This window comes from Ctenopharyngodon idella, chromosome 24, assembly GCF_019924925.1.
Source record: "Ctenopharyngodon idella isolate HZGC_01 chromosome 24, HZGC01, whole genome shotgun sequence".
NCBI classification, from domain to species: Eukaryota; Metazoa; Chordata; class Actinopteri; order Cypriniformes; family Xenocyprididae; genus Ctenopharyngodon; species Ctenopharyngodon idella.
The window spans coordinates 28,210,010-28,331,905 of record NC_067243.1 but is presented as its reverse complement, the minus strand read 5'-3'; the positions used below and the strand labels follow the sequence as shown (position 1 = coordinate 28,331,905).

At 37.8% G+C, this 121,896-nt stretch overlaps 1 protein-coding gene and 8 long non-coding RNA genes across 16 annotated transcripts; 6 read left to right on the top strand and 3 right to left on the bottom strand.

The window, feature by feature from the left end:
* The first annotated feature begins 1,217 nt into the window (after positions 1–1,217).
* Positions 1,218–12,127, top strand: LOC127507748 (deleted in malignant brain tumors 1 protein-like). Its single transcript, XM_051885042.1, has 13 exons — positions 1,218–1,233; positions 1,389–1,421; positions 1,597–1,635; positions 1,775–2,080; positions 3,933–3,965; positions 4,142–4,180; positions 4,334–4,639; positions 6,891–7,010; positions 7,111–7,295; positions 7,549–7,709; positions 7,916–8,161; positions 9,933–10,095; positions 11,403–12,127. The coding sequence occupies exons 1-13, from the start codon at positions 1,218–1,220 to the stop codon at positions 11,502–11,504; spliced, it is 1,749 nt and encodes a 582-aa protein (XP_051741002.1). The 3' UTR covers positions 11,505–12,127.
* Positions 12,128–18,903: 6,776 nt separating this feature from the next.
* Positions 18,904–96,904, top strand: LOC127506924 (uncharacterized). Of its 2 annotated transcripts, XR_007928141.1 has the most exons (3): positions 19,003–19,120; positions 77,230–79,180; positions 96,830–96,904. It is a non-coding gene; the product is annotated as an uncharacterized LOC127506924 (long non-coding RNA). The 2 variants fall into 2 exon arrangements; XR_007928140.1 differs by lacking the exons at positions 77,230–79,180; positions 96,830–96,904 and adding an exon at positions 20,511–20,774 and having other exon boundaries at positions 18,904–19,120.
* LOC127506938 (uncharacterized) lies at positions 24,415–59,600 on the top strand. Of its 2 annotated transcripts, none has more exons than XR_007928159.1 (3): positions 24,415–24,594; positions 43,286–43,636; positions 52,672–53,039. It is a non-coding gene; the product is annotated as an uncharacterized LOC127506938 (long non-coding RNA). The 2 variants fall into 2 exon arrangements; XR_007928160.1 differs by lacking the exon at positions 52,672–53,039 and adding an exon at positions 59,421–59,600 and having other exon boundaries at positions 24,556–24,594.
* LOC127506933 (uncharacterized) lies at positions 37,043–60,144 on the bottom strand. 2 transcript variants are annotated; one of them, XR_007928151.1, is made up of 5 exons: positions 59,934–60,144; positions 59,225–59,789; positions 58,867–59,001; positions 57,993–58,139; positions 37,043–37,281 (listed from the first exon to the last, which is right to left on the bottom strand). It is a non-coding gene; the product is annotated as an uncharacterized LOC127506933 (long non-coding RNA). The 2 variants fall into 2 exon arrangements; XR_007928152.1 differs by lacking the exon at positions 57,993–58,139 and adding an exon at positions 44,098–44,244 and having other exon boundaries at positions 37,073–37,281.
* Positions 69,475–106,646, bottom strand: LOC127506940 (uncharacterized). 5 transcript variants are annotated; one of them, XR_007928171.1, is made up of 3 exons: positions 105,995–106,182; positions 96,745–97,171; positions 69,475–70,045 (listed from the first exon to the last, which is right to left on the bottom strand). It is a non-coding gene; the product is annotated as an uncharacterized LOC127506940 (long non-coding RNA). The 5 variants fall into 5 exon arrangements; XR_007928170.1 differs by lacking the exons at positions 69,475–70,045; positions 96,745–97,171 and adding exons at positions 77,332–78,087; positions 102,927–105,862 and having other exon boundaries at positions 105,995–106,237; XR_007928173.1 differs by lacking the exon at positions 69,475–70,045 and adding an exon at positions 84,079–84,093.
* On the bottom strand, positions 84,860–88,530 carry LOC127506932 (uncharacterized). Its single transcript, XR_007928150.1, has 4 exons — positions 88,339–88,530; positions 87,810–88,239; positions 85,652–85,727; positions 84,860–84,874 (listed from the first exon to the last, which is right to left on the bottom strand). It is a non-coding gene; the product is annotated as an uncharacterized LOC127506932 (long non-coding RNA).
* LOC127506961 (uncharacterized) lies at positions 90,106–91,636 on the top strand. Its single transcript, XR_007928196.1, has 5 exons — positions 90,106–90,278; positions 90,451–90,522; positions 90,628–90,753; positions 91,106–91,257; positions 91,499–91,636. It is a non-coding gene; the product is annotated as an uncharacterized LOC127506961 (long non-coding RNA).
* LOC127506923 (uncharacterized) lies at positions 98,894–102,566 on the top strand. The gene is made up of 2 exons (XR_007928139.1): positions 98,894–100,968; positions 102,072–102,566. It is a non-coding gene; the product is annotated as an uncharacterized LOC127506923 (long non-coding RNA).
* Positions 106,647–114,918: 8,272 nt separating the features above from the next.
* On the top strand, positions 114,919–117,249 carry LOC127506947 (uncharacterized). Its single transcript, XR_007928180.1, has 4 exons — positions 114,919–114,971; positions 115,054–115,293; positions 116,526–116,643; positions 116,756–117,249. It is a non-coding gene; the product is annotated as an uncharacterized LOC127506947 (long non-coding RNA).
* Positions 117,250–121,896: the final 4,647 nt, after the last annotated feature.

The window sequence follows — 121,896 nt, the reverse complement described above, 5'->3', positions numbered from 1 at the left end:
TTTACTTCGTTACATTTACTTGAGTAGTGTTTTGGAAAATTTGTACTTTTTAGAGTAGATGTAAATGTGGGTACTTTTACTTTAACTTGAGTACATTTGTAATGAAAAATCTGTACTTTTACTTCGCTACGTTGGGTGACGTTCCTCTCGTTACTTTATTTTAATGCAGTACTGTACATGTTTAAAAATGCGTAGTTTATTCCAAGCGCGCTGTCTCTTTTTTTCATGAACGAAACAGTCCAAAATTGGACACTTAACACTTTTGCCCAGTTGGTGGCGTGGGCTAAATGATTTGGCCTTGTCTCATTGTTAGGCACTGCATTTTGTTCCAATATGCAAAGGTACAGCCTCGCCTCATGCTTGGCATATTTGCAGTCAACGTTTTTTTAGCATGTTGCAGGTAAATTGTTTAAAGAATAAAAAAATGTCTCGGGATACAAATATGACCATGGTTCCCTGAGAAGGGGAACGAGACACTGCGTCTAACAAAACGCTAGGGGGAATGCCTCAGCACGACCAGTGTCTGAAGCACATGTGCAAATCGCAACAGCCTTCAAAGTCATTACCAGTGCGACCGTGACCATATAGGGGTGCCTGAGGAATACGCCATCCACTTCTTCATCTGAAGAGACGAGAGGAATACTGAGAAACTCCCTTAATGAATTTATCAAGGGGATCTGCCAAGGTCATTCAACTTGAAATACACAAATGTAGGAAGAGGCCCAGTTAGACTACAGTCAACTAGCCCCAGAGAGCAAAGCATTCAACACACCGACCCTCTCAAATGAGGGGAGTAATATACAGGCTTAGCCCAGAAAGCAGCTTACCCAGGAGGCTGAAAATCTCACCATTAGATAATGGCGATATATAGGCTCTTGAGAGCAGGGCACTCTGCATACTGACCTTTCAATGAGGGAAGTACCTCACCTAGCCTATAACAGTATCGAAGGAGGCTCGCAGATATCCTAACAACTCGACACTGCAGATAAAGCAGAGCCTGAGGGAGCAAAGCAGTCTATAAAACAACCCTCTAAGTGAGGGGAGAACTAGCTAGCATACTAGACTTGATTTATTGAGGATGCCTTAACCAAAAAGCCTACTACTTAACACAAAGTACTCGAAATTCCAATGGATACTATATATATATCGTTCCTTCTTCAGACAAAGGTGCAGAAAATATCAATAACAAAGACATATATGCAGTCGACTTCCTTAGCATGTTGCAGGCAAATGGTTTAAAGGATAAAAAAAAACTTTTTTTTTTTTTTTTTTTTTTTTGGTTTACCATCCGTTTGAATATCACGTTCAGTGTGGGAAAGACCATGCAAATGAAGAAATCTGTTCTGGAACTGTAATGGACATTGATCATCTCTCTTTTTCTGTAATAGGCCAGGCACAAACTAGTGCAGCACCACAGACAGGTAATTATACACCTCTGAAAAGAACCAGATCTGCTTTTCTCACAACTTGTAAAACAGCAGCAAACATTTGTTTGAACTGAAAAACATGAAGCACTGCAATTAATCTGAAATGTCAACATCTTCATCTAAACATAACAATGTTGTGCATGTGTGTTCATTTTTTCTGCTCCAACAGCGACATTGAACACTACTGCCTCACAACCTGGAGTCAAAGGTAATGATGCTGAGAAGGATGAACCTCCACTATTGTTACCACTTTTTTATTATCTTGTTAAAAATGCAAACAAACAAAAAACTTAAACGAAAAACCTAATAACTTGTTCTTCTATGTTAAATTGTTTTGTGGTTAATAGCTCTCAAGTTAGTGAATGGATCCAACCTCTGTTCTGGAAGAGTGGAGGTTCTCCACAATGGAATATGGGGAACAGTGTGTGATGATCTGTGGGATTCTACAGACGCAGCAGTGGTGTGTAGAGAACTGGGCTGTGGGAGTGTTATTGAAGCAAAGAGTGATGCTTATTTTGGACAAGGTTCTGGACAAATATGGTTGGATGATGTCCAGTGCCGTGGAAATGAATCTACACTGAAAAACTGTTCATCAAGTGGATGGGGATCACATAACTGTGGGCACAATGAAGATGCTGGAGTCATCTGCCAAGGTGAGTCAAGTACAGTCATACAACTGATGTATACTTGGAATGTTGTACAGTATGTTTTCTTATTAGCTATGCAACTTTTCTACTTAATATATCATTATAGAATTTCAATTATTATTGTTATTATTATTTTTTTACATTTCCGATTGCACAACAAAGTTTTCCAATTACATACCATTTATATCTCAGTTACGGGGTCAAGCTCACCGATGGCAGGCACGTAGTACTGTTGACTAAATTTGTTTGGTCATAGCACCCCCGATGGTGATCTTAGGCAAAGGCGATCAAAGGCTATGGATGAATTTAGCCTAATTTAGAACTTTGCAACTTTTGCCCAGTTGGTGGCGTGGGCTAAATGATTTGGCCTTGTCTCATTGTTAGGCACTGCATTTTGTTCCAATATGCAAAGGTACAGCCTCGCCTCATGCTTGGCATATTTGCAGTCGACGTTTTTTTAGCATGTTGCAGGTAAATTGTTTAAAGAATAAAAAAATGTCTCGGGATACAAATATGACCATGGTTCCCTGAGAAGGGGAACGAGACACTGCGTCTAACAAAACGCTAGGGGGAATGCCTCAGCACGACCAGTGTCTGAAGCACATGTGCAAATCGCAACAGCCTTCAAAGTCATTACCAGTGCGACCGTGACCATATAGGGGTGCCTGAGGAATACGCCATCCACTTCTTCATCTGAAGAGACGAGAGGAATACTGAGAAACTCCCTTAATGAATTTATCAAGGGGATCTGCCAAGGTCTTTCAACTTGAAATACACAAATGTAGGAAGAGGCCCAGTTAGACTACAGTTAACTAGCCCCAGAGAGCAAAGCATTCAACACACCGACCCTCTCAAATGAGGGGAGTAATATACAGGCTTAGCCCAGAAAGCAGCTTACCCAGGAGGCTGAAAATCTCACCATTAGATAATGCCGATATATGGGCTCTTGAGAGCAGGGCACTCTGCATACTGACCTTTCAATGAGTGAAGTACCTCACCTAGCCTATAACAGTATCGAAAGAGGCTCGCAGATATCCTAACAACTCGACACTGCAGATAAAGTGGAGCCTGAGGGAGCAAAGCAGTCTATAAAACAACCCTCTAAGTGAGGGGAGTACTAGCTAGTATACTAGACTTGATTTATTGAGAATGCCTAAACCAGAAAGCCTATTACTTAACACAAAGTACTCAAAATTCCAATGGATACTATGTATACCGTTCCTTCTTTAGACAAAGGTGCAGAAAATATCAATAACAAAGATGTTTTTGCCCTCAAAGGGAAAGAGGATAGGTGTTATTTATTCTCATCAATTTCAGAACGCTCTGAGAGTCTAGATTGAGTTACTTTACTATGATCATGCTTCTTCTTCCTAGCCTCGAGCCTACTTTGCGGCCTGCTCCTTGGAGGAGGAGGGGCACGAGTATTGACACTAGACTTCTGGCCAAGTCTTTGCTCAACGATGGCATGCATGTAGTTCTGTTGAGTACATATGTGTGGTCATAGCACCCCTGGTGGAGATCTTAGGAAAAGTCATTCAAAGGCTATAAGTACATTCAGCTTCATTTAGAACTTTGTAACTTTTGTCCAGTTGGTGGCGTCATCTAAATGAATTTGCTGGACTCATTTGCAGACAGAGTTTTGTTCCAATATGCTAAGTTACAGCCTTACTTCATGCTTGCCATCTTTGCAGTCGACTTCCTTAGCATGTTGCAGGCAAATGGTTCAAAGGATAAAAAATCCATTTTTTTGTTTACCATCCGTTTGAATATCATGTTCAGTGTGGGAAAGACCATGCAAATGAAGAAATCTGTTCTGGAACTGTAATGGAATTTGATGATCTCTCTTTTTCTGTAATAGGCCAGGCACAAACTAGTGCAGCACCACAGACAGGTAATTATACACCTCTGAAAAGAACCAGATCTGCTATTCTCACAACTTGTAAAACAGCAGCAAACATTTGTTTGAACTGAAAAACATGAAGCACTGCAATTAATCTGAAATGTCAACATCTTCATCTAAACATAACAATGTTGTGCATGTGTGTTCATTTTTTTCTGCTCCAACAGCAACATTGAACACTACTGCCTCACAACCTGGAGTCAAAGGTAATGATGCTGAGGAGGATGAACCTCCACTATTGTGACCACTTTTTTTTATTATATCATCAAAAATGCAAACAAACCAAACAAATTTACAAATGAAAAACCTAATAACCTGTTCTTCTATCTATATATATATATTTTTTTTGTGATTAATAGCTGTCAAGTTGGTGAATGGATCCAACCTCTGTTCTGGAAGAGTGGAGGTTCTCCACAATGGAATATGGGGAACAGTGTGTGATGATCTGTGGGATTCTACAGACGCGGCAGTGGTGTGTAGAGAACTGGGCTGTGGGAGTGTTATTGAAGCAAAGAGTGATGCTTATTTTGGACAAGGTTCTGGACAAATATGGTTGGATGATGTCCAGTGCCGTGGAAATGAATCTACACTGAAAAACTGTTCATCAAGTGGATGGGGATCACATAACTGTGGGCACAATGAAGATGCTGGAGTCATCTGCCAAGGTGAGTCAAACACAGTCATACAACTGATGTATACTTGGGATTAGACATGTCCCAATATGCGGTAATGCGATATATCACGATAATGAATATGCACAATATTGCATATTCACCAAATACTTAATATTTAAAGACTTAATTGACTATTTATTTTCAAACTTAAACATTTTTATATTTGAATCTGGACTACAACATGCCCTAATGATTAGAAATGTTCTGATTATTTGTTATTGTTCAGTAAAACTTTGAGACATGCGGCTTCATTAGTTAACATGACAAATACTTATAAAGCATTAATTATTCTTAGTTATTGTTAATTTCTTAGTTACTGTTTAATAACATTACTAAAATCAAAAGAACTTATTTAATGGACCTGAGATAAAACTAACAATGATCAGTTGTATTTCTTAACTAACATTAACGAAAAATAATACTTTCTGTAACAAATGTAGCTATTGATCAATCTTAGTCAATGCATTAAATATAGAGACCTTATTGTAAAGTGTTACCTGTTGTTCTTTATAGCCTAATTCTTTTGCACTTTAATCTGTTAGGAAATGTTACTTTATATATTTTCGTATATTGTATTATTGTATTTAAACATTCAGAGTTCTTTTTGTTATTACAAAAAGAGTTCTTAAACCTGTTATACTATGACAACACTTTTTTTTTTGCAACTTATTTCAATATTGTGATAATAACGTATATCGTGATAAAAGCTTTAGCAATTAATCGCAACATGAAAATTTAATACCGTCACATGCCTACTTGGGATGATATACAGTGTATTGTTGTGGATGTGAGAAATAAAATTTGATTTGATTTGATATTTTCTCATTAGTAATGCAACAATGTTTCATGTTCTAAATCAATGTTTCCCTACTGGGGTGCCGTCTGGTGAGAGCAGAGGTGTCATGTAAAAAATCCTTCAAACATTTAAACTGCTAAAATGTGTAAGAAATAATTTATTATGTACTATCAATCTCTGATAACTCTAACAACAAATAACACAAATTTATAATAAAAATGCAAATCGTGAGAAAGGTTGGTCTGGTTGGTCATGATTTTCATTCCCGTGCTCCCATCCAAAGTGGGCACACATAAAGCCGCCTTTCAAACAGCCCGCAAGTGCCAAATTGATTTCTTTTTAACGGCTTGTTGCGTTTACGGTCAAATATATACTAAAATATTGTCACAATGTCCGTGTTACCAAGTATTCACATAAACAGTCGGTAATGTCCTAAGTGAACGTTAACAATTCAGAAAGAAAACACATCTGCAACAGTATATTGGATTTGTGCATCAGATCTTAAAGTGACAGCAGCCTAATAAACATGTTGCTGTCTGTGTTTTTAATGTTAACCAAACAACAAAAGACAAAGAGAAAATCACTGCTCTTGACTGAATAACTGTTGTAACTTTATTTAATTAATCTGTATTTAATTTTTACAATGAAATCTATCCAAGGTTATATAATATTTAATTACTTCATTCAGTTTGTCTTTTTTAAAATTGAATTCAAAGTTTGAATTCAAGCTATCTTGTGCTATTGCAATAAAATTACCCCAAAAAGCACAAATACATTAAGCGAGCAAACATTTAGGTGAGATAGTTGTATTGGTAATTGAGCAATGTTTAAATATGAATAAAAGCCTAAAGTAAAATCTGTCATCATATAAAGTGATCTCTACAGAAGAAATTATCGACTGCCTAGACCTTCAATGGATGGACAAAAAATAGATAATGTTAAAAATATATGACAGTATATACGGTGGTTCTTCCCTGTGGTATCGAAAATCGATACTTTTCAAGGTATCGTATTGAAGTTAGTATTGTGACAACACTAGTGTAGGTTGCCACATTTTTCATTTATATTTTCAAAGGGTGCTGTGACTGAAAAAAAGGTTGGGAAATACTGTTCTAAATAACATGATCTACTTTAAAGAAGTATTATAGTATTTTTTTTTTTTTTTTCCTTCACATTTCCAAATTGCACAACGTTTTCCAATTATATACCATTTATGCCTTACTTAATGAATTAGTAAAATAGATCTATGAAAAATGAAATATGCATTCATCATAAATTTTCTATAATTAACAAAAAGATCTAATTAAATAATAATAATAATAAACAACCAAGGGTGATAATCAATTATCAACTTCTTACGTTTGACCCTGGTAATGTAATTCAGTTAGTTCTTGTAAGCATATAAATGCTCCAGCTGCTTCATTCAATCTTTGGTTCTCCTCTTAGATGTGAGTGACCTCTGTTCTGAGCTCAACTGCACTGAGGATGAATTGTGTGGAGAGAAAAATGGTGTTTACGGCTGTTTCTGTAACGAGAGCCATCGAAGACCCGACCCAGACTCTTTTGGTTGGACTCATTCCACAACAACAATTCAAATCTATGTTTTAAGTAATTAATCACATTTTTTTATTAAAGCTACTTTGGTGTTCTTACTTTTTTTTGTCAGATTTTTCTGAAGTTTGTGAAAGCAGCTCTGGTTCCATGTCTCTGTCTCGCTGTCTGCTCTTTGAGGCTGGTTTTCCTGCTGACAACTTACACCTCAATGACCCCAGCTGCAAAGGAACAGTCCGGAATGGCAGAGTGGAGTTCTATTTTGACAACAATGACCATATCTGTGGTACAAATCTTGTGGTAGGTGTCATTATGTATACTATATGCAGTTTAAACACACTCAGCTCTCACATCTCAATTTGTTAATGACTGAATAACATAGAAATACAACTAAGGAAAGAGTACAACTAAACCTTTTTTATTCAAACTAGTTGACTGATGAGTTTTTCTCTTAATACTGTAGCTTTTAATGCAAGCTGCTCTTCTTTTTGTAGACAATATCTTGAATTAAATTCAAACTAAAATGTCCAAATATTATGTCTCTGGTCCACAGGACAATGGCACCCACTTCATCTATGAGAACTTTATTTTTGGAGCTCAGGACTTGACCAAAGGTCCCATCAGCAGGAAGAGAATTCTGAAGCTGAATTTCAGCTGTATATACCCCCAAACTGAAACACTTTCTTCAAATATGGAAATCAATCCACTAGAGAGGTGGGACTTCAGCGTTCTGACTCTGTTTGTGCCACTTTATTTAAAAAAAAAAAAAAAAAGGTTTTATATATGGTAATTTTATGTAAACCAAAAACATGTATGCTACTGTATATCTCTAAAATACATTCATTACATTGATACAGTAAGTATCAATGTATCCGTATGTATAATTTTTCCACACATCTACCCTACTGTTATTTCAACAGCATTGTCCACAAGAAGCTTCCTGCTGGTCAAGGGAGATATCAGGTCAGGATGTTTCTGTATCAGGATGCTGAGTTCTCCCAGCCCTTCAATGGAAGTGTGAACGTGGAGATAAACCAGCAGATGTTCGTGGAAGTTCGTGTTGAGGGGGTTGATAGCCGTCAGTTTGCCACAGTAATTGACAAATTTTGGGCGACACCTGCGAGTGATCCTCATCACTCTGTCCGCTGGGACCTCATCAGCAGAGAGTAAGACTTTTCTTACTCTCTGTGTTTTAATCAAAGTCTTACAAGACAGAAGAGCAAAACTTGCAGGCCATTATTCTTACTTTTGGGGTACAGATTTTCTGAAAGCACCACTTTCATGCCTTCATAAATTTGATTCCAGTTAGTGATTCAGAATTGTAATCTGCACACTTGTGTTGTACACTTGAAAAATGTAACACAACAAATCATTTTTTAGTGTTTTGTTGAGATCATTCTTTTATAAAGTGTTCTTCGGTAACACTTTATAATAAGTATAGTGTAAAAATATTCGCAAACAATTCATTTATAGTTAACTAATGGTTTATAAACTATATTTAATACATTAATAGACTATATACATGTATAGATATAGAGTGAGTTCTTTATGCATTGCCATTGTAATAAACAACATGATATTGTTTAATTATCTCATATGTAAAGGGTTAAATAATGCTTTGTTAACAACATATTAACTGTAAATTGTTCTCACTTTAGATTAGGTCATGGAAAATGGGAAAATAACATTAATTATGTGCATTAAACCAACCTTTATTAGACATTAATTGCATTATTATTGAGTTCAATAAAATGTCTACAAATACATTAAGTCTACCTCCAAAGCTAAACATAACCACTTAATAAATAAATAAAATATTTAAATAAAATAATGCTGTCAATATGAATTACTCATACTCATAAGTTCACGTTGTTAAAATACATCAGTAAGGATTAGGGGTAGGTTTAGGGAAAATAATAATCAGTTTATATAGTATAAAACTCATTATTTCTATGGAAAGTCCCTATAAAACATGGAAACCCAGTGTGTGTGTGTGTGTGTGTGTGTGTGTGTGTGTGTGTGTGTGTGTGTGTGTGTTTGCATGTGCTTAATGTATTTGTAAACATTTTAAGGAACACTGAATATGAATGCAATTAATGTCTAATAAAGGTTGCTTTAAAGCACTTAAAGGGTTAGTTCATCCAAAAATGAAAATTCTGTCATTAATTACTTACCCTCATGTCGTTTCACACCCGTAAGACCTTCTTTAGGACACAAATTAAAAGATATTTTTCATAAATTTTTTTGCCAAAAAACAAAATAACGACTTTATTCAACAATATCTAGTGATGGGTGATTTCAAAACACTGCTTCATGAAGCTTCAAAGCTTTACGAATCTTTTGTTTCGAATCAGTGGTTCAGAGCGTGTATCAAACTGTCAAAGTCACGCCCCCCAGTGGTGAACCATTGACATTTCGACACACTTATGATGTAACAAAGCCTCGTTTACTGAAATCATGTGACTTTGGCAGTTTGATACACGCTCTGAACCACTGATTCGAAAAACAAAAGATTCGTAAAGTTTCAAAGCTACATGAAGCACTGTTTTGAAATCGCCCATCTCTAGATATTGTTGAATAAAGCATTATTTTGTTTTTATGCACAAAAAGTATTCTTGTCACTTTATAACATTAAGGTTGAACCACTGTACTCACTTGAATTGTTTAAAATACGTCTTTAGTAGCTTTCTGGGCTAGATTTCATTTTTGGGTGAACTAATCCTTTAATGTATGAAGAACTCACTATTTGTATATAGTCTATTAATGTATTAACTACAGTTTATAAGCTATTAATTAACTATAAACTCATAGTTTGCAAATGATTTGTAAGTATTTTATTACACTCCACTTATTATAAAGTGTAACCAGGTTCCTTTATTCTCCACACCATATTATTAAGGAAAGTGACTTGTTGATTGTCATTACTGATATTCTCAGGTGTCCCAATCCAAATGACGACACAGTTGAGCTGCTGCAGAATGGAGTCTCCACATCCAGCCGTTTTTCCTTCAGGATGTTTGTCTTCACTGCAAACTCCACTAAGGTTTACCTGCACTGTACTGTTCACCTTTGCCTTCTGAAAGGAAATCACTGCTCAACTGTGAGTTTACAAACCCTCTCAAAACTAATAAAATGTTTCTGATATTATCTTATCAATATGGTTAGAGTAGTTGTTTTAGTAGTAGTTGAGTAGAAGTGTTTTTAATTGTATAATTCCCTGTTAAGAAAATATGTTTATAAATACACCACAGGCCTTCTGAATAGTTTAGTTTGTCCTTTATTGAGAATTTTTTCTTAGGCAATTGAGAGAGTAGGTCAACACACAACAGTCCACCATGCAGTTACACTTTATCCAATCAACACTAAACATAACATTTCCAAATGGCATTCATCGGTTATTACACAATTCTAATACACCCTGCACATGAACAAGACATGAGACATGACTCACGATATTCATTGCAGACTATAGGTTGTTTGCACATGACGTCACAGGGTGGCGCGAAATGCAGATGGAGGGCAGGAAGTGATTTTCTACATAGGGAAGCACTATGAAATGCCTGTTTTACGTAGTTTATTGTTGCTCTAATCGATCAAACCACAGGGAGCTTTTATCGTGTACCAAAAGTTGTTGTTCATTAAGGGAAAAAATGCAAGAAATTGACTGAAAAAAACACAGGGAAAAGTGGCTTATAATCCTGCGTCTGCCGTCGGGAGGAGCAGAGTCGGATAATGCTTGTATGTGCAGTGACCACTTCGTCAAAAGTTAATACAACTTGCATATGCAATGACTAACAAGAAAGTAGTATTCCTTCTTAGTTTTGTATGCTTTCATTTGTTTTCTGGAGTAAAAGGATGTACATGCCTGGTTGTATAAAGCACATTAAGTGTAATTTTCCTTAGTATAATATATGTTTTGGAAAACTTAACCTTAAGTGTTACACAGAGCGAGCAGGTTCAATCCAAATCTTCTAACGAGACATGATCGGCCGCTTTATATGATAAACATTTTAATTTAATGGACACATAAACATTGATCAAATTACATATGTAGCATACCCTATATATATATATATATATATATATAGTCAGTCTTTTTAGGATATTATTTTGTAAATAATAATAATTAATGATGTTCATTAATACAATATTGATCTCCCACAAAACATATCAATAAAGGTATCAATAAATGTTGAATCCTTAATATATGTTTAAATAATGATAAAACATTTCATATTTTAGTATCAAGTCAAGTTTTGTTGCAATATGTCCTAAAACAAAACAAATATTCACTTAGCTGTATGTTTCAACTGCCCTCTGCTTTGGTTATAGAATAGAATAGCATAGAATCATTTAATCACATCAATTAAAACACAGCCTGATTATCCTGTATGATTTCTCTTTCAGCACTGTGACTCTGAACACCACTGGAGAGAGAGCAGGTCTGTGGAAATCCATGACAGTGCGTTCATCTCCATGGGTCCCCTGATGTTGTCTGAAACTAACTAAGTGTTTTTTTTGTTGTTGTTGTTGTTGTTTTTTTTTTAATAACTCTTATCTAATTCAGTTGTGTGATGTATTGTTGCATATTTGCTATATCTCTGTTTTGAATCTTTTACATATCACTGTATTATATTTCTTGTTCATGGGTATTTGGGCCCCAGAACAACAGAACATATCCACGGCTCCAAGTATGTGTGGTTCTTTGATTATATTATTTGTTTCTCATTTTTTTTCTACATGCATGTCATGTTTATACATACATCTCACTTGAGTATTGACTCTCTTTCCCTGTACCTGATACTGATTGCCTCCACACCTGTTCTCCATCTACCGGTTTATTTAAGGCACTCTCTCACACTCATACTTTGCAAAGTTTTGTCTTTGCCTTGGCTTACATTACTGAGTGTTCTGTTGTTACGTTTGCCTTGCCTGTGTTCGACCCTGGACTTTTTATCCTGTTTTGACTCTTTGTTGCCTGCCTATTGTTCCTGCTTCATTTACCTGAATATATCCTGTGATTGCTTGCTGCCTGCCCTGATCTTGTGCCTGTTTTATAAAATCGTCTCTGTTTTGAATTGGATATTACTATTGCTGATGATCGACCCCTGCCTGTCTGCATTACTGCTTTTACTATTAATAAAGCCACAAACGGATACCAACTCTGCTGATTCATCATTACAGTGATACTGATGCCGCACTGCTACAAGCTGTGTTTCTCTTTTATGTTGTTATACAAATTTAAATGTTTTAATTACCAGTTCTGAGGGATCTGTTGGTGGGTACTTAAAATTCACTATTATAACCATCCTGGCTATTTTAAACCAGGCCTGCTATAAGAGAATGAGGGGGAATCAGTTTTACAAAATACCCTCCTGGATAATGATATAGTGTACAACTAAGTTTGAAATAAAATGAACAAATGGCAACAGAAGTCCTTTTTCCAAAGTATATTTAACCATTTACACAATATATTTACATGGCTCCACAAATACACAACAAGCAAACTCTACACAGGAACAAAAAAGTAACGCAATATTAACAATCTAGTAAGTGTTATTAACTGACAAGAAACTCTGATTATTGAATTAGAAAGTAGTAGTGCTCACCTGAATGTGGTAATTCACTATTAGCTAATCAGTGACTACTATTTTTTTCATACCTCCCAGAGAACTACTAAAAACTACTATATACAGGTTCATAATTAATGTGAATAACGCATAATGTATAATTCACTCTAAAGGGAAGATTGTGGTAACCTACTAGAATACCTGTCAACATTGGGATTTGAAAACAAGGGAAATTTCCTTCGTCTCTGTTCCAATGAAGAAGTCTTCATTTGCCAACTGATGTCCCTCTCCATAGTTCACCTCTCTGAGAGGCACATCCAAGATGGCCCTGGCAGGTATGAGGTAGCCCAAAAACCGCCTGATCAAGCCTGTGAATCTGTACTCTCTCTGACTGTAGACAGTACATGTAGCCACAATAAAATAACTGAAATAATACATATTTGATTATTAATCTATTATTCTGACATTATCCCAAGAGGTCATGACACCCACCTGAAAGGCAATATTAAATTCAGCTTAAGGGCAACACTCATGAACATAAAGTATGTCTTCATAACTGAATCACAGAGATGATTTGCCAGATCACAAACTTTGACATTCCTCTCCACCTCCTGGTTCTCAAGGGAGCACCTGGAGATGTTGCTACTCACACTTTGCTCTCCTCACTATCCTCTTTTCTCTCAAACATGGTAGATGATGATAATAAAGGTTTGTTTTTGTTTTGTTTTTTTATTAACATTAATGACACAGACAACAGCAAGAATATTAGGCTGCTGTCACTTTAAGACGGAATGCATGCACGGTCTGAATACTGACACACATCCAGTTTCTTTCTCAACTGTTCGCTAATGACATAACCCAGAGAATACTAGCTGAGACAGGTATTTTGACATCATTTTGTGTGTATGTGTCCATTCAAGCGAAAGTAAACGTGAAAAAGGAATCAATTCGGTGTTCAAGCGCTGTCTGAAACGCGCCTCTCTCTCTGCATGCACACGCTCGCTTCGGGTAACAGATAACAGCTTGTGAGTCCCAATTTTCGGCTCTTCTTCCACTTTTAAAATCATTTGAATGTGTTAATTGGCGAGACAAAACATGTCCAAATGATAAACTTTCACTCTATGTTGGTTAAACTTAGCAGTTAATCCACAAATCACATGCATGCCTGAACCGTTGGACCTTATCCGTACGGATCACGGATTAACTGCGATTCGTTGCACCCCTAATAATTAAAGAACACACTTATCATCATGATTGCTATCTTACCAGAGATGTAGAAGAACCCTACTCCAGTAAGTAAAAGTGTCCCTGTGAGCTGGTCCCCAAACATGTTGGTACTCAAAAGAGCTTCCCTCCATGTTTTCTGGTGCGCATCGTCTATTATTACCACACATGCACACCTGCGCACCACTTATGTGCACCCCTGGATATAGAGTTATGTGTGTGTGAGTGAGTACTTTTGTTTTACATTTACCTTTTGTCAAAGTTTGTATATCCCAACCAAAATCCTCTACTGGAAGTTTGTAATATTTCTTTGGAGGCTCGAGCCCCTGCCCTTTTTTTTTTTTTTTAAATGAATCAATATATATAAAAAGTGCCCCTCTCAGACAAATAGCAATGATAATACACATTTTCAAAACTTTGCCTCTTTATTTCAAAACTTTACACGCAAATCCATAGAGAATACATACATAGAGAACATAAATAACATAGAACATAAATACATAAATACATAGAGAATTGTGTGTTGTGTTTTGCAAAAAGTGTTTTATGAAATTGAAAACTGAGTCAAAGGCCGTGAATTAGTGTATGGTTTTGCAGATTCGGTGAGTGCTTCTGCTGTTTGAGTGTCAGGTTTCAGAAAATGTGTGACAAGTAAAGGATTTTGTGTGTAAGCAGTTGAAAAAAAAAAAACAGTTAGACATTAATAACAATAAATGTATGGAGTATCAAACACATGGACTGCGTCTGAAATCACATACTCTCTTCAGTAGGCACTTATTTTGAACAAGTAATTACTTCACGACCACTAAAAAAGTATGTTCTGTATAGTATGAGTGTGTATGAATGTAATCTGGACGTACTACATTTAACATGATGTCATTATCATGTGACCTACCAGCGTCAGTTGCGTCGCTTCAGTATCATTCACAAATCCTCTCCTGTGGCCTCATGGGATAGTAAAGTGTCCATCAGATGATCGTTCGGTACTTTTCACCTGTTCTTTAATGAATACTGTAAATTCATGCATTCTTCTTTTGTCACATACTGTTTTTCACCTACTATATAGTAGGGATGTATGTGATTTTGGATGCAGCAACGGTCTTAAAGGAAATTTGTGTAGAACTCAGTTATGTAAAAGACATGTGACCCTCTAGTGGTGAAGTATGAAACTGCAATTAAAGGGATTGACTTTCCCAATAAATAATACAGATGATATTGTAGTGTAAAGTTTTACAGGGACGAGCACCACTCACATTTTGTCCACATTTTAGTCCAGTTTAGTAAGGGATATAAGATTGTATGTTAAATGTTTACTTAATAAATCATAAAAAATGAATAAAGTCTCTGAAAGGTTTGATTCACCATTGTGTTGTTTGTGATCCTCCATCAGCAGCTGCAGTATCTCTCAGCTGTATCAGTGCATCACTGTGACGTCTGACTGACCGAGGTTTTTGTACCACTCTTTATCACTGTGTGAACACTGGACCACTGTGGTAACTCAGACAGTAATAATCTCCTGTATCTTCAGTCTGGACTCCACTGATGGTCAGAGTGAAATCACTGCCAGATCCACTGCCACTGAATCTAGATGGAGTTCCAGTATAACGGCTGTTTATATAATAAATCAGGAGTTTAGGAGCTTCTCCAGGTTTCTGCTGATACCAGGCTAAGTAGCTGCTGTATATTCCTACATCTATATGACACTCTATTGTAGCTGTTTGACCCTGTTGGACAGTTTTAACTTCAGGTTGAGTCAGAGTCACTCCTCTGGATTCTGAAGAAGAGAAAAGAAAAACAATTATTGTTTAAAACTACTACCATCATATACTTCTACAAGAACACCAAAACCAAAATCAATTGTTTGTCAAAATGTTTGTCTTACCTTGAATAAACAGAGTGAGAGTCCAGATGAAGAAGGTGATTTTGTTCATTGTTGTTCTTCTGCTCTCAGTCATGAAGTGTTAAACTCACAGCACTATAAACACTCTCAGAGCACTGAAGCATGTGTGACAATGCAAAGAAGTGGGCAGGATTTACAACAGACAAACTAACATACACTAGAGTTACAGAATGATGACTAATGATATTTTTAGTTAGTTCAGTAGTTTTATTTTCATTCTGACACTGAGACACTGAGGATGTGCAGATGAACGTCCATCTCTGTGTCCATATTCAGTCATGTGACCATCATCACTGCTACACTTCCACTAGATGAACCTCCTTCACTAAAGTAAGATCATGATTCATGAGTCTGTTCAGAAAGTATCAGGACTGATTGTGAATCTCTAATCAGAGTTCATGGTGTCACTCCATCTATCATGAAGCCTCATGTGTGTCTGAAATCATCAAATGGAGAAGAAACAGGCTGATAAAGATGGAGACATATTAGAGCTTGTTCACGTTTCATGATCTTGTGTGGAGATTCCAATGTGATCTCATGAGAATACGTGTGTATTTTTACGTACATTTACTTACGTTTTCATACACACAAAAAACATACAATATTGACGTATTTATAGCACTAAAACATAAAAATACACAGCATTGTTAAATTTATAAAGATTGTGAATAGATGTTCAGTTTAGTTGGATACCAGCACATATAGGAATCTTAGGTAATGAGGAAGCTGATAAATTAGCGAAAAAAGCACTAAATCTTACTGATAAAATTGAGATTCCTCTTGGAAAAAAATGAAGGTAAAACATTATAGTTTTACCACACAAAAGTAATATTGACAAACAGTGGCAAAAATATGGGATTTAGATAATAAAGGAAGAGAATATTACAGAATTCAGAAATCAATTAAAGTAAGAACATTTAATAGTACAACCCCTGGAAAAAATGATGGGATCACCACACTTAGAGGATGTTCACCCAGATTTTTTACTTTATAGCAAACAAACAAATCACAGATATGACACAAAAAAGGTTTTGTTCAATAGCTTAACATTATGGCTTCAGGAAACAAACAAATCCACTTACATTTTTTTTTTATTAATGGCATGTCTTTTTCCAGAGCAAGTAGAGGAAAAAAGTATGGAATCACTCAATGTTGAGGAAAAACATATGGAATCATCAACAAAAAAACAATTGTTGCTCCTCCTCTGGCTTTTGACAGCCTAAATTCTTTGAGTCATGGACTTCATTAATGACAAACAATATTCCCCATCAAGCTGGTTTCAACTTTCTCAAATAGCGTTTGACAGATCAGCTTTGCAGGGTGGAGCCTTGTCATGGACCAGTGTTTATAATTTCCACCATACATTTTCAACTGGATTGAGATCTGGACTGTTTGCTGGCCATGTCTTTGAGTTGATATGCCTTTCCTGAAGAAAAGCTTTAACACTCTTTGCTCTGTGGCGAGATGCATTAACATCCTGAAAAATTATTTCATCATCACCAAACCTATTTTCTATCGATGGAATGAGAAAAGTGTCCACAAAGTGTGCATTTACTGTTGAGGTAATGATTGTCATCTCCCCTGTTCCTTTACCTGACATGCACCCCCATATCATAAATGAGTTGGGGAATTTGATTGTTTTCTTCAAGCAGTCGTCTTTATATGTTTCATCAGAACGGCACCTGACAACAGTTCCAGCGTAATCTCCTTGGCTAATGCAGATTCGCGATTCTTCACTGATTAACACTTTCATCCAATCATCCAGAATCCATGATCGCTTCTCTTTATCCCACTGTAACCTTGTTTTCTTTTGTTTAAGTGTTAGTACTCGTTTTCATTTGGCTTTTCTATATGTAAGCTCAGTAAGCTCTATATGTAAGTTCAAGCTGGTTTTTTACTGTCCTGTCCCAAAAATTGGCTCCTGATTCTGTCTGTTTTTCTTTTGTTTTGTTGTGTGTTTTCTATTGTAGAGGCATATTGCTTTGAGATTTCTATCTTGACGCTCTGACGTCTTCCTTGGTCTGCCCGTATGTCTTGCTTTATAACCTTCCCATTTAGTTTATACTTGCACCAAATTTTAGACAAAGCTAACTGGGAGCAACCAACTTCTTTGGCCATACTCCGTATTGAAATTCCTTGTTGAAGGAGTTTTATAATCCTTTCCATTGTTTCACCTGAGAACTCTCTTCTTGGGGCCATATTTCATTTCAATTAGCCAAGTCAAACAACCCATTAAGGTGCAAGCACTCCCTTTTAACTACTGACTAATTAGCATTTTTAGACTTGTCCCAGTATTTGTTTAAAATGGAAATAGATGATTCCATATTTTTTTTCCTCAACATTGAGTGATTCCATACTTTTTTCCTCTACTTGCTCTGGAAAAAGACATGCCAATAATAATAGTAACAAAAGTGGATTTGTTTGAGGTATGTTTCCTGAAGCCAGAATGTTAAGCTATTGAACAAAACCTTTTTTGTGTCATATCTGTGATTTGTTTATTTGCTATAAAGTAAAAAATCTGAGTGAACATTCTCTAAGTGTGGTGATTCCATAATTTTTGCCAGGGGTTGTAGAAACAGAAGAGAGGAAATAATCTACACAAGACTACGGTTAGGACAAACAAGAATTAATAATACGTTATTTCTTATGAGTAAAATAAACAGATAAATGTGAGGTATGTAATTGTGAAGAAAATGTAGAACATGTTTTAATAAAATGTAGAAAATTTCAGGAAGCGAGAGGAAAATTTAAAGAATGTATTATTAAAATAGGGAGGGAATGGGATATAAAAGGTATTTTAGATATAGGAAATTCTCAAAGCGAAGTTGTTGAGGCATTTATGAAGTTTATGCAGGAAACTGGTATAGGTAGAAGAATTTAAAAGACCAATGAAGCCATGATTTTACACACTCCAATATAGAACGTAATATAGTAAACTCAATATTTGAACAGATTTTCACTGAAGATTGAAGTCTGAAGCTGTAGGTTTTTCTGTGAATCATGATGATTGAGCTTCATATGAAGAACAGAAGATCATTATGAGAAACTCCACAACATCATCCATGATAAAAGAGGTCAAAGGTCACAGATCTGTTTCTTTAAACAGTGTTATATCAGCACACAACGAGAGAACAAATGAGAAATATAGGATATAAAGCCAAAATGAATCATGTCTGTTGTAAATGAGATCAATAAATGCTTGTTTGTGTGAAAAAGTGATTGTTGTTCCTTTGAGAAGCATTTTGTCCAAACTGAATGTTTGAGTGTTGAGAAGATCTGAGTTTCTTCCAATATCAGTGTGTTGAAGTGTTGTTTCTCTCTCTCTGCTGGAGTTTGTGTTCACTCGAGTGGAATAGAGGTTTTTGTACGACCGTTTCATTAGATTGTATCACTGTGGAGGACTTTCGGTGGAGGAACTAAACTGGTGGTCTGTAAGTCTGTTTTTTAATTCCTATTTAAGAAAAAAAGGTAACACTTTATTTTAAGGTGAAGAAGTTACACGTTACTACATGTACTTATTATAGTAATAACAGTAAATTATGCATAAATTTAAGTAACTAACCCTGAACCAAACCCTAACTGTAACTCTATAGTAAGTACATGCAGTTAATTAATATTACTCAGTACTTATTTGAGTAGTACAATGTAACTGTCAGCATACAATAAAGTGTAATAAAGAACAATTTAGAGTTAAAATGATTTAAAGTTGAAACAAGAAAAACATTAATGGCGATTATCATTAGATATTGTGGTAACACTTTACTTGAAGCCTTAAAGCTATTCATAATGTACGTTATAATGCCTTATATGTATCTTTTCATAAATAATTGTGCATTAAAATGTGCATTATAAATGCAAAAATGCAATATAATATTTGCAAATTCGTTATTACATCTGAAAATGGTTGTTTGTCATGAGTTTTAATGCATTGTGTAACAATGTAACAATGAATAGATAAGTATTATAATGTGTTATAATTGCGGTTATAATTATTCATGAGATCATACACACATTATAATGTATAAAAGAAAGATTAATTAATGCATTAAAATACTTTTAAAATACATTGTGTATGAAGGATTTAATTAAAGTGTTACTGATATTGTTTTATAATTATTTAATCTAAAACAATGATATTGTCATGTTTATACATTCAGAAGAACAGCATTATTCCTTTAAAAAAAAAAAAAAAAAAATCTCTAAATGCATTTCCATAATGAGTCTCACTGTGAGTTTAATCAGTTTATTACAGGTTTAATTTCCCTTTATTTATTTCTGTGTTCATATGTAGTTCATTTTTATTGTAGATATCATACATGGCGAAAAAAATAGATCTGACATCAGAATGTAAATGTTGCTACTTTCTGTATTTCAGTCAATGATACTGAATCTCTTTTGTTCATGTTGTGCTTATAATACAGTGCTTTATAATTCAAGTACAATTTGCAAATTGTATTGTTTTCTAGTTCTTATCAGTGATATAATCATCATTTGGCCTGAGCTTTAGTCAGACTTTGAACTTGAGTTACATTTTGAGTTGTAAATAAATCTCATGTAAGTAAAAATGTACTTTATATTGGGATGCAAAAACTGCTGGAATTAAAGCAGTCAGTGTCTTAGTATATTGAGTTTCATTTCTGGGGTTTGATTTAAATGTATACAGTGATTGTGTAATTTGTATATTGTATATTATATGAGCTCTAGTAATGTTGAATGACATGAAGGATCAGATTGTCATGATTTTTGCTGCTGTTGAAATGCTGTGAGTGAAACAGTGTGTTTTCTTTGTGTTTGTGAATGTGTTGTGTTTGTCTCCTGCAGCTGGTCCCACAGTGAAGCCCTCAGTGTCTCTGCTGCCGCCCTCTTCTCTGCAGATCTCTGGAGACTCAGCCGCACTGCTCTGCCTGCTCAGCTCTTACTCTCCACAGGGGGCGCTGGTGAGCTGGACACTGGACGGGTCAGAGGTCACCGAGGGGGTCGTGACCAGCGCAGAGAGCCAGCGGGACGGCCGCTACAGCCGCAGTAGCGTCCTGACCCTCAGCAAAGCACGCTGGGAAAAGGGAGAGGTGTACGTCTGCAGAGTAACACATGATGGAGCTCCTCATGAGGTCTCGTTCCACAAGAGCTCTGAGTGCTGATGTTTCTCTCCTGAAGATGAGCCGTATCTGAGTGTCCTGTGTCAGGCAGGATTCACATGAGTCTAGTGCTGCAGCTGTAGTGATTTACAACTCAATACTGAAAGAGAGCTGGCGTGTCAAAGCACTGTGTGATCTTTCAATCTGCTGTAACATTCAATAAAGCTTCTCAACAAGTTCACTTTGTGTCTGACAACATCATTCAACTAACAGATGAAGATGCAGGTGCTTTTCACAAACTTGATGTAAATGTCAAATAAAGCTCTTGGGGTTTGAACATGGTCTCTGGAGACAGAGCTGCTCTATTCTGAGAGGATCAGAATCACTCCACCCTGACAATGCAAATGGGCTTTTCAGTCTCACTGTTTGATTGGTCACATGATCTGGACTGGAACACACCAGTTTCACTTCTGCTGAAAATGTGGTGATGATGAAAATATATATGAAAATGTCATGAAAATCAAATGGAAAGCATCACGTCCAGACAGCAGAAGTGACTGAATTCAGTCTGTTCAGTTTGATTTTGATTCAGTTTTGATCATATATTACACCTAAAACATGATGATCATATTAAACACTGACTCATTCTCTTCATAAACACAAGATTGATGTTGATTGTAATGATCTAGTGTTACTAGTGTTTGTCTGTGATCAGTGTTGTGTGTGATTGTGTTGTATGAGCAGCTGCAGCTGAAAGTCATGTTTGTTGGTTGATGAAGAAGAGCTCTTGATCATGTCATGTTCAGTTCATAGAGCTATAAACACATTCAGAGCAGTGAAGCATGTGCCGCTCATGTAAAACACCCTCTGAATGCAAAAGACAGAAGAGAGATCAGGACGATATACATTCAGAGTCCAATAGTTTTACTGACAGGGTTAAAAGAAAGGCTTTACATCGCCAAAGCACAGTAACAGTAAATATACAGAGTCAGACATACACATTTACACATCATTCTCTACAGGACACAACTGAATGATTCCTGCTGTATCAGTAGTCAATGATCTTGCTGCTCAACATTCAAACACTTGTCTATTGTTTGCTGTAGCAGTGCAGTGTACTTTCAGAAACCCTCCACCTCACATTCTGATTGGGGGTCCCTGATAATATATCCATCAGGAAATGTGGATAAACAGAAAAGGCTGCACCCACTTCAGCCCCTCATTTCATTGAACAGATGTGTCATATATAGATCCGGTGTGAAGTCCAAAAACGTTTTATGTTGCCCTGAGGGCGACACCATGCCATAGAGGAATAAAGAAACAATTCTATAATTGAGTTAACTTCAGCAAAACTTGTATGTTATGTTGTATTTTCAGTGGTTTAATCAGGAACAATTACTGGGACACCATAGGAAGATTTATTGTTTCCCCTTTAAGCATTTGCGCTCATGCTGTATGTCGACGGGGAAGCAGAGGTCATTTTGTTGTTTCACATTTATCCTGTATTTGCTTTACTGTATCTTTATATCATAATCGCTGTATTTATGATGTTAGAACATTGTTAAGGGTTTCTGTCATAATGTGCATCAGTGATTAGTGAATTTTCCTTTAAAGTGCTGCTTTTAACCATTGAATTTTAGCATCTCATTTGTACATGTGTCTTTCTATGCAGAGATGAGAGAGTAGGCCTTCTGATGTGTGTATACTAATCTTACCTCACAGTTTATGATTATTAATTATTGATGATTATTAATTATTAATAAATCGGTACGAGCATAGTTCCTGCATGTGTGCTGGGTCGGGACTATCCTCGTTCATGTCCGTGGCATGTACAGCAGAGACAGCCTGTCCAACAGCATTAAGTTCTTGTTATCAGGGACGACGTGAACCGACAGGCTTTAGATGGGAGTCTCAATCGTTCTGTTGGCACAGATGCAATCACTCGACCTGGGTAACATCAGAGTGTTATAATTTAGCAGAGGGATTTCTTTTAAGTTACAGGTGCTGGTCATATAATTAGAATATCATCAAAAAGTTGATTTATTTCACTAATTCCATTCAAAAAGTGAAACTTGTATATTATATTCATTCATTACACTGATATATTTCAAATGTTTATTTATTTTAATTTTGATGATTATAACTGACAACTAAGGAAAATCCTAAATTCAGTATCTCAGAAAATTAGAATATTGTAAAAAGGTTCAATATTGAAGACACCTGGTGCCACACTCTAATCAGCTAATTAACTCAAAACACCTGCAAATGCCTTTAAATGGTCTCTCAGTCTAGTTCTGTAGGATACACAATCATGGGGAAGACTGCTGACTTGACAGTTGTCCAAAAGACGACCGTTGACACCTTGCACAAGGAGGGCAAGACACAAAAGGTCATTGCAAAACCGGCTGGCTGTTCACAGAGCTCTGTGTCCAAGCACATTAATAGAGAGGCGAAAGGAAGGAAAAGGTGTGGTAGAAAAAAGTGTACAAGCAATAGGGATAACCGCACCCTGGAGAGGATTGTGAAACAAAACCCATTCAAAAATGTGGGGGAGATTCACAAAGAGTGGACTGCAGCTGGAGTCAGTGCTTCAAGAACCACTACGCACAGACGTATGCAAGACATGGGTTTCAGCTGTCGCATTCCTTGTGTCAAGCCACTCTTGAACAACAGACAGTGTCAGAAGCGTCTCGCCTGGGCTAAAGACAAAAAAGGACTGGACTGCTGCCGAGTGGTCCAAAGTTATGTTCTCTGATGAAAGTAAATTTTGCATTTCCTTTGGAAATCAGGGTCCCAGGGTCTGGAGGAAGAGAGGAGAGGCACACAATCCACGTTGCTTGAGGTCCAGTGTAAAGTTTCCACAGTCAGTGATGGTTTGGGGTGCCATGTCATCTGCTGGTGTTGGTCCACTGTGTTTTCTGAGGTCCAAGGTCAACGCAGCCGTATACCAGGAAGTTTTAGAGCACTTCATGCTTCCTGCTGCTGACCAACTTTATGGAGATGCAGATTTCATTTTCCAACAGGACTTGGCACCTGCACACAGTGCCAAAGCTACCAGTACCTGGTTTAAGGACCATGGTATCCCTGTTCTTAATTGTCCAGCAAACTCGCCTGACCTTAACCCCATAGAAAATCTATGGGGTATTGTGAAGAGGAAGATGCGATATGCCAGACCCAACAATGCAGAAGAGCTGAAGGCCACTATCAGAGCAACCTGGGCTCTTATAACACCTGAGCAGTGCCACAGACTGATCGACTCCATGCCACGCCGCATTGCTGCAGTAATTCAGGCAAAAGGAGCCCCAACTAAGTATTGAGTGCTGTACATGCTCATACTTTTCATGTTCATACTTCTCAGTTGGCCAAGATTTCTAAAAATCCTTTCTTTGTATTGGTCTTAAGTAATATTCTAATTTTCTGAGATACTGAATTTGGGATTTTCCTTAGTTGTCAGTTATAATCATCAAAATTAAAATAAATAAACATTTGAAATATATCAGTCTGTGTGTAATGAATGAATATAATATACAAGTTTCACTTTTTGAATGGAATTAGTGAAATAAATCAACTTTTGGATGATATTCTAATTATATGACCAGCACCTGTATAAAGCATAGCTTTAATTTACCAGTTATGTTTGCAAAAAGAATATTACAAAACATGCAGTAGAAGAGTAATAATGCAAACAAATGTTTTGTTAATAAAAAGTCTTAAATACAAACACTTTTCTCTCTTTGCTGTGGAAGTTCAGTATAAGAGGAAATGTCAGGCATCTTAGGGGGGCACTGCAGTATTGATCTGGAGAAGGAGGAGGCCATCGAGTAAAAAAGGTTGAGAAACACTACACTAGTGTCATCACATCGACACAACGTCAAAGTGACTGACAGATAGAGAACTCAGTTATGTAACAGAAACGCCATCTAGTGATGAAGCATGGAAGTGCAATTAAAGTAACTGAATTTCCTGCAGTTAGATTACATTGTAGTGGCAAGTTTTGCAGTGCCAAGCACCACTAACATTTATATAATATAAAGATTGTGTTACATGCTTAGTACATCAAAATAAATAAATAATGTTTCTGAAAGGTTTGATAAAACATTGTGTTGTTTGTGATCCTCCATCAGCAGCTGCAGTATCTCTCAGCTGTATCAGTGCATCACTGTGACGTCTGACTGACCGAGGTTTTTGTACCACTCTTTATCACTGTGTGAACACAGCTTTACTGTTGATCCAGTGGTAACTCAGACAGTAATAATCTCCTGTATCTTCAGTCTGGACTCCACTCTCAGAGTGAAATCACTGCCAGATCCACTGCCACTGAATCTAGATGGAGTTCCAGTATAACGGCTTGTTGCATAATATATGAGGAGTTTAGGAGCTTCTCCAGGTTTCTGTAAGTACCAGGCTAAATGATTACCACCCCACACTGCACTCCTGGTTTTACAGTTTATTCTGACTTCTTGTCCTGGTTGAGCTGTTATTGATGGACTCTGAGTTACAGTGTACTGTCCTCTACACTCTGAAAGAAAAAACAAGTAGAAAAATAAATGTAAAATTATAATTATAAAAATTATTATCTAAAATTATAAACATTTAATATTTCAAGAGAATAATTGTGGAGCTGCATTACACAAGCCTTGAGCAAATAGTGTGAGAGTCCAGATGAAGAAGGTGATTGTGTTCATTGTTGTTCTTTTGTCTTGTGTGATGATGAAGATTGTGTTCTGTTCTGCTCTCAGTCATGAAGTGTTAAACTCACAGCACTATAAACACTCTCAGAGCACTGAAGCATGTGTGACAATGCAAAGAAGTGGGCAGGATTTACGTGCTGCTTACAAACTAATATATGCTAGAGTTACAGAAGTAAGAAATGTAATTTTTTTTTAACAGTAAGTTTTTCTTGACATTACATACATTTGTATAAATTACACTGAAAGCAGCTTCATTCCACTGTAGTCACTGTAATAAATAAATAAATAAATGAATAAATAAATATCCTCTTCACAGTTTTATTTTTGTATCAAACAGTGTGTGATAGTTAAGGTCAGTTTGTCATGTCTGTCGCTGGTTCTTCTGTCGACTCTAAACTCTAGTCAGACTGTCTGTGTCTCCATCTGTCTTTGGACTGTGCTTTTACTGTTTCAGGATTCTTTGAGTTTTTGCCTATATTATTAAACTTTTGGTTTGATCTGCATTTGATAACAATATGTTAGTGAAATGTGAACTTGCCTTGCATAATTTGAGATTTTGGTATATTTTTGAATTAGAATCACAGCTCATGAAATACATTTCTTTAAACAGTGTTATATCAGCACATGACAAGAGAATGAATGAGACATATAGGATATTGTCACACTTGGCATGTATAAATGATCCAAAAAGAGCAGAATGCACAATGAAGATACCTTTAATGAAACAAACAGAGTATCCGTGTGCTGGCGGGGAGGAGCTAAAAACGGAGACGTGAAGTCGGACACTTTCTGCTTCTGGTAGTGACGCTCGTGCTGCGTTTGCATACTTTATCACAGCTGAAGTGAAATAAATGCAATATTGGACTAATACACTGATGTTTCAGAGACATTTTCATTCAATACTTTATGAAGCTTCTGTTTTTACAAGAATAAAGATATATATTAAATATTAAAAGATATATCTTAAAATAAAACTAATGTGTTTGTCCATAGAGTGCAAAGGGATCAAAGTCTCTTTAAAGCCCCCTGAAATCAAAATGTAAGTTTTTTAGCTTTCAGTATGAATATGTTAGCCTTAAAGTTATGAATAAGCTGGTGTTTTCCAAAACAATGACAAAATTCACACTTAGGAGATATAAGCATTCAAAACTCACAGTCTCTCACTTGTGCTAAAGTGGATCACGGATTTTCATGACATTACTGCGGACTTCAGCTTCTCGTCAGATCTTCTGTCCAATCAAATGCTCTCTATATCTGAAGCGTCCCGCCCCCTACATTATAAATAGATGCTGAAGCTGTGGCTAAAGTCAATAATTTGTTAACACATTTACTATTTTCTACATGGTGAATGGCACATAGTGCACTATATAGGGGATAGTGAACGATTAAGACAGTGTAAATATGCTTTCCATTGAGGCGAATGAAGTCTGGTTTCACATTAGTGTCACGTGACCCACCGCAGCGCGAGCACAGTCTGCTCCGGTCCAGAGACACAAGAGCACAGAGCGGATCATATGCGCGAGTCGACGCAGATCACAAAACGTATCAGACACATTTGAATTCTGCACAGAAGCTGTATTTTAATGTGATATGGAGGAGATTAGAAACTGCTAGAGATTCGTAGGTAACTGAGGCTTTACCGAGCTAACGGCTCTGGCTGAGCTGTGATATAAACGAAACGCTATTGGCTATTTTAAAAAAGGGGAGGGGCTGTTTGATAAGTCCCGCCCCATCTTCCTGTTTCAGTTGAAATTACATCAACACATTGAATAATGCTGCTTGTTTCAAGGCACTTCAGTGGGCCTTTAAGGCAAGTCATTTCACTCGGCGGCCATCTTTGAAATGCCTCTCGTTCATTTTTTTCTTGTTCATTTTTTAAATCGCCAATGAAATCTGAGATCAACTGTCTCATCAATTTTGCATTTAAACGCTCAAATCATGACCAAAAAAAAAAAAAAAAAAAAATCTGTATTTTTCAGGCTGGACCAGCTAATGCACATGTGCTGTTATAAGTCTCAGAACACTGACTGTTTCTATAGCAACCAGAGCTTGTAACGGCAGCTGCAGTGACCCAATGACTTTATCAATCAGTGATTGGCTCTTTTATTTAGAAGGCGGGACTTATTCCTCCATATTTCTCTCATAGAGTGGTGCAGGTATGACATCAGAACCCAGAAGACTAAGATTTTACAATGAGGTTTTATTATGTGTGTTTTTCTTTTTTTTTTCAAAATTATGAGTAAAATAAGGTCTGTGGTAAACATAACTTGACTATACTTTGACGTTTTGTTCTACAAAGTAAATTACACACCCATAGGCGTAATTTGTGTGGGACAGGTAGAACATGTTGTCCCCACCACTTTTCGAAACATCTCGTGCCGCGGATGTACATAATACTAATGAAACATCTCCAGTTTCAGAGCAGAATATTAATTTCATTCGTTTGTTAAATAAGAGGCGATCTGGCTCTGGAATGTGCTGTTTTTGAAATCATGCTGAGTGTTTGTTGTCACTGTTATCAGGCTCGGGTTCAGTCTTCACACAGACGAGCGCTTCAATTTGTTGATTAACGCCGTTGTGGAGACTCTAAAAAACCTATACGAGGGCGGATTACAACCCAGAACCTCTGACACGCTTAACAAAAGTTCAACCACAGACCATGAGGGCACACAAACAGTTACAGCAGATTTATGTATTTATTCAGAGATGTGAAGAATCTCGGGACTAACAATATAGTGTATTATAGTTTCATCCTTAAAATCTACTATCACGTTAAACAGGATTTGTTGATAAATTAAACTCAATGTATAATTGAACTTGAACATGAATTATTGTATTAATACCACACACACACTCACACACACACTCACACACACACACACACACACACACACACACACACACACACACACTCCTTTCTCACCTGTTTTTTTTTTTTTTTTAAAGCAAACTTACACCACTGCACACACCCATACTGAAAATGCAAATTTTGCAGCAGTTATGTTTATTTTATTTAAAACATATGTTTTTAATAAGTAACTAGATATGTTTTTCTCGATTGCTTAAACACTATAACCAGGCTTTTGCACTAAAATTTCAAAACCATAACGCCATTTATCAAAAAGCACACCCAATTCCCTAAACTATAAACACTATTCCCCTGTTTTGACACATGAATCAGATTTGTTGAACTGTCACTGCAAACTCTAGACACAAATCCCTTCATTTCTCTTTGCCTATACCATGTGGTAATTTAGAAAGCACTAGCATTCAATATTGTTCACTCAAGTCAGCACAGCTTGAGCTCAATTAGCACACAGTTACCCACGTGGAAACACTAAGAGTCCAAATTTATCACACACCAATCAGAACCTTCAATAGAGAAATAAAAGAGCCCGAGTTCATCCAGTTTTGGAACAATGGATCCAGAGAGACGTGATTGAAAAGGTCAAGGACACCAGAGAGGAGGAGGAAGAGGATGAGCAAGAGCAGTAAGGAGTGGAGGAAGAGGTGAAGGAAGAGGAGGATGAGGATAAGGATGAGCAAGGAGACAAGGAGTCTCAGATGAAATTCGTGCCACTAGTTGACTGTGTCCTTGTCCATGGTATGACTATGAGGGAGGCTGGGCGATGAGTTCAGCCAAACTTAAGTTGCTTCACCATCGCCTCGATCATGAGAACCTTTAGGGAGGAAAACAGGCAGGTGTACCTCAGTGTATCTACTGTAACTTCTGAGTGTTACAACACATGCATCAAAGTGCCTTACATACAGGTAGAGTTTCTGTCTGCTTCCATTTTGTAAAAAGGATGTGTTACAGTTACAATAATCTGTATTTCTATTTTTGTAGGACACAGAGACAATGGAATGGAAGAAGCCTGACTAGACATTTCAGTTGATGTGTGGCAGGGGTGGATCAGGCATGCAAGAGGATTTTCCCCCCGCTGACTGGATAGGGCCAGTTACAGCCTGTGATGTTGATGAGATTCTCTGGCCTGTCCCAGACCAAAGATGTGATGCTGGGGCAGAATATTTTTTGTTGTTGTTTGCTGTATTGTACTGTACAGTACATTAAGGAATAGAAAATATGCAAATGTATACACATGTGTTCATCATGTGAAAAGTGGGGAGAACCACAAGCAACACAACTTATTACTGTTTTTTTTTTTTGGTTTTGGTTTTTGTAGTATTGTTTTGAATTTATCTCACCAGTGTGTACAACTGTGTTGTAGTGTGTGTGTTTTTGAGGGCTTGTGTGTGATGTCTGAGGGCAAAGTTTGTTTTTTCAGCAAGAGTGAATGGTTTTGAGTGTAGAGCTTCATTTTGACCTGAAAATAGGATGTTTGGGGAATTGGGTGAGACGTTATGGATTTGTGTCTACTGTTTTGAGAATATGAGGCATAGTTTCAAGAAATGTGTTTAAGCAATCGAGAAAAACTGTAATGCAAAAAATAATGTAACCCAGACGGTCCATAGAAAAAAAATTATTTTTGGCATATTTACTCTTCTAGTAAAACTTTTATATGTGAAAAAAAGAGACAAAGATAAAAAAAAAATCAGATAAATAAAATGTTTTATTAATTATATTAGTATATTAGTATGTGTTGGGGATTGCCCCACTGAAAGCTGGTGTATATGTTATTGACCGCTGTAGAACTCAACAGATAGAATTTAGTCGTTTATTGCACAAGGGTGACCATATACACATAGTAGTGTACTTGAGGTAGTTTTCTGAAATAAATAAAATAACAGAAATAAATACTCATTTTTTAAATATAATCAACAACTTAACAGATTACAAACTCAAAGATAAACAACCTTACATAATAAACTGATATATAAATATGACCAAGAAATATATCAGCATGAGTCAGCAATATTAAACTGCGTAGTGTAATAAAGATTACAAAACGTCTCAGGTTACGTATGTAACCATGGTTCCCTGAGAGGGAACGAGACGCTGCGTCAAGCGCTTTGGGAACGCCTCTGCGTGAATGCGTCGTGAAGCACATGTGAAATCTGTCCAATGGCGTGACGGAACGTCATAGGTGGGTGACGTCATGACCAGGAAACTATAAAGCACACCCGAACCAAACAGAGTTAGCTTCTGAAAGTCGAAGTAAGTCGATACAGGCATGCAGGGAGTATGGCAACGGGACGCAGCGTCTCGTTCCCTCTCAGGGAACCATGGTTACATATGTAACCTGAGACGTTCCCTTTTAAGGGAACTCGCGCTGCGTCAAGCGCTTTGGGAACGAGATACCCACGCCGCCATAAGGCCGAGTGCCTGTCTGTGTGAAACTGTTCAGCACACACTAAGACACCAGCACCCTTGACCCCGGGGTAGAGGCCACATCTAGGTTATAAAACCTAACAAAAGTGTGCGGCGAGGACCACCCGGCCGCATCACAAACTTCTTGGAGGGACACTCCAGACAACAGGGCCAAAGAGGCCGCCATACTCCGTGTAGAGTGAGCACGGACCTTAAGAGGAGAAGGAAGACCGGCAGACTCATACGCAAGTGAGATAGCCTCAACTATCTACTTGCTCAAGGTTTGCTTAGATGCGGGGTGCCCCCTACGTGGGGACCCGAAATAGACGAACAACTGATCCGTCTTACGCCGCAGGGCAGCTCTGTGGACGTAAGCATCCAAAGCCCGAACAGGGCACAGCAAATTAAGTTTTTCCTGGTCTGGATCCAGAAATGGAGGAGGGCAAAAGGCCTGCAACATAATAGGGCCCGCCACATTAGTGAGGACCTTAGGGACATAACCTTCCCGAGGAAAGAGGAAGGCTTTTACCATGCCTGGCGCAAAGTCCAAGCAAGAGGGAGAGACCGAAAGGGCTTGTAGGTCACCAATTCTCTTTAACGAAGAGATAGCGAGGAGGAAAAGAGTCTTTAGAGTGAGGAATTTAACATGAACCTCTTCAATAGGCTCGAAAGGAGCAGTAGACAGGCCCTCCAACACTATAGCCAAGTCCCATGTGGGAACTCTCTGACGTGCCGCAGGCCTCAGCCTCAGAGTACCACGGAGGAAGCAAGTAACCCAAGGGTGTCTGCCCAGAGAAGCACCCTCCAAAGGAACATGGTAAGCCGCAACGGCCGCCACGTAGACCTTTAGCGTCGAAGGAGATAAACCAGAAGAAAATTTTTCTTGAAGAAACTCCAGAACTGTACCAACTGGGCAGTTAACAGGATCAACATTACGTTCTCTACACCAAGAAGAGAAAACATTCCATTTCAAGGAATACAGCTTCCTCGTGGAGGGAGCTCTGGAATGGAGCATAGTCTCCACTACCTCAGTAGAGAGACCGGAATCTAAGAGCTGTGCCCCCTCAGAGGCCACGCCCACAACTTCCACAACTCCGGGCGGGGGTGAAGAATTGAGCCCCCCGCCTGCGAGAGTAGGTCCCTCCTGACCAGAATCTCCAGAGGAGAGCCGTCGAGGAGGGACATAAGGTCCGAGAACCATACTCGGCCCGGCCAAAACGGGGCTACTAGGAGCAACTGGACCCCGTCCTGGCGCACTCTCTCCAGAACTCCCGGAAGCAGAGCAATCGGGGGAAAGGCGTACAGACGCAGCCTCGGCCACGTCTGCACCATAGCGTCCAACCCCAGGGGGGCTGGATATGAGAGGGAGAAATAGAGAGGACATTGGGTCGTTTCCAGAGATGCAAACAAGTCCACATCCGATCGGCCCCTGCCTCGACAGGATGTCTGCTTCCTGATTCAGATGCCCTGGGATGTAAACTGCCCTGACTGACAGCAACCTCCCTTGGGCCCACAGGAGGATCTGGTGTGCCAACTTGCATAAGGGGCGCGACCGCAGACCCCCCTGATGGTTTATATATGAGACCACCACTGTGTTGTCCGTGCGGACCAACACATGATGGCCCCTGAGATCTGGGAGGAAGTGTTTGAGTGCCAGGAACACAGCCATCATCTCCAACTGGTTTATGTGCCAGGAAAGATAATGACCCCTCCACAGACCCTGAGTCGAGCGACCACTCATGATCGCCCCCCAACCGGTGAGGGATGCATCCGTCGTTAGCGTTACGCGACGACAAGGAGCCCCCAACACCGGGCCTTGGGAAAGAAACCAGGGTTTCTTCCACATGACACAAGCACGAAGGCATCGCCGCGTGACCTTGATCATGCGAAACGGATTTCCCCTCGGGGAAAACCCCCTGGTTTTGAGCCACCACTGCAAAGGTCTCATGTACAGCAGGCCAAAAGGTATCATGTTGGACGCAGCTGCCATCAGACCTAACAGTCTCTGAAACTGTTTCACAGTGAGTGACTGACCCAGCTTCAGCTTGTTTACGGCTGTGAGAATGGCCTCTATGCGAGCTGGCGACAGACGAGCTTGCATTGACACTGAATCCCACACTACGCCTAGAAAAGAGGTTCTCTGAGCTGGAGAAAGCACACTCTTCTTTGCGTTTAGCCGTAACCCCAGACGCTTCATATGGGCGAGAACAGCATCTCGATGCTGAACCACCAACTCTTCTGACTGTGCTAGAATCAACCAGTCGTCTATGTAATTCAACACGCGGATGCCCTGGAGTCGCAGAGGAGCCAGAGCTGCATCCACGCATTTTGTGAAGGTGCGGGGAGATAAAGCTAGGCCGAAGGGAAGAACCCGATATTGGTACGCTTCGCCCCCGAAAGCGAACCTCAGGAACTTCCTGTGTTGAGGAAGGATGGATATATGAAAGTATGCGTCTTTCAGATCTATCGTGACAAACCAATCCTCGAACTTGATTTGTGACACAATCTGTTTCAGAGTTAGCATTCTGAACTTGAGCTTCTTTACAGAGCGGTTTAATAGGCGCAGATCTAGAATGGGACTCAACCCTCCATCCTTCTTTGGAACTATAAAGTACCGGCTGTAAAACCCTGACTCCCTGCTGGGAGAAGGAACCCTTTCTATGGCTTCTTTTCGCAAGAGAGTCTGTACTTCCTGTTCCATAACCAGAGCCTGCTCGGGGCTCACCTCGGTGAACAAAACCCCGTTGAACCTGGGCGGTCGCAACCCGAACTGAATTCTGTACCCAAATTCTACTGTGCGCAGGACCCATTGAGATACGTTTGACAGAAGTTTCCACGCTGCCAGTGAATCTACTAAGGGAATCAGTCTCTCGAGACTGACCTCTGGTGTTAGATGGGTGACCAGCCCGGTGCCCTGAAGCGGCGAACCGGCAGGGAGCAACTGAACTGGCCACTTTTGGTCCCTCCTTGGAGGGAGCGAACATCCCAGTGCCACTACGTTGCCGGGTGGACGCTGAGATAAGCGTTCGCTGGGAGCTGCTGCGCCCTGAAGCACGCGAGGTGGCAGGGTTGGCAGAACGGCCCCCTGAGGGCACCGAGGGGGGCCGGGCACCGTGTACTGAGGTGGACACCGACCCGCCTCGGAGGGGACTGCCCTCAGAAGCCTGACACCACTGGCGTCAGGACTTCTTTCCCGAAGCCCTCCGCTGGATAATAACGGTCCTAAGATCCGCCTTTCCTTTGGATGGCTTCGGTTGTGAGCGCTGCCCCGACCCCCAGTCCCTCTGCGGGGGGGCACGGGAAGCAACGCTCACTTTTTGTTGCGCCCTGTGGGAGGAGCTCGTACTCGGCTGGGACTGCTCCTTATGACTAGCAGCCCCAGAGACCTGAGATCGGCGGGGAAGAAATTTAGAGAAAGCCGCCGCCTGTTTCTTAGCTTCCTGGAACCTCTCGACGACTGTGTTGACTGAGTCGCCGAAGAGGCCAGGCGGCGTGATAGGAGAGTCAAGGAGAAAAGATCTATCTCGTTCCTTCATGTCAGCGAGGTTGAGCCAAAGGTGTCTCTCCGTGGCCACCAGGGCTGCCATAGACCGTCCAATAGATCTGGCGGTCTCCTTGGTGGCACGGAGAGAGAGATCTGTAGCTTTCCTTAGCTCAGAAAATGCCTCGCGACTGACTTCCCCACCCTCATCAAGGTCTTTAAGCAGGTCGGCTTGATAAGCTTGAAGGACGGCCATAGTGTGTAAACATGCCGCCGCCTGACCTGCTGCCGAGTACGCTTTACCCACTAAAGCAGAAGATGTACGTAAGGGCTTAGTGGGTAACTTCGGGGCTTTGAGAGAGGCTGCCGACTCGGGGGAGAGATAGCTCGCGAGCGTCTCTTCCACCCGCGGCATCTCCCCATAACCATGCCTTTTTAGTCCTAAGATGTTACTATAATTAGATGTTTGTGGACTATAGACCCGGAAGGACGCGGGTCTGTTCCACGACCTCGACACCTCGGTGTGGAGGTCGGGAAAAAAAGGCAAGCCCCGGCGTGGAGGTTGTGCGCGAGACGGGAGAAAGCGCTCGTCTAATAAACTGGCCTGACGGGCTTCCTGTTTCTCGGTCGGCCAGCTTATGTTTAATCTGGCCACCGCTCTAGTAACAACCTCCACTAGCTCCTCATATGCTTGTGACTGTGGTGGTGACTCATCACACTGATCGATGCTGACAACGTCTAATTCCTCAGAACTAGAGCACTGCAACATCGGCGCTTCACCAGGGGCAGAAGAAACCGCAGAGCGTGCTTCTAGCTCCTGAAATGAAGCGCTGGATCCTGCAGGTAAAGGCAGAGAAAGGGCGGGGCCCGTCTCTAACCCCTCTGCAAGATCCATTTGCGAACCCCACGACGCGAGCCTTCGCTGTGCCTCGGCAGCAGCGGGACCCGAGCCGCGGGGAGCGCGAGCCGAACCGCTTTCCTCGAAAAGCGCCCGGCGGGAGCGGAGCGTCTTCATAGACATCTGCTCGCAATGCACACAGCCAGCTCCCTCGAGAGCTGACTGGGCATGCTCCACTCCCAGGCAAACAACACAAAGCTCGTGTGCATCTCCCGCCGGAATGTAGCGAGGACAAGGAGACGCACACGGCCTGAAATGCTGCACTTGTGTTGCCATAATAGTGTCTTAGATATGTGTGCTTGAATAACGTGAGAGACAAACAACAATAAATAAGACAGACAGTTTCACAGAAAGCGCTTACTGAAGACACAGAAGCTAACTCTGTTTGGTTCGGGTGTGCTTTATAGTTTCCTGGTCATGACGTCACCCGCCTATGACGTTCCGTCACGCCATTGGACAGATTTCACATGTGCTTCACGACGCATTCACGCAGAGGCGATCCCAAAGCGCTTGACGCAGCGCAAGTTCCCTTGAAAGGGAACCCACCAAATATGAATTATATAGGGAAATGAGACTGTGTTACTAATACAGGCAGTAATAATGGCGACCACAAAATTATATTATCCTACTGAGAGATGTTACACTTTAAGCGAACAAGTTTAGTAAACATTAACAATACTAGCCGCGATGCTAGCGGGACAAATCCGCTCGTTAAACAGGATCAAATTACCCTCAGAAAGATCACGAAACATAAAGGACATAATGAACACTGTAAGCTAATGCTACTGCAATACAGTGTAACAATCTGCATTAACAACATTATACATTGAATTAAAACTTACTTGTCATCAACTTTCTCTTGCACATGCGTTGCACTTTAGTGAGAGCATGCGATCTGACTGCTCTGCTGGAGTGATAGTGAATAGGCAGTTACGCAAAGCTCATACACGCAGGAACACTGCACTACGTTACTTACGTAAGTCATAACTTAAAACGTCACACAAATAGCGAACTTAAACTTAAAAGAGGAGAATTCACAACAGTATGCAAATTACTGCAGAAAAATATACCTCAATCCATCAGAGTTTAAAAGTGATGATACCACTAAGTGGATGAGAAGATAAGAAGTTGAAGATCCAAATTCAGTCTGGGGGACTCGCCATCTTTCTTTTCCATCAGCGCGGCTTGATGAATCCACACCATGCACGTAAATCACAGCAGAAAAACTTCTACACGTACAACAAAAACTGGCCTGTACACACAGGATAACATTTTTAGAAAACTCATTTTTAACTCTGTTTCAACAGTATTCACTCTTCACACCAACATTTAACGTTCATTTACAACGTAGGCCATACTTCACTTACAATGAACATATCACCAGAGGTGGAAAGAGCAACAAAATTTTGTACTCAAGTAAAAGTACTGCTACTTCAGTAAAATTTTACTTAAGTACAAGTAAAGTTACCAGTAAAGTAAAAAGTAGCTCAGAGTAAAAGTTACCAAGTTACTTTTTTAACAGCGGGGGTGGGGTGGGAGATTCTAGTGTAGTTCAAATAAAGACAAGGGAATATGAATCTCAAACTATTTGTTTTTAATTGAAGGAACACCTTTACAAATGAAAGTGCAATAATAAAAAATGTAATAACCTAAAACATGATGATCATATTAAACACTGACTCATTCTCTTCATAAACACAAGATTGATGTTGATTGTAATGATCTAGTGTTATTAGTGTGTGTCTGTGATCAGTGTTGTGTGTGATTGTGTTGAATGAGCAGCTGCAGTATCTCTCAGCTGTATCAGTGCATCACTGTGACGTCTGACTGACCGAGGTTTTTGTACCACTCTTTATCACTGTGTGAACACATATTTACTGTTTAGATAGTGCCAACTCTGACAGTAATAATCTCCTGTATCTTCAGTCTGGACTCCACTGATGGTCAGAGTGAAATCACTGCCAGATCCACTGCCACTGAATCTAGATGGAGTTCCTGTATTACGGCCTGTTGCTGCATATATCAGGAGTTTAGGAGCTTCTCCAGGTTTCTGTAAGTACCAGGCTAAATAATTACCATTATACACTGCACTGCTGGTTTTACAGTTTATTCTGACTTCTTGTCCTGGTTGAGCTGTTATTGATGGACTCTGAGTTACAGTGTACTGTCCTCTACACTCTGAGAGAAAAAACAAAAAGAAAAAAAAAAAGTATATTATTTAAAATTATAAACATTTAATATTTCAAGAGAATAATTGTAGAGCTGCGTTACACAAACCTTGAGCAAACAGAGTGAGAGTCCAGATGAAGAAGGTGATTGTGTTCATTGTTGATCTTTTGTCTTGTGTGATGATGAAGATTGTGTTCTGTTCTGCTCTCAGTCATGAAGTCTTAAACTCACAGCACTATAAACACTCTCAGAGCACTGAAGCATGTGTGACAATGCAAAGTGACTCTCTCTATTTAAATCATTATCCTGAAGACTGTAGATCAGTCACAAACACATTTTCCAACAACTTCCTCATGTTGTGAAACATGTCAAACAATTATACACACATTTCTGAAGTCTATTGACAGAATCCTGTATATTATTGATTTGGTCATTATTAATATTTTGTAAGGTCACTGAACACTTTCTATCATTCATTCTACACTGTTCTGGGCTCATTATTAGTTGATGTAATAAACTGCAGCAGCTCTTTGGTTTAATTGTGTTTCTGAATGACACAATATCAGTGTTCAGGGTGGAAGATTTCTCAGTTCTCTGGTACTGAACAACATCCATGAGCTCCAGCAGCATTAAAACACACTGTGCTCTTCTACTGTGTGGAACTGCAGTGTCAGTAATGGAGCGTCTAACAGTTCAGTTCAACAGCCTTTACTGAGATACTGCAGCTGACTGAATGTGTCGTCATGTTACAGTTCATAACAAACTCAGTTCAACTGTCAGACTGATCAGGGATGGCATCAAAATCATCAGTGTATTTATACACCATAGTGAAGATGTCTCTTTAAGAACAGTGTACATTTACTGCTAAATTGTATTTGCATGTACAAGAACAAGATTATTATTCATTGCCCAGTATATTATTATGGAAATGAATGGAATCATTTGCAGATTTAGTTTAGATGTTTTATTGTTAATCACTGTTAATTCTGCAATAAGCCTCATTTTTCATCACGATCATAATCAGTACAAATATTGCAATCATAACTGATATTTATGTTTATTTCTCTTTGTTTTCCACATACATCACATGTCTCATATTTAATCTCAATCATCTCCACTGACACTATTGTCTCTTAAACAGTTGGAAATGATGCTGAAACTATGATCATCATTTTTAAATAATTGTTTCAGTTTATTTCACTCTTTGTTTATTTAGGTCATCATAGATTTAAAATGTAGTAATATTAGGATATCTTTGATGGATTTTCACAGGCTTAGACTGAACGTTTGAGTCTGGGACAAGAGTGTAAAAATCTAAGATATAAGATAAAAACACATTGGCAAAGCAGTAAAAACTAATGATGAAGGCGTGATAAAAGGTTTCCAAGATGGTTTCTGGATTCTGCTCCATGTTGACATGATTGAATCACATAATATCTGCAGATCTCTTATTGTACCAAAGGTTTTCTGTTGGATTCAGATCTGTGATCTTGAAGGCCACTGAAGAACATTGAACTGATTGTCAAGATCACAAAACCAGCTTGAGACGACTTCTGCTTTGACACATCATCTCACAAATACATGCAGGTCATTTGCATTTCTATTGAATTTGTGACTTTTAACTGAAAATGTCTTTTGTCAGTCTGTTTACAAAATGAAAAGAGAAATAAATCTTCAAAATCCCATTCAGTTCAAGTTTATTTATAGTGCTTTTAACAACACATATAAAGCAACTTTACAGAAAATGCTTGTTTCAATATTACAATTTAGTCAGAGATTAGTGTGTCAAAATAATGTCCATATGACAGTGATGAATATATATATATATATATATATATATATATATATATATATATATATCACTGTCACTGTCATTTTAATAGACAAATACTTGAGAATCTATGAATGGATCATTATTACAGTGATTATTATGTTTCTAGCATGTTATATGTTTGGCACCGGTTCTTTTAAACCTTAAAGATGGAGTGTGTAGCTTTTCATTTTTTGAACAACCATGTAGGAAGACACATCATGACCATATTCCAGGATGACAATGTCAAGATTCAGCAGGGTTAAAATTGTGAAAGAATGGTTCAGAGAGCACGAAGAATCATTTTCACACATGAATCGGCACCTCTGAGTCCAGATCTTAATTTCATTGAAAGTCTTTGGGAAGTGCTGGAGGAGACTTTACAGAGTGCAGGACTCTTGCATTGTCAATACAAGGTCTTGACCAAAAATTGATGCACCTCTTGATGGAAATAACATCACAACATTTATTTCCATCAAGAGGTGCATCATTTTTTGTATCATTCAGCACTCTGTAAAGTCCCAAAGACTTTCAATGAAATTAAGGTCAGTGCCAATTCATGTGTGAAAATGATTCCAACTTTTTTTTTGGCTGGGCAGTGTATAATATATATGAGGTTAGTTAATGTCACACTCAGTTGAGAAATGAATGTGTTCGTGATTCAGCAGCAATAACAACTTGTTAAAAGGAGAAGAATTAGCATAGCTGCTGTTCATAGCATTTCAGGCAGAAGATGATCATGTGACGATCATAACATTTCATCAGATACAGTATAATTGTAGTAAGTTCATGAGAAGCGTTGTGTGAATGCTTGGATAAAGAGATGTGTCTTTAATCTGAAACAGAGAGAGTGTTTCTGAGCCTCGAACATTATCAGGAAGATTTTTCCTGAGCCAAAATGTGAAAAAGCTCCTCCTTTATTAGACTTTGATATTCGTGGTTGTATCAAAAGTCCAGAGTTTTGTGACCTGAAAGAGCGTGATGGATTGTAGCATGATAGAAGATCGGTTAAACACACAGGAACTAAACGGTTTAGTGGTTTACAGGTAAGAAGCAGTATTTTATCATTTGTAGTTGAAAATATAGCCCTAAGCGGCAATCATCAGGGTCCAAGCACCAATGTCCATGTGGATGATTAACAATCCAAATGAAATGGATCTTATGATGAGGTTTTTACTGAAAAGTTTTTTTTTCCCTCTTGCTGTATACTTTATTTCTTGTGTTCTCCATTCCTTGACTCCTGGATTCAGCACTTGGTTGAGAATGTCTTTGTGTGGTCAGTTTCATACTCCGGTTTGACTGAACTTACTCCAGACTGTGGGTTTGGAACCAGCATACCTTGGGTAAGCAAGGTTTGGGTTAATCAGGGTATATTTGACGGTAAGTTAACCTTGTTTTCTGGAACAGACTCCTGGAGTAAAAGAGACCCACAGTAGCTTTGCTTGGAGAGAGACTGAGGATATTTCCTCCACACAGATCTCTCCTGTGTCCGGGGCCCAAAGAGTTGTTTGCCACGCTAGTTGTTTGTTGAATTGTACAGTGAAAGTGAGTTTAGTGGCTTTACTTTGAGTGTTTTTGACCTGAAATTTTTTATATTTATGTGGTATGTTTGTAGGGGGGTGGACGCCATTTTGTTTTGTGAGTATGACTTTGTTCTTCTGTCATTGCTGCGGCTCCGTCACGGCCGCCTAGGTATTCAGTGTCTCTCCACTTCATCGGCTCTCCGGCTACGAGGTGGACCCCGCCATTTCTCCCGAGGTTGAGCTTGTAAACAAACAAACGTAACGTCACATTTACCTCAGAATAAACATATTCAGTAACCATAAACTCGTTAGTCAGCTAGAAAAATTAACTCTAGAGAGGAGCATTTAGCTAAATATATGCACCATATTACATAGTAATTATAATTTTTAATGTTCTCAATAGCCTATGTAATGCATTTTTCAATAAATCTGTCAAGTTGACAGCCACCATTTAAATGTTTATAAAAAAGAATTAGTGTAGAAATAATTTATAATTAATTATAACTTTATTATTATAAAAATCCCCTTAAGTGTAATTTAAGTTTGTATACAAATCAGTTCATGTTAACCATTACCAACTGATTCCCATGTATATTATACAGCATTAGTTGAGAGATTTTTTATTTCTTGAGAAAATTTGCCATGTACTGTACCTGATATACAGTATATCTAAAATAACTTATATCGAATCGAATTGCAAGCTTGTGAAAATGTGAAAATCTGCCTGCATTGACACCGTTGTATGCGAACTGAACTGAGCTGGACGATGACATCACTGTTTTCTCCAGTGCTGATATATAGATAAATTAACTAAATTAATAACTATTGCTGCACAATGACACAATTTTCTTTAACAGCTGCTGTGCAGCCAAAATTACTTACCAGTTATGGTTGTTTTGTTGGATTGCTGTTCTCTGGTTGATGATATTCCTGTGGATTTATTAAAGACTGTCTGTTTCCCTTCGTGTTCATGTGTGTTAACAACACAGCACTGTGACACAAATAGACACTGACATATTTTTATTAGTGTTACACGCCCTTGCTGAAGTTGTGTTTAAAAGATTGATGGTGTTGTGCTGTTTTTTCATCCTGTCACATTTAATCAGTTTCACATGATCAAGAGTGCAGTTATACTGAATATCAGCACGGCTGTGATTCTACCATAGACATGAAGAGCAGCACGACTGTGAATGTCATATTACTTTTATATAACACTTCTATAAGCAAGAACTTTCTAACTTACCTTTCAGACTAAATCTGATTAGTTAATATGCATATTTGCCACAACCACTGGAGAAAGAAACCGCTTCTTTAAATCCTGGAGTGAGAGAAAACACATTAAAAACAACTGCTATTTCTGCTTCACTCCACATCGATATACATTCAGAGTCCAATAGTTTTACTGACAGGGTTAAAAGAAAGGCTTTACATCACCAAAGCACAGTAACAGTAAATATACAGAGTCAGACATACACATTTACACATCATTCTCTACAGGACACAACTGAATGATTCCTGCTGTATCAGTAGTCAATGATCTTGCTGCTCAACATTAAAACACTTGTCTATTGTTTGCTGTAGCAGTGCAGTGTACTTTCAGAAACCCTCCACCTCCCCCAGCTCCACCTGTCCAGATCTGCTATGGGGTGATTCATGTTTGCTCGTACAGCAGCAGCATGTTGTGTGTGTTTTGGCAGTGGAAAGTTCTGTACTCTACAGCAGATATAATCAACAGCAGCAGACCAAACACATTAACATTGTCATATTCATTACCATGACAAACTCTCCAAGAATTGTCATGTCAGAAATCTAGTTCGGCCATGAAACTGAAGATGGCACAGGCTTCGATCGGTCCTTTACATGCAGTCTGTAAGCAATCACATCAATACCAAATGACTCAGGCTGATTGGTCTCTGCTGATCCTGCAGCCAATGAGATCCCTTGCTCAACATTTAATAGTCTGGTTCAGTGTTTGCTGTAGGCTAGTCCTGCAGCACTTTAAGAGTTCATCAGAAATTCAGACACTTAAGATAAGTCAACAATGTTTTACCATTCCAGATACAATGTTACAAACAAAATGCAAATGTTTTATTGAAGTTGTAATCTATTAAATGCAACTATCAAATCATCTAATACCATTAAATATAAAGTGTCTTCATAATATGTGTTATTTTATTAAATTATAGGGCTTGTTTTGTTTGTTTTTATTTAACCTTTTGGGGTCCCTGATAATATATCCATCCTGAAATGTGGATATAGAGAAAAAGCTGCATCCACTTCAGCCCCTCATTTCATTGAACAGACGTGTCGTATATAGATCCGCCGTGAAGTCCAAAAACCTTTTATGTTTCCTGAGGTCAACACCATGCCATAGACGAATAAAGAAACAATTCTATAATTGAGTTAATTTCAGCAAAACTTGTATGTAATGTTGTATTTTCAGTGGTTTAATCGGGAACAATTACTGGGACACCATAGGAAGATTTATTGTTTGCGCTCATGCTGTATGTCGACGGGGAAGCAGAGGTCGTTTTGACAAATGTTTTGTTAATAAAAAGGCTTAAATACAAACACGTTTCTCTCTTTGCTGTGGAAGTTCAGTATAAGAGGAAATGTCAGGCATCTTAGGGGGGCACTGCAGTATTGATCTGGTGAAGGAGGAGGTCATCGAGTAAAAAAGGTTGAGAAACACTACACTAGTGTCATCACATCGACACAACGTCAAAGTGACTGACAGATAGGGAACTCAGTTATGTAACAGACACGCCATCTAGTGATGAAGCATGGAAGTGCAATTAAAGTGACGGACTTTCCTGCAGTTTGATTACATTGTAGTGGAAAGTTTTGCAGGGCCAAGCACCACTAACATTTATATAATATAAAGATTATGTTACATGCTTAGTACATCCAAATAAATAAATAATGTTTCTGAAAGGTTTGATAAAACATTGTGTTGTTTGTGATCCTCCATCAGCAGCTGCAGTATCTCTCAGCTGTATCAGTGCATCACTGTGACGTCTGACTGACCGAGGTTTTTGTACCACTCTTTATCACTGTGTGAACACCCAGTTACTGTTTGGATAGTGTAAACTCTGACAGTAATAATCTCCTGTATCTTCAGTCTGGACTCCACTGATGGTCAGAGTGAAATCACTGCCAGATCCACTGCCACTGAATCTAGATGGAGTTCCTGACTGGAGTCTGTTGGTCCAATAAATCAGGAGTTTGGGAGCTTCTCCAGGTTTCTGTAAATACCAGGCTAAACGATCACCATCATACACTGCACTGCTGGTTTTACAGTTTATTCTGACTTCTTGTCCTGGTTGAACTGCTGTTATTGATGGACTCTGAGTTACAGTGTACTGTCCTCTACACTCTGAGAGAAAGAACAAGAAGAAGAAAAAATAAAATTATAAATTCTAAAAATTATTATCTAAAAATATAAACATTTAATATTTCAAGAGAATAATTGTAGAGCTGCATTACACAAACCTTGAGCAAACAGTGTGAGAGTCCAGATGAAGAAGGTGATTTTGTTCATTGTTGTTCTTTTGTCTTGTGTGATGATGAAGATTGTGTTCTGTTCTGCTCTCAGTCATGAAGTGTTAAACTCACAGCACTATAAACACTCTCAGAGCACTGAAGCATGTGTGACAATGCAAAGAAGTGGGCAGGATTTACAACAGACAAACTAATATACACTAGAATTACAGAGTGATTTTATTTTTTACTCTGACTACTGAGTAAGTGCAGATGAACATCCATCTCACATAGGAGGGGACGTTCTCGTGACCTTGCGCACCGTTCCCTAAAAGTTCTCTAAAGGTGACGAAAATCCTGAACCTTTACGGAACATTAGGGACGTTCTTAAAACATCCTCTTTTGGTAATGAAAGTGCTGCAGTTCAAGTTTCCTTATATGACTTTAGGGGGACATTCCATATTGGTTATTCTATGGTCACATAAGATCGTTACAAAGAGGACATTTGGGACATTAACAGAACGTCCCCATACGGTTCTCTGTTAGTCAGATGGGGATGTTTCATTCATGTTTCACTGTGCTGCTCCTGACCCATTTGGAAACGTCGTTTAAGAAGCACCCATTTCACCTACAAGTGAATTGAAAATTTCTCATAATAATAATAATAATAATAATAAATCATTCAAAAAGTAAATCATTACTATCTGTTATTTCCCTGTATTTGTGGACCACTGGATACATGGTGTTTCTTTAAACTAATCAAAAAGGTCCTGGGCGGCATTATATATATACGCCCAAATGGATACGGTCACTTCCACGTTTTTCCTCAGGCAGCCTATTTACATCGATGCAGCATCGGAAGTCTTTTTTTATTTTATTTATTTTTATTTTTTATTAATATTATGTAAAGTAGTTTAATCGCACCATAATCCATTGTTACATACTCCTGTACAGTAGGTGGAGCTATGCACCTGATAAGTCATGATTGCAATCCGCCAAAAAACTAAAAGACGAAGAAGAAGAAGATGATGAAGAAGAAGAAGGAAGTCTTTGTTCCTTATGCAGAGCTTTAAAAATGACAGAGGAGAAGATGACTTTACAGCTTACAAGAACATCGCTGGATTACTGTAAATGATGATCATCATGTTGCGAGTCTGTCAGCTGTCACACCTAAATGGAGAAGATCATTAAACTTATCAAGTCACATCAACAACTTTAGGGTGAGTATTGTGCTATGGTCTACTAGCAAATCTAGCTAATAAGGCTATAACGCTGCACAACTTTTGCTCTGATCTGATCAGCACTTAAATAGAGATCAGATTTAAACACCATACTGAACACTTTTTACACTGTATTTGTATGTTTGAGATATTATATAGACTATTAATTCTTCATAATTTAATTTAAAATATTTTAATTTACAATGTAACAAAATTTGAAATACAAAGAAAAGTAATTCAAAACATATATGAATTCAATATGTAACCCAATTTAATTATCTTCACAGATTGTTTTAAAGGATTCCCAGCCTGTTCTTGTGTTGCATCTCTATTGAGACATCACAGTATTCAGAACGTGGCATCAATGTAGCTCCTCCTGCACTAAAATGGAGCAGAGTTGGCACAAACCTTGAGTGGATTGAGATCTGGGGAATTTGGAGGCCAAATCAACACCTCAAACTCATTGTTGACAGGGGTCAGCATGGGCACCCTGACTGGTCTGCAGCTATGCAGCCCCATACGTGTGTATTCTGACACCTTTCTATCAGAACCAGCATTAACTTCTTGAGCGATTTGAGCTACAGAAGCTCGTCTGTTGAATCGGACCACACAGGCCAGCCTTCATTCCCCACGTGCATCAATGAGCCTTGGCCCCCCATGACCCTGTCGCCGGTTCACCACTGTTCCTTCCTTGGACCACTTTTGATAGATACTGACCACTGCAGACCGGGAACACCCCACAAGAGCTGCAGTTTTGGAGATGCTCTGACCAGGTCTTCTAGCCATCACAATTTGTCCCTTGTCAAACTTAAAAACTTATGCTTGCTTCTAACACATCAACTTTGAGGACAAAATGTTCACTTGCTGCCTAATATAACAGGTGCCGTGATGAAGAGATGATCAGTGTTATTCACTTCACCTGTCAGTGTGTGTATGTTCCACAATTAATGCAAAATTCAACGTGGATTTGAAAATGCATTCTGAGCCGATCACGTCCCCGCCCCGGCCTGTCAATCATTGTGTCAAGGCGGGGCCAGGTGTTGGAAACATGGCGGCAGCAGAGATATGAAGAGCGAGGCATTTACAGGCAGCAAGAACAGAGAAATGTCAGTGTTCCTGAAGATCATGTGCTTCCGTCAGTCATAGAACCAGGGCTCGATTTGAGGAGGGATGGCATCCCCTTGTTGAAAAAAATGACAAAAAGCATCCCCTCTGTAAAGCCACCATCCCCTTTAGATTAACAGTGTTTTGTATTATGTACTTATGTAATATTAAAATTCTCTATATGATAATTAACAAACTATAAATAACAGTGATTGACCAATCAGAACTCAGTATTGTAACGCTCATGCCAGAGCTCTGATTCAAGGGAGCTTTTGTCATTTTTCACGCTTGTTCAAAAGAATCAGGAGAACGGTTCGAGCGCATCTTTTAATGTTTTTTAAAAAGAAAAGAACAGAAGGTATAATATTACTTTGATTAGTGTTTTAAGAACATTCCCCTGACACATTACAACCAATAACGAACATAGCTAAAGTGATGCCGTAAGGGATCGCTGTCAAGGTGAATTATTGACAGTGAATGTCATCACCGAGGTAATAATGCACACATGCATGTTATAGCTACATGTATTTGTGTTTATTTATTTTATTTAAGAAAAAAAAAAACTATGGGCTTTGTTTATACTCCGCTGTTTAAAACTGCATGAACCATCCATTCAAGACACAACTAACAAAGTCTGTACCACTGATTGTTCGATATAAGAACTCAAGAACTCCAGAGTTCAGAAAATTGAATTATTTTTGTCCAAACTATCCAATGTTAGAGCTCTGGAGCGCTGAAAAGTGTGAGGCTCAAAAATAAGTGTCATTTTGAACTCATTCATAGAGTTATTTTTATTAAAAATATATGTTGATAATGATTAAAAACTTCAGTGCCCTCCAAAGGCACCATTTTAGGTATATAAAGGGATGGATTGTGGTGGTCGCTCATCCAATACTACAATGATATAAATCATTTAATGAATAATGCCTATTTTTCTACTCTTTAAACCAATAAATAAAAGTGTTTAAGGTACAGTAGCACCAAATATATTACTGTAACTCTATAACTGTATAACTCTACCCAAAAATAACTCTGATGTTTAAACCCTCTTTCACACACTAGAAAGCACCCCACCCAGACTGTCTCTAATGCTCCTAAAATTCACTCTGGTGATGTTTAAATTTCTCTCTTCTCTATTTTAGAAACATTTTGGACAGCTACACAGAGTAGGGTTATTCTTCTGGGTCACAGCAACGAATTACATAGGCCTATTTCTTTATCTTTTTATTTTTTTTTTTTTTTTACTTCTCAGCTGCTAATGTTTTTCAACACTGTGCAAAAGCTTTTGCATTATCATGCCTCAAATCTCCAGTTCCAGCACATCCCAAAGGCGCTCTACTGGACTGAGATCTGTGACTGTGGAGCTCATTTGAGTTTAGTGAAGTCATTGTCATGTTCAAGAACCCAATTTGAGATGATTTGAGCTTTGTGACATGGTGTGTTATCCTGCTGGAAGTAGCCATCCGAAGATGGTACAATGTGCTCATAAAGGGATGGACATGGTCATCATCAACACTCAGGTAGGCTGTGGTGTTTGAATGATGCTCAATTGGTACTAAAGGCCCAGAACCATACGAGTCGTCCTAACCATAAATTTATTTATGCTTCTAATAACGTACTGGTTCTATCACTGACGGACACGCGTAATCGTCAGGGACACTGACATTTCTCTGTTCTTGCTCTACTTCATCTGCCTGTAAATGCCTCACTCTTTAGCTCTATTTACGCCATGTTTTCAACACCTGGCCCCGCCTTGACGCAATGATTGACAGGGCGGGGCGGAGACGTGATCGTCTTGGAATGCATTTTCAAATCCACATTGAATTTTGCTACATTCATTGCGGGACATTTAATGAAAATGCAATCGCAAGTGTCTTAACTGTGAGTGTAAATGCAATTAAGAAAAATGTAAGCTCTAGCGTAAGTTCTGCCAGGAAGACTCAATGTTACGTCACCTATTGATTAATGATTTAACCAATCATTATCTTACACTTGGAGTATAAAAGATTGCTCACACATGTTTGAGTCTTCAGATGCTGATGCCAACCTTCACTTCCGGCACGGGCTATAGCTTGTTTAAAATCCAGTCTGATTTTATCGTTATCTATTAAATTCTGATGAAGTTTTATCTAAAACTTAAGCTCCAGTGAACCGCAGTGTTCCTCTCATGTTGTATGTACAGACTATTTTGTGATTATCTAATTAATCACAGAAAATGTTAGTTCGATTTACTACATTAATGAAAAAAATGATAATTTTAGACGGGATATGTTTAATGCTACTCTGTCATGTGTCAGTCTATCAACATTCAACATTCATCGAGCTGTCGCAGCAATGAGAGAGAAATCCTGTTCAATTTCAGAAGCATGCAGGTCCTCTTTTCACAGATTCTATTTGTTTTCCTATTTAGTTCAGTATCAAAGGGACTCAAAGACACGGCAGCAATCTTCACCATTCTCGCGTCATCAGTACAGATCAGCCATTTCATCTCAGTGATAAGCATTTTCATCGTTTTTGCCTTTGATGTCGATTAAGTGTAAAATCGTAGGCTACTCTTTTGCTCTCTTTACACATAAGCAGTATTATGCAATCGCACGTTTTGTTAGAGACAGAGTGAGTTGTTCAACGCTCGTTCACATTGTAACTTTTAGCACGTTAATGATCCACATGAAAGAATGGCGTACAATAATCGGCTCTATCGTTGCAAGGCTCGGGGAAACCCCAATCATGGTTTAACCTTAAAGACACACACACACACACACACACACAGAGATCATCGTCAGGAAACGAATAATTTAAATGTTAAATAACACTGCTTAGTCTTCACATAAAATGCATAGCCTAATTAATCTGTGCCAAGGCACAATCTCGGTGTGAAATCACGGGCGCGATTCCAAATGTAGCAGTACGATCTGCCCTCCCCTGACGTCATCCAGCAAATTGAGGGCGTGGTCTGATTGAGGGTCATTTACCTGCCTATAAAATCGTTTCGGTTTGCGTTATGTGTGTGCGTTTGTTTTGTGTCAGCGAGCGAGCCGCCGTACTTCCGGGTTTTTGTGTGGATGGTGGCGAGGTAAGAGTGTTGGCAGTGGGTGGTTTGCAATGCTTATGGTCTATTACACTGGGTTTTATGAACCGATTTTATTTAAGGGTGGACTGAGGAGCTTTTCGGGAAGCCCTTTAATCACTGCGTGTAATGGAGACATTCTTATTATACATCTGCATCCGTGCTTCGTGGGTCACAGTACAGGTATGTGTTGACGTTGACTTTACTATTAACTTTATATGGGTTTTCATGATCGGTTGATTAAAGTATGTTTCCCCTATTTAAGGTGCGGGCCAATGTGCAAGGGACATTACAGTGGGCTGCTGTAGTGGGCTTGTCGCTTGCTGTGTGGCTTTTCTGCGCTATGTGCATCGTTTGACCCTGCTTTGATGTTTGCCTGATTACCTGCTTTATCTAGCTACGGCTGCTTCACGCTGCGTCATCCCTCTTGTCTGCTTCGCTTTGCTCAGCTGTGTATCTTCTTCTACATATCTGGTCTCTGGAGCTGTGTTATCTTCCATCGGGACTGTATGCGGTGACGCTGGATTAACAGTTGATTTAACATTTTGTCGCTTCCGTATGTTAACAGTGTATCGTTGCCGCACTTAAATACTTACAGGATCAGCTGGACTGCGGTCTGGACTTGGGGTATGGTGCTTATTTTCAATAGTACCGTGAGTACCTGATCTAAAAGTGGCGTGCGACAGGGTAGCTACTACCTGACTGTCACTTTCATTATTTTCTTTTTTTGGGTTATTGTGTTTGATTTAATTGTTTTTTTCTTCTTTTGCTTGGTGTTGTTCTCATTGATCTTTCCTTTTGGTTTCTATTTTTTTTTTTTATTATTGGTTTGAGTTTGTGGTATAATTTCTTTTTGTTTTCTGATCAATTCAGTTGAATTATTTTTTTTATTTTCTTTTGTGACATGCATCCCTTTTTTTGTACATGTGTCTCTGTGATCATTTTTACTGGCGTTTTGCCTATTGCAGCCTGCTGGTAACCCAGTAGCTGGGGCGCTCTAAGTAACCAGCAGTATTTTTGGATAGCTGACTGTGTTGAGAATCAGGTTGTTGTATGTGATGTTTGGTTCAATTTATGTGTTTTTTAAATTATGTGTGTTTCTTTTCCCTTCAGGAGTGGGGCAGCCGGCGGCAGCAGTGTAGCATCTTGTGGTGGTGGGCCTTTTACCTGCAGTGTTCACAGTGAGGTGTGCCGTGCTGTGCTGTGGTGCGTGTGTGCACGCGTGAGTGCTGTGTTCTCTCTGCTTAAAGGACGCCAGGCCTTCCCCCACCCTGAAGTGGGATGTCTTGTTTGTTTTATTTTTAACTATTTGATACAGTGAATCAAATTAAATCTGTTTTGAATAAAGTTTTTGTTTTAAACTCAACTCTGGTCTGATACCTGACCCAGTCGTGACGAACCTGTGTGCCTTAACGTTGAGGGCAGTCCCGGAAATAGCCTCCGGGTGGCGTAGTCTGTATAATTTATTAGTTCGTAGCGCCACACAAACAAGAGACTGATATCAGTGCCATGTGAGTCCCAGGGGTTAGCTAAAGGAATGAGGACGATTCATTCTACTGAAATACTTGCAAGCGCTGAAATACTACTCATACAGGTCAGTATTTGACAAATCAAAATTGTGATGTAAAGCAAGGCTGTTTTACTTGGTCTAATGTCATACTATCATTGTAAAATGCTTTTGAGCATTTAAAGTTGTAATGTCATTCTATGTTTTAGTCTGTTGACTGTAGCTAGATTATATTATAATATACTGATAATATTCTTACATACATTGTGTTGAGCTTCATAACATTAATTCACTTGTGTACTTTTGCTTCCTTTCTATTAACGCGCAAGAGCGGCATCTCTGTCAAATCAAAGTTCATCGCAAAGCATATCATTTTGCTCCAAATGTTGCACATATGGTATGAAAAAAAAAAAAACACGTACATTTAAATACAGAAATACATTGCCATTTTACATATTGTATTGACAGTTTGCATATTACTATTAAATTGCTACATGTACACTTCCATAAATCAGATGTGCAATGGGAAAATGCACTTCTGTTAAGCTCAGAATAAATGAATGCAATACAGTGAGCTTGACATTTAAACTTCCTCATACCACATTCATTAAATGTGCATAAATGTGACTCTGTGAAGTTTCTTGATTCACGCACAGAACCTTTTCAACAACATCTCTGCATCTCTAATAGTGTATGTGAAAGTGCCACTTGCAAAAAATAAAATAAAATAAAATGTACAAACTAAGTCATTTTTGAACTTTTGACAAACTTTTGAGATGGAAGAAAGAGAGAGGAAGAAGCCCAGCAGAGTGCAAAAGAGTTGGAAAAGATAGAGAGGGAGACAAGACGATATGAAGAGACAAAAGAGAGAAGAGAAGAAGCTCAGCAGAGAGAGGAAAGAATAGGCTCCTCAGTTTAATGGAGGACCTTGCCAAATAAATTTTTGTTTTCCTCATTTTTTCATTATAAACTCACTTTTTTCCACAAACACACACAGCTTTTAGGACTATAAGCTCAAAGTAACTCGGCTTGTATTGTCTTTGGGTGGAGCTTGATGTCCAGCTCCCCTTCTATGGATATAACGGGTGGAGCTAGACAGTCCAACCACACCCTAACCACAGCCATAACCCTATCACTAAACATATCTTCACCCATTATCTCCATATATGTGGAGCTGGATATCATTTGGTTGTGCAGTGAGCACCACTTGTGTTTGGAGCATTTGTTTCAGAACGTGGGGCATTTTTCCATTAGTTTGGTTTGTTTAGGCATATATGAACATGGAAATCATGCTCAGATCTGCACCAAAAAAAAAAAAAAAATACAGTCTGAGATCACCTGAACAAACCCTGGATCAGTTCAGTTGTAGTGAATCTGACTCAATGGACTAATGAAACAGGCTGTGTCACAACTGTACGTGTCACAATGTATTTGTTTTCCTTTAAACTTAAACTTAATGCTACAAATGAGCCAGACATGGAAATGGCCTTAGATGACACTGTAGTGGCAAGTTTTGATGGAACAAGCACCACACATATTTGTTCAGTTAGTAATGGATAAAACATATGAATATGTCATAATAAATAGTCTTTGAAAGGTTGAATACACTATTGTTTGTGATCCTCCATCAGCAGCTGCAGTATCTCTCAGCTGTATCGGTGCATCACTGTGACGTCTGACTGACCGAGGTTTTTGTACCACTCTTTATCACTGTGTGAACACAGCTTTACTGTTGATCCAGTGGTAACTCAGACAGTAATAATCTCCTGTATCTTCAGTCTGGACTCCACTGATGGTCAGAGTGAAATCAGTTCCATAATCGGCTCCATTTCCACTGAATCTAGATGGAGTTTCAGCCACAAGGGTCCTGATGGAGTACACTAAAAGTTTAGGTGCTTCTCCAGGTTTCTGAAGGTACCAGGAGACACACGACTTACAGTCACCGTCTGACGGGCGTCCAATGGAGCTGCTGGTCTTACAGGTCAGAGTGACTGTGTGTCCGTTCTGAACATGTTTCTCTGTGGGAGTCTGAATTACAGTCACCTGTCCTGTAGAATCTGATGAACATTGAAAAGACATTTAGCATTTCTCAATTGAAAAATATTTTTCATTTTAACTGCTCATAATTCATGCATTAAAGTACAAGATCTTACCTTCAAAATGCATTCCTAAGATCAGGAAGAAGATGATGAAGGACATTTTAGCTGTGTCTGTTATATTGATAGACAGTGTCAGTCATGAAGTGTTAAACTCACAGCACTATAAACACTCTCAGAGCACTGAAGCATGTGTGACAATGCAAAGAAGTGGGCAGGATTTACAACAGACAAACTAATATACACTAGAGTTACAGAATGATCATTTACATTCTGACTAATGTTAGTTTTAATTAATTCAGTAGTTTTATTTTTATTCTGACACTGAGACACTGAGGATGAGCAGATGAACGTCCATCTCTGTGTCCATATTCAGTCATGTGACCATCATCACTGCTACACTTCCACTAGATGAACCTCCATCACTAAAGTAAGATCATGAATCATGAGTCTGTTCAGAAAGTATCAGGACTGATTGTGAATCTCTAATCAGAGTTCATGGTGTCACTCCATCTATCATGAAGCCTCATGTGTGTCTGAAATCATCAAATGGAGAAGAAACAGGCTGATAAAGATGGAGACATATTAGAGCTTGTTCATGTTTCATGATCTTGTGTGGAGATTCATAATGAGTCCAGATACTTTTATAACAGACCTGTATATGAAAACATGCTTGACTGTGTAGAACATGCAAAATACCTTTTATATTTTCATTGTTGACACTTTCTATTGATATAGTTGTGGAAAATATGCAATTGTCCTGTTACAAGTATACCTCTTCTGTGTGTGAGATGTGTGTTTATTAAGATAATTGTTTATTAAGAAAAACAATACAACTGTTTTGTAAAAAGCATTTATTAAGATAGTTTATTAAGAAAGACACTACAAGTCTGTTGTTTTAAGCATTTATTAAGATCATGCTGGTAGAATAGAGAGAAAAACATGTATTATGAAGAGCTTTGCTAAATAAAGTAGAAAAGCAGGTAATTACCGTTAGATGATGTCTTGCAAGACGAGACATGGGAGACGTCTGAGAACAAAGGAGGCAAAAGGCTTTATATAGACGAGTCCTGAAAAAATTCCTGGAGCTCATGACACCTCAAGACTTAAGTTATGAGGGGAAATCCAAAGAAGATGACCTCAAGAGGTCAGATTGTCTAGAAAAGGCTGAAATGTGAAGATTACAGCAGATGCTGCTTTGTGACCAGCTGAAGAGCTTCTCCAACACCAGAACTATTGCTGATATTGCCTTGAACAAACAACTTTTTAATAGTATTGTAGTCAAGACCACCTAAACTGAGACCAAGTCGAGACCAAGACCAGACTAGCACTCCTCAAATTCATCCGAAAGATCCACATTTACTGCCTGAGAAATGTCTTATTTTTAATCACTAATTACAATTAGAATAATAAGACATTATATAGAGCTGTTACCAATCAATTGAAATCACTAACAACAAAATTCATCTTTACACTGCAGAGGTGGAACAGAAGTTGCATCTGAATTGATACAATTACAAATGCATAAATAATGTTGAGATTTAATGTTTTAAAAATAACATTTTGTTTATTGAACATTTGTAAAAAAAAAAAAAAAAATCTATATCACGTTTGCAATTGTGCTCATGTTTGTGAAAACAGCCCTCTTTCTTGTGATATTGTTTAATTATGTCATATGTCATAATATAAATATCAAGTATAAATATTCAAGTACTTTTTTGTAAACATATCTTGAATTTTGTGGGCATTTGTATTAATTTTGGTGACATTTTTGACACAATCCTTTGTTGATTTCTGACCCGACACAACAGTAACAAAATAAATGAAATTAGAAATAAGTTATTGATTGCATCTGAAGCAGGAAATTTTACATCCAATCAAATTAATGATGTTAACAAAGAAATCAGACAATGCAACAGCAATTTAGTGATATCCCCGCAGTTGTGGTCTTGACCGGTCTTGAAATAAAATCCCGAGTCCTTTTAGTCTGAGATCAAGACAAGACCAAAACCTTCAAAAACTGGTCCTAAGACCGGTCTCGAGTACTACAACACTAATGTGTACTTTATTTAATACTGTTTGTAGAACACCTGTACTGCTAGAAATACTAATTGTATTGGTAACACTTTAGAATACTGATCCTTCATTAATTGTGGGATGTTTGGAAATATGTTGGGAATGATGTGGATAGTGTAATTCTGTTTATTTCTGTGTTTGTGTGTCAGTGTGTGTCGTGTTGTTAAGCACTTCTGTGGATGTATTTATGTATATGTATGACACCAGTGTCAAAGACAAATTTCTGCTCCGTGACAAACAGAATGAACAATAACGTTAACTTAAGCTCAGATCATTTGGCCTTGTACGAATTTAAATGGACTTTTTCAGACTTTGGCAAATCTGAGCAAAGTTTGAGACGATGTTGAGACATATTTGAGGAGAGCAACCCAGTCTCTGACAGTAAATCATTCAGTGGTGTGAGATTTGAAGATGTGGCTTACATTCACTGTTGAAGAGTTGAGCTTGAGAACATGTTTGGATTGAATTCAGAACATTGAATATAATTTACAGAGAAACTCAAGTGAACATCATGTGGAACAGAGAGATGATGAAAAACACTGAGAGTGAAGATGGAGAAGAGACAAACACAACAGAAGAGATCCACAATCTCTACATACAACAAATGAAAATATCCAGCCTGGTCTCATTGTTAATACGTAGGTATTAATACGCAACTTTCAAAGACACAAAACGTAAATTTTTGTACGTTTAGAAAGGTGGTAAAACGTACAATATTGACGTAATTATGGCACTAAAACGTAAAAATACTTACGTTTTTACAGCGAAAAAAGCGTAAAATATTTACGAATCTTATCATGTCTTAAAGATATATGTATATAATTTCCATTTTATCGTTTTGTAGATAAATGTAAGATCCCTAAACCCCATCCCGAACCTAAACCTACCCATTTTATACAGAATGTTAAAAGAATAAAACATAATGGGCAGAAATGTGTAGGAAAATGACAATTTTAGTAAAAATATAACATTAAAACGATATTTTGAGCCACTAATCCTACACCTACCCCTAAACCTACCGATAACCATTTCTTTAAACTACCTACTAATATAAATAAAAGAATGACAGACAAACAAGCGTAATCACAATAATTTTTTTTTTTTGCGAAAATGTCAAAAGTGGTAACAAAAGTACTTCAAATGATGATGAGTTCCAGTCACAGTCCTCTCTGGCGGTAATAGTTTTTTATAGGGTACAGAGCAGAATTTAACTTATTAATCCATGAAAATATGATAAATTCGGCTTCTCTCCGTGAAGGCGCGCACTCATTTCAAATGTCAATCCACTGAAACACGGCATGTCGCAATCTGTGACGAAGCAGGTGAGAACCAATGAGCGTTTGATATCAGTGCTGTAAAACGTGTTGTAACACTTCTCGATGGTGGCGCTACTTTCAAATTTGAATCATAACGAGCGCGAGCTTTGACTGTGATGGTCGCTGTTGCTGAGATCAAAATGAAGATCGATGGATAAAGGGCTGAATTTGGATCTGTTCCTTACAAACATATGGATTCTAAAGATTGGGAGTACAGCGAACAAATAAAATTGATGTGATTTGTGAATTTATGTTGTGCTTTGGTGTATCTTATGGTTGTATTGTCAGTCACTGCATAGGAGAAAACGCCTTCTGTGTCGCACAGCAAACAAACTAAATATTACAAAATGGTTAAACAATTACAGAAAATTTATTCATAAGGTTTTAAACTGTAGTCTTGTTTAACATTATGCAATCCTCCGAAACGAGCAGCACAAGTCACGAACAGAAATGTTATTTCATATTAAGTAGATGAGTAAACTGCTTTCAATAAATTCGACTAAAAACAAAATTAAATCATTAAAGCCACGATTTTAATATTAATACATGGGAATATATATACATTCACACTTTACGTTACATGATTTACGTTTTTATTGCTGTTAATACGTAAGTATTTTTACGTTTTAGTCCTCTAAATACGTCAATGTTGTACGTTTTTGTGTGTATGAAAATGTAAGTAAATGTACGTGTGGTAGAACCACAATTTACGTAAAAATACACACGTATTCTCATGAGATCACGTTGAAACATCACTACAATCATTCAATAAAAATGTAATTAAATTATGACAATCATATCATTAAACTGGTTTTGACAATCAGTCCTTACTATGAAACACTAATAAAACAATAACAGTCCTTACTGGAATAAAAGCCATGATCACATCAACAAAATATTCATGTTATGTGCAAAAATACTGATGAGCTTCAAGCAAATTTATGTTCATTTAGATGATCTAGTGTTATTAGTGTTTGTCTGTGATCAGTGTTGTGTGTGATTGTGTTTATGAGCAGCTGCAGTATCTCTCAGCTGTATCAGTGCATCACTGTGACGTCTGACTGACCGAGGTTTTTGTACCACTCTTTATCACTGTGTGAACACATCTTTACTGTTGATATAGTGTAAACTCTGACAGTAATAATCTCCTGTATCTTCAGTCTGGACTCCACTGATGGTCAGAGTGAAATCACTGTCAGATCCACTGCCACTGAATCTAGATGGAGTTCCAGTATTACGGCTTGTTGCTGCATATATGAGGAGTTTAGGAGCTTCTCCAGGTTTCTGTAAGTACCAGTGTAACTCATTACCATTCCACACTCTACTGCTGGTTTTACAGTTTATTCTGACTTCTTGTCCTGGTTGAGCTGTTATTGTTGATGGACTCTGAATTACAGTGATCTGTCCTCTACACTCTGAGAGAAAACACAAACAAAAATGAAAATGATATTCGACATTTTAAAATAATTAAAAATCATTGTTAAAAAAAACAAAAAAAAACAACAACTGTATTTCACAAACCTTGAGCGATCAGTGTGAGAGTCCAGATGAAGAAGGTGATTTTGTTCATTGTTGTTCTTTTGTCTTGTGTGATGATGAAGATTGTGTTCTGTTCTGCTCTCAGTCATGAAGTGTTAAACTCACAGCACTATAAACACTCTCAGAGCACTGAAGCATGTGTGACAATGCAAAGAAGTGGGCAGGATTTACAACAGACAAACTAATATACACTATGATCATTTACATTCTGACTAATGTTATTTTTAGTAACTATTGTTGAATCCAGTGGCAGTTCAAGGGTCTCAGAGGTTACAAACATAAAAGCAGTCTTTTATGTTTGTACAAGATTAAAGTAATTAGCAGAGAGATGTTGAAAAATTCATGGTAAACACGAAAGCAAGAAGCATTTGTGGTTGTGAATACAGTATTATACAGTACGAAAGAAAATAAATACAGCAACCATGTGTAGTTGGACAGAAACAATAGTTGTGTTTGAAAAAGGAAATCAAGATACTTCCTGTTAGATTTGTGTGTTTTGCAAAAAGTCGAAGGCCGAGCATTAGTGTACAGTTTTGCAGATTTGGTGTGTGCTTCTGGTGTTTGAGTGTCAGCTTTCAGAAATTGTGTGACAAGTAAAGATTTTGTGTGTAAGCATTAGAAGAAAAAAAAAAAAACTGTAATCTGGAAACAGTTAGACATTATATCAATAAAGTGTATGGAGTATCAAACACATGGGCTGCGTCTGAAATCACATACTCTCTTCAGTAGGCACTTATTTTGATCAAGTAATTACTTCACGACCACTAAAAAAGTATGTTCTGTATAGTATGAGTGTGTGTATGAATGTAATCTGGACATACTACATCTGCCATGATGTCATTATCATGTGACCTACCAGCGTCAGTTGCGTCGCTTCAGTATCATTCACAAATCCTCTCCCGTGGCCTCATGGGATAGTAAAGTGTCCATCAGATGCACACTTCAGAATCTCACCGGAAGTAGCAGATCATCTCAGTACTTTTTGCCTGTTCTTTTATAAATACTGTGAATTCAGACATACTTCTTTTGTCACATACTGTTTTTGACCTACTATATAGTCTTAAAGGAAAGGTCTATAAAACTCAGTTATGTAAAAGACATGTGACCCTCTAGTGGTGAAGTATGGAAGAGCAATTAAAGGGACTGACTTTCCTACAGTAAATAATACAAATAATATTGTAGTGTAAAGTTTTACAGGGACGAGCACCACTCACATTTTCTCCAGATTTTAGTCCAGTTCAGTATAAGGGATATAAGATTGTATGTTACATGTTTACTTAATAAATCATAATAAATAAATAAAGTCTCTGAAAGGTTTGATACACCATTGTGTTGTTTGTGATCCTCTATCAGCAGCTGCAGTATCTCTCAGCTGTATCAGTGCATCACTGTGACGTCTGACTGACCGAGGTTTTTGTACCACTCTTTATCACTGTGTGAACACAGCTTTACTGTTGATCCAGTGGTAACTCAGACAGTAATAATCTCCTGTATCTTCAGTCTGGACTCCACTGATGGTCAGAGTGAAATCAGTTCCATAATCGGCTCCATTTCCACTGAATCTAGATGGAGTTTCAGCCACAAGGGTCCTGATGGAGTACACTAAAAGTTTAGGTGCTTCTCCAGGTTTCTGAAGGTACCAGGAGACACACGACTTACAGTCACCGTCTGACGGGCGTCCAATGGAGCTGCTGGTCTTACAGGTCAGAGTGACTGTGTGTCCGTTCTGAACATGTTTCTCTGTGGGAGTCTGAATTACAGTCACCTGTCCTGTAGAATCTGATGAACATTGAAAAGACATTTAGCTTTTCTCAATTGAAAGAAAAAAAAAAGAAAGAAAGAAAGAAAGAAAGAAAGAAAGAAAGAAAGAAAGAAAAAAATAATAACTGCTAATATTCCATGTATTAAAGTACAAGATCTTACCTTCAAAATGCATTCCTAAGATCAGGAAGAAGAGGATGAATGACATTTTAGCTGTGTCTGTTATATTGATAGACAGTGTCAGTCATGAAGTGTTAAACTCACAGCACTATAAACACTCTCAGAGCACTGAAGCATGTGTGACAATGCAAAGAAGTGGGCAGGATTTACAACAGACAAACTCATATACACTAGAGTTACAGAATGATAATTTTACATTCTGACTGCTATTTTTAGTTCGTTCAGTAGTTTATTTTTATTCTGAGTGTCACAGAATCACCAGGCTCCACCTACACACCAGTAGTGTGCGGTGGTGTTTCAAAATGAGGAGGCAAAGTCCTCATTTATGTCCCTGTTACACAATTTTAGGTTAACATTACATAAAAACAGAGACCAAATACAATTCTATTTTGTTATTTTTACACTATGTAATGTTCTGTTTATTAAAACCAAGTATAAATTTCATCAAGTTATTGTTTTTACACATTTTTACATTTATTCCAAAACAATAACTAAAGGCAGTTACAATTTAAACAATATATATTATTTTTATACTAATATTAAGCTTTTATTTTTAATAGTCAATTTATTTTCAGCAGTCATCAAGCTTGTACACTGGTCACTCACTCACAGACACAAAGTTGTACCTTTAATTTCACCACGCTGATTGCTCACTAAAAACCCCCACAGGCATCATGTTTTCAGGCCATTTTGAGTTTGATTTGGCATGACACAAAGCAGTGATATCTAAGTGACAGTTGTTTACTTACTTTTTAATTAGTCTTCACATTAACGCCATCACTGTCTTCATTCAGGCCGATTCGACGAAAACGCGCATGAAAATAAGAGGCGGGATTTATCGCATGAATCAATCATGTCCAATCATAACCGATCATATCCAATCATAGCGCAATTGAGGCATTGCCTCCTCTCACGTGACTTTCCCCCATTCATTCTCAATTACCCCCCACTAAACCCACCGCACGCTTAGGGGACTCTGCTTTGTTTCTATGAGCTGAAGGGAGGCACAGAGACGCAGACTCCCCGCTGTAACTTTACCTGCGGGTGTCGCTGTTTGACAGTGTTTCTTTTACACTTTTTAATGTCAAATTCAGTAACATTTGTGTTGTTTTATTTTTGTAATATCGATTATTTTCTCATCAAGTTTTTTTGAGGAGGCACTGCCTCCCTTGCCTCCTGTTACACACAGCCAGTCACTCATTTCACCTGCAGCAGTTAAAAGGACTCTCCACACAAAACCTAGGTAGCTGACGTGTTGCCTCGCTGCCTTATCAGGCAATCACTTGTAAGGCAGCGAAGGCACCTCCGGAAACAGTTTCGGACAGCCTTCTGAGGTCAGGTAACGTAATGACGTTGCTAGGTTACCAGCTGCTCATTAACGCCATCCTGTGTCTTCAGTGTAGGATTTCAGTGTGCGATTAATGTAATAAAGAAGGAAAAAAATCGAGCTTATAAAGTTGTATTAAGTGTATTAACACTATAATGATTCTGTAAGACCTTGATGAACTCGCCCACCAAAGGTACCTCCGCAGAAGGAGAAGGATGAGAATGGTAGCTACTTACTTCAATAGAAGCACAGAGGTGTGTCTTCATTGCAGGTCAGGTAATAATAATAATAATATTAATAATAAAATATTAAATATTAAAATACAGTAAAAACAGCAGTACTGGTCAATTGTTTTATTACCATATTATTGTTCATTATTTTATGTTAATTTCAACATCACTGCTATTATTAAAGAAACGTTGATTTTAATAGTAATATTTCATTATACATAACTATTATACATAATATTGTTCTCAAATGAGGAGTTTTAATGGAAACTTATTAACTATTCACAGCAGAGCTCGCCAGTTTATTCCAGCTGCAACCAAACAGTCACAGTCCTGCGCATCTTTTTTGAAGGGGGTGACACACGGCCTGATTTCCACTTGAACCGTCCATTACAGCCCTTCTCCAGCTCCTGGACCAGACGCGGCTTCACGGGTGGGGTCCAACCATCGAGGTGTTGGTCTTCCTTTTCTGGCTGGCCCGTGGAACCTCTTACCGTGTGGTGTCCAGGGCATTTGACATGCCCAAATCCACAGTTCAGCAGCTCATCCATCGAGTGGCAAGGGCAATGAGACGTCTGACACCACATGTGATAAGTGTCCCAAGCACCTTGGATGCACAAAGAGAGGTGGGAGAGGGTTTCAGGGAGCTGACCAGGTATCCAGCTTTTCAATGGTCAATGGGTGCCATTGATGGATGTCAAATCCGGATCAAAGCACCTGGAGAACCCCATGCTCAGTGCTACAGAAACAGCAAACTGTTTCACTCATCCAGCTGCAGGCTGTATGGACCACAAAGCGAGGTTTATTGATGTCCTTGTTGGTTTTTCTAGCTCTGTGCTTGACTCCAGAGTCCTCTGACACAGCCCCTCGTTTCACAGTGGCGCATATCCACCACCAGGACACTTCCTCTTGGGTGATGGAGGATACCCCTGTCTGGAGAGGCCCATTGCCCTGGTGACACCCTACAAGCAGCCTGTAAGAGGACTGACACAACAGAGGTTTGGAAAAATATAAATAAGTTAATCAATATATGACAAATATCATTACATGTTTTTCTTATATATAAGTTTTATTAAAATCACCTTTGGGGCTGTACAGGTTCAATGATCATCATGCCAAAGCCTGTTCTGTCATTGAGCGAGCATTCGACATTATGAAAACCAGGTGGAGGGCCATCTTCTTCCATGCCCTGGAGGTGGACACCTCATTCGTCCCTGATGTTGTTGTGGCATGCACCATACTACATAACATCTGGGTTGGCAATGACGACATCTTGCCAGTGGAAGAAGGGCAACCTGAGGAGGAAGAAGAAGAAGTGGCTGGGGAGACTGTAAACGGAAGTGCTGCACAACTGTCTGCCCTGCAGGATCATGCTGTGGATCATGATTACCATGTACAATATCTGAACAGTATAAATATCAATAATATTGTTCTTACCTTTTATCTTCATTTTACACCTCTTACCACCACCTTCTTGTTCCAAACATCATTCAATGCTCTGTTAACACACATCAATGTACAATAAAGCTGTTTGAATGAAGTTATACTTAATTTTGAATACTTAATTTTTGACCAAGTGTAACTGTTCAAATAATTACTACACCTATATTGTGTCTGAAACCTCAAAGAAAATAAAAGCTTACTATTTCAAATTCAGTAATTTTTTTTTTCATTTTATTTTACTTCCATTTATGCATAAATAAACAAACAAATAAATAAATACAAAACTAAAACACAGCAGTATTAACACAACTAAATCCAACTGTAATGTATAGTTTTGTTTCATGTTCATGTTTCTTGGTTTTTAGTTTGTAGTTTGATTCATGTTGCTTGTTTGTGTCATGCTTCCCTTGCTCCTCATGTGCTCCCTTAGTCATTGTGTCATGTTCTGATTGGTTGCTTCTGGTCATGTGTTTCTGAGTTTGGTTTGTTCTTTGGTTCCTTGTGTCACTTGCTCATTGGTTGTCTTACAGCAGGAACACACCAAGCCGACGGTCGGCCGTCGGGCAGTTTTTGTTTGTCGGCCAACTAAGTTTTCTCAGTGTGTTCCACACTGTCGGCTGAAGTTGGTCCTCTTCGGCTTTTTTTCGGCCGATTCCACATGTTGAATCGGCGTCGGAGCTCGTTGGTCCATCGGGCCATCTGATCATTCTGATTGGCTGTTCAGCTACTGCCACCTGCAAGTACTGAAAGGCATTTCATCTTACGCAGGCACAGAACGGACGTACTACTTGGCCGTTGGCTGTTGAGTGTCGGTTTGGTGCGTCGGGGGTGCACTTTGGTGTGCACTTGGGTTCATCAACTCGCCTTCATTACACCAACGTATTTCACAGAAGTTACAAAAAATATATTCAAATCAACTTTTCTTGACAAGACTTTCATGTAAATTCAGAATTCTGTTGGCCCTATCATCTGCTGCTCTCTGTCTGGCCTCTTCCCTGGCTCCTCTCTGGCCATGTCCTCCCTGAAGATTTCAAGGAAGCTCCTCTTCCTGCTCCTGTGTCTCTCTCTTGGTCCACTGTCCACTGGCTGACTGTCTTCATCGAGGGGCAAGGGAGAGGAATATGATGGCCCTGGTTCACTGCCAGTGGAAGAGGCCGGGGGCATTGAGGCTCGCAGTACTGGATGGGAAATTGAATGCCTCTGACCCAAAGCCTCATGGGCCATGATGTAGCGGTGTCCTCTCCCTTGTCCACCCCTGAACCAGTTGGTGGGTTTTTCAGCTCCTACAGAAAAAGACAATTAGAAATGTACAATGCATAGAAAATCTGTCCCACAACATATGTAAAATGATACTTTATATTTGTGTTTTAAGTTGCCCGATTTCTTCCTTGCCTGTTGAGGACTAACTTTCCCATCCAGGCAAGGTATCTTAGGAAACAGGAAGTGAAGCTAAACATTGGATTCGGACGTGCCTTGATGCCTTCCTATCTTGAAATGTGTCCTCCGAAGGCAGCATTTTCCAGTTTTCGGACGCAGCCACTGTCTAGTCTTGTCTTAGACTTACCTCATGTCTCTCCCGGCTTGTTCCCTACCTGACAATTCCTTACCTGCTTCTCCTCTCCTCACCCGATTCTCCATTCTCCGTGTCTCCGATCTCCAGTCTCCAGCTCCGTGTCTCCAGTCTCCTTTTCCATCTACTCCTCAAAGTCTTGTTGATTCGCCCTACAAAGGCAACGAATCTGTCTGCTATCCTCCATCTGTGTCTTCACTACTCACCTGCTTCTCCATTCTCCGATAACATACTGCTGTGTTTAATAAGGCTTGACTTTTATCATACTTACCATCTCTCTGGTCTGTGTATCCTGACACTGAGGATGAGCAGATGAATGTCTATCTCTGTGTCCATATTCAGTCATGTGACCATCATCACTGCTACACTTCCACTAGATGAACCTCCATCACTAAAGTAAGATCATGAATCATGAGTCTGTTCAGAAAGTATCAGGACTGATTGTGAATCTCTAATCAGAGTTCATGGTGTCACTCCATCTATCATGAAGCCTCATGTGTGTCTGAAATCATCAAATGGAGAAGAAACAGGCTGATAAAGATGGAGACATATTAGAGCTTGTTCACGTTTCATGATCTTGTGTGGAGATTCATAATGAGTCCAGATACTTTTATAACAGACCTGAATATGAAAACATGCTTGACTGTGTAGAACATGCAAAATACCTTTTATATTTTCATTGTTGACACTTTTTATTGATATAGTTGTGGAAAATATGGAATTGTCCTGTTACAAGTATACCTCTCCTGTGTGTGAGATATGTGTTTATTAAGATAATTGTTTATTAAGAAAAACAATACAACTGTTTTGTAATTGATTTATTAAGATAGTTTAATAAGAAAGATGCTACAAGTCTGTTGTTTTTAGCATTTATTAAGATCATGCTGGTAGAATAGAGAAAAAAAAACATGTATTATGAAGAGCTTTGCTAAATAAAGTAGAAAAGCAGGTAATTACCGTTAGATGATGTCTTGCAAGACGAGACATGGGAGACGTCTGAGAACAAAGGAGGCAAAAGGCTTTATATAGACGAGTCCTGAAAAAATTCCTGGAGCTCATGACACCTCAAGACTTAAGTTATGAGGGGAAATCCAAAGAAGATGACCTCAAGAGGTCAGATTGTCTAGAAAAGGCTGAAATGTGAAGATTATTGATATTGCCTTGAACAAAGAACTTTTTAATATGTTTATTTAATACTTTTATTGAGTGTTTGTACAATATCTGTACTGCTAGAAATACTAAGATCACTGGACATAAACACTCACTCTTGGACTTGTTTGATTGTTTTATAAAAAAAAAAAAAAAAAAGTCAATTGTGATTTTTAAAGATCATACTCACCCCCTTCACTCAGAATGGCCAGAAGTAATGCATATAAAACATTATTTGTCCCAATGGCAGTGATTATTATAAATCACACTATTTTCTGAAATAATGCAAGAGAACTGTTGGCATTATAGCACTTTTTAATTGATTGTTTAGATGAATTTTAATTGTTGTGGGATGTTTGGAAATATGTTAGGAATTATGTGGATAGTGTAATTCTGTTTATTTCTGTGTTTGTGTGTCAGTGTGTGTTGTGTTGTTAAGCACTTCTGTGGATGTATTTATGTATATGTATGACACCAGTGTCAAAGACAAATTTCTGCTCCGTGACAAACAGAATGAACAATAAAGTTAACTTGAGCTCAGATCATTTGGCCTTGTACGAATTTAAATGGACCTTTTCAGACTTTGGCAAATCTGAGAAAAGTTTGAGATGATGTTGAGACATATTTGAGGAGAGCAACCCAGTCTCTGACAGTAAATCATTCAGTGGTGTGAGATTTGAAGATGTGGCTTACATTCACTGTTGAAGAGTTGAGCTTGAGAACATGTTTGGATTGAATTCAGATCATTGAATATAATTTACAGAGAAACTCAAGTGAACATCATGTGGAACAGAGAGATGATGAAAAACACTGAGAGTGAAGATGGAGAAGAGACAAACACAACAGAAGAGATCCACAATTTCCACATCCACAAATGAAAACATCACTACAATCATTCTATAAAAAAATATAAAAATGTAATTAAATTATTACAATCATATTATTAAACTGGTTTTGGCAATCAGTCCTTACTATGAAACACTAATAAAACAATAACAGTCCTTACTGGAATAAAAGCCATGATCACATCAACAAAATATTCATGTTATATACAAAAATACTGATGAGCTTCAAGCAAATTTATGTTCATTTAGATGATCTAGTGTTATTAGTGTTTGTCTGTGATCAGTGTTGTGTGTGATTGTGTTGAATGAGCAGCTGCAGTATCTCTCAGCTGTATCAGTGCATCACTGTGACGTCTGACTGACCGAGGTTTTTGTACCACTCTTTATCACTGTGTGAACACAGCTTTACTGTTTGGATAGTGCCAACTCTGACAGTAATAATCTCCTGTATCTTCAGTCTGGACTCCACTGATGGTCAGAGTAAAATCACTGCCAGATCCACTGCCACTGAATCTAGATGGAGTTCCAGTATAACGGCTTGTTGCATCATATATGAGGAGTTTAGGAGCTTCTCCAGGTTTCTGTAAGTACCAGTGTAAGTAACTACCACCATACACTGCACTGCTGGTTTTACAGTTTATTCTGACTTCTTGTCCTGGTTGAACTGCTGTTATTGATGGACTCTGAGTTACAGTGTACTGTCCTCTACACTCTGAGAGAAAACAGAAAAAAAAATGAAAATGATATTTGACATTTTAATATAATTAAAAATCATTGTTAAAAAAAAAGAAGAAGAAAGAAATTGTATTACACAAACCTTGAGCAAACAGTGTGAGAGTCCAGATGAAGAAGGTGATTTTGTTCATTGTTGTTCTTTTGTCTTGTGTGATGATGAAGATTGTGTTCTGTTCTGCTCTCAGTCATGAAGTGTTAAACTCACAGCACTATAAACACTCTCAGAGCACTGAAGCATGTCTGACAATGCAAAGAAGTGGGCAGGATTTACAACAGACAAACTAATATACACCAGAGTTACAGAATGATAATTTACATTCTCACTAATGTTAGTTTTAGTTAGTTCAGTAGTTTTTGTTTTTATTCTGACCACTGAGACACTGAGGATCAGTGTTGGGGGTAACATTAGTAATCAGATTACTTTTTTCAAGTAGCTAGTAAAGTAACGCATTACTTTTAAATTTACAACATTTTTTTTTTTTTTTTTTTTTTTAAATAAGTTACTCAAGTTACTTGTTTTCCCATGTATTGACTGACAGCTCTCCTGTCCTCATGTTGAGAGAAATAAAGTGCAGAGGTGTTGTGTGTGAATGATGGTTATTGTATAGTCTAAATGTGAAGATGCATTTACTCTTCTCACTTACACAAAATGTAAGTGTCAGTATTCCTCAAAATGAATAAAAACAGTGAAATGCAATCTTGAAATGTATTTATTTTTTAATTTTATTGCTGAACTTTCTTCTCCTGTATCCTATTCTTCTGCAATCCAGAATGGCAGCACAGCCTAAAGGTTTGTTTGAGCTGCGCCCTCTACTGTACAGCTGGGAATTTGCATTTCCTTCAGTCTGAGGCTTATTCATTTCACTTTTGGTGTGAAATGAAACTTTTTTTTAAAAAACAAGTCCAGCCCAGGTGAGAAAAAGTAACACAAAAGTAATGTAATGCATTACTTTCCACAATTAGTTACTGAATGCTGAGGATGTGCAGATGAACGTCCATCTCTGTGTCCATATTCAGTCATGTGACCAGTTTGACTGACAGTTTGACTCCGGCTTTAATAACACAACTGTGTTTGGTTTATTTATCATCAGCACTGAGAAATTTATGAGGAATCATGTGACCAAGTCTCTGCTACATAATGTGAAATTTACATACATACTATTTACTATATCAGAATAATATTGTGACGAGCAGGGCGGGGCGAGAGCCGTGAGAGAACAGCACCAGGCCGGTGGCGTGATTGCTAAGGAGCGTCACCTGCGCACTGCACCGATCTCGTATCTCTCATGGAGGAGTGACAACAGTGAAGGATGAGAGAGGACCAGGCCTGGACTTTATGTTATGTTTTTATTATGTTTGTGTGGGCGGCAGTCACCCGTTTACTTTCATTTTGTATTTATTTTGTATTAAAGTAATGTTGAACGTTTGCCGGTTCCCACCCTCCTTCTTCCCACAACAATGAACTGTGTTACAAATATCTATGAACTTTAAGGGAGTTAACTAGTTAGCTGAGGTTCAGGAGCGGCGCCGCGCCTCAACCAATCACCTGACTTCTCAAAACCTACAGTACTGTTTGTCTTGTTCTCTTGAACCCTCCCTTCCCCTCCCTCTCTCTTATCCATTCAACCATCCTTATCATCCCCTCTTCTCTTCCTTTCCAGGTTGTATCGGGGGTCCTAATCACTCAGATCAACCTGACTATCATCCCCTTCCCCTTCATCCTCTCCCTATTCATCCCTAACTTTCTTCAGTAAATAATTCTCCAACATTCATGGATGTGGTGTGGGCCTTGATCGTGAAATGTCCTTTAAATCGAAAAGCGGATTAATAATCGGCACAGCTGACGATGAATGTGCTCAGATTGTCTTCAGTGTTGAGGAGACTGGTGAGTCTCACCTTGATACGTGTAAAGTAAAAATTATACTAAATTGAATGAATGAATGAATGAACAAATGAACGAATGAATGATCATGTGTATCTCAGCAGGTTTTTATCAGATGTGCTTCAGTAATTTCCACAGTCGCTTTGGGATCATGCAGGTTTTCCTAAACTTTGGTGTGTATTACAAGGAAGAGAAGAAAAAGACAAGAGAAGAAAAAGGAAGAAAAGAAGAAAAAGAAAGAAGAGGATATGAAACAGATAAACAGTTCATTGTCCTGTATTGTAGTAAAAAACAACTGCATCTAGCAGAAACAAACACATCCTTACTGTAATGTGGGCGACAAACCCCGCTGTTAACAAACACTAAACCTGCGACTGCTTCATCTCCATTTATAACCTGATCTCCAGTAATTATTTGAGTCAGACACGACTGTTTCTTCAACATCAGACTTTTTAAAATGTGAAATGGGTTTATTTATTTATTGCTCCTTTTAGTAATAACAAGGTCTTATCTGAACTTTCCCAGTGTATCTCCAGAAACAAGAGAAGCAGTGGATTCCAGTAACATGAAGCTCCTGTGAGGACGCTGAACATCTGCTGATGGAGCTGCTCTATTCTGAGAGGAACAGAATCACCTGATGATCAAATATGAGTTTCACTGTCCACACTTTATTCTCTGAAATGAGTCAGAAGAGTTGGACTAATGGGGAGATGAGGTTTGTTCATGTTCATCAGTTTATAATGAAACACTGTCAGTGTCTGAAGCCTCTGGACTGCTGAGATCGTCCTTGACTCGGTTAGAGAGTAAGAGCTCCAAGAGTTCAATCCACAAAACTATTAATGATACGCTGGATTCAGAAAACAGGTCACGTCTGTGAGCAGTTGTGTTTGTATGAATGAATGAGGGTGAGTGTGGTCTGAAACAAAGACAAATTATGCAAATTTGACATAAATATGAACAATTCTTCTGTTAATCTGTTACAGATATTAAACATTTCCCATCATAAACATAAATGAATAATAAACAATCAACCATCATGTGAAATTCACTGACACTTCCACATATATCATGTAGTGTGATAAAGTAATCTTAATCTGAATCACATACTCTCTTCAGTAGACACTTATTTTGAACAAGTAATTACTTCACGATCGCTAAAAAAGTATGTTCTGTATAGTATGAGTGTGTATGAATGTAATCTGGACGTGCTACATCTGCCATGTTGTCATTATCTTCAGTATTACTCAGAAGTCTTTCAAATATAATTAATTTGAAGTGATGGTGCTTTATGTAACGTTGTCTAGCGTATGATCCTGTTTGACATTTGTGCTGGCTACTGTTTACAGGCCACCAGGACACCATACAGACTTTATAATAGAAACATTCAGACTGTGAATTCAGACATACTTCTGTTGTAACATACTGTTTTTGACCTACTATATAGAGAATGTGAAGAATGTGATTTTGGATGCAGCCACAGTCTTAAAGGAAAGGTGTGTAAATCTCAATTATGTTAAAGACATGTGACCCTCTAGTGGTGAAGTATGGAAGAGCAAATAATGGGATTGACTTTCCTACAGTAAATAATACAGATAATATTGTAGTGTAAAGTTTTGCAGGGACGAGCACCACTCACATTTTCTCCAGATTTTAGTCCAGTTTAGTAAAGAATATAAGATTGTATGTTACATGTTTACTAAATACATCATAATAAATAAAGTCTCTGGTACTTGACTACTGCAGTTCTTCTTTACACCATTGTGTTGTTTGTGATCCTCCATCAGCAGCTGCAGTATCTCTCAGCTGTATCAGTGCATCACTGTGACGTCTGACTGACCGAGGTTTTTGTACCACTCTTTATCACTGTGTGAACAAACCACCACTGTGGTAACTCTGACAGTAATAATCTCCTGTATCTTCAGTCTGGACTCCACTGATGGTCAGAGTAAAATCTCGTCCAGTATATGCTGTTCCACTGCCACTGAATCTAGATGGAGTTCCAGTAAAACGGCTGTTTATGGTATAAATCAGGAGTTTAGGAGCTTCTCCAGGTTTTTGCTGATACCAGGCTAAGTCATCATAAGTCAGTGCAACATCCATACTACACTCTATTGTAGCTGTTTGACCCTGTTGGACAGTTTTAACTTCAGGTTGAGTCAGAGTCACTCCTTTGGATTCTGAAGAAGAGAAAAAAAAAAAAAAAACAATTATTGTTTAAAACTACTACCATCATATACTTTTACAAGAACACCAAAACCAGAGTCAGTTTTTATCAGTCGTACCTTGAGCAAACAGTGTGAGAGTCCAGATGAAGAAGGTGATTTTGTTCATTGTTGTTCTTTTGTCTTGTGTGATGATGAAGATTGTGTTCTGTTCTGCTCTCAGTCATGAAGTGTTAAACTCACAGCACTATAAACACTCTCAGAGCACTGAAGCATGTGTGACAATGCAAAGAAGTGGGCAGGATTTACAACAGACAAACTAATATACACTAGAGTTACAGAATGATGATTTACATTCTGACTGTCTTACAATTAAAATATAGTCAAAACACAACAATAAATATGTAAATATAGATGACAATCCTAAGTAAAGTCCTGATTGTCTTGATGGTTCTACAGATTTTCTTATCAGATTTTCCTGAGATGTACTAAGAGCAGAGGTGTAAAGTACTTGAGTAAATGTAATTAGTTACTCTACTTAAGTATCTTTTTGGCTACTTTTACTCTTTACTTGACTACATTTTTGAGCAAGTGAATGTACTTTTTACTCCACTACATTTGTGATGAGTAATGCAATTACAAATTACATTTTTCATGGCAGCTAACTTTTTCTGCAGCAGTTTGTTTCTGATATAAAGAAGCAATATCGCCATCTAAGGTCATTGAAGGTACTGTCTTGTGCATTTTGCCTTTACTCACCCAAAACTTGTCAACAAGGACATTAGCAGATAGTTGCTGATCGCAGATGTGTTATTTATTAGATGAGGAAATGACTGCAGCTGGTGATGAGGCTCAAACCAGCACATACAGTAGACTTTGACTATTTAATTTTACTTAACATTGTTTTATTTATCCGCTATATTGACAAGACCGTTTTGAAGGATATTGGTTTACTTATGGCCTTTCTGTGCACTTGAGCTCAACTGAGACTTGAGAGTTTGTAGACATTTAAAAGGTTGTTGTGTCGACCTTGATTTATTGCAACATTGAGGTGCTGAGTTTTCGAAATAAGGTATCAGTACTTTTACTCAAGTATGGTTTTCAGGTACTCTTTACACCTCTGGTTAAGAGTGACTGAATCTGTTCGGAAGACTGTCGGAGCCGCCCTGATTGTGAATCGTAAATATTTTATCATTTTGAAAATGTACAATCAGAAATCATGTTGTGTGGGGGAACCCGAGAACAAATGCGCATACGCTCTGTAGATTATCACGTGAAATAAAGCGACACCCAATCAAAAAGAGAGCTGACGGAAGACTCACCTCCAGCTGTAACATCTAAAGTACATGTTCACACCGTCTCCACGGCTTCATCCAAACATCATCCCCTTTTTTCAGCAAATTTTCTGTAAAAAGCAGTCCAAACTATTATCGGCATTTCTTGTTGCTGGTCGTCCACCATATTTGTTTAGTCTAAAGTCACATTTGATGTGAGAGATTTTGTGAGATTTCCCATGTTCACAGTCAGGACTCCGGTTGTTTGTGAATTTAATCTGTTTTTGTGTGGTTTGTATCCTGCTCACATCGCGGCACTCCACACACTATAGTGTATGTATTAGGGCTGTCAAGTGATTAAAATGTTTAATCTAATTAATTACATGATGTGGCGATTAATTAATCTAATTAATCGCAATTTAATCACACATCAATTTTGGCTGAGAAATTAACCCCAAAAGTCATTATTGTGTAAAGCATCAAATAGACATTACACAAAGTAGCTTCAGAAAGAAATATTTTATTTGATTCAACATAGAATTTTTTACACATGAACTTTTGGACCATGAGGTTGAGTAAATTATAATTAATGTCATTTTTTGGGGGACTATACCTTTATTTATATATTTTTAATTAATATGGAAATATGAAATTAATTTTTTAATAAAATTAGACTCTAAATAAGAAACTAAAACTGCCAGTAGGTGGCGGCAGGGGCGCTGTTAGGGGGGGTGCAGAGTATGCCAGGCATATGGGCCCAGGACGCTAGGGGGCCCCAAATCACGACTTTGGATTTTTTTTTGTGTGTGTGTGTGTGTGTGTGTGTGTGATTTTTTTTTTTTTCTTCTTACATACACGAAAATGTTAACTAATTATATTGTAGTAAAATACAATTTAAATCTGTGAATTATAGAAAGTAAGAAGTGAACGTGAGCACGCTCTCTCGTCACTTTAAAATACAGCGCATGACGTGTTAACCGCATAAAAAAGAATAGGATAGATGGAAAGAAGAGCCTGTCAGGAACACAAACGTAAATTTCCACCATTTTCCCTGAAATACATGAAATTAGGCTAAGTGGCTGGTGAACTGGGAGAAGAATAGAGTAAACTTTATTGTTTCATACACATCTGTATCTGATATGAATAAAACACTTAGTCAAATTATAATTAAAAGGATACCCATGCAGCTTCCAAAGGCATCAGTGTATGGATTGGAATTTAAAAAACTATAAAAACTACAAAACTAAAAACTACTTTTTTTATTCTTTTTTTTTTTTTAAGTAGTATGTCATTTTAATGTCTATGTTTGAAAAAATAAGTCTAATTAAAGGGAAACAACTGCACACTCACTGAAGCATATAGGCTTGTTTATTCACCAACGTTTCAGCTAGTAGCCTTTGTCAAGGTGTCCTCAAATAAACATTATGTGTTTGAAAACACTGAAGAGTTGTGATAGCCTATATGAAGAGCACTAAGCGCGTCTTTTTTTTTTTTTTTTTTTTTCGCCAGCCAAAGCCCGAAAGCATGTTTGAATTATCAGTGACGCACTGAACATTCTAATCTCACCGGTGTGATCGTACGTGTCAAAGGGTTTAAAACAATCGTGTTTCGGGCTGGAGGTGGAATGTTGAAATAATATAAATGTTAATATCTTATTAAACGTCAAAAAAAAAAAAAAAAAAAAAGAAGAAGAAGACTCTTCATGAAAACTCTTCTTAAAACTCTTCATGGCGGCCCTGGGTGGCGGTAAATGTCTTAATGATTAAGTTGTTCATTCATTCATTTGATTCGTTCAAAAGGCTGATTCATTCACAAGTGAAGTAAATGGTTCTCTTCAGGATTGTCAGACGACACAGACTGATCGGTGGACGACATCAAAGTAGAGATCAAATGGCAGAGCCGCTGTAGTTTGATGTCATACACCGATCGGTCTGTGTAGCGCCGCTTCAAGTCCAACAAGTATTTTATGAATGGTCCGCTGAATCATTGGTTTCACTCGGTTCATTCAAAACGCGGAAATGAAACACTGCTGTGTATTGCACGGAGACGAACAGTTCTGCTTTGTTTTTATAGTTTCACTGGCAAAACTGAACAAAACAGACAATATTGTGTCTAATATAAATCAATATTAACTTCTTATTTACTTGTATAAAATCAGTAGGCTATCGCATTTGCACTCGTTATATTTGTGACAAAAGCAGCACTCGTGTAGTGTGGCGCTCTGTTACTCGTGTGATATTACTCAACTCATACGATCTAAATATGAGACAAAAACTCAAACATGGGCATTTTTGCACCAATATCTTGAATTTTAGGGACTTTCTGACTGCATTCTATAGGCTCTGCATCATATTCGTCATCATCTGTATGAAATGTCAGATGACCTACATAGGTCTGGGGCGGGGCAAGTGTGTTAAATGTGTTAAAAATTGTAACACTTATATTAGGGCTGTTGATTTAACTTTAGCGTTAATTAGATTAATTAGTTACGGTAAAAATTAACGTGTTAAATCAACAGCCCTATATATATATATATATTTTAACAACAACAGTCATTATAAATGGCAACAGGAAATAAACACTAGATGAACCTCCATCACTAAAGTAAGATCATGAATCATGACTCTGTTCAGAAAGTATCAGGACTGATTGTGAATCTCTAATCAGAGTTCATGGTGTCACTCCAAAGAAACAGGCTGATAAAGATGGAGACATATTAGAGCTTGTTCAAGAGATTCACAATCAGTCCAGATACTTTTATCACAGACCTTATATAATATTATGAAAACATACCTCATTATTTGAACTCATTTTCACTGAAGATTGAAGTCTGAAGCTGCAGGTTTTTCTGTGAATCATGATGATTGACCTTCATATGAAGAACAGAAGATCATTATGAGAAACTCCACAACATCATCCATGATAAAAGAGGTCAAAGGTCACCTCAGAGGTCACAGATCATCAGATATATTTCTTCAAACAGTGTTATCAGCACACGACAAGAGAACAAATGAGAAATACAGGATAGAAAGTCAAACTGAATGATCTCTGTTGTAGATGAATAAACTCTTCAACTGCTTGTGAAAAAAATTATAATAACATTTTGTCCAAACTGAATGTTTGAGTGTTGAGAAGATCTGAGTTTCTTCTAATATCAGTGTGTTGAAGTGTTGTTTCTCTCTCTCTGCTGGAGTTTGTGTTCACTCGAGTGGAATAGAGGTTTTTGTACGACCGTTTCATTAGATTGTATCACTGTGGTGGACTTTCGGTGGAGGAACTAAACTGGTGCTCGGTAAGTCTGTTTTTTAATTCCTATTTAAGAAAAAAAGGTAACACTTTATTTTAAGGTGAAGAAGTTACACGTTACTACATGTACTTATTATAGTAATAACAGTAAATTATGCATAAATACAAGTAACTAACCCTGAACCAAACCCTAACTGTAACTCTATAGTAAGTACATGCAGTTAATTAATATTACTCAGTACTTATTTGAGTAGTACAATGTAACTGTCAGCATACAATAAAGTGTAATAAAGAACAATTTAGAGTTAAAATGATTTAAAGTTGAAACAAGAAAAACATTAATGGCGATTATTATTAGATATTGTGGTAACACTTTACTTGAAGCCTTAAAGCTATTCATAATGTACGTTATAATGCCTTATATGTATCTTTTCATAAATAATTGTGCATTAAAATGTGCATTATAAATGCAAAAATGCAATATAATATTTGCAAATTTGTTATTACATCTGAAAATGGTTGTTTGTCATGAGTTTTAATGCATTGTGTAACAATGAATAGATAAGTATTATAATGTGTTATAATTGCGGTTATAATTATTCATGAGATCAAACACACATTATAATGTATAAAAGAAAGATTAATTAATGCATTAAAATACTTTTAAAATACATTGTGTATGAAGGCTTTAAGTAAAGTGTTACTGATATTGTTTTATAATTATTTAATCGAAAACAATGATATTGTCATGTTTATTCATTCAGAAGAACAGCATTATTCCTTTCAAAAAAAAATCTAAATGCATTTCCATAATGAGTCTCACTGTGAGTTTAATCAGTTTATTACAGGTTTAATTTCCCTTTATTTATTTCTATACTGTGTTCATATGTAGTTCATTTTTATTGTAGATATCATACATGGCGAAAAAAATAGATCTGACATCAGAATGTAAATGTTGCTACTTTCTGTATTTCAGTCAATGATACTGAATCTCTTTTGCTCATGTTGTGCTTATAATTCAGTGCTTTATAATTCAAGTACAATTTGCAAATTGTATTGTTTTCTAGTTCTTATCAGTGATATAATCATCATTTGGCCTGAGCTTTAGTCAAACTTTGAAATTGAGTTACATTTTGAGTTGAATATCTCACGTAAGTAAAAATGTACTTTATATTGGGATGCAAAAACTGCTGGAATTAAAGCAGTCAGTGTCTCAGTATATTGAGTTTCATTTCTGAGGTTTGATTTAAATGTATATAGTGATTGTGTAGTTTGTATATTGTATATTATATGAGCTCTAGTGATGTTGAATGACATGAAGGATCAGATTGTCATGATTTTTGCTGCTGTTGAAATGCTGTGAGTGAAACAGTGTGTTTTCTTTGTGTTTGTGAATGTGTTGTGTTTGTCTCCTGCAGCTGGTCCCACAGTGAAGCCCTCAGTGTCTCTGCTGCCGCCCTCTTCTCTGCAGATCTCTGGAGACTCAGCCGCACTGCTCTGCCTGCTCAGCTCTTACTCTCCACAGGGGGCGCTGGTGAGCTGGACACTGGACGGGTCAGAGGTCACCGAGGGGGTCGTGACCAGCGCAGAGAGCCAGCGGGACGGCCGCTACAGCCGCAGTAGCGTCCTGACCCTCAGCAAAGCACGCTGGGAAAAGGGAGAGGTGTACGTCTGCAGAGTAACACATGATGGAGCTCCTCATGAGGTCTCGTTCCACAAGAGCTCTGAGTGCTGATGTTTCTCTCCTGAAGATGAGCCGTATCTGAGTGTCCTGTGTCAGGCAGGATTCACATGAGTCTAGTGCTGCAGCTGTAGTGATTTACAACTCAATACTGAAAGAGAGCTGGCGTGTCAAAGCACTGTGTGATCTTTCAATCTGCTGTAACATTCAATAAAGCTTCTCAACAAGTTCACTTTGTGTCTGACAACATCATTCAACTAACAGATGAAGATGCAGGTGCTTTTCACAAGCTTGATGTAAATGTCAAATAAAGCTCTTGGGGTTTGAACATGGTCTCTGGAGACAGAGCTGCTCTATTCTGAGAGGATCAGAATCACTCCACCCTGACAATGCAAATGGGCTTTTCAGTCTCACTGTTTGATTGGTCACATGATCTGGACTGGAACACACCAGTTTCACTTCTGCTGAAAATGTGGTGATGATGAAAATATATATGAAAATGTCATGAAAATCAAATGGAAAGCATCACGTCCAGACAGCAGAAGTGACTGAATTCAGTCTGTTCAGTTTGATTGACAGGGATCATATATTACACCTAAAACATGATGATCATATTAAACACTGACTCATTCTCTTCATAAACACAAGATTGATGTTGATTGTAATGATTTAGTGTTATTAGTGTTTGTCTGTGATCAGTGTTGTGTGTGATTGTGTTTATGAGCAGCTGCAGCTGAAAGTCATGTTTGTTGGTTGATGAAGAAGAGCTCTTGATCATGTCATGTTCAGTTCATAGAGCTATAAACACATTCAGAGCAGTGAAGCATGTGCCGCTTCTCATTTTATTTAACCCTTGGGGGTCCCTGATAATATATTCATCATGAAATGTGGATATAGAGAAAAGGCTGCACCCACTTCAGCCCCTCATTTCATTGAACAGACGTGTCATATATAGATCCGGTGTGAAGTCCAAAAACGTTTTATGTTTCCTGAGGGCGACACCATGCCATAGAGGAATAAAGCAACAATTCTATAATTGAGTTAATTTCAGCAAAACTTGTATGTAATGTTGTATTTTCAGTGGTTTAATCTGGAACAATTACTGGGACACCATAGGAAGATTTATTGTTTATTGTTTGCGCTCATGCTGTATGTCGACGGGGAAGCAGAGGTCGTTTTGACAAATGTTTTGTTAATAAAAAGGCTTAAATACAAACACTTTTCTCTCTTTGCTGTGGAAGTTCAGTATAAGAGGAAATGTCAGGCATCTTAGGGGGCACTGCAATATTGATCTGGTGAAGGAGGAGGCCATCGAGTAAAAAAGGTTGAGAAACACTACACTAGTGTCATCACATCGACACAACGTCAAAGTGACTGACAGATAGAGAACTCAGTTATGTAACAGACACGCCATCTAGTGATGAAGCATGGAAGTGCACTTAAAGTGACGGACTTTCCTGCAGTTTGATTACATTGTTGTGGCAAAGTTTTGCAGGGCCAAACACCACTAACATTTATATAATATAAAAATGATGTTACCTGCTTAGTACATCAAAATAAATAAATAAATAAATAAATAATGTTTCTGAAAGGTTTGATACAACATTGTGTTGTTTGTGATCCTCCATCAGCAGCTGCAGTATCTCTCAGCTGTATCAGTGCATCACTGTGACGTCTGACTGACCGAGGTTTTTGTACCACTCTTTATCACTGTGTGAACACAGCTTTACTGTTTAAGAATACATATTAATGACACTGAAGCATGTGTGACAATGCAAAGAAGTGGGCAGGATTTACAACAGACAAACTAATATACACTAGAGTTACAGAATGATCATTTCCATTCTCACTAATGTTAGTTTTAGTTAGTTCAGTAGTTTTATTTTTACTCTGACTACTGAGACACTGATGATGTGCAGATCTACATCCATCTCACATAGGAGGGGACGTTCTCGTGACCTTGCGCACCGTTCCCTAAAAGTTTTCTAAATGTGACGGAAATCCTGAACCTTCACATTAGAGATGTTTGTAAAACATCCTCTTTTGGTTATGAAAGTGCTGCAGTTCAAGTTTCTTTATATGACTTTAGAGGGACGTTCCATATTGGTTATTCTATGGTCACATAAGATCGTTACAAAGAGGACATTTGGGACATTAACAGAACGTTCCCATACGGTTCTCTGTTAGTCAGATGGGGACGTTTCATTCAGGACCGTGCTGCTCCTGAACCTTTTTTGAAACGTCGTTTAAGAAGCACCCATTTCACCTATAGGTGAATTGAAAATTTGAAAATTTCTCATAAAAATAATAAAAAATAAATTACATTCAAATAGTAAATCCTTACTATCTGTAATTTCCCTATATTTGTGGACCACTGGATACCTGATGTTTCTTTAAACCAATTAAAAAAGTCCTGGGTGGCATTTACGCCCCAATGGACACAGTCACTTCCACATTTTTCCTCAGGCAGCCTATTTACATCGGTGCGGCATCGGAAGTCATTGTTTTTAATATTAATATTATGTAAAGTAGTTTTATCGCACCATAATCCATTGCTACATTCTCCTGTACAGTAGGTGGAGCTATGCACCTGATAAGTCATGATTGCAATCCACCAAAAAACTAAAAGACGAAGAAGAAGAAGAAGATGATGAAGAAGAAGGAAGTCTTTGTTCCTTATGCAGAGCTTTCAAAATGACAGAGGAGCAGATGACTTTACAGCTTAAAACATATATGAATTCAATATGTAACCCAATTTAATTATCTTCACATATTGTTTTAAAGGATTCCCAGCCGGCTCTTGTGTTGCATCTCTATTGAGACATCACAGTATTCAGAATGTGGCATCAATGCAGTTCCTCCTGTACATAGCTGCACTAAAACTGGAGCAGAGCTGGCACAAACCTTGAGTGGATTGAGATCTGGGGAATTTGGAGGCCAAATCAACACCTCAAACTCATTGTTGACAGGGGTCAGCATGGGCACCCTGACTGGTCTGCAGCTATGCAGCCCCATACGTGTGTATTCTGACACCTTTCTGTCAGAACCAGCATTAACTTCTTGAGCGATTTGAGCTACAGAAGCTCGCCTGTTGGATCGGACCACACGGGCCAGCCTTCGCTCCCCACGTGCATCAATGAGCCTTGGCCCCCCATGACCCTGTTGCCGGTTCACCACTGTTCCTTCCTTGAACCACTTTTGATAGATACTGACCACTGCAGACCGGGAACACCCCACAAGAGCTGCAGTTTTGGAGATGCTCTGACCAGGTCTTCTAGCCATCACAATTTGGCCCTTGTCAAACTTGCTCAAATCCTTACGCTTGCTTCTAACACATCAACTTTAAGGACAAAATGTTCACTTGCTGCCTAATATAACAGGTGCCGTGATGAAGAGATGATCAGTGTTATTCACTTCACCTGTCAGTGTGTGTGTGTTCCACAATTAATGTAGCAAAATTCAACGTGGATTTGAAAATGCATTCTGAAAATGCCTGTCAATCATTGTGTCAAGGAGAAGAATCAGGAGAACGGTTCGAGCGCATCTTTTAATGTTCTTTTAAAAGAAAAGAACAGAAGATGTAATATTACTTTGATTAGTGTTTTAAGAACATTCCCCTGACACATTACAACCAATAACGAACATAGCTAAAGTGATGCCGTAAGGGATCGCTGTCAAGGTGAATTATTGACAGTGAATGTCATCACCGAGGTAATAATGCACACATGCATGTTATAGCTACATGTATTTGTTTATTTATTTTATTTAAGAAAAAAAAAAAAAAAAACGATGGGCTTTGTTCACACTCTGCTGTTTAAAACTGCATGAACCATCCATTCAAGACACAACTAACAAAGTCTGTACCACTGATTGTTCGATATAAGAACTCAAGAACTCCAGAGTTCAGAAAATTGAATTATTTTTGTCCAAACTATCCAATGTTAGAGCTCTGGAGCGCTGAAAAGTGTGAGGCTCAAAAATAAGTGTCATTTTGAACTCATTCATAGAGTTATTTTTATTAAAAATATATGTTGACAATGATTAAAAACTTCAGTGCCCTCCAAAGGCACCATTTTAGGTATATAAAGGGATGGATTGTGGTGGTCGCTCATCCAATACTACAATGATATAAATCATTTAATGAATAATGCCTATTTTTCTACTCTTTAAACCAATAAATAAAAGTGTTTAAGGTACAGTAGCACCAAATATATTACTGTAACTCTATAACTGTATAACTCTACCCAAAAATAACTCTGATGTTTAAACCCTCTTTCACACACTAGAAATCCCCCCACCCAGACTGTCTCTAATGCTCCTAAAATTCACTCTGGTGATGTTTAAATTTCTCTCTTCTCTATTTTAGAAACATTTTGGACAGCTACACAGAGTAGGGTCATTCTTCTGGGTCACAGCAACGAATTACATAGGCCTATTTATTTATCTTTTTAATTTTTTTTTTCGTTTACTTCTCAGCTGCTAATGTTTTTCAACACTGTACAAAAGCTTTTGCATTATCATGCCTCAAATCTCCAGTTCCAGCACATCCCAAAGGCGCTCTACTGGACTGAGATCTGTGACTGTGGAGCTCATTTGAGTTTAGTGAACTCATTGTCATGTTCAAGAACCCAGTTTGGGATGATCTGAGCTTTGTGACATGGTGTGTTATCCTGCTGGAAGTAGCCATCAGAAGATGGTATAATGTGGTCATAAAGGGATGGACATGGTCATCAACAACACTCAGGTAGGCTGTGGTGTTTGAATGATGCTCAATTGGTACTAAAGGCCCAAACTGTGTCAAGAAATATCCTCCACACCATCACACCACCAGCACCTGTTCACATCAGAGCAAAGTGCAGATGTGAAAGATGTGTTAAGACACCACCAGAGTTATTTTTGGGAACAAAAATTATTATTATTATTATTATTATAAATAACACTCAGCATCCAGATGGACTACACATCGTTTTATTAATATAATTGATGCATAAGCAATAATCAGAATGATAAAAAGAGAAAAACATACAACCATACTGACAGAGCAAGCAATAATCTCAAACAGCTTGTCTAAAATTATTTCTATGAGTTAAGGAACTTGTTGTAATAAAGCACCGCTCACTCGCTCAAAATAAGGTGCACGAGCGCCAGGCACGTTCTCTACGAGTCGTCCTAACCATAAATTTATTTATGCTTCTAATAACGTACTGGTTCTATCACTGACGGACACGCATAATCGTCAGGGACACTGACATTTCTCTGTTCTTGCTCTACTTCATCTGCCTGTAAATGCCTCACTCTTTAGCTCTATTTACGCCATGTTTTCAACACCTGGCCCCGCCTTGACGCAATGATTGACAGGGCGGGGCAGAGACGTGATCGTCTTGGAATGCATTTTCAAATCCACATTGAATTTCGCTACATTCATTGTGGGACATTTAATGAAAATGCAATCACAAGTGTCTTAACTGTGAGTGTAAATGCAATTAAGAAAAATGTAAGCTCTAGCGTAAGTTCTGCCAGGAAGACTCAATGTTACGTCACCTATTGATTAATGATTTAACCAATCATTATCTTACACTTGGAGTATAAAAGATTGCTGACACATGTTTGAGTCTGCAGATGCTGACGCCAACCTTCACTTCCGGCGCGGGCTATAGCTCATTTAAAATCCAGACTGATTTTATCCTTATCTATTAAATTCTGATGAAGTTTTATCTAAAACTTAAGCTCCAGTGAACCGCAATGTTCCTCTCATGTTGTATGTACAGGCTATTTTGTGATTATCTAATTAATCACAGAAAATGTTAGTTCGATTTACTACTTTAATGAAAAAACGATAATTTTAGCTGAGGCATTGTCTGTTTTCTTGCAGCTTTTTAGTCTTAAAATGTCTTAAATTTTACAATATTGCTGCTTTCTGTCTAAACAAAAGGAAACTTATACTTAAATGGTTCCTGCAATAATGTGTTAAATTACCCATATATAAATATTCATTTAAAATATAAAAAATAAATGTCATAAAAACCATTAAATTAAACTTTCTCATGCATGTCAACACATTGTTACAACACTAATTTTATGTTTTAAAGGAAATCATAAACAAACTGTTTGTGTTTCTTGAAAATTATTGCTTCAATTAATTTTTTACCAGATAGAACCTTATAATTCCAAGCGAAAAGTGTTTTTTTTTTTTTTTTTTAGAATTAAAAGGTTCTATCTGCATTTGACCCTTTCCAAAAATCCCCATTTACAAATTTGAGAGGATTTTGATATTGTACATTTAGAATACATTTACTGTCCCTGTCATTTTCATGTTTAAAAGAAACTTGTTCCCCATATAGTTTTTGCTATATGGAATGCAAAAACTTTGAAGCTCAATATCTTAAAACTGCTCAGAACGCAGACAGAACCTTATAATTCCAAGGGGATGAAGTGTCCATGGCCACCTTGTTATCATTCTCTTAAAGGGTTAGTTCACCCAAAAATGAAAATTCTGTCATTAATTACTCACCCTCGTGCCGTTTTACACCCGTAAGATCTTCGTTGATCTTCGGAACACAAATTAAGACATTTTTGTTGAAATCCGATGGCTCAGTGAGGCCTATATAGGGAGCAATGACATTTCCTCTTTCAAGATCCATAAAGGTACTAAAAACATATTAAATCAGTTCATGTAACTACAGTAGTTCAATATTAATATTACAAAGCGACGAGAATATTTTTGGTGCGCCAAAAAACAAAATAACAACTTATTCAGTGATGGCCGATTTTCAAAACACTGCTTCAGGAAGATTCGGAGCGTAATGAATCAGCGTGTCAGTCATACACGCGATGGGCCCGGTCAATCTCGATGTCACGGCCTTTCAGTGAAGAGATCCACCTGGAAAGATTAGCTCTGAGGAAGCCCGCTGCATCGGAGCCCTCCGCCCCCTCAGGCAGAGCCACCAGTCGTACATTATTTCTCCTGCTCCTGTCTTCAGTGTCCGTCATTTTTGGTGAGTTGGTGAGTTTGTGACTGTCCTCCTATCCTCATGTGCAGCAGCCTGAACAGAATCGACCCGGTCACGTCTCTGTTTTTCCGTGTTGGCTAGCTTTTCAACTTCTGCTTTTTGTTCTTTAACAGAATCGTTGGTTGTTTGTATATCCAAATGTAGATCACGGAGTGCTAGGATCAGTGCAGAGTCTATCACTTCTCTTACTGTCGAAGCCACAACCGAATAGAGAGTACTTTGTTGCTCTTTGAGCGTTAGCTTGATACCGTTAGCAATAGCAGTGTTGAGATCTTCTCTGGAGATGGTGGAATCTTTGAATTTTTTCTTTATTGGCAATTGTTCAATCTCTCTTTTTCGATTGTCCTTGACTGCTGGTGTACTCACAGTGGGCTAGAAAAAGAGTGGTTCAGAATTTACTGACAGGATTATACAATATCTGACAAAGTGAGACAAGCAAAGGACTGTGAGTGCATTGCTGCTGAAGCGTCACGTGTGTCACGAATGTGGCTCCCTCGGCCCTTCCTCCGGACCACCGGAGGGAGCCATCACCGGAATACTGATCAGTTCTCATTCGGACTACGTTTCCCATGGGCCCTCATTCCTGGGACTGATTGCACACACACCTGCACCGCATCACACTCACACTATTTAAGACACACACACACACTCACACATCGCGAAGTCGTGATTTGCCTTGGTGATCATTTCTGAGCGTTTTTATGTGGACTGTTTACCTGTTATCGATTGGACTGTTTATTCCCTGCGACCCTTTGCTGCCGACCCTGATCTTTGCCTGTTTCCTGGACTGTGATTGTTTTGCTGCCTGCCCTGATCCTTGCCTGTACCCTGATTCTGTTTGTCTGCCGCCTGCCTCGACCATTGCCTGTTACTGTTTATGCCTCTGCCTTTGCCCTGTCTACTCTGTAAGTACTTTTAATAAACTAGCTGCAAATGGATCCACATTCTGTCGACCCATCATTACAACGTGATCTCCAGGTGCTGTTTATTTCATCCTGCCACATTTAATCAGTTTCACATTATCAAGAGTGCAGTTATACTGAATATCAGCACGGCTGTGATTCTACCATAGACATGAAGAGCAGCACGACTGTGAATGTCATATTACTTTTATATAACACTTCTATAAGCAAGAACTTTCTAACTTACCTTTCAGACTAAATCTGATTAGTTAGTATGCATATTTTTCCACAACCACTGGAGAAAGAAACCGCTTCTTTCAATCCTGGAGTGAGAGAAAACACATTAAAAACAACTGCTATTTCTGCTTCACTCCACATCGCTCTCTTACTGTGATCTGAAACACAAACAATAAAACATCCCAGTGCTGCCATAATTCATATGAGTACTAACGGTTATTTCGGTAACACTTTACTATAAGATTCATTAGTTAAACATTAGTTAATGTATTAACTAACATGAACTGACCATGAGCAATACATCTGTTACTGTATTTACTAATCTTCGTTAACGTTAGTTAATGAAAATACAGTTGTTCATAGTTTTTTCATGTTAGTTCACAGTGCATTAACCCTCTGGGGTCTGAGGATTTTTGGGCCCTGGAGAAGTTTTGACATGCCCTGACATTTGTGCTTTTTTCAGTTGTTTATAAACATATCAATGACAAAAGTGTCATTACACTGTATTCAGCACGAACTAGGCTACCATAATATGTGAGGAACATGTATGTACATGTTTGTTTTTTTGGAGGAATAACGTTTATGTGTGGTTATTAAAAAAAACAAAAAACTTAAGTCACTGAAATAAGACCAAAAAAATTATATTAAATCTGTGTTCACAAGACTTCTGGGTATTAGAGGTTGTAGACTAGAGTTTTTGCTTCAAAATGATGTAAAAATTATCCTGCCTACTCGTTCATTTATAACAATATATTGATTTAGTTTTTGTAAGACACTTTTTGTCAAGAAACACAGTATGCGTGGAAGCGTGAATCTTCATGAATAATGCTGTGATTCACACCTGAGAAGACAAAAGATTTGCATAATGAGCTGTAATGACCTGCATATCAATGAGCTCTTTCAGTCAGGTAGGCTGTGAAAAAACCCTCTGTGATCATGTCTCAAGCTCATCATGGTGTATATCAAACATACAGAAAAAACAGCAATACTGTGAAATATTATTACAATTTAAAATAATGGTTTTCTATTATATACTTTAAAATAATATGTATTTCTGTGATGCAAAGCGTCTGAACATTCATGTTACCTCTATGGCATTTCATATAGCCTTTTAGCTTAAAAGCATGCACATTTGGAGAAATATTGATGGATTCTCATGTTTATGTCAATTTTCTATACAGAGGAGTAATATTTATTCAATATTTATTGTCATCACTGTGAGCGCTGGATACTGTTTTCAATTCATACTTGCAGCCGGAGGGCGCTCTGTACACCTTTAGTCCACAAATTACTCTAAAGAAGAACAGGCATCATGTGACATTCCAGGAACTAACAGAGGCTTCCAGAGATCGCTAACCATGCATATAACATACAGATAAACACTTTTCAAGACAATAAATACACGATTGAGACGATGTATACGTGTATTGCCTCAGAATTTGCGTCTGAATAGCGCTCGCTCCATGGGAGTGGCCGCATTAGCGGATAATGAGCTGAATCACGGGCGTCTGACATGGCTCTCTTTTCATACAGATTACATAAACAGAGAATTTTTGTTTTCGATTTGACTTACACGATTTAAAACCTGACATTTCAACGTTTCTTTAGACATAAGTCAAATTTTTTTGTGATTAGTATTCAGTAAGTTACAGTTCATTTTCTGAGAACTATCAGATTAAACTTCGTTCAGAGGGATACGACAGATCACGCATCATGTTTTCTTTATTTTACAAAAAGCACAACATTTTGTTTTTACTCTGAGTGTACACAAATAAAAGAAGATATTTCACAGATTAAAATGGTGTACAACTCTTAATTGTATGTGCAACATTGACGGAGTATTTTGAGTCTCTTTCATACTGATAAGAAAAAGCAAGGTGGTATCGCCGGCGCGACCAGCCGACCCCTGAGTGTTAATTAATGTTAACAAGATTTTAATGATGTATTAGTAAATGTTGAAATTAACATTAACAAAGATTAATAAACGCTGTATAAGTGCAGTTCATTATTAGTTAATGTTAACTAATGTAGTTAACTATTGTTAACTAATGAACCTTATTGTAAAGTGTTACCGTTATTTCATAAAAAAAAATAAATGACTACATATAAATGTATATTCACTCTATTAATTAATTTTAAAAGTCTTTAGAAACTTTGCTAAACATTACCATTGTGTTGTTTGTGATCCTCCATCAGCAGCTGCAGTATCTTTCAGCTGTATCAGTGCATCACTGTGACGTCTGACTGACCGAGGTTTTTGTACCACTCTTTATCACTGTGTGAACACCCAGTTACTGTTGATATAGTGTGCACTCTGACAGTAATAATCTCCTGTATCTTCAGTCTGGACTCCACTGATGGTCAGAGTGAAATCTCGTCCAGTATTTGCTGTTCCACTGCCACTGAATCTAGATGGAGTTCCTGACTGGAGTCTGTTTATATAGTAAATCAGGAGTTTAGGAGCTTCTCCAGGTTTCTGCTGATACCAGGCTAAGTAGCTGCCGCGTATTCCTACATCTATATGACACTCTATTGTAGCTGTTTGACCCTGTTGGACAGTTTTAACTTCAGGTTGAGTCAGAGTCACTCCTCTGGATTCTGAAGAAGAGAAAAGAAAAACAATTAGTGTTTAAAACTACTACCATCATATACTTTTACAAGAACACCAAAACCAGAGTCAGTTTTTATCAGTCTTACCTTGAATAAAAAGTGTGAGAGTCCAGATGAAGAAGGTGATTGTGTTCATTGTTGTTCTTTTGTCTTGTGTGATGATGAAGATTGTGTTCTGTTCTGCTCTCAGTCATGAAGTGTTAAACTCACAGCACTATAAACACTCTCAGAGCACTGAAGCATGTGTGACAATGCAAAGAAGTGGGCAGGATTTACAACAGACAAAGTCATATACACTAGAGTTACAGAATGATCATTTACATTCTCACTAATGTTAGTTTTAGTTAGTTTAGTAGGTTTTTTTATTTATTTTTTTATTTATTTTTTTATTCTGACCACTGAGACACCGAGGATCAGTGTTGGGGGTAACATTAGTAATCAGATTACTTTTTTCAAGTAGCTAGTGTGAGGTTGCTTGTTTAACGTTCATTGTATTCTGTTTGTTTTTTTTTTTTGTTTTACATTATTTTCTATCAAGGACTTTTATTTTGGTGTTGAGTCCACGGGGAGGAGGTTGTGATGTGAAGGGGAGGTGCGAGAGTAGAGAGTGTTCGGGCACGAAGTAAGGTGTTGCTCTCCCCCAGTTCTAATATTCTGCTCAATAAAAGTTATTAGCCGTGAATATTTCCATTCCATCGTCTTTATTGAAATCAACCTATGGACAGCTAAACCCCACGCCTTACACTGGTAAAGTATTACTTTTAAATTTACAACAAAATTTATTTTATTTTTTCAAATAAGTTACTCAAGTTACTTGTTTTCCCATGTATTGACTGACAGCTCTCCTGTCCTCATGCAGAGAGAAATAAAGTGCAGAGGTGTTGTGTGTGAATGATGGTTATTGTATAGACTAAATGTGAATATGCATTTACTCATCTCACTTACACAAAATCAGAGTCAGTATTCCTCAAAATAAATAAAAACAGTGAAATACAATCTTGAAATGTATTTATTTTTAAGTTTTATTGCTGAAGTAAGAGTGTTGAACTTTCTTCTCCTGCATCCTATTCTTCTGCAATCCAGAATGGCAGCACAGCCTAAAGGTTTGTTTGAGCTGCGCCCTCTACTGTACAGCTGGGAATTTGCATTTCCTTCAGTCTGAGGCTTATTAATTTCACTTTTGGTGTGAAATTAAACTTTTTTGTTGTTATTAAAAACAAGCAAACCTAGCCCAGGTGAGAAAAAGTAACACAAAAGTAATGTAATGCATTACTTTCCACAATTAGTTACTTTTTTAGGGAGTAACGCACTATTGTAATGCTGAGGATGTGCAGATGAACGTCCATCTCTGTGTCCACATTCAGTCATGTGACCAGTTTGACTGACAGTTTGACTCCGGCTTTAATAACACAACTGTGATTGGTTTATTTATCATCAGCACTGAGAAATTTATGAGGAATCATGTGACCACGTCTCTGCTACATAATGTGAAATTTACATACATACTATTTACTATATCAGAATAATATTGTGACGAGCAGGGCGGGGCGAGAGCCGTGAGAGAACAGCACCAGGCCGCTGGAGTGATTGCTAAGGAGCGTCACCTGCGCACTGCACCGATCTCGTATCTCTCATGGAGGAGTGACAACAGTGAAGGATGAGAGAGGACCAGGCCTGGACTTTATGTTATGTTTTTATTATGTTTGTGTGGGCGGCAGTCGCCCGTGAGGGAGCGGCGCCGCGCCTCAACCAATCACCTGACTTCTCAATCCTACAGTACTGTTTGTCTTGTTCTCTTGAACCCTCCCTTCCCCCTCTCTCTTATCCATTCAAACATCCTTATCATCCCCTCTTCTCTTCCTTTCCAGGTTGTATCGGGGGTCCTAATCACTCAGATCAACCTGACTATCATCCCCTTCCCCTTCATCCTCTCCCTATTTATCCCTAACTTTCTTCAGTAAATAATTCTCCAACATTCATGGATGTGGTGTGGTCCTTGATCGTGAAATGTCCTTTAAATCGAAAAGGTAAAATATGAGAATCATTATAACTTTGGTCATCTTTATTGACATGTTTTAATTCAATGTTTAAAACAGGATGTTTAAAAAAACAATACATCACTATTAAATGTAAATTAGCAGCTTTATTGTAAATAATAATAATAATAATAATAATAATAATAATAGCTCTTCTGGGCAGTGGATCAGTATGACTTTGTCATCATGCTGTGTGCCGGAGATCTCCAGTGCTTCTGGCACTTTGCTCACTATGGTGAGAGCTTCTACTTACACTTCATGGAAAGACATTGTTCTGCATTTAAATATTAGTATGAACTTGAATGGTTTGAATGTTACAGCTCAGTATGTGTGTGTTCAGGTCCAGCTGGTGACTGTGTGGCCCTTGATAGACATCTGTCTGTGATTGTTAATGCTCCGAGCGGATTAATAATCGGCACAGCTGACGATGAAAGTGCTCAGATTGTCTTCAGTGTTGAGGAGACTGGTGAGTCTCACCTTGATACGTGTTTTAGTACATCTGCTGCCCACGTTATGAACAGAAAAATCATCTGTTTCTAGAATTCAGAGGATTTCATGTGGACCATGCAGTGAATCCCAGACAGAGAATAATTCACACAGAAATGAAAAAATAATGTTGTTTATAAAAAATAATGTTGGTAATGTGTGTTTTCTTTTTCATGAAACATTAAAGGAAAAAATTATACAAAATTAATTAATATCAAAGTACCATATTAAAAGTCACACTTTCAAACTCCAAAAATTACAAACAAAAAAAAGTTGAATGAATGAATTAATGAATGAATGAACGAACGAATGAATGATCATGTGTATCTCAGCAGGTTTTTATCAGATGTGCTTCAGTAATTTCCACAATCGCTTTGGGATCATGCAGGTTTTCCTAAACTTTGGTGTGTATTACGAGGGACAAGAGAAGAAAAAGGAAGAAGAGGATATGAAACAGATAAACAGTTCATTGTCCTTTATTGGGGTAAAACACAACTGCATCTAGCAGAAACAAACACATCCTTACTGTAATGTGGGCGACAAACCCCGCTGTTAACAAACACTAAACCTGCGACTGCTTCATCTCCATTTATAACCTGATCTCCAGTAATTATTTGAGTCAGACACGACTGTTTCTTCAACATCAGACTTTTTAAAATGTGAAATGGGTTTATTTATTTATTGCTCCTTTTAGTAATAACAAGGTCTTATTTGAACTTTCCCAGTGTATCTCCAGAAACAAGAGAAGCAGTGGATTCCAGTAACATGAAGCTCCTGTGAGGACGCTGAACATCTGCTGATGGAGCTGCTCTATTCTGAGAGGAACAGAATCACCTGATGATCAAATATGAGTTTCACTGTCCACACTTTATTCTCTGAAATGAGTCAGAAGAGTTGGACTAATGGAGAGATGAGGTTTGTTCATGTTCATCAGTTTATAATGAAACACTGTCAGTGTCTGAAGCCTCTGGACTGCTGAGATCGTCCTTGACTCGGTTAGAGAGTAAGAGCTCCAAGAGTTCAATCCACAAAACTATTAATGATACGCTGGATTCAGAAAACAGGTCACGTCTGTTTGTATGAATGAATGAGGGTGAGTGTGGTCTGAAACAATGACAAATTATGTAAATTAGACACAAATATGAACAATCCTTCTGTTAAACTGTTACAGATATTAAACATTTCCCATCATAAACATAAATTAATAATAAACAATCAGCCATCATGTGAAATTCACTGACACTTCCACAAATATCATGTAGTGTGACAAAGTAATCTTAATCTGGTAACAGATTAACAGTTAGACATTAATTACAATAAAGTGTATGGAGTATCAAACACATGGACTGCATCTGAAATCACATACTCTCTTAGGTATTTTTTTTAACAACATTTTCTCCACATTTTAGTCCAGTTTAGTAGAATATAAGATTGTATGTTACATGTTTACTTAATAAATCAGAATAAATAAAAGTCTCTGAAAGGTTTGATACACCATTGTGTTGTTTGTGATCCTCCATCAGCAGCTGCAGTATCTCTCAGCTGTATCAGTGCATCACTGTGACGTCTGACTGACCGAGGTTTTTGTACCACTCTTTATCACTGTGTGAACACTCCACCACTGTGTACACTCTGACAGTAATAATCTCCTGTATCTTCAGTCTGGACTCCACTGATGGTCAGAGTAAAATCACTGCCAGATCCACTGCCACTGAATCTAGATGGAGTTCCAGTATAACGGCTTGTTGCATAATATATGAGGAGTTTAAGAGCTTCTCCAGGTTTCTGTAAATACCAGTTTAAGTAACTACCACCAAACACTGCACTGCTGGTTTTACAGTTTATTCTGACTTCTTGTCCTGGTTGAGCTGCTGTTATTGATGGACTCTGAGTTACAGTGATCTGTCCTCTACACTCTGAAAGAAAGAACAAGAAGAAGAAGAAAATAATAATAATAATAATAATAATAATAATACAATTATAAATTCTAAAAAAAATATTATCTAAAATTATAAACATTTAATATTTCAAAAGAATAATTGTAGAGCTGCGTTACACAAACCTTGAGCAAACAGTGTGAGAGTCCAGATGAAGAAGGTGATTTTGTTCATTGTTGTTCTTTTGTCTTGTGTGATGATGAAGATTGTGTTCTGTTCTGCTCTCAGTCATGAAGTGTTAAACTCACAGCACTATAAACACTCTCAGAGCAACTCTCTACATATAAGATTTTACCTTTCAGAATGTTGTTGAACCATTTAATGATTCAGCCTGATCTCATTGTTAATACGTAGGTATTAATACGTAACTTTCAAAGACACAAAACGTACATTTTTGTACGTTTAGAAAGGTGCTAAAACGTACAATATTGACGTAATTATGGCACTAAAACGTAAAAATACTTGCGTTTTTACAGCGAAAAAAACGTAAAATATTTACGAATCTTATCATGTCTTAAAGATATATGTATAATTTCCCTTTTATCGTTTTGTAGATAAATGTAAGATCCCTAAACCCCATCCCGAACCTAAAAACCTACCCATTTTATACAGAATGTTAAAAGAATAAAACATAATGGGCAGAAATGTGTAGGAAAATGACAATTTTAGTAAAAATATAACATTAAAACGATATTTTGAGCCACTAATCCTACACCTACCCCTAAACCTACCCATAACCATTTCTTTAAACTATCTACTAATATAAATAAAAGAGTGACAGACAAACAAGCGTAATCACAATAATTTATTTTTTTTGCGAAAATGTCAAAAGTGGTACCAAAAGTAGTTCAAATGATGATGAGTTCCAGTCACAGTCCTCTCTGGCGGTAATAGTTTTTTATAGGGTACAGAGCAGAATTTAACTTATTAATCCATGAAAATATGATGAATCCGGCTTCTCTCCGTGAAGGCGCGACACTCATTTCAAATGTCAATCCACTGAAACACGGCATGTCGCAATCTGTGACGAAGCAGGTGAGAACCAATGACCGTTTGATATCAGTGCCGTAAACCATGTCGTAACACTTCTCGAGGGTGGCGCCACTTTCAAATTTGAATCATAACGAGCGCGAGCTTTGACTGTGATGGTCTCTGTTGCTAAGAATGAAGATGAAGATCGATGATAAAGGGCTGAATTTGGATCTGTTCCTTACAAACATATGGATTCTAAAGATTGGGAGTACAGTGAACAAATAAGATTGATGTGATTTGTGAATTTATGTTGTGTTTTGGTGTATCTTATGGTTGTATTGTCAGTCGCTGCATAGGAGAAAACGCCTTCTGTGTCGCACAGCAAACAAACTAAATATTACAAAATGGTTAAACAATTACAGAAAATTTATTCATAAGGTTTCAAATTGTAGTCTTGTTTAACATTATGCAATCCTCCGAAACGAGCAGCACAAGTCACGAACAGAAATGTTATTTCATATTAAGTAGATGAGTAAACTGCTTTCAATAAATTCGACTAAAAACAAAATTAAATCATTAAAGCCACGATTTTAATATTAATACATGGGAATTCATATACATTCACATTTTACGTTACATGATTTACGTTTTTATTGCTGTTAATACGTAAGTATTTTTACTTTTTAGTCCTCTAAATACGTCAATGTTGTACGTTTTTGTGTGTATGAAAATGTAAGTAAATGTACATGTGGTAGAACCACAATTTACGTAAAAATACACACGTATTCTCATGAGATCACGTTGAATGATTAATTGTTCATATTGATTAATTGTAAAATATTTTTGTTTATGTTTTGCAGACTGATAAGACACTAGTCTTTGACTTTATATGAACATCTGTCAGTGTGGATGAAGCATTTTCAGCTTTCAGTGCCGCTGTAGAAATAATCTATTCACTCTCATGCATGATTCATTTATATAAGGTGAATGTTTCTGATAATATGTGACCAAGATAAAGTGAGCAGCATTCAGCTGGTCATGTGATCTCAACATGGTGGCCACCATAAGGAGGGACAAAAGAAGATTTTTCTAGGCCACCGAAATGACTGGAGAATCATGAGTGTAGATCATTTTTAACATATTCATCAAACACAATAATTATTTCTTTATGAGTACAGTTATGTACTACACCTTTAAAAAACATGATAACAATAAGAAATCAAGTACTAAATAAATCAAATTTACTGTATTTAAGGTAAACCAGAAAAATAAATAAATAAATAAAATAAGTCCATTATCTTTTGATCAATGTTGACGTGTTACTTATGGAGGATCAGGAGTGCCACTTAAAAATAAAACGAAGAATCAATTAATTAATTTAATAATTCAAACATAAAAATGTATATAAATGAATCACTTTTTATATGGGCAAATTAATAGACATATTTAAAGTTGTTTATTTAATTCCTGTTTTTAAATGTAGTTTCATAAAACTATAAAACAATAAATTCAAAAAATCATTTTTGAATGTATAAATAAATAGACAAATTTGAAACAGGTTATTTAATTCATTTTTTAAAACGTAGATCAATAAAACAATAAAAAGTACATTAGTAAATCATTTTAAATGCGCATTTAAATCGCTTTTTTTTTTAAAGAATTTGGCAAATGTTTTTTTCTCTCTATTTACAAATTGCTTTTCTTTGCCGGTTTGCCAAATGCTTTTCTTTATCCATTTGTCAATCGAGTGGTAAAATGCCATTGGACAGTACACATGTGGGAGCAACCAATCAACGCTTCAATTTGAAGAGCCAACCCTCTCTCACTTGTAACACTCACTGTCATTGGACAGTTAGAGATCAAAGCTTCATCCCGCTTTAATTTGGTTTTGTGGCGCCATTTTAATGTCTTGCGCCTGAGTTACTGTGCATAAAACATCATGCAAGTACCATGGCTGACATTGGGTCTGTGTACCTTCGGATAATTTGTTTTTCTCGTTTTTGTCTTCTAAACAGAAAAACAAAGAAACCATTCATTTATCACATATTCGACCCTCCTCATGAGCATAAATAAACAAATCTCGAGTCGTTTTTTCATATTTTTATTTTCGTTTTCATCAGTGGCGCCTGCAGCTGTACGGCTGTACGCATGTGCGTACCATGAGAGGGCGCTAATTAATGCCGTTTTTATTTTTTACATAATTTTTAAATTGATTATTAAAATCTATCTGCGTACACTCATGACATATTAAGAAAGCAAGAGAGAATGAGAATAAATAAAGGTGTGCGTTTGTGTGTTGTAAAGTCAAATGTGTGTATGTGCGTGCATGGGTGGACGGATATGGGTGAAAAGAAATCTGATTGGCTAGTTTAGTTTCGTTGTCTAGCGTACGATCCTGTTTGACATTTGTGCTGGCTACTGTTTACAGGCCACCAGGACACCATACAGACTTTATCAGAGAAACATTCAGACTGTGAATTCAGACATACTTCTGTTGTAACATAATGTTTTTGACCTACTATATAGAGAATGTGAAGAATGTATTTTGGATGCAGCCACAGTCTTAAAGGAAAGGTGTGTAGATCTCAGTTATGTTAAAGACATGTGACCCTCTAGTGGTGAAGTATGGAAGAGCAATTAAAGGGATTGACTTTCCTACAGTAAATAATACAGATAATATTGTAGTGTAAAGTTTTACAGGGATGAGCACCACTCACATTTTCTCCAGGTTTTAGTTAAGTTTAGTAAGTGATATAAGATTGTATGTTACATGTTTACTTAATAAATCATAATAAATAAAGTCTAAAATAAAGGTTTGATACACCATTGTGTTGTCATCAGCAGCTGCAGTAACATAAACACAAATGTCATTATATTCTATGTAAAGCTGAGAATCTAAGCTTTCAAATGGTACCATATTAAGGCCAAAAGTGTTAAAAAATTAAGTGTAAATGTTATGACGTCACACTGCGGCCCGCCCACGGCCCGGTGCGGGTTAAGAGGTTAATACATCATAATAAATAAAGTCTCTGGTACTTGAATACTGCAGTTCTTCTTTACACCATTGTGTTGTTTGTGATCCTCCATCAGCAGCTGCAGTATCTCTCAGCTGTATCAGTGCATCACTGTGACGTCTGACTGACCGAGGTTTTTGTACCACTCTTTATCACTGTGTGAACACACAGCTACTAGGACAGTGTTCACTCTGACAGTAATAATCTCCTGTATCTTCAGTCTGGACTCCACTGATGGTCAGAGTGAAATCACTGTCAGATCCACTGCCACTGAATCTAGATGGAGTTCCAGTATAACGGCTTGTTGCTGCATATATGAGGAGTTTAAGAGCTTCTCCAGGTTTCTGTAAGTACCAGGCTAAACAATTACCACTACACACTCTACTGCTGGTTTTACAGTTTATTCTGACTTCTTGTCCTGGTTGAGCTGCTGTTATTGATGGACTCTGAGTTACAGTGTACTGTCCTCTACACTCTGAGAGAAAGAACAAGAGAAATATATATACAGGTGCTGGTCATATAATTAGAATATCGTGAAAAAGTTCATTTTTTTATTGTAAATTATTTAAAAAAATGAAACTTTCATATATTCTAGATTCCCTACATGTAAAGTAAAACATTTCAAAAGTTGTTTTTTTTTTAATTTGTTGATTAGAGCGTACAGCTCATGAAAGTCCAAAATCCAGTATCTCAAAATATTAGAATATTTACATTTGAGTTTCATTAAATGACCATCCCTACAGTATAAATTCTGGGTATCTTTTGTTCTTTGAAACCACACTAATGGGGAAGACTGCTGACTTGGCAATGGTCCAGGAGACAATCATTGACACCCTCCACAAAGAGAGTAAGTCACAGAAGGTCATTACTGAATGGGGTGGCTGTTTACAGAGTGTATATCAAAGCATATTAAATGCAAAGTTGACTGGAAGGAAGAAATTGGGTAGGCAAAGGTGCACAAGCAACAGGGATGACTGCAAGCTTGAGAATACTGTCAAGTAAAGCCAATTCAAACACTTGGGAGAGCTTCACAATGAGTAGAATGAAGCCGGAGTCAGCGCATCAAGAGTCACCACACTCAGACATCTTCAGGAAAAGGACTACCAAGCCACTTCTGAACCAGAGACAACGTCAGAAGCATCTTACCTGGGCTAAGGAGAAAAAGAACTGGACAGTGAACAGTGGTCGAAAGTCCTCTTTTCAGATAAAAGTAAATTTTGCATTTCATGTTGAAATCATGGTCCCAGAGTATGAAGGAAGACTGGAGAGGCACAGAATCCAAGCTGCTTGAAGTCTAGTGTGAAGTTTCTGAAGTCAGTAATGATTTGGGGGGGCCGTGACGTCTGCTGGTGTTGGTCCATTGTGTTTTATCAAGTGCAAAGTCAATGCAGCCATCTTCCAGGAGATTTTGGAGCACTTTATGCTTCCATCTGCTGACAAGCTTTATGGTGATGCTGATTTCCTTTTCCAGCAGGACTTTAGCACCTGCCCACAGTGCAAAAACCACTTCCAAGTGGTTTGCTGAGCATGATATTACTGTGCTTTATTGGCCAGCCAATATGCCTGACCTGAATCTATGGGATATTTTCAAGAGAAAGATGAGAAACAGTCGATCCAACAATATACAGATGATCTGAAGGGTCAATAGTGCCTCAGCAGTGCCACAGGCTGATCACTTCCATGCCACACTTCACTGATGCAGTAATTTGTGCTAGGAGCAAGTCATTTGCTGTAATATGTCCTGCCGATCAAGTATTGAGTGCACAAAAGAACATACTTTAAAGAACTTGAACTTTTCTGTTTTGCAAATCCATTTTTTGATTGATCTTAGGAAATATTCTAATATTTTGAAATACTGGATTTTGGACTTTCATGAGCTGTACGCTCTAATCATCAAAATTTAAAAAAAAAACTTTTGAAATGTTTTACTTTACATATAGGGAATCTAGAATATATGAAAGTTTCATTTTTAAAAATAATTTATAATAAAAAAATGAACTTTTTGATGATATTCTAATTATATGACCAGCACCTGTATATATATATATATATATATATATATATATATATATATATATTATTTAAAATTATAAACATTTAATATTTCAAGAGAATAATTGTAGAGCTGCGTTACACAAACCTTGAGCGATCAGTGTGAGAGTCCAGATGAAGAAGGTGATTTTGTTCATTGTTGTTCTTTTGTCTTGTGTGATGATGAAGATTGTGTTCTGTTCTGCTCTCAGTCATGAAGTGTTAAACTCACAGCACTATAAACACTCTCAGAGCACTGAAGCATGTGTGACAATGCAAAGAAGTGGGCAGGATTTACAACAGCGTGTGCTGCTAACAAACTAATAAACTCTCTACATATAAGATTTGGTATTTCAGTGGTCTACTTTAGACATTCTACTGACTGTAAGTAACTTTACAACTACATGTCAACTTATTCTACTTACCCGAACCCAAACCTATAACAGTCTACTAATACACTAATGAGAGTTAGTTGACATGTAGTTGACAAGTCACTTATAGTTAGTAAAATATCAAAAGTGGACCATCGAAATAAAGTGCAACCTAAGATTTTACAGATTATGTCGTTTGTAATAATTGTAAATATTGATTATTGTAAATATTTTTTAATCTTAATTACAAAATGTTTTTTTATGTTTTGCAGACTGATAAGACACTAGTCTTTGACTTTATATGAACTTCTGTCAGTGTGGATGAAGTATTTTCAGCTTTCAATGCCGCTGTACATACTTTAGCAAAAGAGTAGACAAGCTTTGGGACATACTATCACGTCATACAATTGCGTCTTTGCTCTCTGTCGCATCCTGTCACCATAAACTGGCCTGTCAATCATCTTACATCCTCCACATTTCATTTAGCTAATTTCCTACCGTATCGGAGAGAAATGCAGTAGCACGCTGATCTGCAGTCGCGGGTCTTTCATGTGGAGAACTCTCCTCATATTAATGCATAATGATGCATTTAAAAGTTAATGGCCAATCGGATCTTTATAAAAGTCCACATTGGTATTAGATGAAATATAACACGGATAACATTAAATAAATATTTTCTATCAGGTTGAACTGATTATTAGTCACTCAAACCTCTCAGCGTCGGTCGCGCATATCCACCATGTTTTGTAGTTTTTTAACACTTTTTACTTGTGTTTGTAGTTCTGAACTGAATCCTCATCCAAAGCGCAATGGGTTGTGGGCAATATTAGCCTTTGTAGTGTGCACGGATCCACACTTCCAAAATCCACCGGAAATAGTAGACCATCCGGGGACTTTTGGCATACTCTTTCCAACATACTATGCTTTGGGACACATTATTTTAATCTCACATACTATTTAGGATGGATAGTATGGACATTGGGACGCAGGGAAAGTGAGCAGCATTCAGCTGGTCATGTGATCTCAAAATGGTGGCCAACTTAAGGAAGAAAAATAAAAGATTTTTTTTAGGCCCCTAAAATGACTATAGTATCATGAAAGTCGATCATTTTAAACATATTTGTCAAACACAATAATTATATCTTTGTGAGTACAGTAATGTACTACATCTTTAAAAACATGTTAACAATGAGAAAAAGTTTTACTGTATTTAGAGTAAACAAAAAAAAAAAAGATACATAATGGAGTTTTGATGAAGGTTGACATGTTCATCAGGACTCATAATCAGGTCATGTGACACTAGATTAAACAATGTGCTTATGAAATGTTCAGAATTATTGATTAATTTATTTGAAGCTGCAGGTTTTTCTGTGAATCATGATGATTGAGCTTCATATGAACAACAGAAGATCATTATGAGAAACTCACAACATCATCCATGATAAAAGAGGTCAAAGGTCACCTCAGAGGTCACAGATCATCAGATATATTTCTATAAACAGTGTTATATCAGCACACGACTAAAGAATAAATGAGAAATATAACATATAAAGTCAAACTGAATCATGTTTTAAATAAGATTAATAAACTCTTCAGCTGATCATGAAAATAATTACACTGATTTTGCAACAACAAACATTTTGAATGAAAGTGTGTTTGTTGTTCTTTTTTGAAAATCATTTTGTCCAAACTGAATGTTTGAGTGTTGAGAAGATCTGAGTTTCTTCTAATATCAGTGTGTTGAAGTGTTGTTTCTCTCTCTCTGCTGGAGTTTGTGTTCACTCGAGTGGAATAGAGGTTTTTGTACGACCGTTTCATTAGATTGTATCACTGTGGTACACATTCGGTGGAGGAACTAAACTGGTGCTCGGTAAGTCCTTTTAAATAACAATTTTTTAAAAAAACAATACAATTTAGATTTCAGAGAGTGTTTTACAGTTGAAACAAAAACATTTTTTATTTTTAATAATAATATTGTGCTGAAACTTTACTTGAAGCATTTATGTATAATGTGTTTTAAAGGTATCCATAAATAATGCCTTTTCATAAATAATTGTAACCAAAATTAAAAGCCATTATATTGACAAATTCAATGTTACATCTGAAATTGGTTGTTTGCAATTTGTTTTACCCCATTATACTTTCTAAAGGTGTAACAGTGACTAGATGATATTATAATGTGTTATAACTGCTTAATGAATTATTCATGAGATCATACATGCAGTATAATGTGTATAATGATGCTTAATTAATGCATTAAAAATACTTTTATAATGTACTGTGTATGAAGGCTTTAAGTAAAGTCTTACTGATATTGTTTTATAATTATTAAATCTAAAACAATGATAATGTCATGTTTATTCATTCCGAAGAACAGCATTATTCCTTTCAAAAAACAAATACAAAACAATATAAACATATTTCCATAATATTTCTCACTTTGAGTTTAATCAGTTTTTAACAGGTTTGATTTACCTTCATTTATTTCTATACTGTGTTCATATGTAGTTCATCTTTCATTGTAGATATCATGGGGGAAAAAAAGAGATTTGGCATCAGATTGTAAATGTTGATATTTTCTGTAGTTCAGTCAATGAAACTGAATCTCTTTTTTCATGTTAGTGTTTTTTAATACAAACAAAATATATGTATGATTCAGTTGTTTTAATTCTGTTTTAAAATTGAGTTACATTTTGAGCTGAATATCTCAAGTAAAATTTAAGAACTTAATGTTCAGAGTTTAAAACTGCTGGAATTAAAGCAGTCAGTGTGTTACAACATTTAATTTAACTTAATTTGATTTAAATGTATATAGTGATTGTGTAGTTTGTATATTGTATATTATATCAGCTCTAGTGATGTTGAATGACATGAAGGATCAGATTGTCGTGATTTTTGCTGCTGTTGAAATGCTGTGAGTGAAACAGTGTGTTTTCTTTGTGTTTGTGAATGTGTTGTGTTTGTCTCCTGCAGCTGGTCCCACAGTGAAGCCCTCAGTGTCTCTGCTGCCGCCCTCTTCTCTGCAGATCTCTGGAGACTCAGCCGCACTGCTCTGCCTGCTCAGCTCTTACTCTCCACAGGGGGCGCTGGTGAGCTGGACACTGGACGGGTCAGAGGTCACCGAGGGGGTCGTGACCAGCGCAGAGAGCCAGCGGGACGGCCGCTACAGCCGCAGTAGCGTCCTGACCCTCAGCAAAGCACGCTGGGAAAAGGGAGAGGTGTACGTCTGCAGAGTAACACATGATGGAGCTCCTCATGAGGTCTCGTTCCACAAGAGCTCTGAGTGCTGATGTTTCTCTCCTGAAGATGAGCCGTATCTGAGTGTCCTGTGTCAGGCAGGATTCACATGAGTCTAGTGCTGCAGCTGTAGTGATTTACAACTCAATACTGAAAGAGAGCTGGCGTGTCAAAGCACTGTGTGATCTTTCAATCTGCTGTAACATTCAATAAAGCTTCTCAACAAGTTCACTTTGTGTCTGACAACATCATTCAACTAACAGATGAAGATGCAGGTGCTTTTCACAAGCTTGATGTAAATGTCAAATAAAGCTCTTGGGGTTTGAACATGGTCTCTGGAGACAGAGCTGCTCTATTCTGAGAGGATCACAATCACTCCACCCTGACAATGCAAATGGGCTTTTCAGTCTCACTGTTTGATTGGTCACATGATCTGGACTGGACCACACCAGTTTCACTTCTGCTGAAAATGTGGTGATGAAAATATATATGAAAATGTCATGAAAATCAAATGGAAAGCATCACGTCCAGACAGCAGAAGTGACTGAATTCAGTCTGTTCAGTTTGATTGACAGGGATCATATATTACACCTAAAACATGATGATGATATTAAACACTGACTCATTCTCTTCATAAACACAAGATTGATGTTGATTTAGATGATCTAGTGTTATTAGTGTTTGTCTGTGATCAGTGTTGTGTGTGATTGTGTTTATGAGCAGCTGCAGCTGAAAGTCATGTTTGTTGGTTGATGAAGAAGAGCTCTTGATCATGTCATGTTCAGTTCATAGAGCTATAAACACATTCAGAGCAGTGAAGCATGTGCCACTCATGTAAAACACCCTCTGAATGCAAAAGACAGAAGAGAGATCAGGACGATATACATTCAGAGTCCAATAGTTTTACTGACAGGGTTAAAAGAAAGGCTTTACATCGCCAAAGCACAGTAACAGTAAATATACAGAGTCAGACATACACATTTACACATCATTCTCTACAGGACACAACTGAATGATTCCTGCTGTATCAGTAGTCAATGATCTTGCTGCTCAACATTCAAACACTTGTCTATTGTTTGCTGTAGCAGTGCAGTGTACTTTCAGAAACCCTCCACCTCCCCCAGCTCCACCTGTCCAGATCTGCTATGGGGTGATTCATGTTTGCTCGTACAGCAGCAGCATGTTGTGTGTGTTTTGGCAGTGGAAAGTTCTGTACTCTACAGCATATATAATTAACAGCAGCAGACCAAACACATTAACATTGTCATATTCATTACCATGACAAACTCTCCAAGAATTGTCATGTCAGAAATCTAGTTCAGTCATGAAACTGAAGATGGCACAGGCTTCGATCGGTCCTTTACATGCAGTCTGTAAGCAATCACATCAATACCAAATGACTCAGGCTGATTGGTCTCTGCTGATCCTGCAGCCAATGAGATCCCTTGCTCAACATTTAATAGTCTGGTTCAGTGTTTGCTGAAGGCTAGTCCTGCAGCGCTATAAGAGTTCATCAGAAATTCAGACACTTAAGATAAGTCGACATGTTTTACCATTCCAGATACAATGTTACAAACAAAATGCAAATGTTTTATTGAAGTTGTAATCTATTAAATGCAACTATCAAATCATCTAATACCATTAAATATGAAGTGTCTTCATAATATGTGTCATTTTATTAAATTATAGGGCTTGTTTTGTTTGTTTTTATTTAACCCTTGGGGGTCCCTGATAATATATCCATCATGAAATGTGGATAAACAGAAAAGGCTGCACCCACTTCAGCCCCTCATTTCATTGAACAGACGTGTCATATATAGATCCGGTGTGAAGTCCAAAAACGTTTTATGTTTCCTGAGGGTGACACCATGCCATAGAGGAATAAAGAAACAATTCTATAATTGAGTTAACTTCAGCAAAACTTGTATGTAATGTTCTATTTTCAGTGGTTTAATCAGGAACAATTACTGGGACACCATAGGAAGATTTATTGTTTCCCCTTTAAGCATTTGCGCTCATGCTGTATGTCGACGGGGAAGCAGCGGTCGTTTTGCTGTTTCACATTTATCCTGTATTTGCTTTACTGTCTCTTTATATCATAATCGCTGTATTTATGATGTTAGAACATTGTTAAGGGTTTCTGTCATAATGTGCATCAGTGATTAGTGAATTTTCCTTTAAAGTGCTGCTTTTAACCATTGAATTTTAGCATCTCATTTGCACATGTGTCTTTCTATGCAGGGATGAGAGAGTAGGCCTTCTGATGTGTGTAAACTAATCTTACCTCACAGTTTATGATTATTAATTATTTATGATTATTAATTATTAATAAATCAGTAAACGAGCATAGTTCCTGCATGTGTGCTGGGTCGGGACTATCCTCGTTCATGTCCGTGGCATGTACAGCAGAGACAGCCTGTCCAACAGCATTAAGTTCTTGTTATCAGGGACGACGTGAACCGACAGGCTTTAGATGGGAGTCTCAATCTTTCTGTTGGCACAGATGCAATCACTCGACCTGGATAACATCAGAGTATTGTAATTTAGCAGAGGTTTCTTTTCAGATTTCTTTAAGTTATTTTCTTTAAGTTATAAAGCTATAAATTATAAGTTGTAAATGTTTTCAAAAAGAATATTAAAAAACATGCAGTAGAAGAGTAATAATCCAAACAAATGTTTTGTTAATAAAAAGGCTTAAATACAAACACTTTTCTCTCTTTGCTGTGGAAGTACAGTATAAGAGGAAATGTCAGGCATCTTAGGGGGGCACTGCAGTATTGATCTGGTGAAGGAGGAGGCCATCGAGTAAAAAAGGTTGAGAAACACTACACTAGTGTCATCACATCGACACAACGTCAAAGTGACTGACAGATAGAGAACTCAGTTATGTAACAGACACGCCATCTAGTGATGAAGCATGGAAGTGCAGTTAAAGTGACGGACTTTCCTGCTGTTAGATTACATTGTTGTGGCAAAATTTTGCAGGGCCAAACACCACTAACATTTATATAATATAAAGATGATGTTACCTGCTTAGTACATCAAAATAAATAAATAAATAAATAAATAAATAATGTTTCTGAAAGGTTTGATACAACATTGTGTTGTTTGTGATCCTCCATCAGCAGCTGCAGTATCTCTCAGCTGTATCAGTGCATCACTGTGACGTCTGACTGACCGAGGTTTTTGTACCACTCTTTATCACTGTGTGAACACATGTTTACTGTTTGGATAGTGTAGACTCTGACAGTAATAATCTCCTGTATCTTCAGTCTGGACTCCACTGATGGTCAGAGTGAAATCACTGCCAGATCCACTGCCACTGAATCTAGATGGAGTTCCAGTATAACGGCTTGTTGCATAATATATGAGGAGTATAGGAGCTTCTCCAGGTTTCTGTAAGTACCAGGCTAAACAATTACCATTATATACTGCACTGCTAGTTTTACAGTTTATTCTGACTTCTTGTCCTGGTTGAACTGCTGTTATTGATGGACTCTGAGTTACAGTGATCTGTCCTCTACACTCTGAGAGAAAGAACAAGAGGAAGAAGAATAAAATAATAATAATATTACAATTATAAATTCTAAAAAAAATATTATATAAAATTATAAACATTTAATATTTTAAGAGAATAATTGGAGCTGCATTACACAAACCTTGAGCAAACAGTGTGAGAGTCCAGATGAAGAAGGTGATTTTGTTCATTGTTGTTCTTTTGTCTTGTGTGATGATGAAGATTGTGTTCTGTTCTGCTCTCAGTCATGAAGTGTTAAACTCACAGCACTATAAACACTCTCAGAGCACTGAAGCATGTGTGACAATGCAAAGTGACTCTCTCTATTTAAATCATCTACTCTTGTGCTTTGGAGGAATGTAGCAGTTTTCACAACTCATGAAATATATTTCTTTAAACAGTGTTATATGTCACAGACACGCCAGGCTCTACACTCACCCAATCACATCGCACTCCCTCTCCTGAGTACTGACAAGATACACCCGACACTCATTCACACTCATCACCACAGCCACATAAAAGACACGCTAGTTCACTCAGTCACTGTCCGGTCTCGTTGACACATACCAGTGTGTACTTACCTCCAGGACTCCCTTGACTCGACTACTTACCTGTCTCCAGCGTCTCCTGTGATCCCTTGTGTCTCCTCGTCTCCTGTGTGTTCATCTGTTCCACGTCTCCCGGCATCCATGCTTCCTAGAACACACAGACAAGTATCAGTTCCAGTTCATCGGCTCATCGACTTTATCATCTGCCATTACTCACCTCACGCTCTGCTTTACCTGAAAATAAACCTGTTAACCCTTACCTGTGTCTCCGCTCCCTTCTGTACGTAACATTATATCAGCACATGATAAAAGAATGAATGAGAAATATAGGATATTGTCACAGTTAGCATGTATAAACGATCCAAAAAGAGCAGAATGCACAATGAAGATACCTTCAATGAAACAAACATTACTTCAGTAGAAGATGAAGAACAGAGGAGAACTCAGGGTTTAAATACACAGAGGAAGTGAATTAACTGAAACAGAACAGGGCTGTATTTATCAAGCCTCTGAGAATTACTCACAAGAACTCTGCTAAGAATTGACTTGAGAGTAAAACAATTCTTGACTCAAAGCTGCGCTTAAAACTTAGTTATCAAGCACGAACACAAGCATGTAATCCGCTATTGTTGTTGTTGTTTCTGTGACGTAGCGATGTCTGACTAGGGACATCATCGTTTCACTAAATATACGGATTGGCTGTTCACACAAAAACACAAGGGTGTCGTTTTCAGATTTATCCACTCTGGGACACGGTTTTAAAAAAATAGCGGTTTCAGGCTCCCAAATCGCCGGATCCGTCTGGACGAAACACCGATACGATAAAATTTTTTACATATACAGCTAAACGTGTCTCTGTGTGGACGCGCTCTAAAACACAAAGGGCCTCATTTACAAAATTAACGTACGACAGAAAACTGGGCGTACGGTCGTTTCCACGCAAAACTTGGTATTTATCAATATGGATGTGAGCGGTGGATACGATCAAATCTCGTGTCAGGTCTCAGCTCGTGTACGCAAGTTTTTGAGTTCGTGTGAACTATGTGAGCGTAGGGTGACCAGATTTCTCATGGTGGAATACGGGACGGGTGAGCAAGGGGTGGCCAATATGACCATATTTTTATATTTTACTATATATATATATATATATGTATCTATCTATCTATCTATCTATCTATATATATATATAAGCTTATATATATATAAGATACAAATTAAATTAAATTAACTTGTTTTTTTCAGATACAGCAGGTTTATTTACCATGTATACATCTATTTAACATCTTTTGTTGTTTTATTAACATTAATGACAGACAAATATTTAATTAGGCTACTGTATCTTTAAGACCGAATCCATGGATGTAATATTTAATATACTGACACATATTCTGTTTTTACCCACCGGTTTACACCAACTTAAGCCATAACCGACTGTAGTTACGTGAGATACTCCATACAATGGACATTTTGACAACTATGTGTGCATTTGACCATTCAGGCATAATGAAAACTGATCGCGCGCAAGGAAAGAGAGACAGCGCGCGTGCGAGAGAGAGCATCCGGTCTGTCATTCAGCGCGATTCCGCCTATCTCGCCTTCACTAATCGATAATAAATTGTGATTGGGTGGTAATTTTGTTCTAGGACGAATTGATTGGGCTGTCTGTGCGTGACAGAACACGACTGCTACTCATTCTGTGATCACCCAGTTGTAGGGTCATTCTACAGAAACGTCCCCAGATAGCAGACCAACCTTGAATCCACGTTGAATCAATGTTAATGCATTAACCAAATTATCATTGAATCAACGTTGAATTTTAAATTGATTTTTCATCAGGTTTGCACCCTGAAATAATGTTATTTCAATGATGAAAAATAGATCAACATGGTTGTAAAATCAATGTTTTTTCAACCTTAATTAAATCACCTATTTAACATTTAATTAATGTGGAAACAATATCAAATCAATCTTGCTTTATGTACAGCAAGATTCTAAGCCAGTTAAATGTCTATTTCTACTCATTTCAATCAGAGACAATGTAAGGGCTGCAGTTAATATGGTTTTAATGAACAATTCACAACTTCCTTCAGTTTACATACAAATGTATTCATTTATAACCACACACTGTTGGAACAGGAATTAACATCACATTCAGGAAAAACAAGTGGCTGTAAAAATGGCATTTCATGGTGACAAACAAATAAACCTGGTGCCTGTACCATGAATTAGCTGGCTAGCCAGGCAAATTTCAGATTAGTTTGCGCCAATCCTGGGTTTTAGGTACCATGACAGTAACTTGGCTTTTAGCGGTGTTCACCGCCAGAGTAACTTACGCTCCACGGCTAACCTGCTCCGGGGCAGGTTATGTTCTGGATAAGAGATCTCAAACCGAAATTGGACCAATCAGATATGAGCAAAGTGACACTGACACATCCAACGCAATAAAGTCCCTCCCCCAGTTTCTCTTCCTCCAAATTAAAGATCACAATATATTGTAAAAACAAATATTTAAAGATATATAAACTAACTTCACAAGTTTTACTTGCACTGAGCAAGATCATTTATTTTATTTGTCCTCTTTTGTGGACACGTATTTTCTTAAGTGTAAATGCATTTAAATTCTTCATTTTCTTCAATCTCTTAACCTTCAGCAAAAGGGAATCAGTTTCTCTCTGTTGCAAAGCATGTGATTGGCTGTTCACCACTGATGTCACACATTCATGTGCACGCGCTCCACAAACTCAGGATCAAAGCCTGAGTTGACAGAGAAAGTTGATGATCAGCATCATGGTACCAACAAAGCCGGATTGGAGTGGTTTGGTTTTGTCAACTTGAAACTAATCATATAACCCTGAGTTTGTTCAACTACCATCATGGTACAGGCCAGGGGCGATTCTAGGGTCAGAGCTTTAGGGGTGCTGAGCACCCAATGAGCCCCACTGCCACCACCCACCCTCTTTTCACACAAAAACAAAAAATATGTTAAAAAAAGTAAATGTAATATAGGCTACTTAATGCCAATAAATTAGTATAGGAGTATGAGTAGTTACAGTTTTGCTTGCCACTATTCACTATATGTCAATTTATTGTTGTTGTTTCCTCATCTGGTTCTTCCTGCATGCTCTCCCTTTCCCTTTCTCCTTCTCCATCTCCCTCTCTTTCCCTTGGCACTGACAATCATACACAAATATATTGTAGGCAGGAGAGTTGAGGTCAGTTTGTCATGTCACAAAAATGTTTTGGAGACCATTTACAGATTCTAAGGATATGATCAAAAGGCACACAGAGGCATGTCATTTTAAATGTCTTTATTATTATTATTATTGGGCTTAGAAACTTTTTTAAATGACAAATTCCTTTCACAAGAGAATCTGTATTCTCCATTGTGGGTTTAAAATAAAAAAAATAAAAGCAGGGGACCATTGCCTAGATGAGTAATTTGATACAACAACAGCTGGTTTGCATTATCTCTTATTTTAGCTTGCTTAACACTTATCAGAAGAACAAAAAAAAAAACAAAAAAAAACAAGACAGAGGTCATTATGGACTGTCCCTAGTCTCTCACCTGAATCTGTCTTTTTTCTTTTAAAGAACTGTCCTATGTCCATTGCTCACTGGCAGGCCACACACACACACACACACACACACACACACACACACACACACACACACACACAGAGAGAGAGAGAGAGAAAGAGAGAGAGAGAGAGAGAGAGTAATGCTAGGAGTTCAGGAGTTAAGCCTGGTTCAGGTTAAATCCTCTGTGTGAGGAATGAATAAATACAGCAAAAGAAAAACATTAAGCTTTCTTTTATTGTCTAGTTTGATAGTCAGCCACAACTGAAAAATAACAGATATAAATCTAGGAATGAATAACAATTCATTTAAAAAGCCACAGTGAGTGTTTTCACACATACTGCTGGTATACAGTGATATGTCGTTTGTTTTCACTCTGGTCCAAACGCCAGGAGTGTTTACATGACTCCCGATTGTTAAAATGAGCATCAAATTAACGATAAACTTTAACAACAGAGACACAGGTACGCAGTTTATTTGTCGCGCTGCTGTTTTTGTTTCGCTCTAGCAGTTAATAAACAGAACTGCAGGCGTCTTGCGGAAGAACATTGTAACCGGCGCTACTTCTCTCCGTTTATGACTATGGACGAGTCACCCAGGTCCTGTGCTACTCCACAGCGGCGACGACCCGCTGGACTAAAATAGTCCGAAAATAAACACTTATTATAGTGTACCATGGTGATTCAGGATACCGACTCCAGTACTCACCGATATGGTTTCGGAATCGGAACAACTCTAGGTAAAAGGAAAGAAGTGTGAGACACAGCTTTGGAGCAACTTAGTTGATTCACAACACTACATAACGGGTTCTCACTCTGCGTGTGTTGCGCGCTGGATGACGGTCGTGCTGAGCGGTGCAGGTACAGAGGAGAAGTAGAAGAAGAGAAGAGGATGACACCATTTGCTAAGGGGGATGTTTTCATTTTCATCCTTAACACATACATTTTAAACCACAAACTACAGAGTATGTTTTGGACATTATTTAACCTTGTAAAATACGAACGAAAATTTTAGAATAACAACATTTCTTACTCCAAGTTTTAGGGGTGCTGAGCTCCTTTTTAAAAAGGGGCTAGCCTCGCCCATGGTACAGGCCCCTGGTTTCACAGACAGGGCTTAGGCTAAGCCAGGATCAGACCTTAGTTCAATTATTTCAGTAGCTTTTATAGACATGCCTTAGAAAAAACAATCATTACTGGTGTTTATCTTGAGACAAAACAATGGCAGTGACATATTTAAGATATATTTTCAGTTAAAACAGCTCAGACATGATTTTTAGTCTGGGACTAGATTTAAGCCTCGTCTGTTAAAGAGGTTAAGCAGTAAAAAACAAACAAAAAAGAAAAAAAAAACAAAAAACATTGGCATTCATCTTGAGACAAAACAATAGCACAGACAAATTGTAAGATGTCAGTGCAAGTTACTTTCAGTTAAAACAGCTCAAACATGCATTTTAGTCATTGGAAAAAGAGCCTGGAAAACCGTGACAACATAAATGCAACCTGCATCTGTAAAATGGAAGTAAATACACATGGAAACTCACCAATGAAGACAGAAACACAGTACTACAGACTGAAACACTTCTACAGTTCACTGTTCAGGACTTGAAGCTTTTCAAGGATTGAAATGGAGCCAGTTTTGCAGAAACAGCAAATACAAACTTTGAGGCCTCCTTTTTTTCAGCCCTCACTTGTTGTAAGGCATCTAAAGAAAACAAAAACAAACAGGAAGTTAAAACTGCACAATGTTCTTAAACATTTGATCTGTAGTACTGTATGACTGACTGAAGGTGGGTCATAAATATTTGGAAATGTGACTGTTACAACCCACACAGCAGGAGACTCCTAGGCGGATCCGCATTCAAGTCGCCAAACCCGCGTGACTGTCACATTCGGTTTGGCGCCGCTCAGAGGATCAGCTCAGCCTCCGGGCGGCGCCGTAAATTCTACTGTCAATCAGCAGATCCTGAGGGCTCAGACTAAATACTTGGGGTTTCGAGTCTGACGACAGCACGAGGGCGTGGCTTGTTCGCAAGGTCAAGGATCATGCGCCGTTTACATGCCCCGAAAAGACGGCGAAACAGCCCCAGAGAAACAACGTCGATCTAGGTTACTTAAAGATTTGTTTAATATTCTCTTTTTTCAAACATGAACGGTCAAATGTCATCAAATAATTACTTACAAAGTTAATTTGTAGAGTGAACGTCCTAATTACGGCTCACAGGATTCAAACACCTGTCTGTGTAGTTTGGTGTTTCAGCGATTGTAAGTGTCTGCTGTTTTAACGTTACTTATCTTAACTGTATACTGAAACGTTATTACATATTGGCAATTGGTAATGTTTTATATGTTGCGTGGTGTCTCAGTCCAGATGCTTGGTGTTTCAGTCTAGATGCTTGGTGTCTCAGTCCAGATGCTTGGTGTTTCAGTCTAGATGCTTGGTGTCTCAGTCCAGATGCGTGGTGTCTCAGTCCAGAGGCTTGGTGTCTCAGTCTAGATGCGTGGTGTCTCAGTCCAGATGCGTGGTGTCTCAGTCTAGATGCTTGGTGTCTCAGTCTAGATGCTTGGTGTCTCAGTCCAGATGCTTGGTGTCTCAGTCTAGATGCTTTTGGTGTCTCAGTCCAGATGCTTGGTGTCTCAGTCTAGATGCTTGGTGTCTCAGTCCAGATGCTTGGTGTCTCAGTCTAGATGCGTGGTGTCTCAGTCCAGATGCGTGGTGTCTCAGTCTAGATGCTTGGTGTCTCAGTCCAGATGCTTGGTGTCTCAGTCTAGATGCTTTTGGTGTCTCAGTCCAGATGCTTGGTGTCTCAGTCTAGATGCTTGGTGTCTCAGTCCAGATGCTTGGTGTCTCAGTCTAGATGCTTAATGTCTCAGTCCAGATGCTTGGTGTCTCAGTCTAGATGCTTGGTGTCTCAGTCCAGATGCGTGGTGTCTCAGTCCAGATGCGTGGTGTCTCAGTCTAGATGCTTGGTGTCTCAGTCTAGATGCTTGGTGTCTCAGTCCAGATGCTTGGTGTCTCAGTCTAGATGCTTTTGGTGTCTCAGTCCAGATGCTTGGTGTCTCAGTCCAGATGCTTGGTGTCTCAGTCTAGATGCGTGGTGTCTCAGTCCAGATGCTTGGTGTCTCAGTCTAGATGCGTGGTGTCTCAGTCCAGATGCTTGGTGTCTCAGTCCAGATGCTTGGTGTCTCAGTCCAGATGCTTTTGGTGTCTCAGTCTAGATGCTTTTGGTGTCTCAGTCCAGATGCTTGGTGTCTCAGTCTAGATGCGTGGTGTCTCAGTCCAGATGCTTGGTGTCTCAGTCTAGATGCTTAATGTCTCAGTCCAGATGCTTGGTGTCTCAGTCTAGATGCTTTTGGTGTCTCAGTCCAGATGCTTGGTGTCTCAGTCTAGATGCTTGGTGTCTCAGTCCAGATGCTTGGTGTCTCAGTCTAGATGCTTAATGTCTCAGTCCAGATGCTTGGTGTCTCAGTCTAGATGCGTGGTGTCTCAGTCTAGATGCGTGGTGTCTCAGTCCAGATGCTTGGTGTCTCAGTCTAGATGCTTGGTGTCTCAGTCCAGATGCTTGGTGTCTCAGTCTAGATGCGTGGTGTCTCAGTCTAGATGCTTGGTGTCTCAGTCCAGATGCTTGGTGTCTCAGTCTAGATGCTTTTGGTGTCTCAGTCCAGATGCTTGGTGTCTCAGTCTAGATGCTTGGTGTCTCAGTCTAGATGCTTGGTGTCTCAGTCCAGATGCTTGGTGTCTCAGTCTAGATGCGTGGTGTCTCAGTCTAGATGCTTGGTGTCTCAGTCCAGATGCTTGGTGTCTCAGTCTAGATGCTTTTGGTGTCTCAGTCCAGATGCTTGGTGTCTCAGTCTAGATGCTTGGTGTCTCAGTCTAGATGCTTGGTGTCTCAGTCCAGATGCTTGGTGTCTCAGTCTAGATGCTTGGTGTCTCAGTCTAGATGCTTGGTGTCTCAGTCCAGATGCTTGGTGTCTCAGTCTAGATGCTTTTGGTGTCTCAGTCCAGATGCTTGGTGTCTCAGTCTAGATGCTTGGTGTCTCAGTCCAGATGCTTGGTGTCTCAGTCTAGATGCGTGGTGTCTCAGTCCAGATGCTTGGTGTCTCAGTCTAGATGCTTGGTGTCTCAGTCTAGATGCGTGGTGTCTCAGTCCAGATGCTTGGTGTCTCAGTCTAGATGCTTGGTGTCTCAGTCCAGATGCTTGGTGTCTCAGTCTAGATACTTTTGGTGTCTCAGTCTAGATGCTTTTGGTGTCTCAGTCCAGATGCTTGGTGTCTCAGTCCAGATGCTTGGTGTCTCAGGTTAGATGCGTGGTGTCTCAGGTTGATGAAAGATGTCAGTGTTTCTCTCTTGTGGCATTCTAGTACAGTGCTGAGGTCTGATTTATTGGTGATGAAGCCAGACACAGTGTTTTTTTAAATGTTCAGCACTTTAAAACAATCAGGGAGCCATTCTGTTCCAAAAGACTTAGGAAGGCAGTCTGTAAGGAAGGACTAAGGGAGAACATTGTGCATTTGAATAGACTTTTGAACTTGAAATGATATATTATAAGATATAATGTACACCTATATGATATGATACACACCTAGAGTATTTCTGGTCTGCCTCTGCCATTATGCACAGGAAACAGAGGACCTAAAAAAAAATTATAAATGTGTAAACAGATTCTTCTTATATCATATATTGTATGTGCACTTATACATTTTTTTAGGTCCTTTGTTTCCTGTGCATAATGGCAGAGGCAGACCAGACCAGAAATACTCTAGGTGAGCTTATAATATATAAAGTTCAAAAGTCTATTCAAATGCACAATGTTCTCCCTTAGTCCTTCCTTACAGACCACCTTCCTAAATATTTTGGAACAGAATGGCTCCCTGGTTGTTTTAAAGTGCTGAACATCTAAAAAAACACTGTGTCTGGCTTTGTCACCAATAAATCGGACCTCAGCACTGTACGAGAATGCCACAATGGAGAAACACTGACATTTTTCATTGTTTGGTAAGAATGACAATAAGAGATGATTTGGTTGCTTTTATAGAACTGAAGATTATTATTACAATTTATTGTCTTTTCATTGTAGGTCTGATGATAAAAGAAAGAAAGAAAAAGGGCCACATCGTCTGGTTTGGCAGGTGGAAGATTTATCAGAGAATGTACCACTTACCACACGTACCACCTACCTAAGCATTGTTGCAGACCATGTACACCCTTTTATGGAAACGGTATTCCTTGGTGGCTGTGGCCTCTTTCAGCAGGATAATGCCTCTGCCACAAAGCAAAAATGGTTCAGGAATGGTTTGAGGAGCACAACGAGTTTGAGGTGTATATATATATATATATATATATATATATATATAATGAATGATTCCACCAAAACAGCTTATCTTTGTAAAATGGCACATCTTTTCACATTAAAGGGATAGTTCACCCAAAAATGAAAATTGTCATCATTTACTCACCCTCAAGTTGTTCCAAACCTTTATAAATTTCTTTGTTCTGTTGAACACAAAGGAAGATATTTTGAGGAATGTGTTAAACTGAACAGTTTTGGGGCACCATTGACTTCCATAGTAGTTTTTTTCCTGCTTTGGAAGTCAATGGTGCCCCAAAGTTGCCTGGTAACAAACTTTAATCAAAATATCTTCCTTTGTGCTCAACAGAAGAAAGAAATGTATACAAGTTTGGAACAACATGAGGGTGAGTAAATGATGACAGAATTTTCATTTTTGGGTGAACTATCCCTTTAATGTAAAAAGATGTGCCATTTTACAAAGACGAGCTGTTTTGGTGGAATCATTCATTATATATTATACATTTTATTTTTTCTTATTATAAAACTTAAAGGAACACTAAGTGACAGCGAGTCATGCACATTCACAGAGTTTACGGTACGTCAAATACTCTGTGCATCCATTGAGATTAATTGAAATAGTGCAGAGCGAAACTTTCAAGCACTCAGTGTTAAAGACAAAGCAAGTGAAAATATATCTGTGCTAAACTTATACTGGACTTAGCATCTAATTTAAACACTGGCCAGTGAAATGTAATTTATTAACCAATGGCTGATGATAGACATTTAGTCTCCTAGCATTAAGGTTTAATCGCATATTTACATTGTAGTGGGTTGCTTGTTTATCGGCCATCATATTGATCTTTAAGGGCTTTCACACTGTCATCATCGGCTAAACCACATGCCCAATTTACTTTACTTCCTGTACAAATGCGAACCTGAGTTGCTTTCATATTCACGTGAATCATGCCATAGTGATTAGTGCTACAGTGATTATTAGTTCCAGTGCTACAAAACTCGCTGAGCTCAGACCACCTCCTACAGGTAGTCTCAGGTTCAGTACCCTGGTGTGCTCCAGGGTGTTATGACAGATTTCACATTATCAATTTTTCATGCGACCTGTGCTCTGTTTAGAACTAAACTACCAGTGTGAAAGCACCCTTAGATGTAATCTAAAGTTGAACTAGTCCAAATTATGGAAACATTATAAATACTCAATTTAACCTTGTAAATAATTGAATGTATTCCACTTATTTACTCAGGAGGTATATGGCTGTGAGGTACAGTCATACTAATGAATTGGGAGGATTCTGGGAATATGGTGGTCTCTGCTCTGCACCACAAAAAGATGCCAGCAGTTGGGGGGCTTTTGTACTACTGGTAAGGCATTACAAAGCTTCATAGCCGCAACTTGTTTCTTTGTGCAACATTTTCTTTTGAATACATAAACAGACTTTTATTTGGCATTAAATATTTTAATTTATCTGTCCAGAATGCTCTTGCCCTGACGAGAGGCATCAGTCCAAGCCATCTGACACAACGCCATGCAGTGGAAATGAGGAAGTTTGTGTACCACAAACTCAAACAAAATGCATTATGTTAAAGGTTTAGGTAACCCAAAAATGAAAATTCTGTCATTAATTACTCGCCCTCATGTCGTTTTATACCCATAAGACCATCGTTTATCTTCAGAACACAAATTAAGATATTTTTGATAAAATCGGAGAGGTTTCTGATTCCCAAGAGAAAGCAACATAATTACCACATTCATAGATGCAAACTCCTCACCTTTCAGTGACAACTCACCTTTTTGAGATCAAAATGGGTCACTTATGGGATTTGCATAGATCCAATGTTTTTATGGGGTGGGGGGGTCTGAGATGTGGGAATGGTGAAGAGAGAGAGGGCAAACAGTTTGCAGTTTAGCTCAGTATTGCTGTCTAATCAGCCAATATTGTCTTAAATAGCCATAGCACTTCATCTTTTTATAACATGAGGTTTTGACCAAATGTAGCCTATTCAATCTTGATTTTGGTGAAATGTTGCAACATTTTTGTGTGTGTGTGTGAAATTACAGTTTTGGACATACATTGTAATAACAAATAAATTAAAAAATCAAAGTAACTACAAATGAGCATGTAAAGCAAATATCTTTAAAAAAAATTATGTTCGGAGCGTGCCCCCGCCCTAATGTTCTCACTTTTTCCCCCTTACCTGTTTGCATCCCTGAGGTCCAGAGAAGTAGTAAAAACATAATAGAAATAAAATAGTCAATGTGACTACAGTGGTTCAACCTTAATGTTATGAAACAAAAATAATGACTTTATTTAATTTCTTCTCTTACCTGTCCTACTCTGTTTACGTTGTAGAGACAGAGAAGTGTTTCCGGGTTCTACATCAGAACGCCGGCTCATAATTGGTCTGCCTCAGTATCACACACATGCGTTGTGTTGCTCATGTGAAGAACATCGGCCAAATTGAGATTCACGTTCTGATGTATAACCTGGAAGCGCTGCACTGTCTCTACAACTGTCTCTGTAATGAATAACAGAAATTTCACTTTTGGGTGAACTAACCCTTTAATGTTTGTTCTTTTCTTCCCTTGAGTGCTTTCCCTACTTTTTACTTTCTCTTTCATAGTGTCACAGCACCTGACTCTGTGTTTACCGTTACGTCATTGACCCCATCTCCAATGTGTTTTCTGCACCGTGGCATAAAATTGGAGTCAAGACGCCACTCGCGAGGCCTTCTGTTGTTGTGTTATAGCCTCTGTCTGTGTTTTCTATAGGGACTACAGTGTAGACCCTGTGAGATTAGATTAGCATGTTCCCAGTTTGTGTAACTGTACTCTTGTGTATCTGTAATCATTTATCTTGCCTCTCATGTCCCTTGACCAATTCTCCTCCCCTTCCCAATTTGTTACTCATTTGTAATTTGTAATAACTTTTTTTGCATATGTGTAAATAGTATATTTTCTTTTTTATTTCTATTTCTTCATTGTAAACACATTTTCCCCTTCTCATGCTATTTTCATACCCTTACATATTGTAAATAAATCATTTGCTTGTTCAGACTTGTGTCCTTGCCTTGTACACATCACCTGGTTATGACATATTTGTGTATGTGTCTTCTCCCAAGTTTAATGTTACAACCCTTTACCCCTTGATTCAACACTATCAGGGGTCGTAACAGTTGGTTTTGTGTTCCAGGAGTAGCAGAGGGTTACTTAAGTTTCATTGAGTTTGTTGTTCTCTGGGTGCATATAAATGAATTGCATTCCAAATAACAATTTAACCACACAAAATGCTCTTGTCTTTTGTATTAACATGCAAATTGTGTAAACTTGATTACCTTTAGATATGTTACTGAACACTATGTATTATTTTGTATTATGAATTTGTGTGAGAGACCAGTGAAGAGTGCATGTTTAACATTTTATTGAAACATCTATAAATGCCTCCTAAGCTAATAGATGTGATTGACACATTTAACTGCCTTCTATAAACGTTTACTTTTGAATAAACAGTCCTTTTAACAATACAATGTTAATATAGTTCAGATTTATTACACTGTCATTTGAAGACATGGAAATATTACTTAAATAGGTCTGACATCACACCAGTGAAATACAACTGATCTGAAATTACACTATGAAAAATGTAAGCTGTGTCAAAGGGATTATTAAAATCATTTAATCACCCTCAAGTTGTTCTAAACCTGTGTTAGAGTTTCTTTTGTTGAACACAAGAGAAAATGTTTTAAAGATTTTTGGTAACTAGACAGTTCATGGTGGCCATCAATTGTCTGGTTACCAACATTCTTGTTCAACAGAAGAAAGAAAGAAAGAAAGAAAGAAAGAAAGAAAGAAAGAAAGAAAGAAAGAAAGAAAGAAAGAAAGTCACAGGTTTAGAACAACTTGAAGGTGTTTAAATTTTCATTTTTGGGTAAACCATGCCTTTAAGCAAGTCTATATATTCATTTATATATACACTACCAGTCAAAAGTTTGGAAACTACTATTTTTAATGTTTTTGAACAAAGTCTCTTATGCTCAATAAGGCTGCATTTATTTCATAATAAATACAGAAAAACAATACTATTGTGAAATATTATTACAATTTAAAATTATGGTTTTCTATTTTAATATACTTCAAAACATAATTTATTTCTGTGATAAAAGCTGAATTTTCAGCATCATTACTCCAGTCTTCAGTGTCACATGATCCTTCAGAAATCATTGTAATATGCTGATTTATTATCAATGTTGGAAACAGTTGTGCTGCTTAATATTATTATATAACCTGTGATACTTTTTCAGGATTCATTGATGAATAAAAAGTTAAAAAAAAAATATCAGCATTTATTTAAAATAGAAATCTTTTGTAACAATATACACTACCATTCAAAAGTTTGGGGTCAGTCTTTTTTTTCTTTTTTTCTTTTTTCTTTTTTGAAAGAAATTAATACTTTTATTGAGCACGGATGTGTTAAATTGATAAAAAGTGATAGTAAAGATTTATATTGTTAGAAAATATTTATATTATGAATAAATGCTGTTCTCATAAATGAATCCTGAAAAAAGTATCACAGGTTCCAAAATAATATTAAGCAACACAACTGTTTTCAACATTGATAATAACTGAGTATCAAATCAGCATATTAGAATGATATATTGATATGAATTATATTTTAAAGTATATTAAAATAGAAAACAATAATTTTAAATTGTATTAATATTTCACAATATTATTGTTTTTCTGTATTTATTATGAAATAAATGCAGCCTTGCATAAGAGACTTCGTTCAAAAACATTAAAAATAGTAATGTTTCCAAACTTTTCACTGGTAGTGTAACGTTACGTGCCCTTGACACCAAGCAACAGTGTCACGTGATTTTACAGTATTATAAAACATTATTCGCAAATGCCAAATGAGCTTCTTTTTTTCAACGTTTAACATAGTACTATCATTCTTGTTTTAAATGAGTAAAAATGAAACAAACACAACGAGGGCTTCTGCGCGATTACTATAGAAGTTTGCGGTGTTCCGGGAGCATGTAAACGGCGCATGCTCCTTGAACTTGCGAATAAGCCACGCCCTCGTGCTGTCGTCAGACTCGAAACCCCAAGTATTTAGTCTGAGCCGATCCTGAGCGGACCCATGTTGGATCCGCGGACGCGCACGCGCCTTTACTGTAACGGTTGAACCACAGTACACCAAGAGCCGAGACGAGAGTCGTATCAGTGGAGACTTTCTTTGCTGGGACACGGTTGCGCTGAACCCTCTTGAGTAAGTTTATTGATATCATCATGTATATTATTATAACAGATGATAATATACAAACACACTTTCTCCCTTCACAAATGCTTTATTTGGAATAATTGGTAAAAAATACTAACACACACACGCACAAAACCCGTTTTGGGTTTTTGGATTGAAAATATTTTTTTGTGTTTTTATTACTGTGAAAATTATAAGATTCGCAAGTTTTGAACAGTAATGGTCATTTGCTTATTCAGCATTTTTAGAAAGAAAAAAAAAGTCATTTAGTACCTGTCGAGGAGTACACAATGGCCATTAATTCATTCAGAACTTATTAGATTGCTAGAAAATTATGTAGATGAAAAAACAAAACCTACATTTTAAACTTAAATTGGAAGGTATACATTTAAAAGAAACACACACACACACACACACACACACACACACACAAAAGTAGTAACAGTCTTTGGACAATTTAGGACCAAATCTCCACTGTTCCATTTGATTTGATCACAATTTCATTATGCAAATAAATTGCATTACAATAATAATATTTAACCAATTTAAATTATATATATATATATATATATATATATATATAATATTATAAAACAAAATTTAAATTCAAATGTATGTGCCATGTGCTTGACATTGTTTGCAACAACAAAGCTGAAGGAGACATTAGCACATGTTCAGTCACATGCTGTCAAGGCACCACAGTGAGTTCATTTTAGACTAGATATAAATGCATATAAATTAAATTTAAAAAATATATCATTGTACATCCAAATGTGTTTTCTAAAGTTTTTGGTCATTTTTAATGCCCATTTTATAAAATCAATAACTCAAATACTAAAAATCTTTGCGTCATGCATACATGACAAAGTCCTTAGATTTTTTCTGTATACTGCACTATTGTTCAGTACTGACAGGCAGGATAAAAGCCTTTATGCCTGTGTTTTAGGCTGATGTTATAAGGTTTTAGAAGACAGAGAGGAAAAGCTGTACCTTTTCCAGAGAGTATTGATGATAGTGACAGCAGTGCATTTGAAAATAATGCCATGGTAAGAAAGGAAGAAGTTGAAGATCACGGAGGACAGAAGCAGTGATAGTGATGGCAGAGATGAAGAATGTAAATCATAGATTGTTGTGTAATCTGGCTTTTGGATACATGATCCTATGCAGCGAAGGTGCATCTGAATTTGTGTCAAGTTTTTGACATTTTCACATGTGAGTCCCAAATGAAATATAGCAGCACAAGATGAAATGGAATGTTAATAAAGCTTTATGATGGTTTAAGGCTGATTAAGACTTAATGATTGTAAGGCTGATTATGAATGCCATTTGATACTGACCGATTATGCCCAAACAA

Excerpts from the sequence above, each read along its gene's own strand:
- LOC127507748 (XM_051885042.1), top strand. Across the intron at positions 1,422-1,596 it reads TAGTGCAGCACCACAGACAG|CGACATTGAACACTACTGCC; the intron begins GTAATTATACAC and ends CTGCTCCAACAG. Across the intron at positions 7,011-7,110 it reads ACCCGACCCAGACTCTTTTG|ATTTTTCTGAAGTTTGTGAA; the intron begins GTTGGACTCATT and ends TTTTTTTGTCAG.